Raw genomic sequence first — 144,179 nt, forward strand, 5'->3', positions numbered from 1 at the left:
AGGCCTGCCAAGCTTCACGGGACCCACTCAGCTTGCTGCGGCTGACAACAGGTTGCGCTGTCAAGCTACCGTGACTAGGAGCAGCCAGGTAGTTAGCCCGCAGTTCATTTATCGCAACGGTGGGGGCAGCACAATGAATAGTTCGAACTTTAGTGAGATTGGAAAAAATTGTAACGAAACAGAGCACAAGTGCCGCATGGGAAACTTTTTCGTGTGTTTATGAGGCCGCTTCAAATAAATCGGTGTGAGTGTCTCAATGCAAACTATGTAAACGGCTCTTAAGTACTTATTCGGGAACCTCGAGTATGTTACGACATGTGTGCAAATTTGACAAGCAGTTCCCTCACTCCGTAAAGATCTTGAAAGAGCACAACGATTTAGTGGCCGAAAAGTGCGTCGAAATGTGTGCGAAGGACCTGAGACCATTTAGTAATATAGAGGGAGAAGGATTTCTTACTTTAGGGCAGACACTAATCGACATAGGTAAAAATGTGGCTCAGTTGATATTAAAAATATTATGCCTTCCCGAGTGACATTAGCTAGGAAAGTTCAAACCTTAGCTGATAAAGTGCGCAGAAAAATGCTCCCAGATACAGTGCATGCGATTAGTTCTGGTATATGTGCAAGTACAATTGATCTATGGACAGACAATTACAAAGGGGTGCATTACATGTCCGTGACAATGCATTAGATAAATTCAGACTGGCGTTTGAATAAATATGTACTGACGTGCTCTGCGTTTCCTGACTGCCCGAAAACTGGCTCGAATGTTCGAAACGAGTTGGAAGATCACTTAGAAACTATGGGTGTTTCTCGTGAAGATATTGCCAAAATTACGTTTGTCACAGACCAGGGCAGTAACATTGTCAAAGCTCTCGAAATATATCAGCGTCTTCCATGCATGGCTCATAGTATAAAAACAGTCTTGAAACATGTTCTGAGAGAACAGTTTTTGAAAGAAAATGTTGCAAATATATTGGCCATTCTTAATACAGTGCGGGCTACGGTTTCCTACTTCAAGAGAAGAGGTCTCTGTGCGAGACTGAACTCATCTTTAAAGCAGTGGGTTTCAACTCGTTGAAATAGTTATTTTGACATGTTTGTATCAGTCCACTCTCAGATTGATTCAGTGAAGGCTGTCTTACATAACGAAGGTGCCTCTGATAAGATGCTGGGTTATGATCACCATATAACTGGCCAGCTTATAGCATTTCTTCAGCCGTTTAAAGAAGCCACAGTTGATCTAGAGGGTGACAATGAGCCAACCCTACATTTAGTTCTACCGTGGTTTTATGCCTTAAAAGCTCACTGTACTGTACGGGATAACGATGAAAAGGTTTGTAATTTTATTCCATCTGAATATTATAGAACCACTTGTGAAATATGTATGTTGATAAAATGTATTTTCAGGACATGAAACCTTTGAAACAAGCCGCCGGTGCCTTTCTAGAGCAGAAAATATGCGATAGTATGGTGCATAAAATAGCAACGTTTATGGTGCCTAACTACCGCACATTAAGAAAGTTAACCGAGGATAAAAAAATGTATGTTTACCAAGCAGCACGACAGATGTGTGCTGAAGGTAAGCTCCTAAGATAATGCATATATTCTTCATCTACATGTACATGGGTACTCTGCAAGTTACACGCAAGTGCTTGGTAGAGGGTTCATCGAACCACTTTCAACTTATTTGTCTCCCATTCTAGAATTTCGCGCGGGATAAAACACCTACATCTCTTCGTCTGAGTGCTGCTTTTTTTGTATTTTATTCTGAAGATCATTTCTTCCAATGTAGATGCGACTCAACAATATATCTTAGAATTCGGAGGTGTAAGTTGGTGATCGAAATTTCATATATAGATCGCGCCACGTCAAAAAACGCCATTGTTGTAATGATTCCCACCCGAACTCCAGTATAATTTCCGCAGCACTATTTCCCCTGCTCCGCGATAATACCAAACGAGCTGCCCTTCTTTAGACTCTTTCGACCGCCTCCATCAATCGTACCAGAAAAGGCTCTCCAACTGCGTAACAATGCTCCAAAAGAGTGTTTTGTCATTAAAACGCCTACAACATTTTCTGTGTGTCCATTCTTATTTAAGTAGGTCGTAATTGTAATCAGATGTATTAAGTAGAATCTACAGCCTTTAGATTTGACTGGTTGATCTTGTAAACGAAGTTTAACGGACTTAGTTTAGTACACACACGGATAACCTCGCTCTTTTCATTATTTAATGCCAACTGCTAATTTTCACACCAAAAATATATATATTAATTAAATCGTCCTGCAGTTAGTTTTGATCTTCTGGTGACTTTTCTGGACGATAAATGATAGCATGATCTAAAAACTATTATAATATCAACTATGTGTAGTACGATCTTCACATGATTCTGCAAATATTTATTGGAACCAGTATAGTTTCAGCACAAGTACCCAATCACAGCACCAAAGAAACAAATCCAGGACCGTACAAAATGGCGAAATTTGAAGACTGGGCAGAAGAGTCTCCTCTCCTACATGATGAAGTCAGCAGATACTTGCAAGAACACTGTGTGAACGAGGGAGATATTCTACAGTGGTGGATAAATAACTCCCAACGACTTCCCCGACTTGCGTGTGTGGCAAGAAAAATATTAAATATACCAACCACTAGTGCCTCTAGAAGGAGAATGCTTAGTCGCGTTGGAAACCTAATTAGCGAAAAACCATCACGTCTTAATACAGACAGACTTAACGATCTAGTCATAATTAATTCAAACACTAATCAGCAGACACATTAAGAATACAGTAGAACATTAAACAGGAAACTATGAGTTTGAGTGAAAATTTACTAATTAAGAGTGCAGTTTTCTTTCTTGTGCTTTCTCAATTTCTGAGATAGAAATTTTGTAATGCATACAGTTCATTTTTATTTTGGACTAAACTTCTTGATTTCAATCCTTCCAAGTGAAATTTATTATTCTTTATGAACCATTTTCTGTTACTTGTGTTTGAAAATGTAGCCAAATATATTTAGGAGAATCTTTCAGGGGAACTGAAGGAAAATTTGTAAATATTTTATGTTGAAAAGTGTTCTGCAAAGTAAAATATTCATTTGTGGATTAAGGCAATATACATTATGGTTTAAATTACATTTTATTTTGTTGAGTTCCACACACACTGCGAAATGTAATTTTATTCCTGTATTTCTATATTAAGGGGAATCCCACAAGCAGGGTCAAGATGCTGAAGACCTAGACACTACAAATGCTTTTAAAATGAATAGCGTCTTTTTCCACGAATGTGTTGTAGCAGGAATATAATGGAAACCCTGAGCCAATCTCCACAGCGTCTAAGTCTGCGTCATGAGGGTTCAGACTCATCGTTTAGGTCTGTGTTATGAGGGTCTACAGTTGTCGTTTAGGTTTGCATCATGCAAGTAAACACTCGTCGTCTAAGTCTGCATCATGAGGGTCCGAACTATGGTCCCTATGACGCAGACCTAGACTACAAGTGTGGACTCTCATGACGCAAACGTAGACGCCGCGAAAAATGGCTCAGAGTCGTCATTGTATTCCCAGTACTATAGTTTTTAGACGAACTGGATACGAAAGAAGTGCTTCGATTTTGTTAAAATGCATTTTGGCAATTTAGAATGATTTTGACAACTTTGAATGAATTCACAGAACCAGTAAAATACATCCTGGAAAAGTAGTTAAATATTTGTATAACTGGTGTCATACTTGGCTGAAACATACTGAAGTTAAAGAATCTAGACTTCCAAAATCTTAATTTTGTTCTCATTGCAGTACAGTGGTTATCAAGGGAGTAGATAATTTATTCTTCTGGAGAGGGGACCAATCTTCTTTTTCTATTTGGGGGGTGGAGGTTCACTTCTTTAGCACAAATATCCATCCGTTTCAGTGTAGAAACCTGCAACACAGACTGCATTGCGTTCCACTAAAACCAAAAACACTATGTTCATAAGCTCCATTTTCAGTGATTGTTCTGCTTGCTACACAAACCTGTTTGAAATGTGATCTGATGGTGGTTCGAATTGAGAATATCCAGTACTGAGAGATTGTGAGGTCTCGAAGAAATCCTTTTATATCTGACAACTAGCTGAAAACCAGGCGTTACCTGGGCATTTATTTATTCCGTACTCTCGTAGTCTTCCCTCCCCTATTTTCTCTCTATCCATTTATTCCTCTCCCACTATCTCTCTGTTCACTTCGCCCTCCCTCACCATCACTTGGCCCACCTCCCCCCATCCTCTATCGTTCTCTTCGTCCTCTGTCTGTTGGACTCCGCCACCTCAGTTCATCTCCTCTTCACCTATCTATGAAAACTCATATATATCTGTCATCTTTTGTGGTGATCAGTAAAGCAGTGTCAAAGTTTATTGCTAGGCAGCATTTATTGTAATACTGTTGATACGCAGCATTGATAGTTTTGATTTCTGGTGCGTAAACAAATGATGTTGAAGGTGTACCGACAGAGGAATTTGCGACATACAATTGGCCATGTGAAAAACATGATTCTCAAGATTGATGCCAAAAACATATAACGACTGCCCTTGCGATTTATCTATCGACATGGCAAATGCAAGCTGGAAATTATAACCGTTTAAAGTCGAGTGGCATGTCGATCGGAATCATAGTGATACGTGGAATCAAACTGTCTTCACCTTTGTACTTTACTTTTAAAATTGTGGCTTCGATTACGTAGTTCTTTAATTTCTTCACCGAAAGCCGGGTACCATTACAATGACGTGGCTGGTTTACCTTTCGCAACATAATGATTGCCGATCCAACTTAATTGCAGATTTGGAGGCGGTAATCCGGTCAAATCCAGCGAATTTAAAAATTCCGTAGTATAGTTGACTCCATCATCTTGGTTAGTAACGGAATAAACCGACGTGTATGTCATCAATTTGCCAGGTATCATATTTTGAATCTGAAAATTCATGTCGTTAGCATCAATGTTTTTTGCAGCCAATATAACACGTTCGCTCAACCAGAACTGGTTTGCAACTGTTAAACGTCATTTGCTGTGCGCAAATTGTCAAACACCATGAATGTGTATGTAACAGACACCTTTCAAATTTTAAAAAGATCAGACATTTCGTTTAAAGAAATTTATTTACACACACACACACACACACACACACACACACACACACACATATATATATATATATATATATATATATATATATATATATATATATGCACATGGAAATAATATTCAAAAACCTTCTCCATGGAAACATAGAGCCAACTAGCCAACTATCATGGTAAGCTGCAAACGATATTAAAATCTTTTGTAAGGTACTCTATTCCATGCACTGTCCGAAATATTATGTAGACAGTGATGTCCCTCTTGGTGGTCAAGTGGGCAAAATTTCTTCAAGATCGGAATAAAACTGTAGGTTGGTGTAGAAGAGTGTAAGTAAAGTACCCTCCGCCATGCACCACTCAGAATTTTAAGCAGACAGCGCCCTTCATCCCGCTTTGAATATCAAGTGTGCCAAATTTCATCAAGATCAGAATAAAAACGTACAATTTGTCGAATTCCGTTAGGTAAAGTAACCTCTGCCATGCTACCTACGAAATTTTATGTAGACTGTGACCTTCCTCTTGGTTTCAAGGTACAGTGTGCAAAATTTTATCAAGATTGTATGCAATACTTACTCACGCACACAATGAAAACGCACTTTCAGTTTTTCTCAAATTTTAGATTTTTTCGGTCGATTTTCCAAAAATTTTATTTTATAAAAACCTTGTCCTGAGAATTACGAACACAACAAAAAAATTGCCGAATTGGTCCAGCCGTTCTCGAGTTTTATGCTTATCAACACATTTGGCAATTCATTTTTATTTATATAGATAATAAGCCCGAAATATACGCATAAAGAAATAATGTACAAATAAAACCCAATATTTACTGACCTGAAAGTTTTTTTGAGGCTTGTCTTTTGGTACTCAGGTAAAATAAAAACTTTTAATTAACATTCATAATACGACAATGACCCGCGCAGACTAAACGGCTGCGTAGCGCAGCTTAGCAGTAATATGGGCAGGCAAGCAAGTTTCCCGCAGCCTGCGCGGGTTGGGTTCTGCTTGACTTTACTGGGAGTGAAGCAGCCTACCCGTTCTGTAGACAATATACGGCAGCCTGCCCGCCTGGCCACCGGGCAAGCATGGGCGGGTTAAAAGCGCAACATGTACACCGCTATTTGCAGAGTATCCATGTAGATGTAGATATAGATGTACGTGCTTAACGTGACATATTTACCAAATGAACTCATTTCTAAATTAGAAATTTAAAACGTTTTAATATAGGGTAGTTCGATTCTTTACAGAATCGGGGCTAGGGAGGTTCTTGGTATCCTATAAGCTATGAGTTAAATTTCCGTAAATGTGTTAAGTCTAGATTATTAATAAAAGCCATAAAATGACTGAAGCAAGACTCGTCGAGCTGTGACTGCACATTGAACGACAAGTCTAACAAAAATGTAATATGTGGCTATAAAAAGTACCACACACTTTTTAATTTGGCCAGAAGGTGTCGTCACTGACGGCTAATCAACATTACCTCATTACTTATACAGAACGATTAAATACACAGATATAACCAATAGTATGCAAAGCAATAACATTAAACTAGTTGAGGATAAATTTTAATCATACCGTTTGAATTAATATTACTTGATTAAATTAAGTATTTGAAACAGAACTTTAATAACAGCCGCAGAAACAGATCTGGTAGCGTGAATTTGCGTATAGCAGTGTCCAGAGGATTAAAAAAATCCCATAAATCTGGTATCTTAGACGTCTTTTACATGCTACAGTTACGAAAATATCATTAGTATACAAAGTAAAGCGCGATTAATTTACTATTACGTCTGATAATTTTAGTCGTTAGCCTTGATTTTAAAGAGAACGCTGTGAAGTACGTTTTGAGTTATCTATGAGCACTGTACCACACGAACTAGGACTGGTAGACGATATAGATTAAATTTTGGCTATCCAGTCTTTATGAAAGCCAAGCAATATTCTTGATTAACAGTATGCAACCAGCCATTGACAGTGAGTGGACTGTGGGCCTCATACCTGAAAGGGCACGATATAAGTTGGACACGATCCTAGAATGTAAATACCGCTCTTTGATTTAATGTGCACTACTGGCCATTAAAATTGCTTCATCAAGAAGAAATGCAGATGATAAACGGGTATTAACTGGACAAACATATTATACTAGAACTGACATGTGTTCACATTTTCACGCAATTTGGGTGCATAGATCATGAGAAATTAGTACCAAGAACAACCACCTCTGACAGTAATAACGGCCTTAATACGCCTGGGCATTGAGCCAAACAGAGCTTAGATGGTGTGTACAGGTACAGCTGCCCATGGAACTTCAATACGATACCACAGTTCATCAAGAGTAGTGACTGGCGTATTGTGACGACACAGTTGCTCGGCCACCGTTGACCAGACGTTTTCAATTCGTGAGAGCTCTGGGGAATGTGCTGGCCAGAGAAGCAGTCGAACATTTTCTCTATCCACAAAGGCCCGTACAGGACCTGCAACACGCGGTCGTGCATTATCCTGCTGAAATGTAGGGTTTCGCAGGGATCGAATGAAGGGTAGAGCCACGGGTCGTAACACATAGGAAAGGTGACGTCCACTGTTCAGAGTGCCGTAAACGCGAACAAGAGGTGACCCAGACGTGTAACCCATGGCGCCACTTACCATCATGCCAGCTGATACGCCAGTATGGCGATGACGAACACACGCTTCCAATGTGCGTTCACCACGATGTCGCCAGACACGGATGCGACCATCATGATGCTGTAAACAGAACCAGGATTCATCCGAAAAAATGACGTTTTGCCATTCATGCATCCAGGTTCGTCGTTCAGTACACCATCGAAGGCGCTCCTGTCTGTGATGCAGCGTCAAGGGTAACCGCAGCCATGGTCTCCGAGTTGATAGTTCATGCTGCTGCAAACGTCGTCGAAGTGTATCGTGCAGATGGTTGTTGTCTTGCAAACGTCCTCATCTGTTGCCTTAGGAATCGAGACGCCCATGCGGATAATATGCCGTCATCTCAACTGCTAATGATACGAGGCAGTTGGGATCCAGCACGGCGTTCCGTATTACCCTCCTGAACCCAACGATTCCATATAGTGCTTACAGCCATTGGATCTTGACCAACGCGAGCAGCAGTGTCACGATACGATAAACCGCAATCGCGATAGGCTACAATCCGACCTTTATCGAAGTAGGAAACGTGATGGTACGCGTTTCTCCTCCTTACACGAGGCATCACAACAACGTTTCACCAGGCAACGCCGGTCAACTGCTGTTTGTGTATGAGAAATCGGTTGGAAACTTCCCTCGTGTTAGCACGTTGTAGGTGTTGCCACCGACGCCAACCTTGTGTGAATACTCTGAAAAGCTAATCATTTGCATATCACAGCATCTTCTTCCTGTGGGTTAAATTTCGCCTCTGTAGCACGTCATCTTCGCGGTGTAGCAATTTTAATGGTCAGTAGTGTATATGTATCACGTGCATCTGATGACTGGGGTAGAAGCCTATAAATCATTCACAGACCAACAAAAGTAAAACTATTTAGTTGCAGGCTTTTGTACTAAATTATGTAATTGTTTGGAAGAATTTAATATCAGCGTAGGGAACCGCTGTGAACTTCACGTTTGTGCATTGCTTGTAACTGATTACTAGAGCTTATAAATTTCCATGGGAACTCAAGCTAGTTTGTAAAAGTATTCGCGCCAGTGGAAGTAAGAAAGGAATTTCATGGAATTTCAATGAGCCCTGCGAATGAAAATTGATTTCATACTATCCCCACTCACTTCTTATACTGCCGTGGCCTCACGTTCGCTCATGACGCCAATATTCAAATTCTGTAAGCAGTAATATCCAGCAAGTAAACATTTTAGCAAAAGTCATCGTGTGTGAATGTATTCTCGTACAGAAGTAAGTATTTCAGATAGCTCCAGACTGTAACATTCTGGGCTTCATCTATGTAAAATGGCAGTGTGGCGTCGTGCGTAAGAGACGAATGGCTACTCAGACCGACCTGCTGTTGTCCCATCGTCCCGGAGATAAGCTGTTTAATAGAGAGGTCTATCAGCATCAATATTTTGACTGTCAACTAACGGACAGTAACGGCTGGAGGTGTCGTGTAACGTCTACTACGGTTCTTCCCACTACTCTTAAGATAAAAGTTGTTTCACATAGAGCAAACTGAATTGTGTCAGGTATAATAAAATTCTGCGGTTATTGTGTCAGCGTGGATGGCGCAGGCGTGGAACGTAGTGAGGCAAGCGGCGAGGCACCCACCTGCTCGAAGCCGGTCGATGGCAGCACTGTCGCTATAGAAACAGGAGCGATGCTCAGCTGTTAGGTCAGTGCATCCGCAACCGCTCTGACGTCCGGTCACCTGCCGGCGCGTTCGCTTCTCCACGTGTAGCCACGTGGTGCGCGGGTGCTATGTCTGTCCGCAACGTTCATGTACTTCATATCCTGACATTAATACGCGAATCATGAAATTACGCGAGCGGGTGGAGAACGTAACGTAGTGGAAGTCCGTGCAGCGTAAAAAATTGGGAATGAGGCTTACTGGCAAGTGTCCATGTGTTTCGGATATCAAAGCTAACCGAGTGCGTATTTGTGATTTCTGACTGCTGCAATCACTGTAACGTTAGAAAATATTTCATCTGTCTACAACAGTGTGCCTGGCATAACATAATTTATCCTAATCAATTTTCAGATGTATGTTAATTTCCATTTTTGCTGTGAACACGGTGAAACTCGGTTAATATTATTCCTACTTGATTCTTGTAGTAGTAGGTGCAACGAATGTGTCAAGTTTAGAGTAGACAAATATTCATAAACGCATTCTGGATGTGAATGTTCTTGTTACGATTAATGTAATTCATCTATTAAATTTGTAAGCGATGCTGCAAAAGTAAGGCATTTGTTTATTAAAAAAAAAGACAGATCGAAATATGAGTGCAATACTGAAATATATAGTGCACACCAGTTCATGCTTACTGAGCTGAAGGAAGGTGCTTAAAAATTGATTAACTCTTAAAGAGTATATATCTCGTGTGAAATCTTGCAATACTGCGGAAATTATTTGACCTAACATAGACGATCGAACTTACCATTATTCCGTACAGAAAATGAATTACAATATGCCGAAAAGTATACACTAACAACAATTTATTTCCTGTTCGTTAAAGTGCACGGAACAGCTCATTAATATGTCTCATTGGACCTGTACTGTAACCCCTCAGATTAGTCTTAAAGTACACAGCGCTACGAAAATAGAGAATTCTCGTCCTGACAAGCACAAAAAAGGATCAGCAGTATCTATGATGACAGATAAAATTATGATACATTATTTAAAATGTGGTAGTAGTTGTCATCTTACTGCAGATATAAATTCAGTTATTTGCACTTTGAAATTTGTTTGTCATTTTGCTTTACTGAACTGACTTTTTATTTTGCTGTGAACAAGATTTACGTACATCATGCACTTATTTTACGTGACTGATATGGATATACTTACCAGACTACTCAGTGCATTATTGTTGACTCTTCGGTTTCAGTCGGAGACCTGCTGAGACTTAGAACTGAATTCCTTACTTACTCGTGTCTGTTACGAAAAACTGGTAAAAGTTATTTGACGCTATAGAAAAGGAAATATAATTTCGTAGTGGGTTACTGGTGATCGGTCTTGAGGAAACGATTTTCATAACATCACGTCTCTGGTAAAGTCTTGCTTTACTGGAAATGAACTGAGAATACGTTAGGGTTTCTTGCTGTGTTCTCTTTATTAATTTTCACCAACCAGTATATTGTTTCGAAGTAGGCTGCCTTGTAATTAATTTGGTGGCACCCAGAGTTCTTAGTTTTAGGAACATCTTTTTACCAGGTGATAGCAGTACAATAGTGAATACGTGATATTTATAGCATCTCGAAAATTCCTCTTCGTTAAACATTGTTAAAGACAATTTACACTGTGGTGAGGACATCACAACATTTTAATCTCCAGTTCTGAATCGCTGTTAATTGACCTATAATTCTTTTCTTAAATAAACAATTAAATTCAGTATTGCGTAAAAACGGAGATGGCAGTTTCAGTGCCCTACATACCATTTTCATGTTATTACTAATCTGTCTAGAAGCAGTGGTAACAAGTGTCGTCAGCAAGACAGTAAGTGCATTTGATATTCCATAGCGAAATATCTTCAGCCAGTACAGTGTACGTTTTAAAATATTTTTATTAGCAATAATGAACAGTGAGAAAATTAACTCTTGTTAGGCAGGGACCAAGAGAGATCATTGCTACATTATTAAGATGTTGTGCTCGATTCGATTTGAAGTATTCTGGTACATTCGTAAAGTTCCTTTAGCTCTAGAAGGAACTCCTCAAATCAGAATCTTGTTCACCCGTGTTACTACCAACGTTGATAAAAATCTTAGGTTTAGCCCAATTTCAGACTCATAGTGTCATGATATTGTTTCGTAGAATTGAAAGAAGCCGACAGAGTACTAGGGCGTGTGGAACAGTAATGCCTCCGAATCGTTTATGTGAAAACTCATTAGACTCTGCAAATGAAACAAACTTTATTAACATTATACATCTTTTTTCTTCAAGTCTACGTATCTATTTTTCAAAATAGTCCTTGTGGCGACGATCACATTTACCCTAACTAGTTTGTTATACTGTTACTGAAGAATATTTTACCTGTGGACGGAGCCTGAGCCGGACCTCTGCTTGCACTGTTTCATCACTATCAAAGTGAAGTCCTCGAAGGTTATCTTTAAGCTTGCATACAGATGAAAATCGTATGAGGTCCAGTCGGGTCTGTATGGAGTTTAATCGATGACAGTGAAGCCGAGACGTCGCATTATCGTAGATATCGCAGTGCATGTTTGTGTTATGGCATTGTCTTGCTGAAGCAGAGGATGCTCCGTATGTGGACGAACTCTTCGAATACGATGCTTTATTACAACACGCTGCTCCTCACGCACCGACATAATTATGATAGACACTGCCATGTTACACGCTAAAATTCGGAGCCCTCTATCGCAAAATGTGTGCGTGTGTTTAACATGAGGGCTTCGGTGTAATTTTGCGATTGATACAGGATTTCAATCCTGTTAGATTCAGTCACTCTCAACGATATATTTCTTTTCAGACCTACAACACATGTAACTAAATAATCTATTCGACAACTGCAAGGAGAACCCGAATCTCCCTAAATTATTATTACCATGTGGATACAGTCTCAGTACTTACAGGGAAAATATATTTCTTCTATTATTTTTCCTGCAAACTTGTGGATATAAGTGTTAATAATATTAAATTTTCTGGCAGATTAAAAACGTGTGCCGGACCGAGACTCGAAATCTGGCCCTTTGCCTTTCGTGGGAAAGTGCTCTACCAAATGAGCTACCCAAGGACGACTCACGCCCCATCCTCACGGCTTTAATTCCACCAGGAGAGCTTCTGTGAAGTTTGGAAGGTAGGAGACGAGGTACTGGCGGAATTAAAGCTGTGAGGACGGGGTGTGAGTCGTGCTTGGGTAGCTCATTTGATAGAGCACTTGCCCGCGGAAGGCAAAGGGCCCGAATTCGAGTTTCGGTCCGGTACACGTTTTTAATCTGCCAGTAAGTTTCATATCAGCGCACAGTCCGCTGTAGAGTGAAAATTTCATTCTGGTAAGAATATTTTTCGTAGATCTGATAGAAACTAAAGAAGTGAAACTGTATTTGAGATGATGAATTCTGTACTGTCTTACTGCAGACAGAACATTCAGATACGTGCGTGAATTTGTCACTCTCAATGATTAATTTCTTTTCACACCTACGAAACATGTAACTGAACTTGTTTCTTCGGCACCTGCGTGATGGAACCACATTTCAAAGAATGAACTGTATTTAAGAAATACAGCAAAAATAGTATTCCATGGTATAACGGGAATGAGGGAAATTTTGTTTCCGTCGAAGAAAGGATGTTCACGTCCTTATCTGAGTGATTCACCGCTTTAAAAAAAGTGCTAGTAATTGTTTTATGAGTCCACGGGTGTCTATTCGTGTAGACAAACACAGATCGAAAAGTTCGTCATCAGGGAAGATATTAATATTTTAAACGGTGATTGCAGCAGTCCATGTTTATGACTCAGACATATTTACACATTATAACTCTAGTTATACTACCGTAGAATGTCTGAGCATCGACTGTGTATGAGTATGTACAGGTCAGAAATGAGCTCTGAATATTTCCTTTAAACTGAACGCAGGGACTGCATGCATTTCAATACTCGACTTACCAATCTCCGCCGCTGCCGGTTAAGTTTAAAACTCTTCACTTGAGTATGTTGTCGAATACATCTGTATTATACCAGCGTAGAAAGGAGAGCGAGTACACTCGATCACATGTATAACTGAGGAATCATGGCACTGCCACTTCATATGCAACAGCTGGGCGTGACGTTATGACATACCAGTGCAACGACTCATCGGGTAGTGATGAATATTGTTGTGTTTGTATACTGAGTGTAATGAGTATAAGTGCAAACATTACTGTTCGTGACTGAGGACGGGGCACGGAACAACATTTACATCAGTATAGCCATTACAACTCATATGTTTTTAGGATGATTAGTACCTCCACGTATGTGGCCGAAGCTTGCCATTAATGTTTATTTTACCTGGGAAGAGGCTATGTGTCTAAATCTGGACACTTAGGCGCAAAAACGTAAGTCTATACTGACAGGCGTAGCTCATTTAGTGGTACAGTACGACCTTGCAGAAAAAATCAGATCCTAAAGTTGGTGAGATGACTGAAAGACAGAAAGAGAAATTGACAACACACATATAAAAATATATGCGTTTATACCTGTTATACCAAGTATATATATATATATATATATATATATATATATATATATATATATATATATATATATATATATTCCTGAATAATGTTTTAAGTATTATTTATACAAGGTGAATCATAACTCTACCGACCAAATTTTGAGGCTTGCTCTGGGTATTTTCTAAGTATGTTGGTACATAGAACTCCTCTCCTGAGGCTTCTTACAAAAGTAACAATGTAATTATTGAGGTTTTTTCACAGTTACCTACCTTTCTGTGAAAATACCTCCACAACAGTAAAAATAACTTGGAATACTTAATCGCCAAGATGTATTTGACAAATCACAAAGCAACGCTACGACCGTCAGATGTAAAAGAGATGTAAAAGTGCCGAAAGGCGGGTGTGGTCACTGCTGGAACGGTCGTTATGCCGCTTTTAAACTGAATTCAGTGAACACGTACAGGAGGTGCACAAATGTCATCTCTTCGTCACTAAACCTAAACATTTGGCTGTATATGATTGTTAACGTAGCACTATCACTGCCCAAAAAAAAAAAACTAATTGTATACAGAACCGAACATCCGTGACGGTGGGGAGCAAAGTGGACATCACTGTTGTCAACACCAATAAACAAGTCTGTTTCCGAACGCCATACACAATGCGTACCGTCGACATTTCCAGTGCTGGACGGATATTTCAGACCAGTATAAGTAGTGGTAATAAAACAAACGAAATACAATTACTCTGTAACAAGCCACTGAAAGCTGCGGTCTCCTTAGACCCAAACACTTATGAAATTTATCTCAATAACTTACGAAATTTTGTTGGTGGAGTTAACTTTCTCCATGTATGTAGACTGTTGTAGGCTTCATAGTTAATATAAATAACTTACGAAATGTTGGTGGTGGTGTTACGTTTCTTCATGTATGTAGACTGTTGTAAGCTTCACAGTTAATCTCCCTTCAGCAAATACCTAACAGTGTTTACATACAAACACTTGCAACAAGTCGTAGTATCGGTGACGAGAGTACAAGAAAACTGGACATAATGATGAAGTGCGTTCTCGGATTAATAATTAATTATTAAAACACCTTTACAGCTGTCCTCGAACGTTATAGAAATGCGTGGTACGCGAAACATCTCGCTATTACCTATAAATGCTAGATGCCATTAAAAAAAGAGAACACAAACAACGCGCTTCTCGGCACGGGGACCTAACGGTGAAGTTGTTCTGGACGCAGTTATCGTTGGAAGAACTCATGTATTTTTCTCGTAGTGGAGGTGGAATAATAAAGATGCAGCTGTTAGTTTTGCAGTGAACGGATTTTGTATGCTTCGCATCTCAGGCGTGAATTATTGTCATCGAACATCTTTCCAGACATCAATCTTCCTCTTATGCAGCACATTTGCAATTGTACACGCTGCATCAATTTTCGTCTTAAAACCTCCACAATGTCAAAAGATACATGCACTTTATTTCTGTAGTGACAGCAAGTCACGACTAGCCTTAACCTCCTCTGCGTTTCAGAAAGAGTGAACGAATCGATGAGTGATGCTACACGCAAGGAAATGTTACGGAACGCAAGTAAGACGGTATTAGCGCCACTTAAAAGCAGCGCCTTGGTTTCTAATGTAGGCAACCCGCAGCACCCTCATACTCGCTTTTTTTCTGAGCTCTAAAGTTTAGTCAGCACTGAGAAGCGAATCCTACAAAGTCACTTTCGGTGAGAACGCTTTAAAATTTAAAGCTTTCCCGCAGGAAGTGAATGTTAGGCCACCCGTGATTTCCGACTTCATTTAATGGAGTCGAAAATTCACTCGATGCCAGAGATTTATCTCTCACTTTCATGTTTGACTGGTTGGCTGGGTGAAACTAGTTTTCTCAGTTAACCGTAGCTAAGTAACTTAGCATATTAACCCTGATAACAGTTGCAACAGCTTACCGCAATGTCGCATACACACGGACGCCTAACAAATACGCCAATAAAAAACCCTGTGAAGAATTGTTATGGGGTATTGTGATTTTGAGATAACAACGTTAACATTCTTCATTCCCACAATTACGCGAAACACGATAGTTCCTCTGCTACAGTAAGTACTACATCGTGTCATCTGAGTGAGAAATTTTCCATTTCTACATACATAAAAAGACTTCTAACAAAATTGCGCATCTGGTTTGCACCAATTCTTTAACGTGAACTACGGGCACTAAGAAACCAGAGGAGCTTGATGAGTGTAATAGCTGTTACAATTGCTCATTTTAGAAGTGGTTGCAGAGTAAATTCTTGCCTTGAACATAGTATGTTCGATAAATCTCTGCAGATGTGAGACAACTTTGTGAAATTGAAATACTGTATATAATGAAATAATCGCTACCACTCTATCGACATATCATGTCCCTGACAATGTAGCCATATCCATGGTGTTTGTGGAGCTACATTGCGAATTCTTCATTAACTAACTGTTTTCTTATTGCAAAATGGTTCAAATGGCTCTGAGCACGATGGGACTTAACATCTGAGGGCTTCAGTCCCCTAGAACTTAGAACTACTTAAACCTAACTAACCTAAGGCCATCACACAACACTCAGTCATCACGAGGGAGAGAAAATCCCTGACCCTGCCGGGAATCGAACCCGGGAACCCGGGAGCGGGATTACTTATTGCAGAATGTGGCATTAGCACCTCGTTTTCAGAAGCAAGAACATAGATCTGAATTCAAAACTATTTGTAGTTACTGCGGATTAGGGCATTATAATTGCATACAGTTTTCCAGGATACGTTAATTACCATGAATTCAGTTCCGTACTACTCGAAATCGAGATAGCTAGAACAACAAAAACATAAAAAAAGTGTCGAAATTTCAGTTCTAGTGAACATTTAAGCTTATCTGCGTATAGATTACGTAAGTCATAATGTTATTCTTGTTATCATCTGGACATCTATAAACTCGTATTTCTACGGCTGCACTAGTAAGCATTGTAAAACACAAAGTATGTAATCTTGAACTTCCTCTGAATTGTATAGCTGGTCGTCGGTACCAATACCCTCTCCGGAACACCACAAAATACTAGCATCAAACAGCCAAAATAGTGCTATAATTGATTTTTCCCATATATTTCTTCTCTGCACCAGCTTCGGCATATGTGTGAAATACATATGTGTGGTCTCTGCTTGCAGTGTTTTTGAACTGATCAGGCTATCTTTATTAATTGTAAATAAATTGCGCATATGAGACTTGAGTTCAAGTATGAGTAATCTGCCTTAATACATAATTCAGCGCAGTCTAAATTGATAATATTGTGAGAGCAATGAGGCTCTTGCCCTTTCTAGTCACATGTACGTCATACGGAAGAATTTAGTGGTGCTATTACAACTGTAAACGTGTTGTTCGTTGCTACGCGTCTTTTTTGTAATTTTATTTACTGTTTTTTAGTTTGGTGCAGTCAGCCACAAATTCCACCACTGCGCCAACTCCTTCATCTAACAGTAGCAATCCGACCTCAGTTATTTTCCGAGTGTATTCCAATCTTTGTTTTCCAATACAGTTTTACCTTCTACAGCTACCTCCAGTAACATGGAAGTTATTCCCTGATGTCTTAACAGATATCCTACCATTTTGTATCTTCTCCTTTCCTGATGTCTTAACAGATGTCCTACCATCCTGTTTCTTCATGTTGTTAGTGTCTTATTTATGTCAATTTTATCTCCGACCCTCCAGAGAGCCTCCTCATTCCTTAGCTTATCGGTCTACTTAATTATCGACATTCTTTTGTAACACCACATGTCTAATGCTACGATTCTGTTCTTTTCTGGTTCTCCGACAGTCCATGTTTGACAACCAAACAAATCTGTGCTCCAAACGTACATTCTCAGACATTTCTTACTCAAATTGAGGCTTATGTTCGATCCCACTAGACTTCTCTTGGCCTGGAATGCCCTTTTCACCAGTGCTAGTCTGCTTTTTATTTCCAGCTTGCTCCGTCCGTCAAGTTTATTTTGATGCCTAGGTACCGGAATTTCTGAACATTACCTACTTCATGACATCAATACTGATGTTAAGTTTCTCGCTGTTCTCTTCTCTGCTATTTCTCATTACTTTAGTTTTTATTTGATTTACTCTCAATCCATATTCTGTAGCTATTAGATTGTTCATTCTCTTCAGCAGATCGTTCACTTTCATTGAGGACACAAATGTTATCAGTGAAGCTGATACTCTTGCACCTTGAACTTCAATTCCACTCTTGAACCTTTCTTTCACTTGCGTCATTTCTTCTTCGATGTAGGGTATAGGTTGAACAGTAGGGGTGAAAGACTACATCCCTGTCATACACCCTTTTCACTAGGAGGCTTCGTTCTTGGTCGCCCACTCTTGTTATTCCCTCTTGTACATGTTGTATACTGCCCGTCTCTCCCTATAGCTAACCCCCACTTTCCTCATCGATTCAAATACCTTGCACCATTGTCGACGCTTTTTCCAGGTCGATGAATCCTGTGAACGTGTCTTGATTTTTCTTTAGTCTTACTTCAGTTATCAACCGCAACGTCATAGTTGTCTTTCTGGTGCCTTTACCTTTCCTACAGCCATTTTGATCGTCGTATAACACATCCTAAATTACCTTTTCCATTCTACTTTACATTATTCTTGTCAGCAACTTGTACGCATGAGCTGGTAACCATACTGTGCGACAGTTCCCTCATTTTTCCGCTCTTGCAGTCTTCACAGTTGCGCGGATAATGTTTTTCAGAAAGTCAGATGGTATGTTGCCGGAAACACTAACGTGAATATTCGTTTTGTTGCCATCCGCTCCAATGGTTATAAAAATTCTGATGAAATGTTTTCTACGCCTTTTGCCTTATTTGATCGTCTTTCAAAGCTCTTTTAAATTTTTATTCTAATACTGGATTCCCTATTTCTTCTATAACTCTTCTCCAGTCACGCCATCAGACAAGTCTTCCCCCTCAGAGAAGCCTTCAGTGTACTCCTTCATCCTGTCTGCTGAAAGTACTTTTAACTTTTGTATATGCTGAGTCAGTCCTTTCGACAATCATTTCATTTTCGATTTCTTCAATTTTCCCAGTAGCCATTTCGCCTTAACTTCAGTGCACTTCTTTTTTATTTCATTTCAAAGTGACCTGTATTATTTTCCCTTGAATTTCCCTGATATATTTGTACTTCCTTCTTTCATTGATCAACTGAAGCATTTCACGTGTTACCCATCGTACCGTTTCGCTGTTACCTTCTGTGTACCTTTACCTTTCTCTCCAGCTTCTGTGATTGCGCTTCTAAGATAATGACTGATGATGATATTTAGTTTGTGAGACGCTCAACTGCGCGGTTGTAAGGGCCCATAGAAATTCAAATATTTTCACTATCCAGTCTAGCCACTTTCCTGAATGATAATAAAATGATGAGGACTACACAAAGACACACTACCCGGCCGGAGAAAATCCCCGATCCGACCGACAATCATCCCGTGATCCCGTGATCCAGAGCCAGTGGACCAGGAGCTTCGGACAGCCCTTTTAAGAGATGTCCATTTCTCTTCAACTGAAGTTCCGACTGAACTATTCCATATCGCAGTATTTTCAGCCTCAGAGTACTTCAGGCGTATCCCCACATCCATAGTTAGTTCCGTATCCCACGTCTTCGCGCATTGATTTTTCCTGACCAATCCCTTAAACGTTAGCCTACTCTTCATCATTACTAAATTGTGATCTGAGTCTATAAACCATGTGATCAAAAGTATCCGGACACCTGACTGAAAATGAATTACAAGTTAGTGGCGCCCTCCATCAGAAATGCCCACCCTGAGCCTTCATGACAGCTTCCACTCTCGCAGTCATACGTTGAATTAGGGGCTGGAAGGTTTCTTGGGGTATAGCAGCCCATTCTTCACGGAGTGGTGCACTGAGGAAAGGTAACGATGTCGGTCGATGAGGCCTGGAACGAAGTCGGCTTCCAGAACATCCCAAAGGTGTTCTATAGGATTCAGGTCAGGACTCTCTGCAGGCCAGTCCATAACACGGATGTCATTGTGCAGCTACTCCGCCACAGGCCGTACGTTATGAACAGGTGCTCGATCGTGTTGAAAGATGCAGTCGCCGTCCCCGAACTAATCTTCAAGAATGGGAAGCAAGAAGGCGCTTAAAACAACAATGTAGACCTGCTCTGTGATAGCGCCACGCAAAAGAACAAGGCGTGCAAGCCCTCTCCATGAAAAATATTATCACACCATAACATCACCGCCTTCGAAGTTTACTGTTGGCACTTAGCACTCTGGCACATGACGTTCACCGAGCATACGTCATACACACACCGAGCCATCGGATCGCCACATTGTGTACCGTGATTCGTCACTCCACACAACGTTTTTCCACTGTTCAGTCGTCCAATGTTTACGCTCCTTACACCAAGCGAGGCATCGTTTGGCATTTACCGTCGTGATGTGTGACTTATGAGCAGCTGCTCGACTTTGAAAGTCAAGTTTTCTCACCTCCCGCCTAACTGTCATAGTATTTGCAGAGGATCCTGATGCAGTTTGGAATTCCTGTGTGGCGGTCTGTATTGATGTCTCCCTGTTACACATTACGACCCTCTTCAACGACGGCGATGTCTGTCAGTCAACAGACGACATCACCCTGTACGCTTTTGTGCTGTACGTGTCTCTTTACGTTTCCTTTTCACTATCACATCGGAAACAGGGGACCTAGGGATGTTTAGGACGGTGGAAATCTAGCGTACAGACGTATGACACAAGTGACACCCAATTACCTGACCACGTGCGGAGTCCTTGAGTTCCGCGGAGTGCCCTATTTCGCTCTCTCAAGATGTATCTACTGAGGTATCTGATTTGTAGTACCTGGCAGTAGGTGGTGGCACAATACACCTAATATGAAAAACATATGTTTTTGGGGGCGTCCGGATACTTTTGATCACATAGTGTATCTGCTCCTCGGTACTCCTTACAATCCACTATCTGATTTCGGAATACGTACCTAACCTAACTGAAATCATCCTGTATATTTAAGTCTTTTACAAGTATACCTCTTCCTCTTTTGATTCTTGAATACAGTATTCACTATTACGAGCTGAAATTTATTGCAGAACTCTATTACTCTTTTTCTCCTTCATTCCTAGTACAAAGCCCCTATTCTCCCGTAATCTTTTCTTCCGCTCCTTGCCCTACAATCGTATTCCAATCCCCCATGACAGATTTTCATTTCCCTTTGCGTGCTGAAATCACCTGTTTAATATAATTACATATTTTCTCTAGATCTTCGTCTTCGGCTTGCAACGTCGGCATGTATGCCTGAACTATTCCTGTCGGTGTAGGTTCGCTGTGGATTATGATGAGAGCATCCGCTATCACTGATTTTTTCACAGTAACTCACTCTCCGCCCACATTCCTATTCATAACGAATCCCACTTCCATTGTACCATTTCCTGCTGCTGTTGACATTTCGCTATACTCATCTGAACAGAAATGCTTTCTTTTTCCATTTAACTTCACTGGCCTCTAGTACAAAAGACTGAGCCTCATCATTTCCCTTTACAGGTTTTTTAGCTTACCTACTACCACGTTCAAACCTCTGACATTCCACACCCCGACTCGCAGAACAGTACCCTTTCGTTGGTCATTCAATCTTTTTTTGTTATTTATCTTTCTTTTAGAAATGCTTATTCATTCAGCCCACTTAATTACAGGCCTTGCGCAATATTAAGGGTTATGATGATGGTCAGATCATATTGTCGCCGTATAATTTCAGCTTTACGGTCATTTGTAATATTTTAATATACTGTATTGTAGATGATATGCTTTGGATATGGATAGTTTGAGTTCCGAAAGCATTAATATCTGCAGAAGTTCTGACTTTGCAGTTAACATTTGTAGAAGTATATGATTATTTTTTGTACCTACTGTTTTTAAAGCACGTAAGAGAAATAGTCATGAATAGGCTTTCACGGAAAACGCACTGTTTCATTTCCTTCCTCACCTTCTGTTTCCTTGGCGTTAATTCAGATTACGAAAGACTTGCCACAATGAGAAATCTCCGATCCATGATGAAAAATATCATTATCTTCTTGCTGGCATTTTCTAACTAAATCAATTATTTATGACCAGACCGGTCTTATTTCTTTGAGAATGCTCACTATATGGAAATCTCAAGAAGCTCACATTCAAGGAAAGAATGAACAATTATGGATAATTTCCTGAAAGGGCTTCTACTATTCTCAGTTAGCAAAAATAAACAAAGCTACGAGGGACAGCTATGGTCTAGAATAGCCTGGAAGGTGGATGGAAATTTTTCTTGCAACTGGCGTATAGCTACGGGCTTACAGCAGGATTGAAATATTTAATCATCTTGTACATACTGATTGAAGTTCTTTATTCCTTGTTTCCGTGGCACCCATAGCTTTTTAACCTTTGCATTCATCTCACAGAAACAAGCAGGTATTTTCGTTTTTAATTTCTTTCACTGCATGAACACCCAAGGTGAGGTACACATAAAACTACAAACAACGGCTAAAGCTAGACTTGGAAGCATGACCATGGCCGATAGAGGTAACATGGCTATTAGACTGCAATGAGAGGAGCATATGAATAACAAGCTGACTGACGGAATTCTGCTTACAGACTTCTGTAATTTATTATAGAACGTTCCCTAATTTGCTACGGAAACTACCCTCTCGTTCTGTCCTTGTATTTAAAACAAACAAACACACACACACACACACACACTCACACACACACTCAATCCGTTAGGCCGACACTGTGACAAGAAAATATTTGTACAGTTGCTGAGCTTCAAATGTTATTATGAATGCTGTGCGAATTGCTACATAATACCATTGTGTATTTTGTCACTGTAACGTTGTCATAATAAACTTACAAAACCTGAAAGATAAGCTGCATATTACGGCATCAATATCTCGTATCATCCTTTTAAATGAATTGCAGTTAACCGTAAGATGATTCTTTTCATTACCAGTATTTAATTTCCGTCTTTATTGTGTGTTATTTTATTTTGTAGATCACTATGAGATATGATTAATATCTTCGGAATAGTTTAACACTAAAAAACTCATCTGCAACACCATCCCCAGGTCGTGTGAAATGAAAAACTCGGAAACATACGTGAAGGTATGTGTTCTTGTACATTACTGCTAGTATTTCATGAAGAAACCACAGCAAAATTAATGAAATTAACCAATATTATATATGTATCGAAACAAAGAAAATTTTCATCACCTTCAGGATTGTCTTTCGGTAATGTGTCTTACGTTCTTCAGTCATGAAAGCAGGATTCATTTGAAACGAAACAGAACATTTGATACCTACGGCAACTATTTCAGTCTGTAGGAAAATAAAATCTTAGTATCTGTAGTTTAGTGCCATTCCCCCGTAACAGCCTTCGGGCTGTTTTATTTCTGCAAAGCCCCTGCGGGGCCTTTTTATTATTTCTGCTCGCACGGACATCCATAACTGCCGACATAAAAGTCAAACCGCTACCGTTATTAGTTCTGCTGTCGCCGGCTCACTTTTTCTCGCTTTCCCGAGCTGTGGAAAGCTCCAAATCCCTTTCCCTCCTCCCGAACCCCCTTCCACATAAAGTAGCGCAAAGCGTCCTGCAGTGAGATGTGATTCATGATCGCACGCCTTTTGTACCCTCGGCAGCCACCGCACCGTTGCCGCTGCGGATGAGCACCAATCGTATCTTCTTGGTATCGGAAGGACTTCTCTCCTAGGAGTCACCTGATATTTACTTATTTGCATGCGCGTATGGCAGAAGAATACAAGATAAACCTCCATGTTACAGGCTGTAACATATACAGTATAGTTGAAGGGGTTGGTTATTTAGATATTGGAATGTTCTTTGGATAAAAACGTAATAACTGGCTATTACGTGATAGGTGTATGAATATTTTTCAGCGAAATTAATTTCTTAAATTAAATGCCTTCATTTAATCAATCCGACTACTAAAATTTTGATTTGCAGTGTTGATGGCCTTCTGTCCCGAGAACGGTTTGATGCAGACCTCCACATTATTATGTCCTGTTGTAATATCAGGTGGTACGAACAGTCCCAAGACTACCATGTTCCTGATGCGCGCTTGGGCCGCACAAAGCTGAAAACAAATGATTTGTTGAAAAGAATAAGTAAGAAATCAGGTGAATGATTACGGACCCGTTTATGATGAACAACCTGCTGATGTATTCGTATTTACTTCAATTAAGTCATGAATTAAAATGACAATGAAATTTCAGAGAGGAAAGAAGATTTATTACCATACAGTAAGAATAATTTGTAGTACGAATTAAAATCCTTGGAGAAGAAATAAAAACTTTGAGACTTGCTGGTGACATTGTAATTCTGTTAGAGACATAAAAGGACATGAAAGAGTAATTGAACGGAATGGTCAGTGTCTTGAAAGCAGGACATAGGATGAATTAACAAAAGCAAAACGACCATAATGTAATATAGTCGAATTGAGTAAGATAACGCTGAGGAATTTAGATTAGGAGATGAGACACTTAAGTTAGTAGATAAGTTTTGCTACTTGGGGAGGAAAATTACTGACGATGCTCGAAGTAGACAGGATATAAAATGCAGACTGGCTACAGCCAGGAAAGCGTTTCTGAAGAAGAGAAAATTGTTAACATGGATAACAGATTTAACTTTTAGGAAGTCCTTTCTGAAAGTATTGGTATGGAGTGTAGCCATGTATGTAAGTGAAACATGGACGAGAAATAGTTTAGACAAAAAGGGAATGGAAGCTTTCGAAATGTGGTGCTAAGGAAGAATGCTGAAGATTACATGGATAGATCACTTAACTAATGAGGAGGTACTGAGTATAACTGGGGAGAAGAGGAATTTGTGGTACAATTTGACTAGGAGAAGGGATCACTTGGTAGGACACATTAAGAGGCACCAAGAAATCACCATTTTAGTATTGGAGGGAAACGTGGAGAGTAAAAATCGTTGAGGGAGACCAAGAGATGTATACAGCAAGCAGATTCAGGAGGATGTTGGTTGCAGAAGTTAGGCGGAGATGAAGAAGCTTGCACAGGACAGAGCTGTATGAAACTAGTCTCTGCACTGAAGAGCACAACAACGTAACAAAAGAGACATAAAGGAAAAAAGAACAGTCGACCTAAAGTGATGGAAATTGATAGATGTGCGTATACGGACATACAAATGATTACAATTTCAGAAAAAGAGGACTATTTATTCAAGATAAAGAGCTTCTTCACAAACTGAGCAAGTCAATAACGCACTGTTTCACCTCTGGCTCTTATGCAAGTAGTATTCTGCTAGGCATTGTTTGTGAAAATTGTTGGGTGTCCTTTTGAGCGGCATTGTGTCAAATTCTGTCCAACTGCCGCGTTATATCATCAAAATCCGAAATGATTAGGAGGCCATGCTCATAATGCTCCTAACGTTCTTAATTGGGGAGAGATCTGGCGGCCCCGCTCGCAAAGGTAGGGTTTGGAAAATCACGAGAACAAGCAGTACGGAATCTCTTCGTACGCAGTCTCGTATTATTTTGCTGAAATGTAATCCAAGGCATTCTTGCCATGAAGGGCAACAAAACGGCGCGTAGAATATCTTTGACGTACCGCTGTGCTGTAAGAGTGCCGCGGAGGACAACCAAAGCTATCCCACTATGAAATGAGATATAACCCTAGGTCATCACTCCAGGCTACCGCGCCCTATGGAGGACGACGATCAGGTTTGAATCCCACCGCAACACAGGGCACTTCCAGACACGTTTCCGCTCCTCATTGGGTCTAAGTTCGAGACGGCACTCGTCACCGAAGAGAGTTCTGCTCCAGCCGATAGGAGATTTCATGTCGTATGTACCCGATACCACTGCAACAGCGCTTGTTGCTGTACAGAGGTCAGCAGTAGTCGGCGCAAGGGGCGCAGTGAGCTCACCAACATTTCAGTGAGCCGCCTATTAATGGTCCTCGTAGTCACTTAAGCACCAGTTGGTCCTCGGATCGATGATAATCAGTAATTCAGGGCTCTTAGTGCCTCACTTACGATTGCTCGGTCTTCTCGTTCTGTCGTTCCACTAGGTCGACAACTTCCTACCTGGCTCTGTGTTCGGCCGTTGTTCATCCATCTGTGACAACATCGCTGACTAGTGGCATTGCTCCTGTTCAGATGTTGAGCCATTCGCCGATTACTCCATCCGACTTCTTTGAGCCCAACTAAAGGTCGTCTCTCAAATGGTGACATCTGCCTACATTGTCCATGCGCCTCTGTGTGTGGCGTGGTTGTTATGAAACCGAGCACACGACATGAAATTAACAAAAACTTTATGCCCTGCTATCGACCTCTTCCCTGTTTACTATCCTTTCCAGTTTCAAAAATGGTTCAAATGGCTCTGAGCAGTATGGGAGTTAACATCTGAGGTCAACAGTCCCCTAGAGTTAGAAATACTTATACCTAACTAGCCTTAGGACATCACACACATCGATGCCCGAGGCAGGATTCGAACCAGCGACCGTAGCTGCAGCGCAGTTCCGGGCTTGAAGCGCCTAGAACCTCTGGGCCACAACGGCCGGCCTTTCCAGTTTCCCGGTGAAAGTAGGGCGAAGCGTCACATATTCATCCATCGGCCGCCAAAGTTCACAACCTGTAGCAATATCGATATCGGACCAGTTTGCGTCGCTCCTTCGTGGTGCGTGTTTTTTCCCCTTACACATATAGGAAGAGAGATCTGGAAACAGATTTTAGTTGCCGTCACCTTCAGTGCAGTTATTAACTTACTCAATAAGTCTTTAAGGTGACTGTCATTTCGAACCTTATAAACACTCATCCACATACTTTGCGGTGATCTACAAACACAATTAGGTATCATATGATAGGTTGTACATCGTATATATGAATATATGAAGGTGACTGACATTGTCGCGTACACCTTGTAAATAATTGTTGACACTTATTGCATGAAAGGTGACGGAGTGTCTTTATTACCAGAACGGCGCAATGAATGATTGAGTATACTAGTAGAGGTTGGAACGACAGTGGAAATGAAACGGCAGGCGCAACGCAAGCCCTGGGTGGAACAGCTCACACAGGTGTGGTGGTCCAGCTTCACACAGGAAGTGCCGAGACAGACAGTCTGGACACCTGAGTGCGAAGACACAAAACAGGGGCGGCCTGCTGCTATCGGACACTATTGTAGTAGGGCCGGAAGGATAACCGGATGATACTTCCGAACTCTTCAAATCTTGCACACAGGTGAGAGGAACGAAGAAGCGGCACCTCGGAAACCACATTGGCTGGATTATTTCCCAGGTTTTTATTCAGAAGCGTACCATTGTAGGAGTATAGGTTTTTCGTCGCAGACTTTTCCGTGATGGACGACAAAAGACGAAAATAAGGTTGGTCGGCGTTCGGAAGAATCTGTAGAGAGGGAGAATATTCCGTGGTTTCGGGAATATGATTCGTTTGCGGAATTACGATGGAGGGGAGCCGAACCTTGCTGTGAAGCCAGCAGTGGAGAGACGAGAATCTTCCATTGTAAGGGCCCATGTGTGACGGTCGCTTGGTATCAGCTTTGTTGGTACAGACGGACTTGCTGTCTTTGCTCTCAGGAGAGTTTATAGTAAGTACAGTTAGGCACTGTACTATTGCGAACCAATACGGTTCTGGACTTCACCTCCGTGTTGGAAGTCGTCGTTGAGTACGCAGCGTTCGGTAATTGAGAGCACTTCTTCTGCCAATACTTACACTGAGACGTTATCTGAACTCCGTCCTTTTCGCCGGAGTTCGCGTTTCTCGTCTGTAGAACACAGAGAGGAGAAGACAGTATTAGAGTATAGTAGTCAGAGGACCGTCTTCTGCCGTCCTAGCGTTTGAAAGAGTTTTATTTTGTTTCTGGAGCTCTATCGACGAAGACGTGTACGAGAACCAGCACGCCGACACACCAGACGCAGTACATAGGGTGATATCGCAAATTGCTTCGGCTTATTAGGGCTATAAAGCTAAACAGCCATGATCACGTTAGTTTATTTCCACTGAAGGTCCACACCACTCTAGATGGTCTTTGATAGTAGTCTTCTAGTGTTTGGTACGTAGATAATGCCAGTCATTTCACGTTCTTTACGTTATTGATTGGCGACTCCATGTTGTCTTGTGCACTACGACCAGGTAACAGGTATACTTGAAAAGAGACAGCATTGGTCGTATATTATATGTTTATTGCAGATCAAAAAAGGCCCCTTTATGACAGATGTCAATATTTCCTAAGTAAAATTATCAGTCAATTGACCAACTCTGCCCCCTTTTATGCCCACGCGATCTAACGTAAAGAATACTTGAAAAAAGAGACAGCATTGGTCGTATATTTTTTACTATTGCAAAATCGATTTTCTGTCACTGAGTGACCATCTTCAGTGCTATATCGTATAACAAATCGGGATGCACTGTTGTCACTAAGCTTACGGCAATCACATAGAGTCTATGAGAACGATCATGACGAGCGGGAGAGTGGTGTGCTGACCACACGCCCCTCCCATCGGCATCCTCAACTAAGGATGACACGGTTGTCGGATGGTCCCGATGAGCCTCTTGTGGCCTGAAGATGAAGTTCTATATCCTTCATTTATGTTTAGATTGTAATTTACGGAATTAAGAGATCCTAAGATCTGCTTCAGGGGATAATCAGACAGGGCCAAATCTTCATTTTAGCGTTTATAATTTTCCGTTGCGCACATTCATTTTACACCCACCAGGACCAGCGTCTTGGAAGGCGGCTACCATTAATAAGGATTCATGTCTGAAAGGAGTGTCCTCTTTTTCGAGCGACGCATAGAGACACAGAAAATTCTACCGTTCCGATGGCTGGGAGTGAGCCAGGGGAGGGAACCTCCGGTGCAAAGAGAAAATGGCCAATTTCTATGTCCCAGCAGGTAGGCATTAGCCGCTTGCCCGTCCAGTAGGTTGGCACCGGCGCTAGCTGCCTCCGTTTCGCTACAGCGTATTGCTTTAGATATTCACTGCTGTGCTGTAGTTAAGTTGACCGTTCCGTTTAGCAGAGTTTAGTAAGGATCGCCGTTTCATTCGCTTGCCGTTTGCGAGTATTTTGCGATACGAACGGTGCTCGCCATGCGCTAAAGTTCATTTTTGTCACCTTGATCTGTTGGTTCAGTATTATATCCCCAATCCGTTCTCTGTTGTGTGTAGCTACAGCTCAGTACTTGTTGTTTTATGTCAGTCTATACCTGGAGGTTATAATTAAAGTGCAGCTACTCAATGAGGCCCAGTGTGGGCCACAGTTATCTTACGGCAGCGAAATTTTGCGTACCCAGGACTAGTTTACGCTGGATAAATTTTGTTCCAATTTTAGCCACCATGCGCAAATCTGGTTCAGTGCACTGGTTGTACGCCGGCATGATATGCAAGCTGTTATTTGATGCTGTACATCGTGAGTGAACAGATGCCTATCGAGAAGAGAGACTGTGCACTGTCACTGAAGTGTTTTATGTGAACGTAGCCATCACAGTTCGGTATTGAGACAGTATCACCAACTTACACGTCTAAGGAGAGGCCAGATGTCATTAAATGGTTGAAAGAAGATGGTAGTGAAATCGGAAAATACGGGCGAGCTTTGTGTGTCACATTTCTGGCATGTGTAGAAGTTAATTACAATTGGCCAGGCAATATTCTATGGCGTACGACGCACATTTTACACTGCAACAGAAGAAACAGTAAACAGTGTTCATGTAAGTATCACTCACTGGTTTTACGGAAATGGTCTCACCCTCAACTTCAGTTCCGCACATTTAGAGGTACTACACCAGTTATAAGTGCAACTCACGAGGAGAAAATAATAAGTAGAATGGAAACTTCAAAATTATCGATATACATATTGTTGAGAATTGCAACTGGAAAAAGCAGATTACTTAGTCAAACCAAGTTTGCATTTGGAATCATTGCATATCTTTCGCAGCAAATCAGTTAGTTGACATATTTGCACATTTTCAATTCATAATCTCATATGGAATAATTTTCTGGAGTAACCCAACCTTAAGCAAGGAAATGTTGATTACTCAAGAACTTACTGTAAGAATAATACGTAGTGCTGACCCACCATCATTTTGTAGAAACCTGCTTAACGAGATTTTTTTTTTGACTACTGCTTCACAGTATTTTCATTTCCTCACGAAGTCCATTGTGAATAATCTTCTGAATTCAAAATGAACTGTGGTGTACATAATTACAATACCAGAAGCAAAAATGGCATTCAATACATCACATTACTGTAGTCTGTAGCACAAAAAGGAGCTTTAAATGCTGCAACAGAAAGTTTGGTTCAAAAATGTCTGACAGCAAACTAAAACCTGAAAACAAAATGAAAACCTTTCTATTGACAACTCTTTCTATACCGTAGAATCATTTCTATTATTGTAAAGTGCAAAATGTCTGTCATAAAAATTATTACCTCACATTCGCTTGTTTTTATTTTTTGAAAAGAAACTTTTATGCCGGCCGGTGTGACCGTGCGGTTCTAGGCGCTACAGTCTGGAGCCGGGTGACCGCTACGGTCGCAGGTTCGAATCCTGCCTCGGGCATGGATGTGTGTGATGTCCTTAGGTTTGTTAGGTTTAATTAGTTCTAAGTTCTAGGCGACTGATGACCTCAGAAGTTAAGTCGCATAGTGATCAGAGCCATTTGAACCATTTGAAACTTTTATGAGCCTGTAGTCATATTTCCAAAGTAATGTGTAATGTAATTGTAGAACAAGTCATTCCACATCATTCCTATCCATCACGCAAATGATGGAACATGGAACTAATTAAATAACTATCTAACTAATGGGGTCAGTGTGATAGGTACTGCTTACGAGCTAGCAAAGACACTGGCTGCTTGCACCATATAGGCCTCTTAGCAATACCGCGGAAGTTTGAACATTACACGAGATTTTAAGCTTCACTTCACTGGTTTTCATACAGCTGGTGTCTACCGGACCATTCTACTGTGGCTCTCTACATTTCGACAAACATCTTTCGATGTACTCATTTTTATTACGACGACCCACCATTGTGGTTTGACTTTTAACGTGGATAGCTTCCTGATAGCTGGGAATCCGAGATCGACGATTTAAATTATGAAAATGTAACAATTTTAATCTTGAGAGGCGTCTATACTGAAGTGAAACCGGTAGCTTCGAATAAACCACCTTCACACAATTAAGCACCATTTGGAAACACGAATACATTCTTGACTTTTTAATTGTTGTAATTTTTATGATGATTTGAAACTATGAAAATGCAACCATTATAAACTTAAATATGAGTCTATACTGAAGTAAACCCGGTAGTTGCGAGTACAGCTCCCTCATACAACTATGAACCTTTTCGAATCACCTATCTGTTCTTGGCCTTTTAATTGTTGTAATTTTTATGACAATTTGAATAGTTTTCGAGTGTTTTTATTTTATTCATAATGTCTCTTAGCTCTGGTATTGAATATCAAATGACTTTCGTATATATACCAAAAAAAAATGTGAAAGTTGCATAATATTTTTGATATACTTGAATCTCTTATTATGCTGCGTTGGTGGGTCCATAGAACTACAATTTTTTCATGTAATGTGATGGGAAATAGAAGCAACTTATCAAAATGTTGATGTTGAAATAGTTGCTTACTCCGATCAAAACTAAACCGAATTATGTTAAAAATACGTTACATTTACCTTCAAAGGGTGACATATGCCCTATGAAGTATTTTTCAGTGCTTGTACATGGTTTTAAGAGCATTCGGAAGTGATTAAATATCCGCGGGTCCTCAGCCACTGTAAATGCCTTGTAGGAAGTCACTTTACTCTGTAAAACCTTCCTCTATTTACAGACTAGTTGTATCCAGCCAGACATTTCAGCCCTTCAGTCTGGCTAAACGGAAAAGAAAGAGATGAGATAGCATACGTTTCTAATGTGTTTGGCTATTGGCTGTGCGTTCTGATCTCCTTCTCTATCCTGTTTCTTTCCATCCCACCTTTCTGCTTTTCACGTCCACTACCTCCCACCCATCTCCTCGTCCGCCTCACCTACCCCTCTGAACTTGAGGCTAGTTTACTCTTATTGCAAATTCAGATTCAGTAGCAGTATTCCAATCAAGGCAATAAGCCAGAATTACAAATTTCCTGTTTGCTGTGAAAACCGTCTGCGCTGAAGAAACCAAAACAGCGGACTGTTTTGTGTACAATTTGTATTTAAAGATATACAAAAAGAGAAAAAATTACGTGTGAGAAAAAATTTGCGTAAACGTTAAAATGAGCGCTATTATAATTAACACTGGCTGTGGCATGGGACACAAAATGCCACATTTTTATAGCAGATGATTTTCTTTCTCACAGTCGTTTTTAACAGAAAACCGTGCATTGTCGTTTAAAAATGTAGTCTTTGTCCATAGAAAGAAAATAGGTGGAACTTTCTGTGATTTTTCCTAACAACGTTTCACTATTACACATTTTGTTTATATTATACGTATTTGAAAAATAAATATCCTGTATTAGTCCAAATGCTTATTAGAGAAACGTCTAAAAACTTTTCGTTACACTGTTTTCCCTTTATTCGCACTGTGTGTCTGAATGTTCATTACAGTAGTGTGTAAAATTTTAAGTTAATGTTTCTAGAACGTTTCATATTTTTGTAACAATGTTAGACTTTTATACATTTACATACTATATACATTTGTAATATATAGCCTTTGTCGATTTGGATGTTTGTCAGAATGTAGTGCATAAATCTGAAGTAGATCGATCAAGAGCTTGTGCACATCTTCGGTAACAACCTTTCCCCTTTATGTGTTACATTATTTATGTATTATATATGTTTTAATTTAGCATATAAAAACATACGAATTCTAAAGCAACATTGTGCCAAATGTTCGAACCAATCGATGCAGAACTTTCAGAGATTTAAGGAAAATGAGATATTTGCTCTGTCACCTTGCCCCCTTTATATATTATGTGTTTATTTACATACCACATTTCTCACCAGTAGCTGTATAAAAAGAAACACACTTCCAAACAAATGCAATGTTGTGTCAAAATTTCGGGTCAATTGGTCGACTACTTTTCGAGTTCTGAGAGCATAAACACACACAGACTGAACTCTTGTATATAATGAAACAAAAAATTTCCGACTTTTCTGGTGCCTTTTCCAAAAATTTCCTTTCATACGAACCTTCTCCTGACATATACGAACACTCACAAAAAAATAAATCTGCCATATCCGTGGAGCTGTTCTCAGGTGATGATCTTACATATATGCGGCAACTGATTTACGTTATGTAAACAACTTATTTTATTATTTATGAAGTATTTACTTACGTTCCCTTGTACATTATGAAGCTACATCACAACATTTATTGCAGTTTTATGAAATATTCTCCGAAAATGTGTTGGGGGGAAGCAACATGTGATGGCCACCCTAACAACAGTTTCGCACAAACGTTGCGAACTATCTAAGATACGAAGTGAATGTGCATTATGGAAAAAGCGCAAGCGGTAGTGACTGTAAATCAGGAATTAGTATATCTAGTGATTTGAAAATTGACCCATACACCAATACGCAGAAAACTTTTGTGTTGTGTACATACGAGACCATGTTTACAAGAAAGGGCATGTTGAAAAGTAAAAGTAGCCGATTAGGTGAAATAGATACCATAAAGTGCAGCCTCGATTGCATAACAGTAAGCGTTCTTTGTGGTATTTTCGAAGCGGCAACAAAGGTAAAAACCATGCTTTGACGTACAATAAATGAAGTATTATAAAACTATTCAGAGAACACTACATATTTCAGTTCATAATGGTTCAAATGGCTCTGAGGGCTATGCGACTAAACGTCTGAGGTCACCAGTCGCGTAGAACTTAGAACTAACTAAACCTAACTAACCTAAGGACATCACACACATCCATGCCCGAGGCAGGATTCGAACCTGCGACCGTAGCGGTCGCTCGGTTCCAGACTGTAGCGCCCAGAACCGCACGGCCACTCTGGCCGGCGTACATATTTCAGTCAAGCAGTACACATGTAATACATTACAATGTTTATAGGTATGATATTTTTTGCTTGTTTCAGAATTAAAGAAGCCACTGATGATGCCGATATTGTGTATGAAACTAGTTTATGAATAAATAAATAAAAACGAATGTGTTTTGTATCAAGACGGACTCACAAATCCATGTTACTGTTTTTGAGCGAACAAGGACGAATGGGAGAGTTGCAAGATAAAATGACTACCTTTTGGTCCCTGTATGAGCTTTGGAGCTTGCCATTTGTTAATCCAGGTAAAGTATTTCATTCCATTATCACTTTCAAATAACGCATACGTACGATCCAGATTGGTTCTCGATTCACTTTTTTCTGTATCATCAATCGACACATAGGAACGAAATAATGAAGTAATATGGCCTACAAATGCCGTTAAACGCTTACTGTACCACAGTTTAGTGCAAATACACTACCGCAGCATAACCATCAATTACGCTAATAGCTTCCCACCACAGGAGACTCCGTTGCAATGCCTTCGAGGTCGGAGTTGCCCAAGTTGCTCAAAGGCAGCCGCCATCCACCAGAAGGGCCGGCGCTCGAGAACCTTAGCGGCTACGAGGAGCTGCTCCTTCGGGTAGTAAGGGAATAGTCTCAGGCCAGTTACCTAGACTTGTTGCTCCACTCCTAGGTGCTTCTCCTGTAACGGGAAATCGCCTTACAAATTACACGCGGTAGGGCGCCGTTAATTGCGAATTCCTTTGTTAATGAGAAAGCCTTAACTTACATTAATCTACATACACAGGGAACCGTTCAGAGTTGAGACACTGAAATGTGAGGCAACTTATCGTATTTAATTACATTTAGATTCGAATTGTAGCTTGGCGTCCTCAGACGGTAGCGCAGAGAAAAAGAATGATTGTAAACAGCAAAAATAAAAAGAAATACATAGCCTTCCATGTATTTGGACTGCATTCTCAAGTCTCTGTGACAAAGTGTATGACATCTCATACATTTTTACACCATTATACATCACTTTGAAGGAATTAATGAAAAGTGATGTTATTTTATCTATCGTATAAATCAGTGCAGTAAGACTGCCATTAAGAAATACAGTGCCGTAAAAACAGAAATTTCAACTTTTGCATGTAGTTGACAGCCAACATATTTGACGTTCATCACTAACAGAAACTGTACGTGCATATATATTCGCAAGGACGTTGTTTCGAAATAAGTTTGAAAAATATTATGTGTGACTTGCGACGTTAATCTCACGAAAACAGTGAACGCAGTTATTTCGCAAATCATTTGTGGCAGCATTATATTTTTAAAACTGGATTGTTATAGACGATTATAAAGCACAAGTGAAAGTTCTGGAAGGCAACGATAGGGATGTGTAGCCATATCGCTTCCATTGCCGCTGTCAGCTGCACTAGGTTTCTCTGTTGAGGATCCATGACTCATGCAGCCCAGTCGAGGTGGTACCACAGATTCTCGATTGAGCTTGAATTTGAAGAGTTTATAGGTGAGTACAGTCAACTCACCATGGTTCTCTTCAGGTCACGCATGTACACTGTGAGCTATGTAACAAATTGCATTGTCCTGCTAGCACATGTCATCGTGCTGAGGAAAACCATAATGAAAGTAGGAGTGGACATAGTATTCAATGACAAATCCTTATATGTGCTGGTTTCCTGTGCTTTCCAGAATGACTAGATCACCCAAGAAATGCCGCGAAGGCCTGCCACAGTGGCCGAGCGGTTCTAGGCGCTTCAGTCCGGAACCGCACGAGTGCTACGTTTGCAGGTTCGAACCCTGCCTCGGTCATGGATGTGTGAGATGTCCTTAAGTCAGTTAGGCTGAAATAGTTCTAAATTCTAGGGGACTGGTAACTTCAGATATTAAGTCCCATAGTGCTCAGAGCCATTTGAACCATTTTTTGAAATGCCACGAAAACAATACCCAGCGCATAACACTGACACTAATATTGCAGAATGTTTGCTTCAGATGTTTCACACCGTACAGATCAATGACCATCTGTCCAATAGAACTTAAAACGTGTTTCGTCTTAAAAAGCAACCTATCGCTATTCAGTGGATGTAGAGATCGGTATTGGCGTGCCGATTCCAACCTCCATCGCCTATGAACAGGGGATCATCTGGACAGTCACTTGCTCAACAATTGCAAATATGTTCACCAGTACCCATCTCTGCAGCCGTCGTTTGCCCCTGTCGTCTATGACCCACGTGCACCGCAGCTGACTGAGCCCTGCTTTCGGTTAGAGCCATTTTGCCTCGCACAGTATACTTTCATCTCCACATTACACAAAAAAACTTACAAACTTGGCGGTTTCGGAAATGCTTCCACTTTTGACTCGATACCTAACGATCATACCCTTTTGGACGTCAGATAAATAACTCCATTTCCGCATTACGGCAACTACTTCATTGTGTTCCGCGTTCCTCCGACAAGTTTAATGTACCTTTCACTGTCAGTGCTACCACCTGCCGTATGGGAGTGCTAATCGCGCTTGATATCGAACATAGGTGGTAATCTGATTAATGTGACTGGACCGTGTATGAGGCTTAATTCTCTCAATGTGCTGGTGTAAGCTATCGCCAGCACACCGGTCGGCATAGATGAAGCGCGAAGGTCGATTGGTAGGCGCTGGATGAGGCCCGCCTATCACTAGAGAGGTCAGAGATTCACCCACAAGCAATATGCCGCCAACGCCCTCTCGACAGCGTGTATTTAGGCCGCCGCTGCTGACCGGATCACTCACTCAATCATCCAGTTTGGCATCTGTCAGTTTACTCACAGAGCGGGGTTTAGTTCATAGCTGGCTACGACTGTACGCAGCGACTTGATTAACGACTATCGCAGGACCAGCAGTGAGAGACTAAAGTTTGTAACACAAAGATTACCGAGACTGATATTACAACAGTTTGCAAGATCTCTAGTACTGATGAGCTTCTACCACAAAACATGGAGTGTATTCTAGTTAAGTAAACTTTCTGGTTCATGTAAATAAAGGACCGTATTAATCCACACGTGCATTTGTGTTGTAGATGGAGGATACCGGCCACTCATAACAACATCCTTTCCTTGCTTTATTCCAGTACAACACTCTACAGTGTCGAACGAGGATAATTCAGTGGCGATTGAAGATAATCAACTTGTCCGAAGATTTTTCTTGCTTTACTGATGTTTTAGCTTGCAGCGGTGATGGTGTTCAAGTTTTTCTATTTGCTTATTTGTTGTTCTGTTCTTGCATTGCAGGAGGGAAGCCGTACATTTAGTCAAATTTCTCTTTCCAGTGTTTTGCTAGCTTTCTGATATAAAGTATTTGTGTAAAACATGAATTTCCTGCCCCCTCCACCCACTGCCCACGCCACCCTCTGCCCCCGCGCCTCAGCCTCAGACGTTCAATGTTATGGATGTAACACAAGGTTTTCAGTTTTAGAACCAACAAATCGCTACCGTTCTGTAGACGGTAAGACAACTACTGGCTGCACAAGCTGCGCCGGCGTCACAACCACAACCGACCGACCAACCAGCCCAACAAATGCTGCCTACCAGTATACTAAAGTTCCTGCAGTTTAAGGAAACAGAGTAGGAATGGACTGAATACCTGACTCACTTCCAAGCACATTTTCAAGTTAATCTTTTTCAAGGTACTGCAAGCTTACTATACTTCATTTCGATATCGGCGCCGCCAGTGTTCCTGTTAATACAAAAACTATTCCCAACCGCGTCTGCCGACGAACTCCTCTGGGACCAAGTAATCGCTGAATTAACTCAGTACTATGACCACCAAGTCCAAGTAGCTGCACCTAGATTTCAGTTCATTCCCTTGCCAAAAGTCAAAACAGACGTACCGCTAGTGGTACACAAAATTAACGGGCGTGGCTACGAAGTGTAAATTTAAGTATAGTTGTGGCTACTTTCACAGTCATTTAATGATACGTGCTGCAATGATATTCAGTGTGTCGGACAGTTCAAATGGCTCTGAGCACTATGAAACTTAACATCTTAGGTCTTCAATCCCCTAGAACTTAGAACTACTTAAACCTAACTAACCTAAGGACATCACACACATCCATGCCCGAGGCAGAATTCGAACCTGCGACCGTAGCAGTCCCGCGGTTCCGGACCGAAGCGCCTAGAACCGCACGGCCGCTGCGGCCGGCGCCGGACAGTAGAATATGGGGACAGATGTTAAAGTACGCTGATCCATCACTTTCCCAAGTGTTCCAAATCTTAGACTAGTATGATTCGGATACCTAGCGGTCAGTAAGGTCTATCAGGTCCCGATCTGTCTGGTTGAATCACCCCTTGTTCGCGACCACCCCAAGCAGTAACAAAAACTGCGCGTACACTGCAGCGCGTACAGTCATGCAGACATGTAAACAGACCTGTGAATTTAGTGAAATCTTGCCCTAATTGTCTTGCTCGCCATAAAAGAATTGATTGGCCATCACGTAACGCAACGTGTTACACATATGGAAAAAAGGCCATGTACAAGCAGTTTGTTTGCAACGGCACAAAGGGCCAATTTTTCAAGATTCCAGAAAAAAAACAAGCTCGTGCACATGAAGTGAATGTTGTGTTTTCAAAACCTACAACAAGTTTTGATTATAGTAAGATTAAGGTTGCGCCTCCTTCTCGCCCTAGTGCTGCGCAACGTCGTTCTAACAAACAATTTATTATGAATTGCTGGCCGTCGTGTGAACTTCCAGTTAGACGCAGGTGCCTCAGTAACTTTGCTTAATCGTGCCACGTACCAGCAGTTAAACTCACCATGCCTTTCTAAATGGAGCAAGCTCCTCACGGCTTACAACTCACAGGACATTTCACTGCTTAGACAGTGTAGTTTGTCTGACACAAATCTCACACTTGGACATTGAATTTTACCTGTTTTTAAATCAAGAGACATTGAGAACATTTTCCGTTTAGAAGCCTTTGATTTGTTTGGACTTATCATCCAAGACAATGAACTTTTAGTGTTTGCTTTTGAACCAACAGACGGTGCAGACAGATTGCTTAAAGAATTTTCTGAACTAAGAGGGTAGGTGAATTATTATCCGCAATTTAGTTATATTTTGGTTCTTTTTGGTAATACTGTCGCTTTACGTATACGACACATGCATTGTTTATTTATTGTTATATCTTTGCAACTTTCGACCCTCAGGTGAGTTTCGTTATTGCTGTCGTTCTGTTAATCATGGTTCAAAAATCGTTCAAATGGCTCTGAGCACTGTGCGACTTAACTTCTGAGGTCATCAGTCGCCTAGAACGTAGAACTAATTGAACCTAAGTAACCTAAGGACAGCACACACATCCATGCCTGAGGCAGTATTCGAACCTGCGACCGTAGCGGTCGCTTGGCTCCAGACTGTAGCGCCCAGAAGCGCACGGCCACTCCGGCCGGCTGTAAATCATGGTTGCTCCGCTGTCTATTTATACCAAAGAAGAACAAAGTTCAGTGATCTGTTTACTGTGGTCGGAAGGCGTATCAGGGACTGAAATTCATCTGATACATTCGGTACAGTCCAGGAACAGTGTTTTACCGCAACGGAGTGTCTACGAATGCCTTGAAAAAATCCGAAATGTCCGCGCGGCGTAGCCGTGCCATCTAGAGCGTCTTGTCGCTGACCGTGTGCGGCTCCCCCTGTTGGAGGTTCGAGTCCTCCCTCGGCAATGGGTGTGTGTGTTGTCCATAGTGTAAGTTAGTTTAAGTTACATTAAGTAGTGTGAAGGCTCAGGGACCGATGACCTCTGCAGTTTGGTCCCATAAGACCTTACCACAAATTTCCAATTTTCGCACAAGTGTTACGCACAATGAAGGAGCCGGACGACCTATTACCACCACACAGGAAGAATTCATTGAGTGTTCACGTGAAATGATTCTCTTATACAGACGATGAACCATTGACGAAGTGGCACATCGTCTGCCAGTTAGTCACGGTTCTGCCTACTAAATAATCCGCAACAGACTTGGCTTTCATAAAGTTTGTGCAAGATAGGTCCCAAAACAACTCTCACAGTTGCATAAACAAACGCGATTGGACATCTGCAATAAACATTTCGATCGCTATGGTAACGAATGGGACAACTTCTTAGACAGGATCATTACTGGTGACGAAACATGGATCCATCAATACGAGCCGGAGAGTAAACGGCAGAGTATGGAATGGACATATCCAAATTCGGTGAGCAAGTAAAAGTTCCAGACTCTACCGTCCGCAGGAAAACATGCTTACGTGGTTTTGGGACGCACAAGGTCCAGTACAGGAACATTATGGGGAAAGGTGCTCAGCAATAAACAGTGTACATCACAGCGAGATGCTTACGGCCAGGCTAAAGCCTGCAATTCGAAGGAAACGCCGAGGATTGTTGTCACAAGGTGTTGTGTTGTTGCACGACAATGCCAGTCCGCATACTGCTGCCTACACTGCTGAAACGCTCCAGAAGCTCAAATTTGAAGTACTGGATCATCTTCCATATAGTTCCGATCTTGCCCCTTATGACTATCATTTGGTCCACTCAAACAGGCATTAAGGAGCCGTCGATTTATCTCGGACGAAGCAGTGAAAGAAGCGGCGCATTCCTGGCTCGCAGCTCAACCGAGAACCTTCTTTTATAAGGGCATCAGCAAGCTTGGACAACGATGGACTAAGCGCGTTGAAACGCAAGAAGACTATCTCAGAAAATAATGTTCTTGTGAGTTTCCTATTTGATTACAATAAAATTTTATAACTATTTTACGGATAATAATTGACTTACCCTCGCATTGTCAGAAGGAAAGGTGAAAGCTAATAACTTTGTAGCGCATGTTACATTGAAAGACAATGCACAGCCCAAGCTTTTCCAGGCCCGCCCCATTCCAATTGCTTTAAGAGAAAAGTAGCCAGTGAAATGAAAGAATCGCAACCTAGTCAATGGGCTAGATCTCACGTTTTGTTGCCTTGGTCACTTGGTCGCATTCGCATTTGTGTAGACTTCTGGTCTATGGTACACCCCCAGAAAGTAAGTAGTTGACACTCATCCGTTACCTCGCCTTGCGGAACTCATGGACAGGCTTGGTGCAGAACGTTATATTTCTAAGCTAGATTTGCCTGATGCTTATCCGAAATACCACTGGATGGAGAAACACAGAAAGTTTTTGTTCTAAATACATATTTAGGACTGTTAAAGTATTTGCGTTTGCCCTTTGGCAGTGCTTCCGCACCCACCCTTTTTGAACGCTACTTGGAAAAGCTGACTGCAAAAGGGCCATTTTGTTCAAACTACCTTGACGATATTGTCGTCTCAGGTCGTACACCAGATAAACACATTAGCAACATGTGTACACTTTTTCAGGTGTTTTCAGCAGCAGGACTCAAGTGTTGTCTCGAAAAGTGTGAGTTTTTCAAACTGTACTTACGTTATGTGATGAACAGTCCATTCGTACTTGCTAGCAATTCGTGATGTGCTTGTTCTGTGTATGTATGTACGTGTGTATGAAACTGGGGACGTAGAAACGATGGAGAGGCTTAGTCCCGCCATAGCCCGCAGTGGTTCACAACCCCACAACAGGGCACAGCAGTCCACACACTCCATCGTCGCCCCATACCGAACCCAGGGTGATAGACATGCCTGTTCCTCGCAATGTGTCTAAACTGCAGTCAGTACTAGGCAATATGACATAGTACAATCGATTCATATCGAATGCCGCTCAGATTGCAATTCCATTGCGTCCTTGCATCGAAAAGCTATACGTTTTGTGTGGACAAAAGAATGTCGACACGCAATTCTGGAACTCAAAAGTGCTTTGCTTAGTGACAGATGTTAAGCAGGTTTTGACCCTGCCAAGTCAGTAGTTTGCATTTCGGCGATGTGGTTTTGCACAGAACTGGTGCACAAGACAGACCCATTGTTTTTACCTCACAGTGGCTCACTCATACTCAGTGCAGTAATGTATAAATTGAAAAAGAAGCTGTCTCTACTGTGTTTGGTGTTACAAAATTCCATCACTCTTTGTATGGTCACAAGTTATTTTTAGTGACGGATCACAGGTCTTTGTAGTCCTTGATTCGCCCCTTAAAACATGTTCCTACATGCACTGCTCAAAAATCGCGACGTAGGGATTTCTTGCTTTTGCAGTATCAGTGTGAACTTGTGTACAGACTAACGGCAAAGCATGGCTATGTGCGCGCCTTATCTCGCCTTCCGATTGGTCAGAGTCTGATATTGATGCATCAGCCGTATCTTCTTGCCAAACCGATGAGCAGGAATCTGAATTGCTATAATCTTTTCCCTTGCACTATAGAAAAATTGCAGACTCAGATCGCAAGATTATGTTTGGTTACTTTCGCATGGCTTTTATGAAGATCCCATTAGCGGTGCCTATGGCCACTACCACATCACGCATTCAAGCGTTGTCCTTCAAGTTTGGCATAGAAGGTTTGAGAGCGGTAGTTGTGTCAGCCAACGGACCACTGTTCATTTCATGTGATTTTGAACAGCTTGTGCACGAAATGACATGCGTTATCTAACAAGTGCTCCGTTTAACCCCCAGTGCAACAAGGAAGCAGAACGCTTCGTACGCTCTTTTAAACAACAGATGGCCACGCTTCGCACCAACCCCACACAGTAACCGCCGCTGCAACTCTTTCTCACCTCCTATTATTCCCACCCACGAGCCAGACCATCACTTGCGGAATTTCGGCATGGCGGCCTCCATCTGACGCTGCTACACTAGCTACGCCCACTGCACCACGTCGACAAAGGTCCCTAGTATCGCTTAGTACGTGATCTTTTTCAGGGTTTATGACAGCCGTGGGCGCTGGGAAAGATGACTGATCCAGCAACACATTGGCTCTTTTATGTACTTGATTACAGGTCCCGATGGTTTGTAGCGCAGCCACCAGAGCCAAATTCGTGCTTTTCATTTGCACTGTGATTCCGCTGTTTTTCTTTCCGCAGATTCACGGCCACATAAGACCGCGCGGCCTTCACAGCAGCCCGCTGGTGCCACCAAGGCACCCCCCATGAGGAGAGGACGGACGATGCGCCCTCGCCACCGCCGTCCCCGCTTACTGACCCAAAGGACCTAGACCCTCCTTCACCGTCATTGCTGCCGTCGCTGTTACCGCTCCAAAACGCGTCCTTAGGCCTGGACGTGTGCCCCAGCAGCAGTGTTCCTGTAGCTTCGCAATGTAGATGGCGGGTTACGGTCAGGAGTACGCTGTCGTCCACAGTCATGGCTCCCAGCTCATCTACGCATCCTGAGGCCTGTCTTCCTACCACGCCACCCCCATTGTCCTACGCATCTTCCCTACACGAGAATTGTGCGGCATTTCAGGGTTAGGGTAGGGGGGCAAGGAATGTGCTTAGTGTAAGCTGTCGCCAGCACACCGGTCGGCCAAGATGAAGCTCAAAAATCGATAAGCAGGTGCTGGATCAAGCACGCCTATCACGAGAGAGGGCAGAGACACATCCACAAGCTACACGCCGCCAACGCCCTCTCCACAGCAGCTGACCGGAGGACCTCACTCACTCACTCACTCACTCATTGACTTAGTCATCCGTTTTGGCATCTTTCAGTTTACTCGCACAGCAGGTTTAGTTCGTCATAGGCTATGACAGTACATAGCGATCAGATCAATGAGTGTAGCAGGACTAAGAGTGAGGAACTAAATTTTATAATAGCAAAATTACGGAGACTGACATTCGATCAGTTTGCAAGAGGACTAGTACTGATGAGTCTGAACCACAAAACGTGCACTCTATTCCAGTTAAGTTTCCGGTTCATGTAAATAAAGAACCATATTAACGCACTATGCATTTATGTTATATAAAGAGGATACCGGCCACCCATAACATCATCCTTTTCCTTGCTTCCTTGCAGTGCAAGACTTTACACTTAATAACGCATTAATAAATACCTAGAAACTGACATACTGTAAACTAGCGACAGCAGTTACGTTGTTTTATCTGCAGTTTTAAGTTACTGATTTTGTTGTTCATGCAGTCCTCAGTATGAAGCCAGATCAAATGAAACTACCTTACGCAAGTCTTTTCATATTAGCATAATTTCGATCTAGGCGATATTAATGTCATCTTCTTACAGTATTCAAGTCTTGGTCTTCCTCTGTAACATTTACCCTTTACTTTTCGTTCCCTCACCAATTTAAACATTTCTTGATACTTCCTATTGTACCACACCGACATTCATTTTTCTAGTGAGCTCATTCTTTATGTTCTTTCCTATGAGTGTCAGTTCACACCTTCAACATTTATCCCATTGACACTTCTTTCCCTAATCACTATTTTCAACACATCCTGCAAATGCCTCTATTCTCTCTACTAATGCTACAAGTTTCACTTTTTATTGTTTTTGCAAACTGCTTGTTATAGATGTCTGAAGTCACCTTAACACGTTTAATTTTTGTATTATCTCCTTTCACCAGTTAAATTTGATAACAGTTTTTAACTTAATTATTTCTGTTTGTCTTTGGCATTTTTCCTATCATATCCTTTAATGCCTTACTCATTTCATCTTTGATTATTAAGCCCCCATCATCTATTATTTTATTTCTAGAAGACATCGTCGCCAGCTTGGAGTGTATTCTAAAATCCACCATTACAATAACCTCGTCCTTTAATCGCACAGAGACAGCAACAAAAAACAGTGACTAGATGCAATAGTCTGTTGTTGTTTATAAAGATAAGGCTCCAATACCGTCACATACTCAGTCGTTACAGATAATCCGTTTCATAATAATCGGATGGATGTGGCGAAGTGATCGTAAATTTGTTCCCAGTCGCTAAAATAATTTGCAAGTGTTAGGATATGACGTGGCAAACTGACGCTGAGTGTTAACTGACATTCTAGTATGTATATGTATGTTGAACTGTTGTTTGAAATTGAAGTATGGTCATTAGTAGACACATGTACTATGTTAATCAGTGATCACGTGACAGATTGCTTAAAGGTGTGTACAGAGGTTTCGCGGGATCATTTTTTGGCTACCATTTAGTGTATAAGGCTGATGAGTGGCTTATAGGCGACCATAGTGCCGCATGGCCTAAAAAAGCGTTCGTGTGATTTCACAAATTTCTGATGGACCCGAGATGAACGTTTAGAAAAATTTCGCGGCCTAGAACAGATTGTGGTAGTGAGCTTTGGAATCTGAGTTTAGGAGACTTTCGTATGGTTTCCAGTGAATGTTTTTGCTGTGACTACATGAACCGTAATGTTGCTTAACCGTTTTAGGCAACCTGACCTTTAATGTTATACTGCATGTTGTTATTTGAAACTGCATGAGGAGCTTGTTAGGAGTTAATAGCAATAGCAGTGAAGATTAAGGAATTTTAAATTTCACTGTGAATGACGATGAGACTTCGAGCAGATGAACTTTGATATTTTTGTACCGTCTTTAATGAGTTAATTAGCAGCTGTTTGTACTTATACATGCTTGCTTCTGTGTGTTTATTCTTTGCTTGTACTGGTTCAAAATGGTTCAAATGGCTCTGAGCACTATGCGTCTCAACTTCTGAGGTCATTAGTCGCTTAGAACTGAGAACTAATTAAACCTAACTAACATAAGGACATCACACACATCCATGCCCAAGGCAGGATTCGAACCTGCGACCGTAGCGGTCGCTCGGCTCCAGACTGTAGCGCCCAGAACCGCACGGCCACTCCGGCCGGCTTGCTTGTACTGCATAATTACATTTTGCACTGCTGGTTTAACTGATTAATCATTTTTTTTTTCTGTGTACGGCCACCATTCACATATCTACATACAGATTTCTGAAATAATCATTTCACTCTAACATTAAATAATCTGGTTTAGTACACATCAGCGTGAAATGTTATAACATGTAACTGGGTAGGTATCTTAGAGAATTTAACAAGAGGAATGGATGCCTTGAAATTAAAAATAGTGGAAATTAGTAAAGTGCAGCTTCAGAACTAATAAGACTTTTGGTCAGGTCAGTACAGAGTTATCAGCACAACACCAAATACGGTAATGAATGTACAGGCCTATTAATGAATAAGTAAACTAGAGCGCTCGTAAAATATGATGAACAACAAAATGAGAATGCTGTCGAGGCCAAGGTACACATGGAGCCAGCGCACACCATAGTACTGGAAGATTATATACCATCTAGCTCGACAGATGAAGTGATTGAAAGAATGTATGAGAAGATATTCAGATACTTAAGAAAGACGACTAGATAACCGTGATGGGTGACTAACATTCGGTAGTGGGAAAAGGAAGAAATAAAAAATAGTAGGAGACAGGAACTTCGCGGAAAGGAATGAAAGAGGAAGCCACTTGGTATAACTTCACACAGACTATATTTAATCATCGCTAACATTTGTTTTAAGAATCGTGAAAGAATGTTGCATATGTAGAAGACACATGGGGACGCTGTGAGGTTTCGGACTGATTGTATAATGGGAGCATAAACATTTTCAACCCAAATCGTAAATTGCGACACATTTACAAAGAAATTTGTTGACTGTGACAATACTTTACTGCAGACTAAAATGGAAGAAATCGCAAAAACATACGAATATACGGAGACGGGAACTGGATAAACTAAAAGAAGAAGTGGTTGTTGATGATTTCAGAGTGGGCATTAGGCATCGTTGCACTGAAACAAAGGAAATAATTACAAATGAAGATGAATGGGCAGCTTCGAGTTACGAAATAGTGAAGGCAGGAAGGAGCACACAGGAAACAAGACAAGGTTATGAGTAATCGCTGAATAAAGAAGGAGATATTAGATTTAGCTGACGACAGAATAAAATACAAAAATGCAGCAGTCTAAAGGAAATAAAGACTTTCAGTAAACGAGATTGACAAAAAGAGAAAAATGGCTAACCGGTAGTGGCTGGTGGACAAATTTAAGGGTATAAGAGCCTGCATGGAAAGGGAAAGATAGATGCCGCCTATAGGAAAAATAAAGCTACCTTTGGAGAAAGGAGAAACAGGTGTATGAATATCAAGAGCTAAATGACACTCCAGTACTAAATGTAGTGGGTAAAGATGAAAGGAATATTTAATGGGTCTGTAAAAATGCTACATACTTCAGGAAAGAAAGAGCAGAAGATCTAGATTAAGATGAAATGGGAGATATGACACTGCGAGAGGAACTTGGCACGGCACTGAATGACCTAAGTGGGGTAAACGACAGTCACTCAGAATAGATCCTTGGTAGAGTCAGCCATAACAAAATTATTTTCCTTAGCGTGCAACATAAATGAGATGACGAAATACCGTCGGACTTATGGAATAATATAATAGTTCCAGTTATAAAGAAGGTAGGTGCTTACAGGTGTAAGTAAGTAAAGGTTACAAAATACTGACTCGACTTACAGTGCGGTGGAAGAACTGGTAGAAGATGACAACACATGAAGCAGGGTGAAGGAAGGTAAACCTTCGATTATAACATTAGTAGATACAGAGAAGGTCTTACCTGGAGTACTTCCTCTAAAATTTTGAAGATTGCGGGGATAAACTTCAGGAAACATAAGAAACCAGTTTGCCATCACACGAATATCAGGACATGAAAAATAAGACTTTGTTGAGAAGTTGTTTAACTTCTACATTGTGACAGCTGAGTAGGAAACCGAGGAGATGTCTGGAAATTGAATTAAAGTTCCGGGAGAAGAAATAATAATTTAATGGTTTGACGATGACAATGTAATTCCGTCAGCGGCGGCAAAGGACTTGGAACAGCAGTGAATGGAATCGATAGTGTCTTGAAATGACGTTGTAGGTTGAATATCAACAAGAGTGAAACCAGGGTAATGGAATGCAGCCAAATTCTGAAAGTAATAGATAAGAATATGAGACACTAAAAGTGGTTTATGAGTTTCGCTATTGGGGCAGCAAAATGACCGTTGATGAGCGAAGAAGAGAGGATGTTGAAAGTAGACTATCAATAGCAGGGAAAATATTTCTGAAAAATAGTTGTATTAACTGAAGGGTTAAGAAATATTTCCTGAAGTTGTTTGTCTTGAGTCTGGTCTTGTATGTAAGCGCAAGGAGGACGACATGTAGTTCAGGCAATAAGTAAAAATGAGCTTTTGAAATGTGGTGCCATAGTAGAATGCTGAAGATTTGAAGGATAGACACAACAAATGAGGGGATACGCAATAGAATTACGGAGAAAAGAAATTTATGGCACAACGTGCCTAAGGATAGTTCAGTATCCAACGGTGATTCGGATTCCTCGACTAGCCCGAATATCGGTAGGAAGACGACGTCAGAGGTACTTGGTCCCTAGACTACAGCCAAAGCCGGTGACCGCGCGAGGCGCAGCAGTCGCAGCTGGCACTTCAGGCGGTGGGATCATCTGGCAAATGTTTAATAATAAATACGCCAACCCGGCTCCGTCTATCCAGTCTGTTGCTAGTTTCTGAAGCTCTTAGTTACACGCCATCGGACTATAGAGTCTTTACCATGCTTGATTTACACTGCCTGTAATAAGTTTTCAATCACCCACAACAAAAGCTATATACTTTATTTTAGTGCAAAAACACGTTGTACAAACAAAATAGACCAACAAAATAAATATTTTGTATCAATACAGTATGGTGGAGATTTTAGCCTCTTCAAAGTATCTACATTTTGCCCTCAGAGGACCTGCACAAACCCTTGGCATTCTAAAGATTTTATAACGTTTTTTTAAATGAACCTACCTCCATTTGACTGTATTGTTGTTTATTTAATTACTACTTGATTTCCTGCAGTACATGTTAATGACATAAACTCATTCACTTGAAAATGGCGTAAAAGGCCGAAACATAATTCGTAATTAAGTAAAATACTAGAGTCAAATGGAAATGTGTTCATACAAAAACTACTGTATGACTCCTGCTGAACAACGTCAAAAACCTGTTTTTACAATGCTTTTGCAGATATTACAGTCCAATACGTCTATAAATAATTCGATGTATCTTCAGCAGTATATGGCCGTTCTGGTAAGTTAATCCCATAAGAGTTTAATGGAATTTAAGTAAGGTGATTGACTTGCCCAAATGTTTCTTCCATTTCCTAAATTTCTCATTTCTTCTGTCATACCCTGTACACAACTTAGAAGCGCGTTTGGGATCAACATCGTGCTTCAAAAGAATCTCGTGAGCAATATTTCTCTTGCCAGATGTAACTGCGTTGTTTATGACTATCTTGTGGTATCGTTCCTTCTTTATTGTTTCATTAATTCCCAGTAGATCACCGAATTTATCACCCACAAAATATCCCCACATCATTTCTGACTTTCCACCTTGCTTCCACATTGGCGTCACACATTGACTCTCCACACGTTCTCCACAAACTCAACGAACAAACATTGGACGATGGGTCCAAAGTACTTAAAACAGATTCGTCAGTGAATAACACATTGGACCATGGCGGCACCATCCAGTTTTTATGGTACTGTAACTATTGCAATCTTTTCACATATTCAGTTTGTGTAATATAGGTTTCTGGTCGCTACGCAGCCCTTGGAATTGTTTTCACAGAGACGGCCTTGCACTGTTGAGGGACAGTTCAGAGCTGCTCGCATGCTGTTTACTTTATCGCGTATTTGAGGCGCAGGACGAGTCCTCTGACGCATACTCTCTATACACATGAACTGACCTTTGCTGTATGGTGTTACTCGGGGTCATACAACTCGTGAAAACCGCCATTAGCACCAGTTTAATCATTCAAGTGCAATGCATACACCACTATAGATTAGGCTACGCTAACTTTTGTCGTAGCGTAGTCTTCCTGAGGGAGACATACAATTACAGTTCGTTTTCCACTTCCAGTCTCCTTCTTCTGTGCCATTAGGTGGTATTACTGCATAAACCTGCTCAGATATACAAACTCACTGCTAAATGCACACATTATACGTAAACTAATGCAAACTGATTACTACCCGGGCAGGTGAGGAATGAGGCTTATTAGAATGGGACTGTCTTAGGTGAAGACACGGAATTGTTACAATGGATACTCATCAACGTCCCTCTTTGAGAACAACCACTCAGATCCACAAAATAAGCGCTTAGTCTTTACGTGTTATGGTGATATGACAGAATATCTGAAACGAAAACGTTGTGCGAAGTGCTGGAAAACTTTGACCGATAGTGTACGTTTATTATTTAGTTTGCTCCTTGGATTGTTGTATATGCTTAAGACGACTTTGATACACTCTGAAAATTTTTGGTTATCCATTCACTTCTCTAAATTCTGTGTCATAGTCCTCAGGAACCGCCTATTTCCTTCTGCCGGTCTATGCGTTACCACAACTGCAAGTGATCATAAACTGTGTTCTACCTGCACAGAGTAGGATAAAAAAGGAAGACACCGGTTAACAAGACAGATCCTGGGGCATTAAGGAATTATATTTGGTAATGAAGAAAAGAGTGTGTGGGGCGTTAAAAATTCTTTATGGAGAACAAGCCTTCAATACGGTAGGCAATTTCAGGTGGATGTAGCTTGTGGTAGCCTCGTAGACATAAAGAGGCTGGCACGGGAAAGAGTAGCACTGAGAACTGCATCAGATCAGTCTTTGGACTGATGAACGCAACAGTAGCATGTAAGCCTTTATGATGTCTGTCGAACAGGGTATTGTTTATACGAATCTACCGCTAAGCACACATGTTTTGCATATTTTAGTGTACGTTTTTAGTGGATTCAACGTAACACTAATATGACACATACGTACTGAGGTATTTTGGCTATGAATGGCCCTGAATGAATGACAAACATTATGGGGTAGTAAGGTAAAGTTCCCTTGAGGAATTACGATGAGTATGTCAGTAAAGATGGGTCAGTGAATCAGTAAGCATTGCTAAGATGAAGTAGGTTTGAAAATTTTTAATAAAACTAAATTCGTTATAATGCGTTTCAAAGAAATATACATTATATCTGCTAAGTGAATAACGTACAAGTCAACTCAAAATAATATGATATCAACCTTCGTGGAAACGTAGGCGAGTAAGACTGAAGTAAAAGTAGATATTGAAACATGTAGATACCTAACAACTGACGTGTAGAAGAAGAAGAAGCAGAAGAAAAAGAAGGAGAAGATTTACACATCAAGGACTCTATAATAAAGGTCTTCTGACTCTTAGAACAGTGTTCTTTGAATACTGATAGCTTGCCCTAATTTGTACTAGATGCAACGTAGTTATAGCATATCTCCATATCAGTAAAGTAAGATAGGTTCATAGAGTGCTTCACTATGGCGGAGTATTACGGAAGGAATTTATGTTCACGTAAGTTGAACAACTAAGAAATTTGATGTATTTGACAATGACCCATGAGAGGATATATTACTTTTACTTTAAGATCATTAGATGAGTTGTTCTGTTACGTTAACGTAGCTTCGTACAGTAATACAATAAAACATATCCTTTGCCTTGGTTTGTAGACATAATATTTTATAGAAAGAAGCTACTGCCTCTAATACACAACAGCGTCTCCACAAGCTATATATATTTACATGGTATAAAAATCCTCTGACAGAGTGAAGATGGCTATTCATTATAATGGTAAGCAAGGACTAGCTGCTTAGAACAACATTATAAACTTTCAAATTTCAGAAGCGATTACGTACTTCCCTCAAACATTGTGGACAAAATGGTTCTTTACGTATGCAGATTATAAATACCAGACCTACAAAATGGAAACATTTCTTATTTTAATTTCTCTGCGAAATATTACAAAGAAGAGTACTAAAACTGAAAAAATAACCACAAGAGCTGTGTTCCTTTGTAAGCTCTAACGAGTGTTGCTGAATAAAGAAAATATCGGAAAATGTTTCCCTCATTTCATTATCATCTACCCACGTTTTCTGGAGTGTGGTGGAAAGAAAAATCACAGCCAGCCATTAACCTCAAGTTACCCAGCTTCCTATCCCACTTAGCAAATGTAGCTGCAGGGATTAAACACGACCGTCGTAATGAGGTAATAGCCCATTAACTGCTTGCAAAGTTAATTCTGCTGGAATAACGGCCGTTAGGGACACGTAAAATCGAAAGCTATTTCTCCTGAAAGCAGAAACATATTTTCACAGATCTAGAGCGCAATGTAAATATGAACTCATTTGGCTGCGTGAAAAACATGCATAACTCTCGTCTTTTGTCCGAATAACCTTAAGAGCTCCAATACTTCACACATTCCTAAACCAATAACAGGAATCAGAATTTATAGACGAATTATTTTGTAAAGTGTAGTAAGCCCACATTTTTAAATTCACCTCAGTGACATAATTAGCAACTGACGTAATTCACGAATTACTTTGGAGAATGAACTGATGAACACAAATAATGATCAGTTTAAAACTTTCTGCGTTCGATGACGCAGTTTGTCTTCGACAAATATTAATAAATTGCTGGGTTTGTATCAGTGCTTCCCGACTAAGGCAGTTGTCGATTCCCTCTATGAGGTTGAGAATAGTTTAAGAGAGCATATGACATAATTTACGCAAACATGAATTCAAGCTTTTACATCATATGTTTATTCATTTCAATCAAGGTACGTCCCATCTCATAACATTGGAAATAGTAAAATCTTGAGCTCGGAATGGACAATGTTTAGGAAGGATAGGACTGATGCTATGGAGGTGGAGTGTTTATTGTAGTTAAAAGCCGTTTAAATGCAGTTAAGATCGACACTATGTCGGGCTGCGAAATAGTCTGGATAAAGCTGTCAATCAGACAAGGAGTGACCATTGTATTAGAATGATTTTATAGACCGGAAGCTTCCGCAACAAACGTCACAGAACTTTTCGGGGTAAGTCTTGAGTACATCGGAAATAAATGTCCCAATTATCCATTAGTTATTTGTGGAGACTTTAATCTGGCGTCCATTGACTGGGAAAATTACACGTTTATCACAGGAGGCAGAAGCAAAGACTCGTGTGAAATTATTCTAGGAGCGCTCTCAACATAGAAGCTTGAGCAGTTGGTTAGAAAACCAACTTGAGATGGGAACATATTAGATATCTTGGCGACAAAAATGGTTCAAATGGCTCTGCGCACTATGGGACTTAACATCTGAGGTCATCAGTCCCTTAGAACTTAGAATTGCTTAAACGTAACTAACCTAAGGACATCACAAACATTCATGCCCGAGGCAGGATTCGAACCTGCGACCGTAGCGGTCGCGCGATTCCAGACTGAAACGCCTAGAACCGATCAGCCACAACGCCAGCTCTTGGCGACAAACAGACCTGATCTTTTTGAGTAAGTTAATCTAGAAGGTGGTATTGGTGACCATAATGTCGTTGCGACTTCTATGTTAGTGGAAGTTGCAAAAAATCCAGAGAAACAGCGTAGAAATTTCTTGTTTGGAAAATAAAATAAAAGTGTCATTAATGAATATCTTCATAGTCAGCTCCAAGCGTTCACTGCGGGACACAAAGATGCTGAGCATCTTTGGTCGGAATTTAAAGGTATAGTCCACCACGTGCTAGAGATATGTGCCTATCAAAAATATAGGGGATGGAAAGGATCCATCTTGGTTCAAAAAACATTTTAAGAATTTGCTGAGAAAGCAGAGAATTTTGTACAGTTGTTTCAAACGTAGTCACTACCCAGCTGACAAACAGAAATTATGCGGAATGAAAGCAGCTGTCAAAAGATCAATGAGAGATAATTTTAACGATTTTGAAGGCAATATTTTATCTACAGATTCTAAAAATAACCCCAAAAAATTTTGGTCGTACGTAAAATCTATGAACGCTACAAGTAATGCAATACCTTCTCTTGCTCACACTGAGGGTAATTTAACGGATGATGATAACCAGAAGGCCGAAATTCTAAACCGAACTTTCAAAAACTCGTTTACGGTAGAGGACTGCAGCACCATTCCCCCTTCCAGTTATCGAACAGACGTAAGGATGGTTGACATAGTGTTCAGTGTATCTGGGATTGTAAAACAGTTGAGATCCTTAGACGCCAGGAAGGCATCTGGCCCAGACCATATCTCCGTAAGTTTTAATGTTGACCAGGCTAAAAATGTAGCACCATTCTTATCCGTAATCTATCTTAGATCATTGGAACAGCAGAAAATTTCACGGGACTGGAAGAAGTCCCAGGTCATAGCAATCTATAAAAATGGTAGAAAAGCGGATGCACATAATTACCAGCCAATTTCACTCTCATCGATTTGTTGTAGAATCATGGAACATATTTTGTGCTCAGACATAAAGCCTTTCTTAGACTATGAGAAGCCCATCTGCAGAAACCAGCACGGTTTTAGGAAACAGCAGTCATGCGAGACACAGATGGCCCTCTTTGTGCATGATATACAACAGGCTCCAAATACTAGCTCCTAGGCTGATGCTATATTCCTCGACTTTCGAAAGGCGCTCGACTCAGTTCCGCACTGTCGCTTGCTCCAAAAAGTGCGCGCTTACGGTCTATCCGATGACAAATGCGGCTGGGTAGATAGTTTTCTAACCGACAGAAAGAAGTATGTCATCCTGAATGGGGAGACTTCAACAGAAACAAGACTAACATCAAGTGTGCCCCAGGGCAGCGTAATAGGTCCTCTGCTTTTTACAATTTCCGTAAACGATCTAGTTGATGGTATTTACAGCGGCTGTAGACTGTTTGCTGATGACACTGTAGTCTCCAGGAAAGAAGTATCACACGAAATCCGTGAACAAATCGATGAGGATTTGCAGAAAATAAAAGCGTTGTGTAATGGCTGGCAGTTGTCTCTCATTATTAGTAAGTGTAACCTACTGCGTACAACAAAGCGAAAATTCCCATTAATGTACGAGTACAAATTAAATACCTAATCTTTGGATGTGGTAACATCCGTCAGGTATCTGGGTGTGACTATTCGAAATGATCTCAAATGGAACGATCAGATTACACAAGTAACGTGTTAGGTGAACTCTAGATTGCGTTTCATTGGTAGAATCCTGAAGCGATGCAGTCCTTCAACAAAGGAAATTGCATACAATACTTTATTTCGTCCAGTATTAGAGTATTGTTCGTATGTATGGGACCTTACCAGTTGGGTCTGATTCAAGAGATTGAGAAGGTCCTAAGAAGAGCATCTTGATTCGTGACTGGTACATTTAGCCATCGTTAGAGCGTTAAAAATCTCAAAGTAAGTTTGAAATGGGTCACACTTGCAATTTGACGAAGCGGGAAACGGAGGGGGCTGCTCACTAAATTCCAAAATCCAATCTTCTCCGAGGATGTAGAGCATACATTGTTACCACCAACTTTCAGATCGTACAATGTTCACCACTCAAAGATAAAGGAAATTAGAGCTCGTACTAAGGAGTTCAGACAGTCGTTATCCCTCGCACGATGCGCGAGAAGAAAAGAGGGGGGAGGGGGCGGGTAAATATGACTTTGGTGCGAGTATTGCTCTCCGTCACACACCGCTTGGTGGCTAGCGAAGTTATATGGAGATGTAGATATATAGATGTTAACTAGGTGATTAATGAGATATCTCTGAATGGACATAAATCTGAGTGTATTGTTTAAGAGGTTATTAGAAAGTAACAAATGACTATTTAGGTGCTAGCAAGGAAGGCCCAGCTTTGTGTACGAAAAGAGAAAATTCGTTAATGTTGTATAGAAATTTCCAAATACAATTGATTACAACATTCTGGTAGCTGTGAAGTAAAAATAATTAATATAGTGTTATCTAGGCTACTATATTAGATGAGATTTGGTTATACTGATCGAAATGTTTAAATAGATCGCAAAGTGTTGATCCCTTGTCAAATGGTACCGAGGTCTGTACCAGCTCACCGACAATTCTCCGGTAATAATCTATCTGGTTTTGTAGATTTGTGGTAAATAATTGTAGTTTCTCGTCCCATACCTTGCTAATACGCATCTGCAAAATTAATCACTTGATTATTAGAATCTGCTATCGGATGATAACCAGTGCCAGGGTACCACAATGTATAATTATATTTGCATTCCGGAACATAAGGTGCTAATTGGATACGAAAAAAATTAGGGAGAATAATTTTAATCAGTCATGTAACTACTAGACAATAAAAGGAACAGTAGCCAGTAAACTAAAAGGCGTTTAAATCATTAGGAACACGGAAGTGAGTCAAAGTTCTATTTCGTAGAGTCAATGCAGTAACAGAACCAGTCGTAGAAGGAAGCTTGCACAAACAAATCACAGGTTAGTGGAAATGAAATAGACATAATTTATCCGAAAACCTGAAATATGCATAATATTTGAAAGAAGGTGAATGTTTTAATGTATCGGGAGACAGTAAAAGCAAATTCATGAAATGCTTGATAATAAGAAAGAGTTATGTCAGTAGTTTCTGCTTCTGCATTTCCCCTATCCTCTAAAGCGAAATTTCGTTGCTAAATTTAATCAGTATTACACATCTAACAGGATAACACTGCTTTTTAAAGCGTGCACTAATAATACAAATGTATCAGAATGGAGGAATTTAGTATTTAGAACCGTAATTCATACTGTCAAGAGAATTTTTTTTATTAACGTCTGTCTTTGAATTATTCTATAGTAGTAACCCACTTCTAATTTAGTTACAATAATTTCATGTTAAATAACCCCCTAAAGTCATTAGATTCAAAAGTTACCATCTGCTTGCATATCAGAGCTACGTTCTTCCATTAAAAACTTTGTGGAACATTGTACAATGTTAGAAAGAAATCTAATTAGTTATGCTAAGGAAACTAACTTCAGTCCTTTGTCATGAACGAAGCATTTCTATAGTGCAGTAGTCTACATGGAGACCAATCTTTCATTTGGAATTTATTTCTCACTGCTTTGACCTCTCTGGGAAAGAAGCCAGAAGTTCTAAAATGAACGTCCTTATTCTCCGCCAATTAAAACTTTCGAGTTCAGTCCACACTACCGAAATCATTAACATTACAGAGCATCCTTCGACGTTATAAGTTATAAAATGCTAGTATGGCTTCATCTCATGTCAAGGAAATATTAAAATCAACATTGTGACCTCATATTATCGTCAGAGTCGTAATTAAAGTTCCCGGGAGTCGTTAAATGGCTCATTCGGTGCAGTCTGCTAGATGTCAAACGCAGGGCTCAAGCTGTTAAAAGTAAGCAAAAACTTTCCTTCACACATCCACGACTACTCGATCAATGCTCGGCATCTGATGAACTCGACGTGGAAGGCGTTTAAGTTCTATCTTTACAACCATGTCCACCAAAAGATCACCGGTCGTTTCACTGTAAGAATCCGAATGCACTGGTATTGTAATATGCCGATGAGAAGTGTCATACAAACAACAGATATATTTCACATAAATGTCCGTATATATATCGAATAGTGGAACAGACCTGAAGGATAGAGCAACATACGAATTTCAGGGACGAAATGCGTATTATCCAGTGCAGGACTGCAAATCGTCACGTGAAGAAGAAAAATTATAGAATACACGTAATAAATAAAGACAAGTTTCAGATAAGGAATAAATTTAAGATACAGGAAACTTATGAGATAACTGCTATACTTCCGATGATTGAAGTGTACTGAGGATGTCTACCTATAGTAAAGGTATTACTCCGTGCAGATATCATTCAAACGTCTGGTAATCCTCCGAAAGTGATAAAGGTCACGAAACGTAACACCCTGTAGTCACGACAGACAAAAACTGTTTCTTATAAGAGACACTCACATGAAAGGGGATGGGATGGAAAAAAGTAAACTATTATTTCAGAAGTAACTGCTATAGCTCTTAATACACCTTTGTACCACTGTGAGACAAAACGATCAGTACCTTCAACGCGGTCAGTCCCTTCACGGAAATGTGTTTGTGGTGGCCTACAGAAACATGGTTGTACCCAGGCGTGCATTTCCTCTTCAGAAGCAAATAAGGGACACAAATGCCTTTTTTCAGGGCCCCAAACACATGTAAATCGCATGGGGAGAGATCGGGAGCGTATGGAGGATGTATGTGTAAGGGCTTCCCAGCGAAAGTTCTGCAGGATATTTGAAACAATATTGACTAAAAGACCCCATATGTTTTCGACCTTGTTTCGTGTACTCTGCGATATCTATACTTATGGAGCCCTGAAAAGCGACGTTCGTGGTCGTCAATTTGTTTCGGACGAAGAGGTAGGGTAGAGGCTTCGGTAGAATCATGGTTCCGCAGCAAACCACAAACGCTTTCCCATAAGGGCACTGACTGTCTCGCCTCAAAGTGAGATAAATGTGTAATGGTCATGGCTACTAGTTTTGAAATAATAAGAAGATTAATTACATTTTTCCATCTGTCTCGTTTTCATTTGACTGTCCATTATATAAATTAAATGAAATCTCGAAAGGTAAGTGTCCGTAATTCGTCTACCTTACCTAAGGGAACCACTCCTTCAGTTTCTATTTGGAAACTAAATGATAATATTCCTGTGAGACGTGAATGAAATGCGAATATGTATAATTGATAACTAAATTCCAGATACGAGGATGACAGTTTAAGCGACTGAAACTAGTCTTGTTCTTGCGGATTATCTACGGCTGGCACTGCTTCTCAATCCTCAGTCGCCGTCTTCTTCTGCCTTGGCTTTCCTCAACGTTCAAATCCCTTGCTACAATTGCCTCCTCCACATCGTTTTGTCACTTGAAGCATCGCGGACGACCTCTTTTCCTCCGCTTAGATGGTATCAATCATAGGATGCTATTTTGTATCCAGTCTTCATTCATCCTACTGACATGACCAAGTTGTTGTTGTTATGGTCTTCAGTCCTGAGACTGGTTTGATGCAGGTCTCCATGCTACTCAATCCTTTGCAAACTTCGTCATCTCCCAGTACCTACTGCGGCCTACATTCTTCTGAATCTGCATAGTGCATTCTTCTCTTGGTCTCCCTCTTCGATTTTTATCCTCCACGCTGCCCTCCAATACTAAATTGATGATCCCTCGATGTCTCAGAACATGTCCTACCAACCGATTCCTTCTTCTAGTCACGTTGTGCCACAAGCTTATCTTCTTCCCAATTCTGTTCAATACCTCCTCATTAGTTATGTGATCTACCCTTCAGAATTCTTCTATAGCACCACATTCCGAAAGCTAGTATTCTCTTCTTGTCTAAACTATTTATCGTCCACGTTTCACTTCCATACATGGCTAGACTCCATAGAAATACTTTCAGAAACGACTTCCTGACATTTAAATCTATACTCGATGTTAACAAATTTTTCTTCTTCAGAAACGCTTTCCTTGCCATTGCCAGTCGATATTTTCTATACTCTCTACTTCGATCATCATCAGTTATTTTACTCCCCAAATAGGAAACCTCCTTTACTACTTTACGTGTCTCATTTCCTAATCTAATTCCTTAAGCATCACCCAACTTAATTCGATTATGTTCCATTATCTTCGTTTTGCTTTTGTTGATGTTCATGTTACACCCTCCTTTCAAGACACTGTCCATTCCGTTCAACTGCTCTTCCAAGTCCTTTGCTGTCTCTGACAGAATTGCGATGTCATTGGTGAACCTCAAAGTTTTTATTTCTTCTCCATGGATTTAAATACCTACTCCGAACTTTTCGTTTGTTTCCTTTACTGCTTGCTCAATATACAAATTGAATAACATCGGGAATAGGCTACAACCCTGTCTCACTCCCTTCCCAACCACTACTTCCCTTTCATACCCCACAACTCTTATAACTGCCATCTAGTTTCTGTACAAAAATTAAATGCCTTTCGCTCCCTGTATTTTACCCCTGTCACCTTCAGAATTTAAAAGGAAGTATTCCAATCAACATTGTCAAAAGCTTTCTCTAAGTCTACAAATGCTAGAAACATAGATTTGCCTTTCCTTAATCTTTCTTCTAAGATATGTCGTAGGGTCAGTATTGCCTCACGTGTTCCAACATTTCTACGGAATCCAATCTGATCTTCCCCGAGGTCGGCTTCTATCAGTTTTTCCATTCGTCTGTAAGGAATTCGCGTTAGTATTTTGCAGCTCTGACTTATTAAACTGATAGTTCGGTAATTTTCACATCTGTCAACACCTGCTTCCTTTGGGATTGGAATTATTATGATTTTCTTGAAGTTTGAGGGAATTTCGCCTGTATCATACTTCTTGCTCACCAGATGGTAGAGTTTAGTCAGGACTGTCTCTCCCAAGGCTGTCAGTAGATCTAATGGAATGTTGTGTACTCCGGGGCCATGTTTCGACTCAGGTCTTTCAGTGCTCTGTCAAGCTCTTCACGCAATATCATATCTCCCATTTCATCTTCATCTACATCCTCTTCCATTTCCATAATATTGTCTTCAAGTACATCACCCTTGTATAGACTCTCAATATACTCCTTCCACCTTTCTGCTTTCCCTTCTTTGCTTAGAAATCGGTTTCCATCAAAGCACTTGATATTCATGAAAGTGGTTCTCCTTCCTCCAAAGCTCTCTTTAATTTTCCTGTAGGCAGTATCTATCTTACCCCTATCTACATCCTTACATTCGTCCTTTAGCCATCCCTGCTTAGCCATTTTGCACCTCCTGTCTATCTCATTTTGGAGACGTTTGTATTCCTTTTTGCCTCCTTCATTTACTGCATTTTTGTATTTTCTTCTTTCATCAATTAAAATCAATATTTCTTCTGTTTCCTAAGGGTTTCTACCAGCCCTCGTCTTTTAACATTTTTGAACCTCTGCTGCCTTCACTATTTCATCCCTCAAAACTACCCATTCTTCTTCTACTGTATTTCGTTCCCCCACTCCTGTCAATTGTTCCCTTATGGTCTCCCTGAAACCCTGTACAACCTCTGGTTCTTTCAGTTTATCCAGGTCCCATTTCCTTAAATTCCCACCTTTTTGCAGTTTCTTCAGTTTTAATCTACAGTTGATAACCAATAGATTGTGGTCAGAGTCCACATCTGCCCCTGGAAATGTCTTACAATTTAAAACCTGGTTCCTAAATCTCTTTCTTACCATTATATAATCTTCTGATGTCTTCTAGTATCTCCAGGGTTCTTCAATGTATACAACCTTCTTTCATGATTCTTGAACCAAGTGTTAGCTATGATTAAAGCTATGCTCTGTGCAAAATTCTACCAGGCAGCTTCCTCTTTCATTTCTTAGCCCCAATCAATATTCACCTACTATGTTTCCTTCTCTACCTTTTCCTACTCTCGAATTCCAGTCACCCATGATTATTAAATTTTCGTCTCCCTTCACTACGTGAATAATTTCTTTTATCTCATCGTACATTTCATCAATTCCTTCGTCATCTGCAGAGCTAGTTGGCTTATAAACTTGTACTACTGTAGTAGGCGTGGGCTTCGTGTCTATTTTGGGCACAATAATGTGTTCACTATGCTGTTTGTAGTAGCTTACCCTACTCCTATTTTTTATTCATTATTAAACCTCATACTGCATTACCCCTATTTGATTTTGTATTTATAACCCTGTATTCACCTGACCAAAAGTCTTGCTCCTCCTGCCACCGAACATCACTAATTCCCACTATATCTAAATTTGACCTATCCATTTCCCTTTTTAATTTTTCTAACCTACCTGCCCTATTAAGGGATCTGACATTCCACGCTCCGATCCGTAGAACGCCAGTTTTCTTGCTGCTGATAACGACGTCCTCTTGAGTAGTCCTCGCCCGAAGATCCGAAGGGGGGACTATTTTATCTACGGAATATTTTACCCAAGAGGACGCCATTATCATTTAATCATACACTAAAAATGCACGCCCTCGGGAAAAATTTAGGCTGTAGTTTCCCCTTGCAGTACCAGAACAGCAAGGCCATTTTGGTTAGTGTTACAAGGCCAGATCAGTCAATCATCCAGACTGTTACCCCTGCAACTTCTGAAAAGGCTGCTGCCGCTCTTTAGGAACCACACGTTTGTCTGGCCTCTCAACAGATACCCCTCCATTGTGGTTGCACCTACGGTACGTCTATCTGTATCGTTGAGACACGCAAGCCTCCCCACCAACAGCAAGGTCCATGGTTCATGGGGGGGACATGGCCAAACCACATCATAAATCTTTGTTGGATGACGATAGGGATATTCTTATCAATTTTCATCCTTTGTCGGATTACGTTGGTTGTTATCCTACCCATTTTATTGCAACTTGAGCTTCGCCTTAAGTAATCCAACTGATCCAACTGAGTGGCAAGTAGTTTATTCATAATTCTTCTGCTAAATTCCACGGCTTCTGCTCCGTACAAAACTACACTTGGACCTATAGTCTTAGGCAATCCGTTTTTCGTTGTTCTTCCCCCCTTTTTACATCTCTTCCTTTATTAATCGTACTAGTGAACTCACCATTGCTTGTGTCCTGTTTATTAACTAATACCCCAAGATAGTCTGCCTTTGCCTCATCTACAATTACTTCACCATCTTCCTTTAAATTATATACGTTTTCCGTTCCAGCAGTTAAGTACTCACACTTCTTCATGTTAATCTTCCAACCAGCCATATTGTATTACACTTTAAGGTTAGGTTCTCAGTCAAAATTGTTGAAAATTCGATATTTATTGCAATTTTTGAGAGGTGTATGTGTTTAGAAAGTTGGGACGAATTGGGTTTCTAGTCCGTACTTACAAAAGTTTCTACAGCCCATTGTACGAAGCAGTGACACGGTCGCTATGGGAAGGTCTCAGTGGGAGACGACTGTCTCAGGTAGAAAGTTTGTCTTGCCGTGACGCACGTTCACAAACTGATTTATTTTGCAGTAAGAATGTAAACATAGTCGCCGAAATATACGGCGAACAAAGTGTGCAGGCTGCCGAATGCAGCATATCCAGCTTACACAGACTGGCTTTTCTTCCCAACAAGAACGAGGGAATTTCCAGGAACAATTCTCGTTGGAGGAAGGGTCGACAAACATTCTTGAGTTGCAGAGTAAATGTAAGTAAGGGAAATATTTCTTTCAGTCAAATTTTTGTTAAAAATTGGTCAAAACATAATTTTCCGTCCGTCATATTGGATTAGCCAATTTGAAAATATAGCTTCATATTTGTGTTCAACGACATAAAAAATTTATAACATGTAGTTTTTATGCAAATTGAACTAATAATACACATAAACGTTTTCCTTAAACCTTACACAGGTTTTCCTTGAGCAACGACTTTTGAAAACCGCGTGCAGCATAAAATAAAACGGCTCTACCTATTAACCTCTACCTTTATCCCCGAAAAGTGAACGCTTTCATTGGAAGTTTATACCTATAATTCGTGAAATTAGTTAATACCAACTATTTTTGTAAAGCCATAAAGACCGAAAACTGAACAAAAATCGAACTCAAAGTTCAAGCTAGCAACACATTGTCACATTTAAGGTTATTTCATTGTGGTTAGGTACAAGGTCCCATAAATGTAATGAAATATCGACTGATGTTACCCATTTTTGATTTCAGTTAACTCCTGAGGGTCTACACTGCACGCAGTCTGATTACTTCAAACTCGCAGGCTCTTAAACCCTAATTATGGGCACCATTTTTTTTTGTATTGAAAATCTAAAGTAAAGTTGAAAGTATGATCAATCATAATCCCTAGATTGATCCTTTGTATGTATTTTCATTGTGTAAAAAAATGTTTTAAATCTTTGCCTATTTATTGCTCATTTTAATGAGACCCTGGCCTTAAATCTTATCATATAGCCCAGGTCATCTCCATCTTCTGCAAGTAAGATATTGTCATCTGAGAAACACAGGCTAAGTACCATGCTGTCCTCTACTGTCGCTCTCATAACCTAGCATTTTGACAGACAACATCCCTGGTGCACAGCCTTTTGCGCCCCATAAATTTAATCTAATATTGACTCATGCTACCCATTTTTTACTTCTAATAACTCCTGAGGGACTACACTGCACGCAGTCTGAGTAGTTCAAACTCCCAACCCTTACTCTCTCTGTGTTATTTTCATTGCAAATTTTCTTGCAGTTAGTTGGTGGGTACATTACCATATGCTTTCTCCAGGTCAATCAATGCCACATACGTTCCTGTCCAACAGTTGTGCGTTCTCCACATATTAGCTTCATTATGAAGATATTGGTTGTTACCAATCTTCCTGCTCCGAATCCTGCTTGCTCTTCTTGTTGCTGGTTTTTCTTTCTGTACCAGATCTTCCCGTATCTTCAAGTACAGTCTTCTAACATAAGGGTCCTTGCCAACCCTCTGAAATTACTTGTCTCATTGCGTGACCCTTTCAAACGCCCAGGTGTTATGGAACACGTTTTCCATTCAGATCGAACATTTTCTTCATTTAATACTCTTTCAAACAGCCTCCTTAGCTTCTCCAAACATTTTGGTGGACGAGACCAACAGCTCTGGATATGTTGTCCTGATCCTGGTTCCTTCTTCATCTGACAGCTCCTCACAGTCTGCTGAGAGCATTTATACCTAAACACCATAGCTGCACCTCACAACTATTTCAAAGTCCAGACAGATTTTTCAATAAGAAATTCTTAAAGTACGTTGTCCATTGACATTCCAAATATTATTATGATATCACTGGTTGACACTCGCATTGATTTGATTATTATTAATGCCTCAGTATTATGAGCCGCACCAATCATCTTCTGTCATATTCACATCGTTCTTTCCCCTTGTTTTTCCCTTTTAATACTTCTCTTTTTACTTCTATATTTGGTGTCCAATGTCTATCCCCAGCAATCATTGTTTTTCACAATGCGATCTTGGTCTAATAAAGGTTTTATTTAAATCTGCAACACGCTGACTCCAGAATGAGATTTTCACTCTGCAGCGGAGTATGCTACAAAATGAGCTACCCAAGCACGATTCGCGCCCCGTCGTCACAGCCTTACTTCTGCCTGTACCTCGTCTCCTTCTGTCCAAACTTACCTTTAATGTGCCAGGAAGTTTCGTATTAGCACACTCCGCTGTAGAGTGAAAATCGCATTCTGGAAACATCTCCCAGGCTGTGACTAAGCCATGTCTCCGCAATATCATTTCTTTCAGGTGTGCTAGTTCTGCAAGGTTCTCAGGAGAGCTTCTGTAAAGTTTGGGAGGTAGGAGACGAGGTACTGGCAGAAGTAAAGCTGGAAAGACGGGGCGTGAGTCGTGCTTGGGTAGCTCAGTCGGTAGAGCATTTGCCCACCAAAGGCAAAGGTCCCAAGTTCGAGTCTCGGTTTGTAACGCCGGAAATGCATATCCTCCTATTTCCATCTATTGTACTATATTTTTTTTTTCTTTTTCCTTTTTTTGTTACCGGAAGATACGACATTTCTGTGCCTTTATATATTGTAATTGTTTTACTATATATATGCATTTATGTCGATGTATAATTGGTTTGTTTTGTAAATACTATTTGTATTTTTACGCTGGGTCTTGCCTAGGGAAAACTATGCTATCGAACGATTACATCGATAGGTTGAGTGGAGAACCAAAGTGTTTAGGATCTTTGGTAGTGTTAACTCTGCCGCGTGGAGCGCGGGCAGAGCGAAGTCTGGCTGGAGCAGGGCGGTGGAGCAGGTGTGTTGAGTGACGCTCCCGCTAGTTGCCGCGCTTTCGGGGTTTGGCAGCGTGTAATTGCGCTCGACTTGCTATGATAGTTTCTAAAACGGTGTCGCTGACGGAAAGCATTAGCTGGCGCACATCAAGAGCCCGTTTCGCCTGGTGACCGTGTCGAGAAGAAGGCGCGCCAACATCAAGCTTCTGCAACAGCTGCGGCCGACAATGAGTGACTGTCGTCACCTCTCCGATCGACGACTGCAAACCTTCAGTCAACCAACAAGGAAGGGTAAAACCACGTAAAGTTTTAGAACTGTATGGCAGACCTCAGCTTTTTGAACTTTTGCTTCACAAAAATACAGCAACTTAGCATGAACCTTTGATGCTCATTGTCCCATTTGCATTACCAAGCATGGTCCCATCCTTTTCTGGAATGAACCCGACTGTCTTTGAAATTCATACGCCAGCATTAAAGTAATATCATTCCATTTCACTGCTTTAATTTGAAAGTCCAGTTAAAGTATTCATAGCTCGCTGCAACATTTAGATTACACAAGCAGAAATTAAGAGTGCGAGTTTTGTTACCATATTTTAGCTTACCTGTGACTGCAGCTCAGCTTGGTAGGTACTAAATTTTACCATTGTTAATTGTTCAGAATCATTTACTGCAAGTTCAAAGTTAAATCTCTTATTTCTAAATTGCGTAGATTCAAGTATCTGTGGAAATGATTGTTGAGGTAGCCCAAGACTAACCTTATTTAATTGAATGTCCTAGTGCTTCAGAAACAAAGTTCACCATTAATTTCAGTCACTAAATTAACTTTCATTTTTCCGGTTTTATTAATTCTTTTGCTAAATTAAGTCAGAGTGTAGCGAAATTTATTACTTCTGACAAACATTCAGTTTTCACACAACATGTGTCAATGTTCAGTTGTCACGCTTTTAGTGCTAATTATATGTACATTAATGTTTCATTTTCAGTTATTATAGTACTTGTCCATAGGACTGGCGACCGTAATTTTCCCCAAATCTCAAATATCTAATTACCGCCAATTCGTTGTTAACGTAACGACCGCACATTTACTTTCTTTATTAATTTTATCCATTTCTCAAAATTAATATCCACCAATTTCATTTGCATTTTTCCTTTCATTTAGATGCAACCCTTTCGTCCCTCTTTACCGAAAAATTAGCTTCGGTGACGATTGCTTTTCCCAAATATCCATTAGGTGCACGCGGTTTAATTTTTCAGTGTCATTAAGGTCGATAAGTAAGGGGGAGGTTACAGGTTCGGCAAACAGTTTTAATTTGCCAGGAAGTTTCATATCAGCGCACACCCCGCTGCAGAGTGAAGATCCCATTGCAGGTTGGAATATTGTTCGGGATGCTGTGAGGAAGAAAAGATGACAACAATAGATATCGTGGCCTCTCACCACGAAACGTCGAGAGCAGCTGCATTGAAATTTCGAATTGCCATGTGCCGTTAACTCTTAACACCGTACCAGTTGACAGATTTGCGTGATAGCGAGTCAGAATCAACAAGGACATTGAGTACTGTTCTGTGGTGCCCCTCTATAACCGTCACCTCGGTTTATTGCATTCAGATCGAGGTCGTCGTTTCCACAGGCACGACTCGAGGAATGTACGAACTCCTGATACGCCTACCTGGTTAACTGAGGGTCACCGCGCGGGATTAGCCGAGCGGTCTGAGGGGCTGCAGTTATGGACCGTGCAGCTGGTCAAGGCGGAGGTTCGACTCCTCCCTCGGGCATGGGTGTGTGTGTTTGTTCTGAGGATAATTTAGGTTAAGTAGTGTGTAAGCTTGGGTTCAAATGGTTCAAATGGCTCCGAGCACTATGGGACTTAACATCTATGGTCATCAGTCCCCTAGAACTTAGAACTACTTAAACCTAACTAACCTAAGGACAGCACACAACACCCAGTCATCACAAGGGAGAGAAAATCCCTGACCCCACCGGGAATCGAACCCGGGAATCCGGGCGTGGGAAGCGAAAACGCTACCGCACGACCACGTGAAAGCTTAGGGACTGATGACCTTAGCAGTTAAGTCCCATAAGATTTCACACAAATTTGAACATTAGACTGACGGTCGTTCAGAGGGCATGATGGGAAGACGCATACGTTCATACCTGTCGACATCCAGCAGTTATTATTACCTACAGTACACTCTCCAGTTATGGCACAAATTTCGTTACAATGGTATGTGGAGGATGTTTACTTTCATGACACGACGAATACAATTCCCTAATGGCGCCAAATAGATCACACCCTATACTGATAATCATGAATTACATAATATATGATGGAATAAAAATTGAAACATTTAGTACTTGTTGTGTGATGAAATTAGGATTGATCCTAGGTAAGAAAGTCTTTTTGAAACTAGCTATAAATTATAGGTAAATACGGATAATATAAATTATGAACATAAATCATGGAGGAACCATAAAATGGACATCAAAATCCAAGTTCTCTAATTGCAAAAGAAGTGATGTAGATATCCGTATTTTATTTCCTATCATTTAATCTGAACATTAAAGAAATAATAAAAAAGTGACAGAAAAGTTCAGGAATCGGAATAAATTCAAGGGTAAAATGATATTAGTGATACGTTTCGGTGATGACGTACGTATCCTCAGTGAATAATTACAGAACCTGTTGAATGCAATGATCAATCTAATGAGTACTGCTTGCAGATTAGAACTGACACACTTTCTTCTTTTTTCTTGTGTCATCAGTCTTCTGACTAGTAACATACGGCCCGCCACAAATTCTTCTCCTGTGCCACATCTTTCATGTCATAGTAGCAGTTGCTACCAACGGCCTCAGTTATTTGATGTCTTAACAGATGTCCCATCATCCCATCCCTTCTCCTTGTCACTTTTCCCTATATCCGTTTCCTCCCGATTTTGGGGAGAAACTCCTAATTCGTTACCTTATCGGTCCATTTAATTTCACACATTCTTTTGTAGCACGACGTATCAAATTCTTCGATTCTCTTCGGTTCCTCTTTTCACACTGTCCATGTTGTACTATCATACGACTTTGAACGTACATTCACAGAAATGTCTTCCTCAAATTAAGTCCTATGTTTCATACTAGTAGATTGCTCTTGCCCAGAAATGCCCTTTTTTCCCGAGCTAGTCTACTTTTTATGTCCTCCTTGCTCTGCCCAATATGGGTTATTTCGCTGCCTAGGTAGCGGACCTCCTTGACTTTGCCTAATACGTGATCCCCAATTCTGGTATTATGTTTCTTGCGTTTCTCATTTCTGCTGTTGCAAATCACCTTTGTCTTCCTCCAGTTTACTCTCAACCCACATGTTGTACTCATTAGTACGTTCACTCAATTCGAAGTCTCCTTGACTTTCCCCCAGGACAGCATTCTCATCAGCGAATCTTGTCTTGGGCATCCTTTCACCTTATATTTTAATCCCAATCTTGAACCTTTCCTTTATTTCCGTCGTTGCTACACTAGGGGCGAAAGACTACATGCACTTAGTTCTTGGTCTTCTAGTCCTATTGTTCCCCCTTTCTTGCTGTACACATTGTATATTACCCGTCTTTCCCTACAGCTTATCGCCATTTTTCTCAGAATTTCCATCATCTTCGACCAATTGTCGAACGCTTTTCCCACGTCGACAGATCCTATGCATGTTTCTTGATTTTCTTCAGACTTGCTTCCATTGAAAAACTTTCACATTGTCAGGCTGGTCGTCATGTAACAAATTCTCAATTTTCCTTAACCTGTTCTTCTGTATAGTGTTTTTGACAACAACTTGGATGCTTGATCTATTGAACTGATTATGCACTACTTTCAGCACTTGTCAGCTCTTGCTGTCTTCGGAGTCGTGTAGGTGATGAGACACTGTGCCACACTTTATTAACTGTGTGGAGCATAGGACCACTGTTTTCATTGCGCACGGCATTCTTTTTTTTTGTATCTGAAGAGCCATTTTTTTTTTAAAGAAATGTCCTCCATTCGAATGTTAGTCGTACATTTATTTTACAAAGTCATGATTTAGGCTTTGTACCCATTCTCAAGTGCATGTTGAAATGTTAAAATACGACTGACCAGCCTGTAACATGTCGTCGTCGAAACAATATATTCCTGGTGTTGGTACAGAGCCAAGTGGTGGACGTGGGTAAGAGGCTCATATAGTCCTGCGATCGTCATATGTAGCAGATTCCTCGACTTCCGCCATAAGGTGGTGAGTTTCAGGGTTGAGAAAGGGTTAAGAGTTCACTACCTGCAGGAAGCGGCTACACGGTTAGCAGAGACTGTATGGAGGAGACTGGGTGGTAATTTTACGTTCGACGATCTCGGGAAAGTGCAGAAAAGGTTCCATAGTGCAGGACGAACAAAGGAAGAGAGCAGATATAGGATAAGTCAATACAGTAGTTGCAAACTATCGTAACTGTGTTCGAAAAGCCCGGAGCTCCAAGCGCTAATAGAAAGCACTGATTCGCGAATCGTTATGGGTATGGAAAGCTTGCTAAGGCCAGAAATAAGTGCAGCCTAAATTTCTACAAAGGACCTAAACGCGTAAAGAAAGGGTAGATTAAACACAGTTGGTGGTGGGGGTTTACTGTTGTCAGAAGTACTTAAACTACTTGTGAGATAGAAGTAGATGATTCCTGTAGGTTAGTATGACCCGACAAGCGGAATACATTAATAACTGGTTCCTTTTACGGACCCCAACGCAGATGATTTTCGAAGTTGAATTGAGTGTTATTTCAAATATACCACTATAGTTGGCAGTGACTTCAATCTACCCACGACATGTTGTCGAGAATACATGTTTAGAGTAGGTGGTAGGAATAAAATGTCGTACGGAGTCGCACTGCATTCCTTCTCAGAAAATTATTATGAACAACTCGATCATGAGCCCTCTCGAAATGTAAATGTTTGCGGAAACATAGTTGATCTCTTAGCAACATACAATCCTGACCTTGTAAGGATCATCGTGACAGATACAGGGACTTGTAATCACAAGGTTTTTTTAGCTAGACTGAGGACCGTAAAATCCAAACCCACCAAAAATAAAAGCAAAGTACATCTATTTCAAACAGAAGATTTATATTCGCTTTGTGTCTTCCTACGAGACAGCCTCCGCTCCTTCCAATCTGACTATGTAAACGTACACCGGATGTGGTTTCAGTTAAAAGAAATAGTATCGATGGCAATTAAGAGAAAACACCAATTAAATTAATGAGAGATTGTACTGATCCCCACTGTACACTAAACAGATAAGAGCATTGTTTCAGTAGCAACGAGAAACGCACGCCTACTTTAAAGGAACGCAACATTTCCGAGATTGGTGACTTTTACGAAAATTCGAAACTAAGTGAAAACTTCATGCGAGTAGCTTCCAGTAGTTTCCACGACGGAACTTTGTCCCTGAATCTGCTAGAACAACCAAAGAGATTCTGGTCGTATGTGAAATACACCAGTAGCAAGACGCAGTCAGTACCTTCACGGCGCTATAACGATGGTGATGTAATTTGTAGCACGGCCACTAAAGTGGAGTTACTAGTCACGGTTTTTCGAAATTCCTTCACAAAAGAGAACGAAGTAAATACTCCGAAATTCGAATCAAGAAGAACTGCAAACACGTGTACCAATCAGACATCCACGGTGTAGCGAAACAGCTTAAAACACTTAAGAAATGCAAGGCTTCCGGTGCAAAAAATATACCAGTCAGGTTCCTGTCAGAGTATGCTGATACAATTGCCCCGTATGTACCAATCGTATACAATCGTTCGTTCGTATAAAGATCCATACCCAAAGTCTGGAAAGTTGCACAAGTCACACCAGTACCCGGGAAAGGAAACGGAAGTAATCGTCTGAATTGCGGTCCTATATCTCTAACTTCGATTTGTGGTAGGATTTTGAAACTACACTGTGCTCGAGCATTATGAATCACCTCGATGAAAACAATTTATTGATAAACAGCCAGCACGGATTGAGACAATATTGTTCCTGTTCGTTTTTCTCACGAAGTAATGAGTGCTATCCGGAGGGGACCTCACAATCATTCCATGTTTTCATATTTCCAGATGACTTCTCATACCTTTCCTCACAAGCAACTTCTAAGTAAATTATGGATGATCGTCTGAGATGTGTGATTTGTTTCGTGATTTACTGTCAGAAAAGTCACAGTTCGTAATAACTGACGGAAAGTCATCGAGTAAAACAGAAGTAATATCGGGCGTTCCCTAAGGAAGTGTTATAGGTACTCCGTCGTTCCTGATCTACATAAGCGACTTAGCAATCTGAGCCGTCCTCCTAGATTGTTTCCAAATGATGCCGTAACTTACCGTCATGTAAAATCATCAGATGACCAAAACAAATAGCAAAATATTCATGCAAGCAATTTGTGTAGTGGAAAAAGTGACAGTTTGCTCTAAATCATGAAAATTGTGAAGTCATTCACATGAGCACTGAAAAGAAGCCGCTAAATTTCAGTTGCACGATAAACAATACAAACCTCAACTAAAAACTTAGGGACTACAATTAGGAGTTGCTTAAATTGGACGATCATATAAATAATGGAACATGTAAGGTATTACTGACCCTACAACTTATCTTAGAAAATAGATTAAGAAAAGGCAAACCTATGTTTCTAGCATTTGTAGACCTAGAGAAAGGTTTTCACAATGTTAACTGGAATACTCTCTTTCAAATTCTGAAGGTTGCAAGGGTAAAATACAGGGAGCGAAAGGCCATTTATAATTTATACAGAAACCAGATTGCAGTTATAAGAGTAGGGGGACATGAAAGGGAGGCAGTGGTTGGGAAGGAAGTGAGACAGGGTTGTAGACTCTCCCCGATGTTATTCAATCTCCATGTTGAGCAAGCAGTAAAGGTAACAAAAGAAAATGGGAGTAGGTACTAAAATACATGGAGAAGAAATAAAAACTTTGAGGTTCCCCGATGACATTGTAATTCTGTCAGAGACAGGAAAGGTCTTGGAAGAGCAGTTGAACGGAATGGATAATATCTTCAAAGGAGGATATAATATGAACACCAACAAAAGCAAATCTAGGATAATGGAATGTAGTCGAATTAAGTCAGGTGATGCTGAGGGAATTAGATTAGGAAATGAGACACTTAAAGTAATAAAGGAGTTTTGCTATTTGGGGAACAAAATAACTGGTTGGTTGGTTGGTTGTTTGGGGAAGGAGACCAGACAGCGTGGTCATCGGTCTCATCGCATTAGGGAAGGATGGGGAAGGAAGTCGGCCGTGCCCTTTCAGAGGAACCATCTCGGCATTTTCCTGGAGCAATTTTAGGGAAATCACGGAAAACCTAAATCAGGATGTCCGGACGCGGCATTGAACCGTCGTCCTCCCGAACGCGAGTCCAGTGTCTAACCACTGCGCCACCTCGCTCGGTGAACAAAATAACTGATGGTGGTCGAAGTAGAGAGGATATAAAATGTAGACTGACAATGGAAAGGAAAGCGTTTCTGAAGAAGAAGAAGGGAAAATTGTTAACATCGAGTATAGATTTAAGTGGCAGGAAGTCGTTTCCAAAAGTTGTTTTATGGGATGCAGCCATGTATGGACTTGAAACAGGGACGATAAATAGTTAGACAAGAAGAGAATAGAAGCTTTCGAAATGTGGTGCTACAGAAGAATGCTTAAGATTAGATGGTTAGATCACATAACTAATGAGGAAGTACTGAATAGAATTGGGGAGAAGAGGAGTCTGTGGCACAACTTGACTAGAAGAAGGGACCGGTTGGTAGGATATGTTCTGAGGCATCAAAGGATCACCAACTTAGTATTGGAGGGCAGCGTGGAGGGCAAAAGTCGCGGAGGGAGACCATGAGATGAATACACTAAGCAGATTCAGAAGGATGTAGGTTCCAGTTGGTACTGGGAGATGAAGGAGCCTGCACAGGATAGAGTAGCATGGAGAGTTGCATCAAACCAGTCTCAGGACTGAAGACCGCAACAACAACATAAATAATGACGAGAGGTAAGCAAACCAAAGGCTGCGATTTATTTTCAGAACACTTAGAAAATGTAACAAGTCTACTAAAGAGACTGCTTACACTATGCTTGTCGCCTCTCCGCTGGATTGTTGCTGTGCGGTATGGGATCCGTATCAGAAAGGATTGACGGAGGACATCGAAAAACTTTTAAAAAACGAAGACGAATTTTGCTACCGCATGATCATCTCTTAAAATTTCAGTAACTAACTTCCTCCACACAGTGTAAAAATATTTTGTTGGCGCCCACCTAAGTAAGAAGAAATGATCATCATAATAAAATAAGAGGAATCAGAGCTTGCACTGAAAGGTTTAAGTGCTCGTTCCTCCTATGCATTTTTCGACAGGGGAACGGTAGAGAAATAGCTTAAAGGTGGTACGACAAACCATCTGCCAGCCAGTTAGTTATGAATAGCACAGTAGTCATGTAGATGCAGATGTTTTTCCGAAAGAATGATAGTACATTGTCAGTCTCATAGATTCTACGCACCATCGTGAATAGTTTTTTTTTTTTTTTTTTTTTTTTGCAAGTTCCCCCTCCCGTGACCCCAAAACATATATTTTACGAATTACTATGGCGTATCTATCCCTTCTATCTTATTTGATTAAAGTCGTCCAAACCTCTGTTAAATTCTGATTCTAAAACTGGATGCCCTCTCTCACTCCTGTCGACATCTGTTTCTTCTTTGATGTCTCTAGGTTATTCCCCCCTCATCGTGGCCCTCAGTGTACACTATCCACGTATCTGCTTACTCCTCTGCATTTAACAGTGGGATTTCCATTGTACTCTTTATGATACCACTCTTGCTTTTAACTTCACCAAAGCCTGTTTGGCTTTTCTATATGCTGAGTGAAAAGTGCTTTCATTCTCATTCATTGTTCACGCTTCTCATGTACTTTAATTTTTCATTTGGTAATGAAAATATACATTCATTCAGCAATTTATAATTTGCAGTAACGTGCCTATGTTTGTAGATAATTTTCAATGCTCTTATTAGACTCTCTAGAGAGGTAGGATGGGAGAAAGAATTTTTTTTAACCTTTACTTTCAATTTAGTAGTCTCCCTGGTGTAACCATGATGGCCCCCTTTTCCTTCCATGATCATTGTTCTCGAAATCATGAGTCAGGTGTTTTAATGCCCTGTAGAGGCCAAAGTAGCCCTTTTTCTTATTCTCACAAGTTGTAGTACCAACTTTGAAATTCCCCTTGTCATACACACCTTTGGTGCTGTAAAGAGGTCTACCTGACAAAACAATGATTGGATTCTACAGAATAGCGAATCGTCCCTCCTTGGGCTTCCATCTATAATGGCATCTAGTGACGTGGCAAAAACTGTGCTCTCCGACTGGTCGGTTTAGGGGTGCATCATTTCAAGCCCTCAAAGGACCCAGGTTCTCTATGGAGACAAGGAAACGTGGCCAGTTGCTGCTAGAAGGTCCATGCGAGATGTTGCAGACCTTGGATTGGTGAGCATGCGTGTTGTCGGTGAACACCAAATTCATTTACCTGTGATGCATTTAGTGAGTCAGGGAATTCGTTAATTAGCAAGCATTAATATCTTACCTAATCTTCCCGGTAGATTCAGTGAATCCTAAGTGATTCTAGATTTTGTGTTAGACCTTTGTACGTTAAATGATTCAAGTGTTGGAAACTATTCGTTGTTCACGTAGGAGTAGAGATTTCTGTACGTATAGTTGTTGTATCACCTTCATTGACATTTAGGATGCCTTTTCATAAAACGACTGTGCAGAAAAATATTTTATAAAAGATGGTATTTATAAGTTAGATCTGTGTTTCTTTGTGATAGACCATATGGCCAAATTGCCAGGGATTGCCCTTATATTGAATTAATCTCATAGAAATTACTTGCGCTCGCTGTGGTGTAATCTGTACTTCTCAAACGAGAAACCGTTCATGGGTTTTATCAAGTTTTCCTTTATTTGTTGTTGGGAGGCCACTTTGTCACTTTACAATTATTGTACGCGATCTTTTCCTCTTTTTATTCTACATAATTACGGCTGCATGATAATAATTTACGTTGTCTTGTTCATTAATAACGTAATTGTTTAGCTACAACGATTAGGTTCCATGTTTCCTTTCCCGTTGCATTTCCTTCGCTTTTTTTCTAATATACTGGGTGATTATAATTAAAGTTAAACTTTCAATTCGCTGTAGAAATAACACCACTGGTCAGAGTGACGTCAAATTACAACGGTTTATTACCGGAGAAGGGGGAAAACGTCTGGCAGAAGAAAAATCAATACTTACAAAATGTAGCAATAGATGGCGTTGTAAGCATCATAATTTAATAGTGGTCGACGACAAATCACAAATGGATCATACAACAGTGCCTAATATGTACGTTTGACGTTAAACAAACTGCACTACTCAGTGTGCAGGTGTGATACTGTTAGTTACGTAAGTCCGTTAACCACGGAAAGGTCATATCACACCGGATGGAAAAAATCAGTTTTTAACTGTGCCAAAAATCACATAGAAAGCATCAATCAAAATGAAATCGAATTATTAATTTCAGTGTGACTGGTGCAAAACATGTTTAATATGCTGTCCACCCTTTTCTGCAACAAGTTGAAATCGAGAAACATCATGTTCCACAACTGATCTTAATGTTTCCGGGGTCACGTTAAGGTTGTGTTGCGCAATGCGTGCCTTCAATGTAGCTAGGTTTGCAACCGGGACACTGAACACAGCTTTCAGATAGCCCCACAGCCAGAAGTCACCCAGATTACGATCTGGTGATCGGGACGGCCAGGCTGTAGGGAAATGGCGGCTGATAATTCTAGCTGCGTAACTGAATTTGCAATGTGCGGAGGTGGGCCATCTTGCATAAAAATGATCTCATCCACTCATCCACGATGTTGGAGAGCTGGAATGACGTGGTTGCGCAAATGACACCTGTAGAGCTTACCAGGGAACAGCACAGAGAGCACCTGTCTCTTCGAAACAATATGATGTAAACCCGCACCACACAGTGACATTGTCAGAATGACGTGGTACAGGTTGATCTGTGTGTGGATTTTCCGTATCCCATATTCGACAATTGTGTGTCATATGGAAGTGGGCTTCATCTGTCCACAAAATCTTAAACGGCCCATCATTGTCCACTTCCATGCGAGCAATAAATTCTAAAGCAAAGGTCTCTCTTGCTGGCAGGCCAAAAGGAAACAACCCGTGCGCATGGGTAATTTTGAATGGATGCGAAGAATATACCGATCAGGTTCCTCTCAGAGTACGCTGATACAATAGTTCCGTACGTTGCAATCGTATACAAACGCTCGTTACCTAAACCCTGGAAAGTTACACAAGTCACACCAGTACCCGGGAAAGGAAACCGAAGTAATCCGACCCTGGAAAGTTACACAAGTCACACCAATACCCGGGAAAGGAAACCGAAGTAATCCGCTGAATTATGGTCCTATATCTCTAACTTCGATCTGCGGTAGCATTTTGGAACTACACTGTGCTCGATGATCATGAAACACCTCGATGAAAACAATTTATTAATAAACAGCCAGCACGGATTCAGACAATATCGTTCCTGTTAGTTATTCTCACGAAGTAATGAGTGCTATCGGCAGGGAACGTCACCCTGATTGCATTTTTTTAGATTTCCAGATGACTTTTTATACATTTACTTACAATCAACTTTTAAGTAAGTTATCGATCGTCTCAGATGTGTAATTGGATTCGTGATTTCCAGACAGAAAGGTCACATTTCGTAATGACTGACGTAAAAATCATCGAGTAAAACAGAAGAAATATCGAGAGTTCCCCAAGGAAAGTGCTCTCTTGTTCTTGATCTACGTAAACCATTTAGCAGACAATCTGAGCAGTCCCCCTAGATTGTTTGCAAATGATGCCGTCACTTACCGTCATGTAAAATCATCAGATCACCAAAACAAATTGCAAAATATTCATGCAAGCTATTTGTGTTGTGGAAAACGGGGTTGTTGACTCTAAATCATGAAAATTGTGAAGTCATTCACATGAGCACTAAAACGAATCCACTAAATTTCATTTGTACGATAAACCAAACAAATCTCAACTAAGTACTTAGACACAATAATTAGGAATTGCTTAAATTGGACGATCATATAAGTAATGTCGTGGAGAAAGCAAACCGAAGACTGTCATTTACTTCCAGAACACTTAGAAAAAAAATGGTTCAAATGTCTCTGAGCACTATGTTACTTAACTGCTGTGGTGATCAGTCCCCTAGAACTTAGAACTACTTAAACCTAACTAACCTAAGGACGTCACACACATCCATGCCCGAGGCAGGATTCGAACCTGCGACAGTAGCGGTCGCGCGGTCCCAGTGTGGGGCGGCGAGTAACTTGTGAAAGTTAAAAATTGCTGTATAAATGCTTGCATGTTGAATCAGTTTCAGGCTTTTAGAATGTTGTTAAAGCTGTCTTTCGCCGTTCTCAACACTGGCTCTCTATTTACTTTTTAGCACCCAGAAAGTGATTTAACAAAACGTGGAGCCTGTAATTAGAGTTCCTAGTGCCCACTTCATCTGAGAATACCATTATAGCTGCAGCTTATAGCTCTGAGGAATTAGGAGATTGTCCGGGATTTCTAATCAAAAACGATTTTCCAAAATATTTGAGTATATTCTGAAATTCACTGATAACAAACACTAGTATCCCTATAACCTAACTAACAGAGCAGTTCAGAGTCTAATGCGCTGATGCAACTATAAATGTCCGAATTAAATGTTAAAAAGAATGCTCGCCAAGATTTGATGACAATATTTCATCAAACGCCACGCTAAATAATTGGTAGAATGTCTGTCCCGCGACGGCACGTGAAAATACGACAATACGCAAACTGAAGCTAGATAATGAAAATCATCCCAGAATTAACCATTCACTTGAAATGATTTCATGGTTCCGCGTATCTCTAGTAACTTAATACGGCACCCGAGGCTGTTTGTAGCAGTGATAACTGTGGTGTCACCGCCAGACACCACACTTGCTAGGTGGTAGCTTAAATCGGCCACGGTCCATTAGTACATGTCGGACCCGTGTGTCGCCACTGTCAGTACTTGCAGACCTAGCGCCACCACATGGCAGGTCTAAAAAGACGGACTAGCACTCGCCCCAGTTGTACGGACGACATTGCTAGCGACTAGACGTACGAAGCCTTCCTCTCATTTGCCGAGAGACAGTTAGAATAGCCTTCAGCTAAGTTAATGGCTACGACCTAGCAAGGCGCCATTTGTAACATTGCATGTATCTTAATGAGTCTCACTTGTATCATCAAGATTGCTGTATACCAAAGGATGCATAAAAGTTAAGTGTTCTAGTAGCTACGTTCTTTTCTTTATCGCATTCACTAATTATCCCGTTCGAGAAATCACGCCAGTCGGCGTGTGTGTACGCGTGCCTTTCTATCGGCTACCCGTCACTGTGGACTGGCTGCCTTGACAGTCCACAACATTGGCGACGAGTCTTAAAAGAGACTTCAGCGTTCGTATTGTATTAATTTGCTTGTGTCATGGCTTCGCCACATTCTCTAGATGTACTGTCCGAATTTTATCGCTTGCAGAATCAGCAGACGCAGGCGTTATTGGATGCCCTTGGACAGCTCGTCCAGGGTCAACGTGCGCTGCAAAACGATGCGGCCGCCGCCGCTTCCTCACAGCTACCGCAGCCACAACATGCAGTTGCACCGCAGTTTCGCCAGTTTGACCAAAATCAGGAAACGTGGACCGAGTGGTCCCGCCAGTTTGGATTTCATCTCGCCGCCTACAGAATTCAAGGTAACGAGCGGCAGCCTCACTTATTGTCTAGTGTCGGCGTGCAAACGTACCGTGTGATAGTGAAATTGTTTCCCCAACGCGACGTAGCAACTCTGTCCTACGAAGAAATTGTGTCGGCTTTAGATGCCTATTTCAAAGAAACAGTTAATGTAGTTGCTAAAAGGTATACGTTCTTTCGTACAAAACATACGGCCGCTCAAACTAATCGGGAGTGGGTTGCAACTTTGCAAGGCCTTACTAGGGACTGCGCCTTTGAATGTGACTGTGGCCTTCCTTATTCAGATACAATGGTGCGTGATGCAATAGCACAGAACGTTTCTGATGTTCGCATAAGAGAACAGATTTTGAAACGAGTTAATCCCTCCCTTCAACAAGTGATAGACATATTGGATAGGCAAGACACACTTGACTGTGCTCAGGAATCTTTTGAATCTTCGCCAGCAGTGTGTAACATTACTCGGCCCGCTGGACGCGCTGCGCGGCCCGGTCACCTGCCCTCGCGCACTTCGACGCAGCTGCCGCCGCGCTCTAAACCAGGTGAGCCTCGCCAGCACACAAATGCAGTGCTGAAACCATGCCCGCGGTGTGCAACTAGACATTCGCGTGCGAATTGCCCGTCACGCCAAGCTATTTGCTTTTTCTGCAATAGGAAAGGACATGTTCAAAGTGTTTGCCAGAAGAAGCTTAGATCGGACACTACCACCCATTCCAGGCCCTTTGCTTCGCGCCGGAATCGAACCAAGGACACTCAGGCTCGGGAACCTTCGCCCATGGACATTCATGTAGTTAATGCCACTCCGCCCAGTGTTCCTCTCTCTAACAGTGCCTGTGTTCGTCCCACAAGAAGTGTGCGTCGCCGTCGACGGAAATCCCGTCACGTCGCAAGTGATTCTGTACCAGTCTCTGTTCCAGTTGCACAAAACAGTCGCTCTTGTCGTCGGCAGGACAATAAACTTTTTGTAGATTTGGACTTTGCCGGACAAGTGATACCGTTCCAGCTCGATACCGGAGCTGCAGTTTCATTGCTCAATCAGGCTACGTACAAACAACTGGGCGCCCCGCCGTTGCGTGCCGCAAATGTTCAGCTCACTAGTTATTCAGGACAGCATATCCCTGTGTTAGGACAGTGCAGCCTTCTTGCAACATATAAGGGACAAACGAACCTTGTGTCATTTTACGTTCTTCGTTCTTCTGCTGCTGTGAACTTGTTTGGTTTAGATTTATTTCAATTGTTTAACTTGTCTATTGTAAATCAGGTCCTATCAGTGAACCAGACTGTGCCTTCCGCCAGTGTTTCTCGACTATGTGAGGAATATGCAGACATTTTTGCACCGGGCCTTGGTTGCGCTAAGAACTATGAAGCACATTTGGAACTCAAAGTCAACCCGGAACCGAAATTTTTCAGAGCGCGCAATGTTCCCCACGCATTGCGTGATGAGGTCGCAAGAACATTAAACGATTTAGAATCCCAAGGTGTCATTGAACGTGTGCAGGCTTCTCTCTGGACCTCTTGCCCGCTCCGGACCACATGGCGTCATCGCGCGTCGGATACCCCGACGCAATGGAGATCGACCCTTCGGCCACTCCTGTCTCATTACGGGCGCATACGCCGCATGTTGATGTGCACCCTGGAGTAGGTTTCCAGGCGTTTCCTAGCTCCCCTCGGATCGAATGGCCGGGTGCGGGTGGCACAGCCTCGCCTGTTGTTAGGCTCCCCACCTCATCGCATACGTCAACATGGGGCCTTCCCCACGGCGGACGGAACCCTTATAACACGACCGTTCGCCGATTTGCGGGGGAGGAATGTGGTGTCACCGCCAGACACCACACTTGCTAGGTGGTAGCTTAAATCGGCCGCGGTCCATTAGTACATGTCGGACCCGCGTGTCGCCACTGTCAGTACTTGCAGACCTAGCGCCACCACATGGCAGGTCTAAAAAGACGGACTAGCACTCGCCCCAGTTGTACGGACGACATTGCTAGCGACTAGACGTACGAAGCCATCCTCTCATTTGCCGAGAGACAGTTAGAATAGCCTTCAGCTAAGATAATGGCTACGACCTAGCAAGGCGCCATTTGTAACATTGCATGTATCTTAATGAGTCTCACTTGTATCATCAAGATTGCTGTATACCAAAGGATGCATAGAAGTTAAGTGTTCTAGTAGCTACGTTCTTTTCTTTATCGCATTCACTAATTATCCCGTTCGAGAAATCACGCCAGTCGGCGTGTGTGTACGCGTGCCTTTCTATCGGCTACCCGTCACTGTGGACTGGCTGCCTTGACAGTCCACAACAATAACGATGCGACGCGACTCCCTACACAGATGTCGTGCTATTCAGCGTCTGGAGGGAACTGGGGCCTTCCTTCCTCGCGCAGAGCTCTTTTATATATATATATAGCCGCGGTGCGGACGGCTAAGGGAACGCCTGATCAAATCGGCTCTCCCGACTAGCTGTTGGGCTAGTAACGCACCACTTCAAGTTACATAATAATTTATAGCTTCTTTTGCTGATGGCCGATGAAGCTCTTAATTTAAACGTGCATTCAGCACGCAGGTAAGTATTGATAATAAAATTTTGACGTGGCTAAGTTAAATTTTTTGGGCGAGAGAATTGATTAAATTGCACTGCACGCAGTAGATGAGCTCTGAACTGGCCCTTTTGAGATCCGCTATCGCTATAATTTTATAGGTATTCAAAAGAAACTTTTCACATCTTCACAGTCATAGCGGACCTCCAACCTATTTAAATCTAAACATCCTAGCCTTATTTATTAGCCTACTTAATCTATCTTGCTTCCTTCAGTTTTGAGACTAAAACCAGAAAATCATGAATTTCCACTAAAGTCTTAATTTGTGAAATCCAAAGTACAGTTTTTATTAAATCATTATGAAAGATGAATCTAAATATAAATTTTGAAGTCTCTAGCTCTTTTCTGTTGCGCCAATGATTTTTTCAGAAAAACGTCCAAATTTCGAAAATGGCTGAAGTTATTGAACTGATATTTAACACACATTAATTTAGTATTATTCCTGACATGCTATAAAAGTTTTAGGTCATTTGCTTGATTTTTAAGGTATTGCGCAACATTTATGACGTCAGAGCTAGTTACAGCAGACTGGCTGGCACACAATGGAAACTGATGTGAATTCACTACAGCGTGAGTAGGCTGCTTCCCTACATCACCCTCTACTTAAATTTTTTTGTTTATGAATGTTAATGAATGAAAAAAAAATTAATTACAAAAAGGGAAGCAAGAGTACAGTTTAACTCCCTATAAAAAAATCAAAATTGAAATATAAACATGTAGAAACATTAAAGAAAACTGATTACCTACATTAATTATTTAGATTGTGGGCATGTTCACTGCCTTTTAAACAATGTCATTACTCAAAATTTTACGCAAAGTCAATGAAATATTTTGGCATACATATTGCCCTAGACAAACAAACACATACGAATTGAAAAATTATGAAAATCTAAGATCCATTAAATACATTAAATACATTTTTACATACACAAATTCAAAGAAAATAACATGATACATAAACAGATGATTATCTCTTAGCAGTCTTTTCTAAACCCGAAAGAAAAGTTCACAAATAATTTTTACACACGGGGTTGTAGCCGCTTTGGCTGGCGTCCTACACTTCCATTCACAAGGGTAGAGGAGGGGAAGTTGCTATGGTGTGCGTCCTTCACGTTCTCTCTAAATTACATGGGGGAAGGGGAGGGGTCACTGTGAGTTGTGTCCAAGTCACTCCACGCTTTCACGCAGCTACCAGGCTGCCATTATCTGGTTTGTCCTGTAGAACAAACAAAAAGAGTGCCTCAGACTCTGTTCACTTAAAATCTAAGGGTGGGTCACAATGAAATGGGTATATATACATTTTATCCTTCAATATTTTGCTGGAACAAAGTTAACAGAACTTTTTCAATTTTACTCTCGTGGTTACTTAATTGTCATAAAATCGGTAAACAAATGGCTCAAAACGCCGTTAGTCACGTACTAGAGAAAATTTATGCTCAAGGCATACAATCATGAATCCTATTTAACATCAATTTATTATTTCTAGGCCGGAACACTGAACCAATGCTCGGTACATTCCTGACAAATCTGCATTTTATTCACTTAACTGACTCATCTTTGATTACCTTATTCTTAGAGATAGTATGAGTATATTTGATTAGTGGTTGTTTTCTCAGCTTCTTTGTACATGTGAGTAACTTTTGGTAATAGTACAGTTCTGAGTGTTCAAAACACACTACGTTTAGTTGACTACAAAATCCACTTATTGGTCCTCTGCTGTTGTCAGTTCCACATCTGCAATTAGGTACTTACTTACTTTGAAGTGTATTTATGCTGAGCTAAAATTAATGTTTCACGTCTGTCAGTATGTTACTTATTTATTTTGCTAGTGTATGTACTTATTTAACACTCACTCTATTAATATTTAAAGCATAGGATAGCACATTTATTTCATATTCATAGTGTATTGTAGCTGATCAGTTTGCTCACGTGGTAAACCATTTTCACTCGATCGGACGCTGAAACCTCAGGTAGTCTCTCTCAGACCTACCACTAAAGTGCATCAAGTAATTATGGACGAGCGTAATGCTAAATTCCTTAAACCTATAGGACGCCATGAGCTGCTCTGTCTCATCTAACATAAGGGTACCTATGGTCGCATTCACGCCTCCAACTCATAACCTCAATACGTGTAGGTGTATCCTGTCACACACTACACTAAAATAATGGCCACCTCCAACCTTATAAATACTTCAGGGACGTGTCCTTCACGTCTCAACCACTAACACTGCTCAATTCTATTACACTGCCTTCCCTTGCTACACCAGGTGAGTTTAATCTTACAACGTATCTGCATATTTTTCCTAACACTAAGCAATCTCTTTTACTATTTCTTAGTTAGCTCTAATGCATACATTAGGTTTCACTACCACTTCAGATTCTGCTTGTATATGAATTCATATATCTTTTTAAATTACTGTTGGTGGACCATTTCCAATAAAACAACACTTTGTACTTACCATAGTACCAGGGTTCTATACATACTTGTTACTCAAATGCATTGTATCTTAATTACATCATACTTCTCTATTGTTTGTCACTATTAGGTTTTTCACATTAGGTATTTTTCTTCACTAATCGGTGGATAGAATGGTTACAGAACTCATGGCTTGATAGACATGACAGAAAAATTTCATGTCTGGAAAGAAGAAGATCGAAATTTTTGTGGATAGGAAAGATGAAGAATGAGTGAGACCTGAAAGGGAAAGAAGATCTAACACAGCTGGGACTGCACAGCTGCCACACTGTGTAGAGGTTACAGAACAACCTCCTCCCTACAGCATTCATTGGCTACCTATGAATCTCTTTAGGTCGATCACGTTCCTGAGACCTAATAGCTTCTTACTTTTAGGGTACTCTAGCCTATATGCATTGGCACAGCTGCCACACTGTGTAGAGGTTACAGAACAACCTCCTCCCTACAGCATTCATTGGCTACCTATGAATCTCTTTAGGTCGATCACGTTCCTGAGACCTAATGATGCTGAAAGGTCCTTGGTATACGAACATGAATTTCTTTGTTTCTGCATTTACTTTCTTTGATTTTTCTTTGGTTTTAACAAGGACTAATTGACCTATTTCAAAGCTAGTAGGTACAGCTGCACTGCACTGCACTGCAAATCACTGGTTTCATCGACCAGGAGTGGGACAGGCTAAGCACAGCAGGTACAGCTTTTGCGTCATGACGCTTCTTCCTTTCCAACGCTCTTTTTCTCATATTAGACCTAGCCTTTAGTTTCTTCTCGTCTGTGGATATTTGCGTTAGAATAGGGAATTCTACCATATCTGCAATCACATTGTGCCGTTCTTGGCCAAACATCAATTCGCAAGGTGCAAAACCAGTTGCATCATGTCTTAAGTTGTTAATTACATTCTCAAAATACTTAATGTGCTCTGCCCAACTTGAGTGTTTCCGAGCACAATAAGTTCTGCAAAGCCTATTCAATTCCCTCATAATACGTTCACTCATATTTCCTTGGGGAAAATACGCAGATATTTTCAGATGTTTCACGCCGGCCTTATCTAGACATTCCTTAAATCTATCAGAAGTAAATTGAGGCCCATTGTCTGACAGCAAATTCTTCGGAACGCCAACGTTCACGAAGAAATCTTTTTCCAACTTTTCAACCAATGTTTTTGCATTTGCTCTTTTAATTGGGTATAGTTTAACATATTTACTGAATCCATCCACAACAACAAAAACATGGGTACAACCACCTCTAGAAACAGGACGAGGGCCAAACAAATCACAATCCAATAATTCTAGGGTTTCAGTGGGCTCTACTGAATGCATATCCCCTCGTATTCTGGTGCTAGCAGCACGGACTTACTGGAACACTACACAAGATGCTAGACGCTTGGCCACACGGCGGTACATGTTGTCAAACACAACCTTCTCTTTTAATTTTGCAATGCACTTCTTTGCACCGTAGTGCCCATACCTCAGGTGTACATAGTCGATTAGTAAGTCTACATGTTGTGAGGGAAAGCACAGCTTCCACTCAGAAACACCTATCTTTTTCCTCCTAAACAGAATACCTTTATGCAAACAATAGTATTGCGAAACCTTAGGATAGTTCGCATTTCCTAAATAGCTCTTCACTAATTTCAGTTGGTCATCTTCATTCTGCTCACGTCTCAAGTTCTTAATCACTCTCTTTAATGCACTTTCTTCCTTTACTTCGTGCAGTGCAAACATTCGAACTTCATTTAGGTCTGTTGCTGTAATTCCCTCGTCATCACAGAGCTCCGCACTTCTAGATAACCCATCAGCTACCAGATTGTCTTTCCCTTGAATATATCTAACCTCAAGGTCAAACTGCTGGAGATACAATGACCATCTTACCAAACGAGAATTCCTCAACTTACAGGTCTTTAAAAAGGTCAACGCCTTATGGTCACTGTAAACAATTATCTTGTGACCTAATAAATACTGCTCAAACTTCTGTACCCCAAATACAATTGCTAATGCTTCCAGTTCTGAGATGCCATAATTTCTCTCTGCTGCCTGTAAAGATCGACTTGCGAAAGCTATAGTCTTGTGCACTTATTGTTCGTTCTCTATTTCTACTTGGTATATCTCCACAGCTATACCATAGCCACTAGCATCAACAGACATGCAGAATGGTTTTTCAAAATCAGGATGATGTAAAATTGGACTATTAACTAAAGAATATTTAAGCACCTCAAACGCCTGTTGACATTCTGCTGTCCAAACCCAAGGGGTATTCTTTTTCAGCAGGAGGTGAAGACAGGGAGCATTAAAAGCCTGATCACTAACAAAACGCCTATAGAAGCCAAACAGACCGAACATCGATCTCAACTGCTTCTTGGTTCTGGGAGCCTCAAATTTTTCAATGACTGCTAGCTTCCCTGGGTCAGGCAGAATACCTTTTCCACTTATCCTATATCCCAAGAAACCTATTTCCTCTTTAACGCACTCTGTCTTTTCAATCTTTAGTTTCATGCCACCTCTCTCAATAGCCTCTAACACTTCCTCTAATAAAGCTATATGTTCTTGCCAGGTAGGAGTTGCTATTAACAGATCATCTACGTAGACTGTTATTTTATTACTTAAAGCTGGTCCTAAAACATGGCACATCACACGTACGAAGGCACAAACAGAGATATTAAGTCCGAAAGGTACCACACGGTATTGATAACAAACTCCTTCGTACAAGAAAGCTGTGTACTTCCTCGAACTTTCCGCCAGTGGCAAATTCCAATATCCACACGTGATGTCCATAGAAGTTAAGAATTTTACTCCACGGAATTTTTGCAATAACTCGTCCATATTCTGCGGTCTATCACTTTCCCTAACCACTATTTCATTTAACCAACGAGCGTCCAAGACCAATCTGACACTCCCGTCTCTTTTTGGTACAACTACAAGAGGATTATTGTACTCACTGACCGCTTTTTCAATCACACCCCACTCCAGCATTCTCTGTATCTCCTTTCGAACCGCCTCCTTCCTAGCTACATGTATTTGGTATGGCTTCCTAAAAAACACTTGGCCGGGTTTCACCTTTAATTGACATTCATAACCTTTGACTATGCCAGGTCGATCTGAAAATACCTTACGATGCCTTTTTAGAACCTGTCTCAGTTCTTCCTTTTGATTGTCTGAAATCTTATCGATTTCCTGCGATTTAGCTTCTATTTTGTCCACAATAATTGCTTCTTCTTCTTTTTCTGTGTTTAGCTTACTGTTACTAAGATTAACACCTTCGTCCCAATACCTCGTATTTTTCAGAACTCGTATAGGCAGCTCCCAAGTTTCATGATCAGTTACTACATGTTTATCACTAAAAGGTAATATAATTACTCCGGTTATTGGCAAGACCATTTTTAACTGGCTTCTTTCAAAGTTAAGAACACTCTGATATTTTGACAAGAAATCTATGCCAATTAAAACCTCAATACTGAGATTGTTTACAATTAAACATGGATGATCAATTAAATTACCATTAATGTTAAAGGGCAGCAAACCTTCTTGCTTTACCGTTTTTGAAACCTTGCCAGTAGCACCAATTATTCTTAGTCCTGATACCCTCATTACTGTAAGCTTGTCTTTACCAGGTAATGCATCAAAGAAGGACTGAGATATTGCACTCACCTCACTTCCACTGTCTAAGACACAATGTACATTGATACCCAACATATTCACTATTATTATAGGGTGGCTTATTCTAGGTTGTACAGGTGGTTCCTCGAATTCATCTAGTAGTTCCTTTTGGATTTGTCTCCAACTAAAGTGATCGACATCTGTCTTCATTACATTTAGGTCACAGTGTGTAGGGGTTTCCTGAATTACATTTTCAGCTGCCTTTTCCAGTCGGTCTATTAATTTTAAATCGAAACACCGCACGACTTCATTACATTTAGTTTGCTGAACATAACCCAAATTACTGTAGTCTGAGCGATTCTGCGTCTCCAGACCGTGCATAACACTAGTTACAGCTAAACCATTGTTACCATTATCGTCGGTTTCCTTCTCAAGTGACAACTGGTCACAGCTACTGGGTTCATCGACCCTCAACAGCCTACCCTCTACATTCTCACTTACCTCCTGTCCTAAATCTATTAGTACATTATCAACATCCTGCACAGGCACTTTAGATAAGAGCACCTCATCTTCATCGTAAATATAAGCATGAATTTCTTCTGCTTCTTCACCTGTCAATTCAGTATTTTGTAGCTCCTCCCTATCGGTACACTGCTGCGCCTTCTCTTTCTCTTCCCACTTAGAAAGCGTCTTTAACACGGTATCTATCAAATACTGTTAGTGATCTAATATTTCTGTTGTATCCTTAGATGCTACCGACTCTTCATCCACATGTTCAGTCTGAGTATTCTGATCTGTCTTACCAATTCCCTTAACTACTGGCTTAGGAAAAGTAACCGCCTGGTGAGCGCCAGTGTCCTCATAGACGGGAACTCGGTTTCCTGCCTCGGCCTACTACTGTTTCCTTTAGTTTCATTATAGTTAGCTGGCATAGCATTACTTTCGGTACTGTTGTTTACATGCATATTTCTGTTTGGAACAAAATTATTATCCCTTGGACGCCATTGTTGGTTCTGATAATTATTTCCCCAATTCCTACCTCTCTTAGGACGGCGAATACCTACTGTTCTGATGTTTACAATGCCATTTTTCTCGTTCCTAAAATTACTATTATTGTTATTGGCATTTCTGTTATTACGTGCTTGCTCCTCATTGGCAGCAACACGTTCTACACGTTCCAGATACTCAATGAAACGATCCAGATTGTCTCTAGGGGCAGATATAATTCTAGTTTGCCAATACCATGGCAGTTTGGCGTCAAGACCTAGTATAATCATTTCTGGTTTTAGCTTTTCCGTCAAATGTGACAAACGTGAAATCCATGACCTAGCAAACTCTTTAATTGATTCCTTGCCTGCATTGAAGCGTTTTCCACTCCAAAATTCTCTCAACACTTCATTTTGCTTATTGCTAGACCAATACTCATTAATGAAAGCTGTTTTAAACTGCGCTAATGTTTTACACATCAGCTGACCAACGCATGGCGTCACCTGCTAAATGGCTTCTAATAAATGAGATTTTCTCTCGTCCAGACCAAGTTGGTGGAATCACATCTTCAAAATCGTTCCAGAAATCTAGCGGGTGGATATTTTTATCTGGATCGAACCGCAAGAACTGCCGACACCCGATAAAAGCGCCGTTTGCAGCTACAACTTGTTGTATACTACCATTACCAGAAGTTACTGAAGCTACTTTACTCTCAATGTTAGCAATGTTAGTACTGATATTTTCTACTCTCAATTCAACATTATCTACTCTTTGTACAATATGAGTAGTATCAGTTTTAATTGCATCTACGTCTGCTTGACATATGTTTACTTTAATATTAACATCTTTAAATCTATCTGAGCACAGTTCAGATTCCGCCTCGATCTTTTCTGTTAACTTGTGCTCCAGCTTCGCATCTTTTATTTGGAAGTCCTTGCGAACCTCAGCAACTTCGGATTTTACCGTTTTATACATTTCAGAAAATTGTTGAGCAACCTTTTTCTTAATATCCTCATGGTTGTAGTGAATTTTATAATTCAAACTGTCTAGATCCTCTTTCAACTTATTGCAACCAGCCTTGAAGGTATCGTCCATTACCTCCAATCGTGTATTAAAATTTGTTTGGCTGGCCACAATCTCAGACTTTAATTCAGCATTACTGTTTTTGACCTGTTCACTTATTTGAGACTTTAACTCAGCATTATTGGATTCTAATTTATTGTCCATTGCCTCAAACCGTTTATTAAAATTGGTCTGGCTGGCCACAATCCTGTTATTTACCTCAATTATATCAGATTTTAAATCAGCTGTCATTTTTGCATTACTGGCAGCTATTGCTTGTAATATAACATTTAAATCAACAGCCCCAGCATCTTTGGGTTGCTCACTAGCTGGCTTTTTATCACACTCAGGTGACGAAAAACTAGCTCCAATACCAGAATCATCAAAACTAAATGAAACTTCTGATTGATTAGTCATATCTAACTGCTCCTTCTTAAACTCTACCATCTCTGATGACTGTTCATTTTTAATTCATCAGAGAAACCATCATCCAATAAATTTACAATTTCTACTTTCTGCTTTATTACAGGGGTCTCTATTATTGAATCATTGCCCCTTCGCACACTACTGTCAGGAGACAATACTTCATATTTCACTTTAACATTACTACTTTCATGCATGTTTATACTTGAAACTTTGTCTGAATTTACAGTTCCCTCAACAAACATAGGTTCTAATTTACGTTTAAACTCAGTTTCTTTTGGCGGTTCCATCGCCGACAGTCTTTTAGTGCAGGTTAGTAAAATTTTTAACAGCTTTTCACTTAACTTAGTTCCTTCTGCACGACGTATGGCGTTGCCGGCGCGGCGCACCAGGATTCCTGATGCGACGTGGCACGTTGAACTGCAGACGGCTCTCCGACGGCTGTTGTGTGTTTGCGTGGCCCGCAATTGCAGGCGCTGCGCCGGCTGCTCCAGCGGACGACTGCGGTGCGGCGAGACTGGCTTCTCGCGATGCCGACAGCACCGCTAGACTCAGTGCCAGCTCCGTCAATTCAGATGTGTTGTTAATCCAATTGCGTCGTCCACATGCACACGTAACACATTCACTGTTCTATACTCAGTTGCGTGTCGCATTTCACTCGCGAATCCGAATATTTAAAAAAAAAAAAAAACTTTCACTTAGTTGATTTTCCGGCCGATGCACCATATGTGGGGCGGCGAGTAACTTGTGAAAGTTAAAAATTGCTGTATAAATGCTTGCATGTTGAATCAGTTTCAGGCTTTTAGAATGTTGTTAATGCTGTCTTTCGCCGTTCTCAACACTGGCTCTCTATTTACTTTTTAGCACCCAGAAAGTGATTTAACAAAACGTGGAGCCTGTAATTAGAGTTCCTAGTGCCCACTTCATCTGAGAATACCATTATAGCTGCAGCTTATAGCTCTGAGGAATTAGGAGATTGTCCGGGATTTCTAATCAAAAACGATTTTCCAATATATTTGAGTATATTCTGAAATTCACTGATAACAAACACTAGTATCCCTATAACCTAACTAACAGAGCAGTTCAGAGTCTAATGCGCTGATGCAACTATAAATGTCCGAATTAAATGTTAAAAAGAATGCTCGCCAAGATTTGATGACAATATTTCATCAAACGCCACGCTAAATAATTGGTAGAATGTCTGTTCCGCGACGGCACGTGAAAATACGACAATACGCAAACTGAAGCTAGATAATGAAAATCATCCCAGAATTAACCATTCACTTGAAATGATTTCATGGTTCCGCGTATCTCTAGTAACTTAATACGGCACCCGAGGCTGTTTGTAGCAGTGATAACGATGCGACGCGACTCCCTACACAGATGTCGTGCTATTCAGCGTCTGGAGAGAACTGGGGCCTTCCTTCCTCGCGCAGAGCTCTTTTATATATATATATAGCCGCGGTGCGGACGGCTAAGGGAACGCCTGATCAAATCGGCTCTCCCGACTAGCCGCTGGGCTAGTAACGCACCACTTCAAGTTACATAATAATTTATAGCTTCTTTTGCTGATGGCCGATGAAGCCCTTAATTTAAACGTGCATTCAGCACGCAGGTAAGTATTGATAATAAAATTTTGACGTGGCTAAGTTAAATATTTTGGGCGAGAGAATTAATTAAAAAAGCACTGCACGCAGTAGATGAGCTCTGAACTGGCCCTTTTGAGATCCGCTATCGTTATAATTTTATAGGTATTCAAAAGAAACTTTTCACATCTTCACAGTCATAGCGGACCTCCAACCTATTTAAATCTAAACATCCCAGCCTTATTTATTAGCCTACTTAATCTATCTTGCTTCCTTCAGTTTTGAGACTAAAACCAGAAAATCATGAATTTCCACTAAAGTCTTAATTTGTGAAATCCAAAGTACAGTTTTTATTAAATCATTATGAAAGATGAATCTAAATATAAATTTTGAAGTCTCTAGCTCTTTTCTGTTGCGCCAATGATTTTTTCAGAAAAACGTCCAAATTTCGAAAATGGCTGAAGTTATTGAACTGATATTTAACACACATTAATTTAGTATTATTCCTGACATGCTATAAAAGTTTTAGGTCATTTGCTTGATTTTTAAGGTATTGCGCAACATTTATGACGTCAGAGCTAGTTACAGCAGACTGGCTAGCACACAATGGAAACTGATGTGAATTTACTACAGCGTGAGTAGGCTGCTTCCCTACACCAGACTGTAGCGCCTAGAACCGCTCGGCCACTCCGGCCGGCTGAACACTTTGAAAATGCAACAAATCTACTAAAGAGACTGCTTACACTACGCTTGTCCGCCCACCACTGGATTATTGCTGTGCGTTATGAGATCCGTATCAGACAATATTGACGGAGGACATCGAAAGACTTTAAAAAAGATACATTGTTTTTTCCCAGTCGTGGAATGTGGGAGAGAGTGCCACGGATTTAACACACGAATTGGAGTATTACTCATTAAAACGAAGGCCTATTCTGCTGCGGCATCATCTTCTCACAAAATTTCAGTAACTAACTTTCCCCACACAGTGTAAAAATATTTTCTTGGCGCCCACCTACGTAAGAAGAAAAGATCATCATAATAAAATAAGAGGAATCAGAGCTTACACTGAAAGGTTTAACTGCTCGTTCCTCCTACGCACTATTCGAGAGTGGAACGGTAGAGAAACGGTTTAGTGTTAGCCACAAGCAAAAATTCAACTCGATGCTGTGAATGTGTTATCACGTATCGATACTGGCCCAACCACGTCACATTTGGTAACGGAGTTGCAAGATTCCTTCAGACGCCGACAGCGGTCGTGCAGCATCGAGCGGACCCAGTGGAGCACGCTCGCTCAGCCACCGCTTGGTACCACGAGAGCACCCTCCCGCCGCAGTATAGGACGGTCGGCAGCAGCCGGACTGTCCACTTGCACTTGAAGTTCCTCGCTGCGACACCACCTTTCGTGCTTAGTATAGAGAACCTCTCCCGTGTTTGCCGGCCGCGGTGGCCAAGCGGTTAAAGGCGCTACAGTCTGGAACCGCGCGACCGGTGCGGTCGCAGGTTCGAATCCTGCCTCGGGCATGGATGTGTGTGATGTCCTTAGGTTAGTTAGGTTTAAGTAGTTCTCAGTTCTAGGGGACTGATGACCTTAGAAGTTAAGTCCCATAGTGCTCAGAGCCATTTGAACCGCTCCCATGTTTACACCGAGAGTTAGACTGTATTTTTTGCTTCTTATTTATAATTAGTCTTCGTACACCAGGGGAAATACAAATTAAGTAAATCTTCTGTTCTGTGTGTTTTTCGCTAATCATTCTTGTTCCTGTCCAGCTCTCATACGACGACAGTTGCTGCACGCACCACTTTGCTGTTCTCCTGTCCTTACCGTTATTTAGCGAGTCGTACACAACACAGAAAGATGGTTGCTTTCTTGTTATTAGGTTGTAATGAGTGTTAAACTCTTATCGAGGCAGTTTTTCTTAAGTCAGATGCGTAAAATCATCAATTGTAATACAGTTTCACTGCCAAAGACAACCACAGCCTGGCCACTCATTCTGTTTGTGAGGAGATCTATTCAATATATCCTTTTGCAACTGAGATTACATTACAAGGCGCCGCTTTCTTGAGTCAGTCCATGGGACAATCGCTTCCTTTTTGAATTATTCAGTTTTTTGTATTCATTTTGACTTAGCTTCCCTGTAATTCCTATTTATTTCAGTCATAAGTGAGTTGTATTTCTGCATTCCTGAATTTTCCTGAACATTTTTGTGCTTCCTTCTTTCATCGAACAGCTGAAGTATTTCTTCTGTTACCCACTATTTCTTCGCAGTTACCCTTCTTGGACCTATGCTCTCTCCGAATTCTGTGGTTTACCATTTTAGAGACGCCCATTCCTCTTCACCTGAACTGCCTACTAAGCTATTTTTTATCGCAGCGTCTATGCCTTAGCGAAATTCAAGCGTATCTCATTAGTCCTTAGCGCTTCCATATTCCACTTCTTTGTGCATTAATTCTTCCTACTAGTCTCTTAAACTTCAGCCTGCTCTTCGTCAGTATTAAACTGTGACGTGAGCCTATATTTGCTCCAGGGTATTCGTCACAATCCAGTATCTGATTTCGGAAACTCTGTCTAACCATGATGTAATCTAACTGGTATTCCTGTATCCCCTTGACATTTCCGACTATAACTCCTCCTCTTGTTGTTCTTGTCTGAGTATTCGCTGTTACTAGCTGAAATTTACTGCAGAACTCAGCTGTCCTTCTCATCCCTGATTCCTGCTACCAAGCCCACATTCTCCCGAAATCCTTTCTTCTTCTCCCCCCTCTACATTCGCACCCCAATTCCCCATGACTATCCAGTTTTCATATCCGTTAACGTCCTAAATTACGTATTCAGTACCCTCGTATACTTTCTCTATTTTCCTCCTGCGACTTCGCGATGAATGCCTGGACTGTTATTGTCTGTGTTGGTTTGCTGTCGATTCTGACGAGAACAACACTATCTCTGAACTGTTCAGAGTAGCTAACTCTTTTCCCTGCCTTCGTATTCATAATGAATTGTACTTTAATCATATCATTTCTGCTGATTTTGATATTACCCTATCCTCGTCTGACCAGAAACCCAAATCCTTTTTCCGTTTTATGTCTCTGATCCCACTACATGTAGATTGAGCCTTATCATTTCCATTTTCAAATTTTCTAGCTTCCCTACCACGTTCGGTCTTCTGACATTCCTTGTCACGATTTAATGAACGACATCCATTCTTTGATTATGAAATAATTTTCTCATGGTCATCTTGCCCTTGGTAGTCCCTTTCCTGAAATTTGAAAGGGGGGAATAGAATGGGATCTTTTGCCAATGGACAGGTGATCAAGATACTTTTCAATTGCGGCCACATGTCCTGTGGATACACATTATGTGTTTTGTTTAGTGGTTTCCATTGGTTTCTGCATACTCATCTCATTGATCATATCTAGATCTTCTGTATTCTGGGGCCAGTTTCTACATCTCTACGTCTACATCCATACTCCGCAAACCATCAGACGGTGTGTGGCGGAGGGTACCTTGAGTACTTCCATCAGTTCTCCTTTCTATTCCAGTCTCGCATTGTTCGTGGAAAGAATCGTCGGTATGCCTCTGTGTGGGCTCTTATCTCTCTGATTTTATCTTCATGGTCTCTTCGCGAGATATACGTAGGAGGGAGCAATATACTGCTTGACTCCTCGGTGAAGGTATGTCCTCGAAACTTCAACAAAAGTCTGTACCGAGCTATTGAGCGACTCTCTTGCAGAGTCTTCCACTGGAGTTTATCTACCATCTCTGTAACCCTTTCGCGATTACTAAATGATCCTGTAATTAAGCGCGCAGCTCTCCGTTGGATCTTCTCTATCTTTTCTATCAACCGTATCCGGTACGGATCCCACACTGGTGAGCAGTATTCAAGCAGTGGGCGAACAAGTGTAGTGTAACCTACTTCCTTCGTTTCCGGACTGCATTTCCTTAGGATTCTTCCAATGAATCTCAGTCTGGCATCTGCTTTACCGGCGATTAATTTTATATTGTCATTCCATTTTAAATCACTCCTAACGCCTACTCCCAGATAATTTGTGGAATTAACTGCTTCCAGTTGCTGACCTGCTATAATGTAGCTAAATGATAAAGGATCTTTCTTTCTATGTATTTGCTGCACAGTGCACTTGTCTACATTGAGATTCAATTGCCATTCCCTGCACCATGCGCTAATTCGCTGCAGATCCTCCTGCATTTCAGTACAATTTTCCACTGTTACAACCTCTCGATATACTACAGCATCATCCGCAAAAAGACTCAGTGAACTTCCAATGTTATCCACAATGTCATTTGTATATATTGTGAATAGCGACGGTCCTATAATAGTCCCCTACGGCACACCTGGAATCACTCTTACTTCGGAAGACTTCTCTCCATAGAGAACGACATGCTGCGTTCTGTTATCTAGGAACTCTACAGTCCAATCACACAATTGATCTGATAGTCCATAGGCTTGTTCATTAAACGACTGTGGGGAACTGTATCAAACGCCTTGCGGAAGTCAAGAAACACGGTATCTACCTGGGAATCCGTTTCTAAGGCCCTCTAAGTCTCGTGGACGAATAGCGCGAGCTGGGTTCCACACGATCGTCTTTTTCGAAACCCATGCTGATTCCTACAGAGTAGATTTCTAGTCTCCCGAAAAGTCATTATAGTCGAACATAAATTGTGGTCCAAAATTCTACAACCGATCGACGTTAGAGATATACGTTTATAGCTGTGCACATCCGTTCGACGTCCCTTCTTGAAAACGGGGATGACTTGTGCCCTTTTCCAATCTTTTGTAACGCTACGCTCTTCTATATATCTGCGGTACACCGCTGCAAGAAGGGGGGCAAGTTCCTTCGCGGACTCTGTGTAAAATCGAACTGGTATACCATAAGGTAAAGCGGCCTTTCCTCTTTTGAGCGATTTTAATTGTTTTTCTATCCCTTTGTTTCGATATCTACCATTTTGTCATCTGTGTGACAATATAAAGAAGGAACTACATTGCAGTCTTCCTCTGTGAAACAGATTTGAAAAAAGACATTTTGTATTTCAGCCTTTAGTCTGTCATCCTCTGTTTCAGTACCGTTTTGGTCACAGAGTGTCTGGTCACTTTGTTTTGATCCAACTACCACTTTGACATAACACCAAAATTTCCTGTTGCTTTCTGCCAAGTCAATACATAGAACTTTACTTTCGATTTCGTTGAATGGCTCTCGCATAGACCTCCTCACACTACATTTCACTTCGTGCAATTTTTGTTTGTTTGCAAGGCTTTGGCTATCTTTATGTTTGCTGTGAAGTTCCCTTTGCTTCCGTAGCAGTTTTATAGCTCGGTTGTTGTACCACGGTGGTTCTTTTACATCTCTTAAGATCTTGCTTGGCACATACTCATCTAATGCATATTGTAGGATGCTTCTGAACTTTGTCCACTGATCCTCAACACTATCTGTACTTAAGATAAGACTTTTGTGTTGGGCCATCAAGTACTCTGAAATCTGCTTTTTTATACTTTTACTGAACAGAAAAATCTTTTCCTGCCTTTCTTAATATTTCTATTTACGACTGAAATAACCGATGCTGTAACCGCTTTAAGATCGCCAATTCCCTGTTGTGCGTTAACTGTTTCAAATTGTTCGGGTCTGTCTATTACCAGAAGGTCTAATATGTTATCACCATGAGTCGGCTCACTGTTTAGCTGCCCAAGGTGGTTTTCAGATTATGCACTTTAAAAAATTTCACTGGATTCGTTGATCCTGCCACCCGTTATAAACATTTCAGTCCCCAAGTCTATATCTGGTAAATTACAATCTCCAACCAAACCTATAACATGATCGGGAAATCCATTCGAAATATTTTCCAAATTTACCTTCAGGCGTTCTGCCACATCAGCTGCTGAGCCAGGGGGCCTATAGAGACATCCAGTTACCATGTTTCAGCCTGCTTTAACCGTGACCTTCAACCAAATTATTTCATATTTCGGATCTCCGTCAATTTCCTTCGATACTATTGCACTTTTTATCGCTATAAACACGCCTCCCCCTTCACTGTCCAGCCATTCTCTGCGGTATACATTCCAATCTGAGTTGAGAATTTCATTAATGTCTGCATCTGGTTTCACCCAGCTTTTCGTCCCTAATATTATGTGGGCATTGTGACTGTTTATTAATGAGAGCTGTTCTGGGACCTTTCTATAGACGCTCCTGCAGTTAACTATTACCACATCAATATAGTAATTTCCTGTTGCGTTCTGCCTACTGCTACCTTGTCGCGTCTCAGGGGGCGTCTTTTCGGGCCTAGTGAGGGAATTCTCTACCCTGAAAAACCCACATGTGCACTCCACACGTACTCCACTACCCTTGTAGCCGCTTCCTGCGTGTAGTGCACGCCTGACCTATTCAACGGGACGGTACATTTCACCACCCGATAGCGGAGGCCGAGAAATGTGCACCCCAGATCTCCGCAGAATCGGCTGAGCCTCTGGTTTAAGCCTTCCACTCGGCTCAAAACCATAGGACCGCGATCGGTTCTGGGAACGACACTGCAAATAGTTAGTTCAGATTCGACCCCGCGAGCGAGGCCTTCCGCCTTCACCAACTCCGCCAACCGCCTGTATGAACTGAGGATGACCTCTGAACCCAGACGGCAGGAGTCATTAGTGATGACATGAGCAACAATTTGCAGTCAGGCGCACCCAGTGTTCTCTATCGCCGGCGGCGGCAGGGCCTCCTCCACATCTCGCATGGGACCCCCCGGCAAGCAGACAGAGTGGACACCGGCCTTCTTCCCCTATCTTTCCGCTATTTGCCTAGGGGGCTCCATCACCCGCCTAACATTGGAACTCCCAATCACTAATAAACCCCTTCCGCCGTGAGCCTGCTCGGACCTTGCATGTCCACTCACAGGCAGAGCGGGCGATGCCACACGGCCAGCCTCCACATTGACGATCCGTCACGTGCGACGCGAACGTCGTTGAACCCAGCACTCCCCTTGGGGAGAGGGTGGCCCAACCGCGCCTGGTATCCGCGAAGATGTCTCGACAGCAGGGACCGTAGGAGAAGCTTGTAACACCTGGGGTGTACAATGCGACGCACCAGACTCCTCACTGCCGCTACACTCCGAGGCAGCAACTTGAAGACGGCTGATCGTGGCCATCAGCACGTTCAGCTGTTCGCGAACAGTGGCCAGCTCCTCCTGCGTCCGTACACAGCAGTCAAACATCCTATCCATCCTAAGAAATCAACAATATACTGTAGAGAGTTAAGTAATCAACTTTTAAATAGACTGCTAATTCACTAAAGGCGTCTGATAGCTGACTGAACTGTGGTTACTAGACACTTCTTGTTGGAAACTATGCAAGTATGCACTAACTGTCTCTGGACTGTATTCAAAACAAACACGAAATATGTGGAACGCTATTACTAGTAATCGGAAATTAAAGCTTCCTGAAAGCAAAAACACACGGAAAGAGAAGTGACAAGAAGGAAAAACACAGTTAATACTTAAATTTACGTAGCTTGCCGCACAGGAGATGTAAAGCAGACGGCAGTTACGACGTCACCACGCCACGGCAGGAGAGTGCCCGGAACCTCAGTCCGCTCCTGCTATCTCTTTGACAAAGCCGCTGGCAGAACAAGGTGATTTCTTCTGCCGGATGTCTTCGGCCGCTATTGCTAATGACCATTATTCAGAACTAAGCAGTGCCTAGGTTACCACCCTGGAGCAAGGATTTTTGTTTACTGCACAAATACGGTGGTGGTGGTTAGTGTTTAACGTCCCGTCGACAACGAGGTCATTAGAGACGGAGCGCAAGCTCGGGTTAGGGAAGGATTGGGAAGGAAATCGGCCGTGCCCTTTCAAAGGAACCATCCCGGCATTTGCCTGAAACGATTTAGGGAAATCACGGAAAACCTAAATCAGGATGGCCGGAGACGGGATTGAACCGTCGTCCTCCCGAATGCACAAATACGCTATCCCTAGGCCATGGAGTCTGGAAAATAAGTAGGCTTTATGAGAATGTACGATTAAAGCTCAGTGTTATGTGGAAGTGAATAATGGACTGGGAGAAAACCAAAAAAGAAGAAAAAGTTCATTATTATTGTACTGCAGTAGTAGACTCTCAATAGTGTTACGTGGACTGATAAGGTAAGCATGAAAAGGTTCCTGCATAATCAGTGAAGAAAGGAATATGCAGAAAGCACCGACAAGATGAAGCGTCAGGTTGATGGGACACGTGTTAAGACATAATGTAATAAGTCCCATCATACTACAGGCTTAAAACTATGAGGAATGACATAGGTTTTATTCAAGATGTATTGGAGGACCATGCTTGTAAGAAACAATGGGATGAAGAGATTTACGCAAGATAAATAATCGTAGTGAGCCGTATCGAACCAGTTGGAAGACTGACTGCCCTCACTTGCCCCCTCCAAAAGGAAGCAATGTGGTAAACATCTCCACAAAGTTTGTAAGCTGTCTGACTGGTGTTTAGTGGTTGTGGCGTCCCCGCACTCCAACCGCGTGCTGATATTGTCGACGCCGTAGAGCTGCTACTGCCACAGCTCTCGCAGTGGAGTTGAGACACGATGCGCGATGACGTAGGTCCCCGTAGGTGAACGGGAGACAGAAATGCGAACTCGTACGATGGATGCTTCTTCTGATTTAAGATTAAATGATTCATTGCCCGGATATACAGTAGTTGTTAAATTTTATCTCATCCGCATCGTACACACCACCAACTACGAGGAAACATTGTAATTATCAGTCTTCTCGCACGTTGTTTGATCGTTGCTATGGAGTTGTTGAACCTGTATGAAGCGAGATCCACAGATACTCTTTGATCGCGTCTCAGTGAACCTACGCCGTAATGTCAAAAACAAATGTTCAAACGTTCTCTTTTCAATTAATGAAGTAGCTATTTTGATATTCACATTAAATTGTCCCTGCTGAGCAGTCGTTGGTTAACTATCATTGATTAAATCACTTAATAATGTAGTCCACGCTTGATATTTCACTTGGAACGAACAGTTTATTGTTCCTTCGCCACTAAATACTTTATAACTTTCGCACCACACGCACACGCAGTTCGTTGGTAAAGTCAGTTCTATTAAAATTAAATATCTTTACAATTGCGACAACTTGACTCTTCAGCGTAATTGAATTATCTTCGTTAAATCGTGTAACTGTGTCCTACTAATTGAGTGTAGTCATTTCATATACTATCCACTCTTCATTTAGTTCCAACTATTTGGAAGTCAAGTCCAATATTCACTAGTTTCGTCAATAAAGTTGAATTAACCCGTTATGCACGGTTAAACGCATCCAGCAGTTATTGTCTCTGCTTAGAAAATCAGTTTCCGAAGTTCGTGAATCACGTCATGCAAGAAACACTTCTGAACGCAAAACAATCTCGTCGCGATCCGTACTCTCAATAACTGAGACAAGAATTGTTCTCGCACGTCTTTACAGGACGAGAGCCTTCAAGCCACTTCTGTGAAAGAGTATTGTAGGCGCACTGACTTTCTTCGTTGCGCTTACAACTCTCTTCCCCATAAAAGTTATCTCTGACTAACAACACAACTTAACTTTCAAGATATTAATTGCAATTATCAATTGGATATTTGTCCATTAATTAAATTTGAGGTTTCTTCCTCCACTTTTCATAACAAAAACCCTCCGTGATGTATAATGTGGTTATCAAAACTTCTTGGTGACAGCTTATCGGCAAAGACGTCGTATTTGCCAAGATAACTCTTCCCTACTTCATTTTATGATATTATGTCTTAATTGATTTTAAGGGGGTCGTTGGGGTATTATATGGTGCAACACCATGCGTTTGCATCGGCATACCTTTAAACAACATATGAAACCTCACTTCAATTTTTGATCCACTAAAATTGCCATACAGCAGAGCACATTTTCAAATGAGGTCATAAAGACGATGGAAGCAGTTCGTTGGAAGTTAAATCAAAGATATCATCTTTTGTGGCGGCGTTCGTAGCGACAAACACTTCGCTGTAGAAATGGCTTACGAAGTCACCGCCACACTTTTAATAGCGGGCCGACCGGTCCGCTGGAACAGTGAACAGAAAGATGAAAACCCAAACTCTCTGATTAAATAAAAGTCGGTACTTATCTTTATTAACGAAGATACAGAAACACAGTAGCAAACTCCGTGTCTACAGAAATCTGTCTAGTTCGAGTCGGAGCGGCTAGGTCAGCATCGGCTGACGACAGACAACAACTCTGCTGCGATGAACACACAACTGACTAGCAAGTACACAAATCGGTGGCGAGTATACCACTGAGCGGCGAATACAGAACTGTCCTAGCGCTCGCGACTCCAGCGCTTAAGAAGCCAGAAGCCAGCGGTGGCGCGCGCAGACTTGCGGCGATTTCCTGTATCGCTGGCACTGCTTATGCGGACAGCGTCCGGACTTTGATGCTGCCAACCTTTTGCCAGCGGGCTCGGTTGGCATTACTGGCTAGGATATAACATCATCAAAAATGCCCGATTTGGCACACGTGCTTAATTGGGTATGCCCACATGTTGAACTTTGTGTGAGCGAAGGAATTTACGAAATGGATTCGTTACTCGCTACAGGAAGCCTACTTTATATTTTTGTAGCCAAAATGCTGAAATATTTGTCAACTCTTTCTCAAAGATCCCTGCAAAAGAATGGCCCTGACTAACTTTAACCTATACCTTTCACAAATCACTTACCTCACAAAAATCTTCGTTACTCGAACTACTGCAATACAGCGAGCGCCACTATTGCCAGCTAAATAAAAGATTCAAACTACAGAAGGCACTGATAGGGATAGTTAGCAAGTGAAAGATATTAATAGAGAACAAACAATGTATTTACCTTAATAGTCATAATATATATATCAGTTCATGAGAAATTGCAAAACTCCGCCATCTCTCGCCTCACATCCACCACTGCTGGCGGCTCACCTCCAACTGCGCAACGCTACGCGCTGTTCACATCCAGCTGCCGCTGCCCAACACTACAATGGCAGACAACAATGAAAACTATCCACAGACTGCACACAGCACAGCCAGTGATTTTCATATAGAGCGCTACATAACGTTTGATATCTTTGTTATTGTAATTATGAAAAATTTTATCAAATCATTATTGGCCACTGCCCAAAAATATTTTGTAAAATTTTTTGTGGGGAGCATGGGGGCTATGTAAGTAGGCTGTTTATGTTTTCTTTATGTAAGTAGGCTGTTTATGTTTTCTTTATGTAAGTAGGCTGTTTAGCCTACTTACATAAAGAAAACATAAACAGCCTACTTACATAGCCCCCATGCTCCCCACAAAAAATTTTACAAAATATTTTTGGGCAGTGGCCAATAATGATTTGATAAAATTTTTCATAATTACAATAACAAAGATATCAAATGCACACACTTATTTATACAATGTTGGTCAAAAGCTAAAATTTTCTCACAGTCCATAAAGACAGTCCAGATTGTTCATCACAGTAAAATTGCAGTGTTTTTCTCAAAGTCTGAGCAGTAAAAGAAAATGCACACAGAAGTAGTGGATTTCCATGCAGTCTTGAAGAACTAGTGGTGTCCTTCCAATGGAAAGACAGTGCTGACTCTTGACATGCAGACAGGTAATGGGCCACAACAGAGCGAACCCACAACAGAGTCATTCGACGTTTTGAAGAAGATTGGTAGGTAGGTCATCACAGAGGAGACCCACTGGATTCCTGGTAGAGATTGTGGTATTGGTGGGCCACCAGAGGTGCAGACCCACTGCAGTCCTTGTAGAAATAATGGTATTGGTGGGTCATCAGAGATGCAGACTCACTGTAGTCCTTGTAGAGATGGCCAGCAGCCATCTGTTGTGACTGTGCAGGTGCACAATCACCATTGAAGAGTCTTGCGGAGAATATAGCAAGTCCATAAACCACCACTTGTCCACTCACAAAAAATTTGTTTGGAATGTCCTTAGAACCAGCAATGCTGTTATCCAGTCCCTTGCTGAATTATTAACACACGTGCCAACACTAACGGTCCCTACTATTCACATATTATGCATTACTGTGACCAACAGAAATGTGTGCAGTGAAATGAATGCTTACAAGTTACTTAATGTGATTAACTGGCGTCAATTACAATATTATAACATGAGAATACAATAGCAAAGGTATAAATACATCATTAAAAACATAACAATACAGATAACATTTGTAGTACAGGCTTTACAACAGAATAGAAATAAACATATACATCAGTGTTACAGGAATTATGACATGAGTACAAAAATAAAAGATCAGAATCACTTTCGAAACATCAACTTCACACATGAGCATTAAAACAGAACAGAATACATAATGTCTAAACATCTTTACAAAGAAAATACCATATTATCGGAAAAATTCTACAATATAACTCTTATTAGCTAAACACATAAAGAAAGGAAAAACACAAATACACAAGGGTACACAAACATATAGTGGGATAACACAAAAGGGAAAGGACAGGGTTTGTTTTACTGCAGTATTTTGCATGGAGATCTCCCTTCGTTCATCATTATTCCCAAAAAGTCCTATCTAAGCCTGCTTTCTGTATTCTGTCCACATCCTCTGTCAAAAATAGTTTTTCTCCACTGTACAGTATCCTTTTTTTTTTCCCAAACCATTTTCATATAGCTTCTCAATACATTTCTTCCAAGTGATCATAGTTAGTTTCTTATATAGTCTACCCCCTCTTAAGCTAACTTAAATCTACTGAGCTCAGATATATATACCAAGGGACGAGGCAATGCATCACCACATAAAACAATTAATATAAACAGCAATGAAAAAACGCAGATTTGCGAAGCAAGCAGCATTAAGAAATTAGCAAAGCAATTGTAATATTACAACTAATATAAGGCACTGTGCAGGAAACAAGAAAAATTAATTAGTAGTAAAACTGGCTTAACAGCGTAATATAATGTCAAATTCAGTAACACTATGCCTGGCAAACAGCAGCAGCAACTTATATCTAAACATGACATAGCTCAAGCAAAAAAAAACATTACACTAAAGACAACAATGCAGACAAGGGAAATGCATATTCACATCTTAATGTCTATGTAATTAAAGTGGTGCACCACAAAAACTAATTCTATAAAAAATTTACCAAGTAGTTGAAAAGAAAATTATAGATGCAGTTACTGTTATTAGTCCCTTCTTATTGTTCTCTCCATTCCAAGAGCTCCTTTTTCGAAGAATGTGGATCATAAAATAATTATTTAATAGATCTGTTGACAGAAAGTGTTCACATTAGCAAATGCATCTAAGTTTATTTTATAAAACCAATGCTGCAACACAGCTGGAAAATAGATATCAAATGAAATAAGCAATTATGCAAACCAAAGCATAAAAATATCATTCAGTAGTCATGTGACATTTCATAAGTTAGTAGAAATTCTCTCAACTCTCGTAGAAAGACGCTTGTCGTAATCAGGTGTGCAGATGTAAAAATATTTCTCGTCATTTCATTAGGCATTTCAGTAAATATCATAAATTACGAGCTCCACAGTATGCTTTCAACAAGGAAATGTCAATAGCGAGGATAATGGCCTCCCTTTTTTTTGTCTACCTGTGCTTCCGGAAAGGCACACCCTAATGGCTGGTTCTCCAGGTGTCTGACACAGCTGTGTGCTGACGACGCACGTACAGGTGGTCACTTAACTTTCTTACGGAAATATTTATGACAGCAGTTTCCGCTACAGTGACAGTCTCATATAAAAATTTCACAGGTCGAGAATTTACGTTGCAAATGTGTGGAAACAAAATCCTATGAATATAACAGTGTCCAAAAATTTTCGCCGGCAATGTGATACATTCACACATCTACACACACATTTCATAACTCTTAAAGTACGATTCTTGGTTTCCAACATCCTTTTTCACAAGTCAAGAGTCCCTAACTTCTATTCATTATTCATATACATATAAACACGTAATCACATTCCTCATGTATGGTAGCATCATCTTATTGACATACACATACCTCAACAGCATAATACACATCGTCGTCGTAAAAATAACATCATAACACCTCAGTCAAATCTCAAAATCGTCGTAGCTTCCTCCAATAATTTCAAAATCTAAAAAAATCCTCTGCTCATGTCAAAAGTGTCATCTGCCGCAAACGTACTTTAAAATCATTTTCCCTTACCAAATACATCATTCAAAGCTCTCGTAGTATCACAATGGTACCAAAAAACATGAACAGTTCACAAAGTTCAGACAAAATACAATTTCGTAAATGTGAAGTTATCCAACACTGTAATTGCGTAAACGTGTGTCACTGATGTAGTAAAATAAATGTTTGTCTTTCTCAGTTAAATGACCAGATAGCCGTGTAATTTGTGTGTTAGAGAAATATGGTACCGATGTGTAAAGTTGTATAAGCAAATACCATATTAGCTAGGGCTCCTTATGCTTGCCAAACACATGGTATACAAAGTAAGCGTGTACCCCCCCCTGAGGATTATTGTAATTATACCCTCAGGTGTTACAGATTACAGCAATGGAATGAAATGTATCACGGAAAACTTTCTTTGTAATTCAAAAATCTTTAAAAATAAATGTTTTAAGTACAAAATTAATCACTCAAATACGTGTCCTGTAGCGCTAGATGTGCGTCTTCCTGTAAGATAATCTCTTGGAAGTGTCGTAGTTATCGTCCTCCAAAAGCTAAGTTCTGCAGAAGTCAGTGTACTTACCTCATGATAAACAAAAGTGAAATGCTTTGCGTATAGATATCTTACTTATTACACTTATTGCTGTGATGGAGAAAGTACTGTGCTGTAACGTATTGTTGTGCTTCAGAAAAGGCTGTCTCCTTGTAGCTATACCACAAAAGTTACTAAGTTACTATTAAACATGTTTTACTTTCCAGAAGAATTCAGAAAAACCGTGCAGATATAAAACAGATACACCGCAAGAGCAATATTGTAAATTGTCACTCATTAGTAGCGTTGTGATAAAACCAAAACGTAAAGTAAACCAAAACATTGCATTAAAATCTCATTAGCAGTACCAGATATAATGTTATTTTTCTCAGAGCCAGCCGGCGCACGTGTATGCCTGCGGTGCGAGTCATTGTCTGTCTCTTTGTTGCCACGCGTCGTTACTGGGATTAGGAGGCCTAACTTCCACAAATTCGCCTTGCCGAGAGGGCCCAGCTCTGTTTAAAGCTCGCCAGTTCTGATGGAATTCAGGTCTGTCGTTTTGTCGGTAGTTTACACAGTTTCTTTCGTGTCAGTCACGTGGTGGAGAATTTCTCCCTGAATCGTAACTGTGCGCTGAACTGTTGTGTCTGAAATTATTTTGTCTCCCTTGATAATAATAGTTTTGATTACCATATTGTCTGTTCCTATGGTGATCTCTGTCATATTCATTAGTACGGAAATGCGATCTTTCTCTGTAACTATTACTCTGCCAGAGGTTTTCATATGGGTGGTGTCTGTTTTGGTCACGATTTGTCTTGTGAGAATAGCCTTGTCGCGTCCAGTTGTCGTTTCTGTCGTCACGGAACTGTGACGGATGTGACCTTGTAACAATAATGTACCTATAATAATTTTTTTCTTTATGCATTTAGATAAATGTTTCTTTCTGAATTTATGTGAAATAATGTAAATATTATTTTAAATTTTTTTTCTTTTCGTGTCATGTTAAAGAAACTGTACACAACTTTTGAAATGAATGTCATTACTTATGTTAGATTTTAAGCAATTTGATAACCAAAGGAAAATGTATTTAATGTTAAAACTATTGTAAAATGTGTAAATTGTAATTTAAACACTTGGTCCATACGTAGGTAATGCATTAGAATATGTGTAGCAGAAAACCTGTGGTGAATACCCTACCTGTAGGGGCGCGGGAAAAGGTGGAGGCAGGCGAGCGCGGGAAAACGCACACTGGCGCGGTTCGGCACAACGGGCTCAGTAAAACAGTCGGAGTTGGGCATCGGTCAGAGGAACAAGTACTGTACCGAGGAGGCTATCTAGGAAAAGTGGATTCCATTGAGCCTCGGATCGTCCGATACCGACGACTACTTGGCATGGCTATATTCTCAGGCACAAAACTGGAAAGATTACGACGCTAAGAAGAATGAAAGTGCCGATACTGTGAGAGCCTTAGCCGTGCTTGTATGTGTGCTGTGCTGCCCGCTATCTCGCTGCCCGCCATCCGCCGTACCGACGTGCACAGGTCAAACATTTATTTCATCTTTAGAAGTGTATCTGTGTGGACCAGTGTTGAAACTGTCTTGACTGTTCAATAATAACGTGACTTTTACCAGAATTGCTTTAGCCGTCACTTATCCTTATCATTGACCTAGACAGGGTCCTTACCTTATATTGTGCAACCCGAGTATCCTGAATTGAAAGTTACAGTTAGTACTAAATTATCTGCAGACCAATTTAAGCTATAAAGCAGTTTGAGAGTTAGGAGTACCAATGTAAATGTTAGTAAAGAACTACAGTGTGATTAAATTGAAAGATAAATTTTGAATTGAGCTAGCAATGTTATTTAGTTCATTTGAGACTGAAAGAATGTTAGTCAATTACTCCAGAAGCGTGACAAAAGAATAGCAATCCATAGGTTGATAATTTTGAGTGTAAATGTACCTTCAGGAATTACTAGTTTCAGTATAACAACCATAACAGTTTCAGGGCCCCCCTTCTCTTGTCTATTCTTGCACATTTTGAAGTGTACTGATCAGAATTGAACAGTAAAATTAATTTCTATATTAAACCTAAGTGTATTAAAGATTTTTCCAATTTTAATAGTGACTTTGTATGTGTGTTTTCAAAATTGCTGATGCTAGGGTAATCTATGCCCGATTTCATTCTGATCAATATACAAAGTGCAGCTCGTAGTAATCATTGCTGTGTGGTGTTGTGTAATTTTAGCTCATATAAATTGGTACAAAAGAAGAAAACCTTAGTTCAGTAGATTCTTTCGGATTCTAAATTTTGCCATAAAACGCGACATTACTACGTGTCATTATGCTTGAATATGCTACCACTTGTACAGGGAAAAACTCACTCAATGCCTAATTAGGCTGGCGACCGTATTATTAATCATTGGTAGTATCTACTGTGTGTACTTCTTGTCCATGCGAACGCGCAATTATACTTTACATTTGCTTGACGCATCACTGTAGTTACTGACTGAATAAGTCCGAATTGCTTCCATTAGGTACACGCGGTCAACTTATGTACTAAATCCTTGTTTACAAGGTGAAGCCCGTGAACTTATTACAGTACAGGCTTTATTGAGCTAACGCACGTCCGACAGGGCGGAAGTGTTACACGTGGCTTCCTGGTGACAGGACATCCAGTTGTTGTCGGTGATAAACTAAAGACCGAACAGTGGATGTTCAGTGGCACGAATAGCAATAAAGTTCAGTAAATTAAACTGCAGTGTGAGTCAAGTATAATAGTGTGTGTGATTGGCATTCAATATGGACAAGAACGGGGACAGGGTAGATGTGCCGAGCGAAATGGAGAATGCGGCTAGCAGTAGCAGGAGTCTACGCGGCCAGATAACAGATGGCGTTAGCGGAAGACAATTGGCGTACATACAATACCATGAACACGTCAACGAACAGATTGAAATGTCGCGATCACCTCGAACACAGCAAGGGACAAAACAGGAAGTAGAGGGTGACTTTGTAGATAATAGTGGGTACGTGAACGAATCCACTGACATATTTGATTCACCACAGATAAAGAAAGAACCGAAAGAAACTTATGAAGTAGAATCGGAACACACGGATTCCGTAGAACAAAACAGTGTAAAAATTTTAAATATGAACGACTTATTTGAACAATTAACCAAACAAATTGTAGGACAGAATGAGCAGCTTAAAACACACGTTGATGAGCAGCTCAAAACACAGAACGAGCAGCTTAAAACGCACGTTGATGCGCAGCTTAAAACACAGAGTAATCAGCTTCAAAAACAAGTCGGTAATCAGGTTGATCAGCTTAAAACGCACGTTGACGAGCAACTCAAAACACAGGGCCATCAGATCAAAACACAGAACGAGCAGCTTAAAACACACGTTGATCAAATTAAAGCACAGGTCAAAGATCAAGGAATTAGAATTAGTAAACAAATAGAGCAGGTAGAACAAAAAGTGGGAAATTTAAGTTCTGTGGTAAATAATATGAAATTTGAAATTGACACCATTAACAAAAATATGGATACTATGCAGGAGGAAATTGGTAACATTAACAGTAGATTCGATGTTGAAATTCTCAACATCCAAGAGAAAGTAGAACCTCTGGTTGAAACTAAGGTAGACGAAAAAGTTTTCGGTCTTAAAACTGAGATCGTAAACGAATGTCAACACGGGATATCACAGTTGAAAAAGGTAGTTCTAGACACTGGAAAAGATTTAGGTGAAATAGTAACCGGCTGTATTCAAAATTGTGAACAAAATACTACGGAAATTCAAGGCAGAATTTTCGATCTGGAGAGCAAAATAAAAGATAGGCCTGGTGTTGTCTGTAATGGCACACCGATTACGAAGCTGTTAGAAGGCGAGGAACGCTTCGATCCCGCCAAGAAACATAACGGGTGGCATCCGTTAGACTTCATCAAAAATTGCGAGAGAGTATTTCCTGAGCACTTGTCTGATCAGGAAAAGATAAATGTAGTAATTAGCGCCTTAGCAGGTGACACTAAGCGCTGGGGAATAAATTTAAATACCGAACGAATGACGTTCGAAGAATTCAGGCAACGTTTTACGGAAGAATATTGGTCTGAACAAAAGCAGGACCGTTTATGGCGCGAATTTATCATGGCCAAACAGCATGATAACAGGGGCAGGAATTCTTTGAAAGATTTCTGCGAATATTGGTACCGAAAATTGACACATTTAAGAGGCCGGAGATCGGATTCAGAAATTATCTGGGAGCTGTATAAAAAGCTCCCAGAAGATTCAAAGAGGTATGTAGGAAGCAATCATCGCAGCTTCCAAGCATTTCTCGAAAGAGTCGAAGACGAAGACCATTGGCGCGAAAGTCGTGCCAATTATCAAAATTTTGGCAACCGTAATACCCGACACAATGACGAAAGGAATGACGGCGATGGATTTCGCGTCAATGTAATACAGAGAGGAAGAGGCAGAGGAAGTTATCCAAGTCGCGGACGAGAGTACACCGCGCAAAACAATAACGACGCGGGAAACTAATTTCCGCGAACGTTGCGGGCCAAACGGAAGCGGACAATACATACCGGCCCCGATTTAAGAACAGATACCGGACCGACCGTAATGTAATGAGACAGGTTAGAGACAGGTGTGAAACGAAGCAACGTGTTGTGGCAAGACAAGCGTCAGGTGCGAGCGAACATGAGTCATCTATGCCGCACAGAAAGCTCCAGGTTAACGGGCGAGTGGAGCATCAGAGGGCAACGGCCCAGCCTAGTGGAACATCTGTTCAGAGAGAAGCCGCTAGCAATACGGCAGCAGTAGGTGCGAACGTAGCCGTAAGAGATAATGAAAATTTTACGAGTGATAATTCCGTGGCAAAGGAAACAATAGATGAGACTGTGAGTACACAGAGAGGTGCGGTTAGCAGTGTTTGCAATGAGGAAAAGGGCGATAATGAATTAGCAGAAGTAACTGATTGGTGTGTGCAGATCGACGATCTGTACAAGGGCCTAAAGCAATGTGAGTGGGAGGATGTTAAGAAGGAATATGAGGCGAAGAAATTAGTTAATAAAAAGGGAAATGATAGGGGCGTCAATATAGTGACGTGGCCCAAATTTGAAGAAGGGAGAATAAATAGCACCACGAAAAGTACGCGTGCTGCCGATACGGGGAAGGTTAATGATAGGAAGGATTTGGAGGATGAAATCCTCAGCATTGACGAAGAAATAACTTCTGCTAACAATCCGCCAATACTGCAAGCTGCTACCGAGAGGCACCGTGGAGAAGGGGCAGATGATTACATGAAAGTAATTAAAGTCCACGAGGATTACACCGAATATGAAGCCACAGTAGATGTAAATAAAGCTGATGATGAGGCCGTTTCGCCAAAAGAGGAGATTGAATTAAAATCTAAACCTGACGATAATACCGAGGAGGAACTTAGTGCCTGTCTCAGAAAAGCCTTTATGTTAGAACCTGATAGCGATCCGGAATGGTCGGATTCCGACGATAGTTCAGATGATGAAAGATACGCTAATACAGACAAAATTGAATATACTAGCTTTCCCTGTTGAGCAAAAGTAGCGTACTTAAGCGAATCTGATGTGAAGGAAGAGAGTAGTGATGACTCTAGTGAAGATGAATTTTTCGGGGTAAAAGAAAGTGAAAATACTTTTACTGAAAGAGGGTATGAAAAAATCAGTGAAATCAAACGGGATGCAGTTAAGTACGATATTGTAACGAACGATGACGAGGTATCAAAACAAAATCCAGATGTTGAGACCGAACAAAGAAAGAAAGAGCCGCCTGACGACTCAGTGTTTATTTTGCGAAGAGTTCAAGTGAGCAAAGACTTTGAACTCCAGAGGCCTAAGAAGCCACCAGACTTGAGTGACTGTTTTATGAACCACAAAAGGCTGCCTTGTTAATAAAGAGACGAGCAGGGGCAGGATGCTGTATTTGTAGATATTATTATTATTATGCATGACTTTATTATTACTGTAACTCAATGTTATCTGAAAATTGAATTATTGTTTTGTTAAAATAGAGCTTGGGGCAGATTCATATCGGATTTTGAGAATGTCATGAACATATTACATCATGAAAATACAGGGTTCCCACCGGAAGAAATTTTGTTAGGTAAAAGTAGTAAAAGTTTAATTGAAGAAAAATTAGAGTTTCCACCTTGTACAAGTTTGGGATTGAATCAAAAGAAAGAATTGGTAATAAAAAGGGCAAAGCAAAGAGCCGAATCTAGATCTAGAAGACACGATAAGAATCTAAAAGTTTCAAAATTTAAAATTGGCGATCATGTTCTTCTGAAAACCCACGAAAAATCTAGTGAACTAAACCATGAAATTTCAAAATTTAAATATATCTATAATGGACCATATATAATACAGAACATTCCACACGAAAATGCTTACTACCTAATCTACCCAAAATCCAAAAGACCTTTAGGTGTAAGAAATATAGTGGATCTGAAACTGTATGTTCCCAGAAACGAGTAATTGTGCTGTATCTTATGCTGAACACAAGTTGTTTCAAATGTAACTACTCTTTGTAAATGCCTGTATTCCATTGAAAGTGTACTAATGTAGTTATGTGAGTTTCAGATTACCAATTGTACTGTAACTGTAAAAATGTATGGAGGAAAGGACTGAAAAGAAAGGATAAATGCTATCTGCCAGATAAAAGATGGAACTGTCTAAAATGAAAATGGGCAGAGTATGAACCAGAATAGGAAGGACTGCCAAATACCAATGAGGGCAGATAAATAGTCGATGGAAAATAGTAAATGTAATCCAGAGGATGTGACAATATGAAGTGAAATGGACTGCCCAAATTCACATAATAGGCAGCAAATATGTGTAGTTAATTTTATGAAAATTTTGTGTGTGTGTTTTGTTTAGTAAATTAAGAACTGGACTGCTATTCAAAGCAAGCAGCGACAAATTATCCTATAGTGTATACGAAATATGCATTTGTTTTTGTAGTTAAATATTTGCATTCCAGAATTTTAAATTATTTCGTTAAGAAATTTGGGAAAAATTGATTACATTGCTATTTTAGTAATGTTTAAATGGGAAGTTGGACTGCGCAAAAGGCACTTAAGTAAATAACAAGATATTGGTCTTAATATATTAAAATAGTGTGAACCTATATACAGTGAGTGGAAGGAAATATGTAGTGTAAATCTTCTTGAACTTTTACGTAAAGATTCAGAACCAGTGTATCATTGTTAAATTTAGTGTTCCCATAAAATTTGGACTTAAGAAAATTTTCTGGAAACAGGGGCATGTGTAACAATAATGTACCTATAATAATTTTTTTCTTTATGCATTTAGATAAATGTTTCTTTCTGAATTTATGTGAAATAATGTAAATATTATTTTAAATTTTTTTCTTTTCGTGTCATGTTAAAGAAACTGTACACAACTTTTGAAATGAATGTCATTACTTATGTTAGATTTTAAGCAATTTGATAACCAAAGGAAAATGTATTTAATGTTAAAACTATTGTAAAATGTGTAAATTGTAATTTAAACACTTGGTCCATACGTAGGTAATGCATTAGAATATGTGTAGTAGAAAACCTGTGGTGAATACCCTACCTGTAGGGGCGCGGGAAAAGGTGGAGGCAGGCGAGCGCGGGAAAACGCACACTGGCGCGGTTCGGCACAACGGGCTCAGTAAAACAGTCGGAGTTGGGCATCGGTCAGAGGAACAAGTACTGTACCGAGGAGGCTATCTAGGAAAAGTGGATTCCATTGAGCCTCGGATCGTCCGATACCGACGACTACTTGGCATGGCTATATTCTCAGGCACAAAACTGGAAAGATTACGACGCTAAGAAGAATGAAAGTGCCGATACTGTGAGAGCCTTAGCCGTGCTTGTATGTGTGCTGTGCTGCCCGCTATCTCGCTGCCCGCCATCCGCCGTACCGACGTGCACAGGTCAAACATTTATTTCATCTTTAGAAGTGTATCTGTGTGGACCAGTGTTGAAACTGTCTTGACTGTTCAATAATAACGTGACTTTTACCAGAATTGCTTTAGCCGTCACTTATCCTTATCATTGACCTAGACAGGGTCCTTACCTTATATTGTGCAACCCGAGTATCCTGAATTGAAAGTTACAGTTAGTACTAAATTATCTGCAGACCAATTTAAGCTATAAAGCAGTTTGAGAGTTAGGAGTACCAATGTAAATGTTAGTAAAGAACTACAGTGTGATTAAATTGAAAGATAAATTTTGAATTGAGCTAGCAATGTTATTTAGTTCATTTGAGACTGAAAGAATGTTAGTCAATTACTCCAGAAGCGTGACAAAAGAATAGCAATCCATAGGTTGATAATTTTGAGTGTAAATGTACCTTCAGGAATTACTAGTTTCAGTATAACAACCATAACAGTTTCAGGGCCCCCCTTCTCTTGTCTATTCTTGCACATTTTGAAGTGTACTGATCAGAATTGAACAGTAAAATTAATTTCTATATTAAACCTAAGTGTATTAAAGATTTTTCCAATTTTAATAGTGACTTTGTATGTGTGTTTTCAAAATTGCTGATGCTAGGGTAATCTATGCCCGATTTCATTCTGATCAATATACAAAGTGCAGCTCGTAGTAATCATTGCTGTGTGGTGTTGTGTAATTTTAGCTCATATAAATTGGTACAAAAGAAGAAAACCTTAGTTCAGTAGATTCTTTCGGATTCTAAATTTTGCCATAAAACGCAACATTACTACGTGTCATTATGCTTGAATATGCTACCACTTGTACAGGGAAAAACTCACTCAATGCCTAATTAGGCTGGCGACCGTATTATTAATCATTGGTAGTATCTACTGTGTGTACTTCTTGTCCATGCGAACGCGCAATTATACTTTACATTTGCTTGACGCATCACTGTAGTTACTGACTGAATAAGTCCGAATTGCTTCCATTAGGTACACGCGGTCAACTTATGTACTAAATCCTTGTTTACAAGGTGAAGCCCGTGAACTTATTACAGTACAGGCTTTATTGAGCTAACGCACGTCCGGCAGGGCGGTAGTGTTACAACCTGTAGTGATTGTTTTCCTATTTTTGCATCCCGCGACTGTCTGTGTCAATTTCTAATTCTTGTAACAGTCCCTGAAAAGCTTCAATGTCGTCTTTGCAACGTCCTGCTAAAATAATATGTCTCAAATGTTCAGGCAGTTTGATTAAGCAATTTCGGATGAGTTCTGAGGGGCTGTATGGGTTTGAAAGATACTGATTCTTATGCAACATATCTTAAAAATATTTCACAAGACTGGAAAATTCAGATTGTTCGAAATGTTTCATCATTATGATGCCATGTTTTACTCGGTCTTGTGTGACTTGCGACCAATATGCTGAGAGGAAGGCATGATAAAATTCTCCTTCACTGTGGCAATCGTGAATGACCGATCGCATTCTTACAGCTGGTTCATTCTCTAAGTAGCCACACATAAATTCTAACCTGTGCTCTAATGACCAGTTGGGAGGAAAACAATGAGAGAATTGATGGAGCCATGCTTGTGGATGAATGTCGTTGCCAGAATTCTTAAATGTTTTGAATTTACATGTAGTAATGAACAGCTTATAGTCAAAATCATCGTGTCGGCGAGTCACATATCGGTCATTGTTACGTCGTGTCGGCGGTTCCATCTCAAAATTCGGTGCACCTTGCCAATTCCTTTCATAATTACCGAAATGCCCTGTGTTATTATTTTGTGGCTTTTCCGTATTTCTATGTCCCTCTTCCCGTATTGGGGCGCGAGTGTCCTCTGAAATACGTAATTCTTGTATTACCTGTGTCAACTGATCTCGTACTTCCCGGATTTCTCTCTTGTACTGTGTATTGATTTGATTTTGATTTTGTTTGAATTTTCTTATTTGTTCATACTCTTCTGTGTCAGTGAAGGCTACGGGTCTTGTGTCATTCAGATCATCATCTACCTTTGTAGATAAGTTAGTGACCTGATCCGAAAGTTCAGCTACTTTCTCCGATAGTGAACACATTTGCTCAGTGTGTTTTTCTGAACCAAGTTTCAGAGGGTCCATTTGTGTTGAAATCGAATCTACTGTGTTCTTTAAGTTTTCCTGAGTTTTTGCCAGTTGCGTAACCGAATCGGTAGATGCAACTGAGTCAATTTTAGCCCACAAGGTCTCATGACTTTCATGAACAATGGTTTGCAGCTCTTTTATGGCTGCTTCGTGTTTCTGTAATGCATTTTCATGCCGCGAAAAAATAGGCTGGAAATGCTCACAAATTTGTCTTTTTACGTCATTACAGACTTTTTGACATTTCGATTCAATGTTATGTAACTCAGTAGTTAAATCTTCACGTGTTTGTTCATGTGTGGTGTCTAACTTCCGAAGATTTTGTTCCATTGTGTCTAACTTTTGCAGCTTTTGCTGTGTTTGTCTCTGATTTTGTTCCATTGTGTCTAACTTCTGAAGATTCTGTTCCACTGTGTCTAACTTTTGAAGATTTTGTCCCATTTGTTGCATTAATTGTAATAACAATGCATTAGTGTCTGGAATCTGTTCCTCTACGCTTTTCGGCAGTGCATTTGCACCAACAACATTCACATTTTGACAAGCAGAAAATGTGTCTTGACTTATTTGAGAAAACGGTGAGGACGCAAAACCTGAATCTACAGTATTTGCAAAATTGTGTCCTATCATTTTGGATTCCTGAGGCGAGCTGTGGCCGACCGATCGATCGATAATGCTTCCCTGTTCACTACCTGTTTGACTGTCTACAACATTATTTGCCGCCCGCTCCATATCCCTATGCACAGTTACCAAATTACTACTTCGAATGTCTGTTAATTCACTACCCAGTGGTGCTGATAAGCTACGCTCGTCGTCACTATTATTTCTCAGTTTACTTTGGAGCCGAGTGTTACGTTTTTCACACGCCATTATTGTCACAATATTTCACACGATAACACAGAAAAGCACAATTTGAATTGCAAAAATAAGAGAACACATTAACATAGCACTGAAAATAATATGTAGTTAATTACAAGCGCAGCTGCGAAATACTTAGTGCAAATCTACATGCATGCCACAACTGTTTTATAGTACAACAATGAAAGACTGCAACTACAAAGGTGATTCTCTCTACAATTACGCGCTAGCAATAAACAAAAGCTACACTAAATACACAAACTACAAGAAAAAATCTGAAGATTCCAGTGAGGTATCCTAGGCTAAGGGTCGACATATGAAACGTCCCCTTTAGAACAATTTATACAAGACTGTGCTTAAACTGACACACAATATTTTTTTAGCGCAACGCAATCTGACTATCAAAGATCCCTGCAAAAGAATGGCCCTGACTAACTTTAACCTATACCTTTCACAAATCACTTACCTCACAAAAATCTGCGTTACTCGAACTACTGCAATACAGCGAGCGCCACTATTGCCAGCTAAATAAAAGATTCAAACTACAGAAGGCACTGATAGGGATAGTTAGCAAGTGAAAGATATTAATAGAGAACAAACAATGTATTTACCTTAATAGTCATAATATATATATCAGTTCATGAGAAATTGCAAAACTCCGCCATCTCTCTCCTCACATCCACCACTGCTGGCGGCTCACCTCCAATTGCGCAACGCTACGCGCTGTTCACATCCAGCTGCCGCTGCCCAACACTACAATGGCAGACAACAATGAAAACTATCCACAGACTGCACACAGCACAGCCAGAGATTTTCATATAGAGCGGTATGTAACGTTACCAATAAGAAAACATAAACAGCCTAATTACATAAAGAAAACATAAACAGCCTACTTACATAAAGAAAACATAAACAGCCTACTTACAAACTCTTCCCTACTTCATTTTATGATATTATGTCTTAATTGACTTTAAGGGGGTCGTTGGGGTGTTATATGGTGCAACACCATCCGTTTACATCGGCATACCTTTAAACAACATATGAAACCTCATTTCAATTTTTGATCCACTAAAATTGCCATACAGCAGAGCACATTTTCAAATGAGGTCATAAAGACGATGGAAGCAGTTCGTTGGAAGTTAAATCAAAGATATCATCAGAAATGCCCGATTTGGCACACGTGCTTAATTGGGTATGCCCACATGTTGAACTTTGTGTGAGGAAAGGAACTTACGAAAAGTATTCGTTACTCGCTACAGGAACCCTACTTTATATTTTTGTAGCCAAAATGCTGAAATATTTGTCAACTCTTTCGGGAATACGAAATATAACTTATTTGGATGGTATGTGCAATATATTACAATCTTAAATATTTACAGAATTTGTGCTTACATGAAATTTATAATCAAGTAAAATAAATTGAACAGTCTGCATGAAAAATGTTAAAGTTGACACTGGAAATATAACACGATTCATTTCATCGAAATTCAGATATTAAAACACACCCGCACACACACAAACAGAAATCATAAAAGTAGAGCAAACCCGGCTGCTTTGACATCAATGTAAAAAAATTCTTTTACAAACCAACATCCACAGCATGCATTTCATGGGTAATTGTATTGAACTTAACAATTTTCCTTAACTTTCCGACCTGCAAAAGTAAACTGAAACCACAAAAAATCATGTAATAAATATTGGCTATTACCTTTTACTGACTACCTAAATGGACAAGATATGAGAAATATCCTAAATGAACAAATTCGAACTATGTTGAAACGTTATAGTTTACAACTGTTATATGGGTAATTATGTTATACTTCAGTGTAATCTCAGACACATGTTAGTCCTTCAGAATAAAAAAAATTAAATTGAAATTAAAAAATCTGCTGGACGTAAAAGCAAAACAGTCGTGTTGGAGAGGACCTGTAAGTGATCATCGTCATATAACAAATTTTGTCTCTAATCTGAAAGAAATAACACAGTATAAAAGCTTAAAGATTTTACTAACTCTAAGTCAACTATAGTAGAGTAGAAGGTTGCGTTATAAGAGTCAGTGTCATGGTAACATAGTACATTATGAAACTTGATTAACAGTTTCGAGCATTAAGCGAATTATGGAAGCATAGGAGGTTAGATTATGAAAGGGAGTATCTTAGTCACATTATATTTTATTAAAATTGATTATCTGTTCGTCTTTGGATATTTAATATATGAATAAAATGAACAAGTTATACAAAGCTTAGCAGCGTTCGATAGGTGCGTAGTCTGTACCTAAAAGACCTCCAGCACGGAGTTTGTACATATAAAATAAATAAAGTTTACTATGATTGGCAGTAGTGAGACCAGTAAAATACCGGTTACAGACAGTTGAAACTATATACATATTAAAATATGGTGTATATTGGAAGACCTAGAATGGAATAATTTTTATACATTTCCAAAACGTGTTACATCTGTATATTTAACACTACGTACTAAGCTTCTGATCACCTCATTTCGCATGTAATAGAAGAATGTAATCTGTTTCATAAGATGAAAGGTAAAAGCATAGCCGGCCGGAGTGGCCGAGCGGTTCTAGGCGCTATAGTCAGGAACCGCGCGACCGCTACGGTCGCAGATTCGAATCCTGCCTCGGGCATGGATGTGTGTGATGTCCTTAGGTTAGTTAGGTTTAAGTAGTTCTAAGTTCTAGGGGACATATGACCACAGCAGTTAAGTCCCATAGTGCTCAGAGCCATTGAACCATTTTGTAAAAGCATTAAAACAATTTAAAATGCACATGAAGGCAGCATGTTTACAGTAGGGTAACGAATTCATTATATAATATGCAGCACATCGGATCGAGGCTGACATTACTTTATACATGATAGTGCTAGGTTATTACATCGATGTAAAGACAATTTCAAAAAGCTTAAAAGCGTAAGATATGAATGTGATGTGAATAAGAATTTAAGAAAATAAGTAGTTTAAAGATATGAATTAAGACAGGATGACTCTGAATATGAGGGTAGGTGTAGCAGTCCAGGAGAGGTCATCAGTCTGGTGACGTCATGCTGACCTTCGGCGACAGTAGCGTCAGATCAGGCGCTGATGCAATCTGTCCATCGGATTGTGTTGACACCAGTGGATCAAACGGTAGCTGTCGGCGTGAAGCACAATTATCATAATAGAGGTGGAGGTATTACGCACATAGACAGCATCCCGAAGTGCTCTTCCTCCAGTATACCTACAAGGATTATTAACTACAAGATTTGGTGGAACTCGCATTGTTCATTCACACAGTTCATGTAGTTATTACTTAGTTGACATATATTTAAGTTTATTCTTATTTGTTGAGTAGACTACCTTCCTGTTCTCGGTGAATTTTAAATCTGACTAAATAGTGTTTTTAGTGTGACCAGTGGCGTTCAAGTACCCACAACACGCTATTTTTAATGTTTGTAAAGTGGATCCTTTGTTTCGTGTAAAGCAGTTCTTGCCTCTTTGATCGATGTATTAATCGTTGTGACTTCTGCACAACAGTGTGTACACTTCTCAGTCCGAAAATGTGTGCTATTCATTTCATATTATAACATGTTTTTTAATTTCTTTCTTAGTGTGTTCTCGTCTTCGAGTCAATAATAATCTTATGTTCACATAGCCATTGTGCTGTTTTACCTGACATTCTTGTACTGTAATCCATTGTTGCGTATCTTACTCCCTCCTCATTATAACGAGCTAGGTAGCGCAGTGGCTAGCACATTGGACACGCGTTCCGGAACACGATGGTTCAAATCTCTGTACGGCAATCGTGATTTAGGATTGGTGTGGGTTCTTTAAATTATTTAAGGCCATTGCCAGGATGGACTCTTCTAAAGGGCACAGGTGATTTCCTTCCCTGTCAGTCACAGATTGTGCTCCATCGCTAACAACCTCACTGTCGACAGATCTCATTACTTTTCTCCATCGTCATACTGGAGGTAGCATTATTCGCTGTGTTCATTATTATTGCTTTTTTAAATTTTATTGCGTCGGCTTTCTGCTATTTTCACAAGACAGTCATTCTTAATCGCGACTTCCTTTGGTGATTTCGAAGCGGCAGCCCTAAAATTGTCTTAGTTATAGCTCTAAATGAAGTCATAGTCTACTGCCATTGATAGCATGATTTTGCGTTAATAATATCTAACCAGGTTCGCTTTCTGTGGGTGTCGAATACATGTTCCCCATGCTGCCGAGTTATAGCCATATGGAGGACGTTAATACGTATATTTGCATCTGTATCAGCGGTTGCATTTGTTTGAGGGTAATTCCTTCATGACTACTGCTTCACTTTTAAGTAATGAAACGTCGTCGACATATCTGATTAATAAAGTATTCTTTTTGCAGTGCATGGATATCTTTTAAAAAAACTTGATTTGAGAACACTGATAAAATTTGTTAGATAAAATGACTCCAACTCTGTTACCCTCAGTATCCACTCAAGTAATACATCTGTAGTAATCAACTCGGTCACAATTCAAATTAACGGAACTAGTAAGCGCTGTAGTCACCGAAATTCTAAGCTGGTGGTGGTGGAAAATTTAACATATGCTACATAGTGATGGTGGGAAGCTTAAAAATTCTGGATGATGGAATCAACTCAGTAGTGCTTTGCACCACAACTCCAACACCCTTCCCCTTTCCTACCCTTCCAATATCAGCACAGTATTAAAACTGTTGGGCTTTCATATAAAATCACAATGCAGCCACACAGCAGACATCTTGGCTGTGTTCAAAGCTCTCCGAACGATCTCATTTTTTTGACGATGTTCAGAAGTATTTTTTTCCCAAAAATTAGGTAAAGCGTGTATCTTGTTCTATTTCCACACGTAAAATACGTCAGCAAAACACACGTACACTATGTCTGTATCATGAGATTACAGGTAAGCAGCATTAGTGAACCTGCAATGTTTGAACTTTGGACCATGCGTGATGCAAAGCCGCAATAGTGTCACAATTTTCTCTAAAATGTCTGCAAAATTTCGTAGAAAAAACCCAAAAATTAAATATTAAGTTTTTCAATGCTGTTTTCCTCCAACATGCATACGCATAAAGTGTATGAAATATTGTCGTAATCTGGCAAAGTATCTCAACGTTACATTCACGCCTGAACGTATATAGCTGAAATATACCATTTTAAACAGAGAGTTCACATTTCAAGTTCGGCCCAAAGCAAGTGATGTAGCAAAGCTCACCTAACCGACTTTTAACTGCATGCAACACATACCACCTAAAATACTAACCTAAGCTAGTAAGCACACTAACAAATAGGCATTTTGAATTACTGTCAACTATTGTAAGAATTGAGTAAATACATTACTTATGCCTATACGTAGGATAAGGTACAACTTGCCCTCAGATTAAAAATACATCCGTGTGTAAATTTCTCAATAAGGCGTGTCTACTATTTCAATGGTGTTTTAACTCTAAAATATTTTGTCATTTCTACCTGAGTAAATAACATTTGTAATTTGTAGAAAGAACTGCCAACGCTTGTTGTTTTTACTGTTTTTTCAGTAATGTTTCACCTTAATAAGCGCATATGTTGAAGGGGTAGGACAAGTTAAGGCATCATGTCCTATGCTATAAATAACAATCATTTTTACTAACAGCTGAATATAGCCTTTTATTTGCTTATGAATGAAACTAGGTACGGGTTAAGTGCAAAATAAATTTCTAAAGAAAGCCGCAAATTTTTCCCAAATGGGGCCAAGGCTCTCTAAAAAGTTTACAGACCATATTTCCTAAAATCAGTTACTAAATAAGATCTAAATGTAATCAAAGTATGCAAAGTACGAAACTACACACGCGACATAGACAGGAAGCAAATTTGGTGGAATATGCTTTCAGGAAGGAAGGAAGAAGGTATTTTCAAAAGGTTATTTTATAACAATGTATTACTTACACTGCTTATTTTCGTAAAACATAGGAAAACTATTTTTATACCGCCGGCCCGCACTAACCGCTGTTTCCCTGCTCACCTTTCCCTCTAGCTTCCTTCTCTTTCTCTCAGAATCTCGAATATCTCGCACCATTTTCCATTCGCAGACGTTTTTTATAGGTCAACAAATCTTATTAACTTACCTTGCTTTAGGAAAGTTTACTTCCATTTTACAATGCAACGTTAGGACTCCCTCTCTCTCTGGCGTCTTTACTTTTCGTAAGGCCAAACTGGTCGCTATCTAACAAATCTCCGATTTTCTTTTGCAGTGTTCTATGTATTATCCCCTGTCAAGCTGATGAAAAGATAGTTCTTGCACTTGTCTTCCCTTGGTATCCTGAGGTTGGCGCGGCTGATAATCTGATTAACGATATATCTCTTGACTCATAGATTCTAGAAACCAAATGGAATATCCAGTCGGTTGCCATTTCTCCCAATAATTTAGGATAATCTCGAAGAAATGTGAGCTGCACCTTTCACCTTATTTACTCCTAGTCTTTCAAAACGTTCTTAAACTGACTTTGATACTCGATCTCCCAACTGTTCTTCTACCAGTTCTTCAGGAAGTCCCTCTCCGTCGTAGAGACTTTCTCATATTCATTTAAGAATCGAATTACTATAGTGCTCTTAATTTTGAAGTCCTTGGGTTAGTTTCGCCGAAGGTGTCTTGAGTTTTCTGTAGAGTGAATAAGACCATTTCTTTTCGTGTTTATTCGCTAATTTTCTGAGATATTTTCACTTTGACTTCCCTCTAAAACCTACTTACTTGATTCCGAAGGGACTTACGTTAATGTACTCCTGCCTCTTCATGAACATACAAACTAAGACAAAAAAAAGAAAAAAACGACGCATCATGAAAGAGCTGTTCCAGTGGGACAGAAATCAGTAGCTGTAGTGCACACGTACAGACAAACAAATGATTACAGTTTCAGAATATTGGATGGTTTATTAAAGAGAAAGAGCTTCACATGTTGAGAAAGTCAATAATTAGTTGGTCGCTCTGGCCCTTATGCTAGCCGTTATTCGGCTGGGTATTGATTGGTAGCTTTGTTGGAAGCCCTTGTGAGGGATATAAAGCCAAATTATAAACTGGCCAATTAGATCGTCAATATCCCGAGCAAGTTGGAAGAGCCGGCGAAGTGGCCGTGCGGTTCTAGGCGCTGCAGTCTGGAACCGCGAGACCGCTACGGTCGTAGGTTCGAATCCTGCCTCGGGCATGGATGTGTGTGATATCCTTAGGTTAGTTAGGTTTAACTAGTTCTAAGATCTAAGGGACTAATGACATCAGAAGTTGAGTCACATAGTGCTCAGAGCAATTTGAACCATTTGAACCAAGTTGGAGGACACTGTCCATAATGCCTCAAACGTTCGCAGCTGGGAAGAGATCCGGCAACCTTTCTGGCCAAGGTAGGGTTTGATAAGCATGAAGACAAGCAGTAGAAACCCCCACTTTTTGGGCGGGCATTATCTTGCTGAAATGTAAGTCCAGGATGGCTTTCCATGACGGGTAACAGAACGGGTGTAGAATATCTTCGACGTACCGGCGTGTCACTCAGGTAGGTATCCCACCACTGTGCTGCGCCAGAGGTCTCCAGATATATCTGCAGTGTTTATCGGGTCGTAATTCGATGTGTGGCACACAGCCCAAGACTGTTCTACTCCAGTGAATGAGATTGCAGTCAGAATGTGCCCGAGAGCACTGCAAACAGGCTTCTTGGTGTACAGAGTTGGTACAAGGGCTGCCATGAACTCAGTCGCCTTTGAGTGAGCTCCCTATTAATCGTCCTTTTGGTCACTAGCATGTCGAAACAACGATAATGACACATTCGAGGCACTGTGTGCCTTTCTGACGATTGATCGATCCTTATGTTCTGTCATCTCTCTAGACCGACCGCATTCTTCTTACCTCTCTTGTACATGAATAATGTGTCTGGCCAACTTCTGCAATTGCCCTTTTTAGAGACACCCGTTCTTCTTCAACTGAACTGCTTATTCAGGTACCCATTATTGCACTATCTGCAGCTTTATAGAGCTTCCAACGAAACACTCATTACTAATAGTAAGAAAAGTAACGAGTTGCTTAGTATCAAAATTGATAACGACACACTGGTGTTAAAATGAAAGAACTATCTTGGAAATGAGACCGCACACACTTCCAGAAGCAGAAAGTAGATAGGCACAGGCGAGGAAAACCTTGTTCGGTAAGAGAGTTACATCTGATATTGGAATGGAGCTAAGGAAGTCGTTCATGACTTCGTACGAATGAAGCACATCATTGTATGGAAGTGAAATGTGGACCAACAGAAATCTGGTGAGGCAGAACTGGAGGAATTTGAAATGTGGTGCTTTGTAAGACTGTTAAATTTTTATTGGGTGGATAAAGTACGAAACGAAGAAGTGTTATTTTGAACACGTTAGGGTAGAAGTCTATGGAAGAGCAACCGGGAATATTTTACTAGGTGGTGGAGGGTGTTGTGAAGAGGAAAAGTAATAGCAGTTGATAAAGATAAGAATGCAGTGTAGAAGTTGGGTGTTATTCTCTCAAAGGGATTCTGAGATTAGCGCCAATTTGATCAAAAAACAAATGTTGGGGAGTTAAAAGGAAGTAGAATATGTGCTAAACAGTTGATTTGGCGAGGCGAAAGAAAACGGTAAATTGAATTAATACCTGTCAGGGAAATGGAGGCTGCCGACGAAGTGAGGAACAACCGCTCGCTGCACTCGGGGATCATCCTCTGAAGCGAGGAGGATAACAAGAAACAGAATGAGGCTGCTGCGGACAGCTGCGCCAGTACAGAAGCGCGCTTAGCCGGGCTCCCGAGAACCCCTCTCAGCGTCAGTCCATCTGCCTTGCAAATGAGCGTCGCAAGGTAGACCACGGAAGTCCTCTACCACCTACCCGTCTTGAGATACACGCACTTAGCGCAGAGAAGTGACGCAATCGCTGCTCCCTCCAGGTGTTAATTAGACTGCTTGTTGTACTATCCGATGATGTTATATTGAGGTTATCCACTGGCGTAAATTTCTACGGGCGAGCTACGAATACATCTGAAAACATGTTGTAACGTTCTGGTTGAATATATTACCAATTGACGCGTAAAATGGAGATCATGAATTAACCAGTGACGTACGCCGATTTGTCAATGAATGTAATCGCACTGCCTCCAGACGAGGTGCAGGATCTAGAGACAGAAAAATTAATTTTTATCATAAATATCTGTACTAACTATGGGAAGTTTAATGGGCGAGTATTTTGTTACGTTCTAGTAACCCACTAGGAAAAGGTAGAGAAGGAAACATAGTAGGTGAATATGGATTGGGGGTAAGAAATGAAAGAGGAAGCAGTCTGGCAGAATTTTGCACAGAGCATAACTTAATCATAGCTAACACTTGGTTCAAGAATCATAAGAATCCAGGAGATTCTGGAATCTGGATTTTATGATTCTGAAAGGTATCAGATAGATTATATAATGGTAAGACAGAGATTTAGGAACCAGGTTTTTAATTGTAAGACATTTCCAGGGGCAGATGTGGACTCTGATCACAATCTATTGGTTATGAACTGTAGATTAAAACAGAATAAATTGCAAAAAAGGGGGCATTTTAAGGATATGGGACCTGGATAAACTGACTAAACCAGAAGTTGTACAGAGTTTCGGGGAGAGCATAAGGGAACAATTGACAGGAATGGGGAAAAGTAATACAGTACAAGAAGAATGGGTAGCTCTGAGGGATGAAGTAGTGAGGGCAGCAGAGGATCAAGTAGGTAAAAAGACGATGGCTAGTAGACATCCTTGGGTAACAAAAGAAATATTGAATTTAACTGATGAAAGGAGAAATTATAAAAATAAAAGAAGCAGGCAAAACGGAACACAAACGTCTCAAAAATGAGATCGACAGGAAGTGCAAAATGGCTAAGCAGGAATGACTAGAGGACAAATGTAGTGTTGTAGAGGCTTATCTCGCTAGGGGTAAAATAGATACAGCCTCCAGGAAAATTAAAGAGACCTTTGGAGAAAGGAGAACCACTTGTATGAATATCAAGAGCTCAGGTGGAAACCCAGTTCTAAAGAAAGAAGGGAAAGCAGAAAGGCGGAAGGAGTATATAGAGGGTCTATACAAGGGCGATGTAATTGAGAACATTATTATGGAAATGGAAGAGGATGTAGATGAAGATGAAATGGGAGATACCATACTGCGTGGAGAGTTTGACAGAGCACTGATAGGCCTAAATCGAAACCAGGCCCCGGGAGTAGACAACACTCCATTAGAACTACTGACAGCCTTGGAAGAGCCAGTCCTGACCAAACTCTACCATCTGGTGAGCAAGATGTACGAGACAGGCGAAAAACCCTCAGACTTCAAGATGAATAAAATAATTCCAATCCCAAAGAAAGCAGGTGCTGACAGATGTCAAAATTACCGAACTATCAGTTTAATAAGTCACAGCTGCAAAATACTAATGCGAATTCTTTACAGACGAATGGAAAAACTGGTAGAAGCCGACTTCGGGGAAGATCAGTTTGGATTCCGTAGAAATGTTGGAACACGTGAGGCAATACTGACCTTACGCCTTATCTTAAAAGAAAGATTAAGGAAAGGCAAACCTACGTTTCTAGCATTTGTAGACTTAGAGAAAGCTTTTGACAATGTTGACTGGAATACTCTCTTTCAAATTCTGGATGAGGCAGGAATAAAATACAGGGAGCGAAAGGCTATTTGCAATTTGTACAGAACCCAGATGGCACTTATAGGAGTCGATGGCCATAACGGGGAAGCAGTGGTTGGGAAGAGAGTGAGACAGGATTATAACCTCTCCCCGATGCTATTCAATCTGTATATTGCGCAAGCAGGAAAGGAAACCAAAGAAAAATTTTGAGTAGGTATTAAAATCCAGGGAGAAAAAATAAAAACGTTGAGGTTCGCCGATGACATTGTAATTCTGTCAGAGACAGGAAAGGACTTGGAGGAGCAGTTCAACGAAATGGACAGTGTCTTGAAAGGAGGATATAAGATGAACATCAACAAAAGCAAAACGAGGATAATGGAATGTATTCGAATTAAGTCGGGTGATGCTGAGGGAATTAGATTAGGAAATGAGACACTTAAAGTAATAAAGGAGTTTTGCTAGTTGGGGAGTAAAATAACTGATGATGGTCGAAGTAGAGAGGATTTAAAATGTAGACTGGCAGTGGCAAGGAAAGCGTTTCCGAAGAAGAGAAATTTGTTAACATCGAGCATTGATTTAAGTGTCAGGAAGTCGTTTCTGAAAGAATTTGGAGTGTGTCGCTTTGGATTGGAGAGTGGTTTCGGGCGACTAGCGGAAATGGTAAAGACTGCCAGTCTTGCTTGAGAGATTAAGGCGGAGTTCACCATCCGCAGCATCGTCGACTGAACTGACTGTGGTCCTTGGGTGCAGAGCCGAGTGGTGGGTCTGAATCAGAGGCGCAGACGGTTCTGTGACCGTGTAGGCAGCAGATTCCTTGATCAAATTCCTTGACTTGCGCCACTGGGTTGTGGGTTTCCGTATTCCGTTTAATAGGACTCCATTACACACAGGAAGCGGCTACACTTCTAGCGGGGGCTGTGTGAAAGGGACAGGACGGTTTTTCAGGTTAGAGGGTCTCAGGAAAACACAGAAAGGGCGTCCGTCTAAAAGGGGGCAGGTAAAACACAGTAAGGTAGTTGTAGAAACGATCGGTATTGTAGTTGTAAATTGTCATGGCTGTGTTGGGAAAGAACCAGAGCTCCAAGCCCTAATAGAAAGCATTGAAGCTCAAATAATTACAGATAGGGAAAGCTGGCTATGGCTGGAAATAAGTTCAGCCGGAATTTTTTCGAACGTGCTAACAGCGTACAGTAAGGATAGATTGGTGGAGTACTTATTGCTATCAGAAGTAGTTTAAATGGTTCAAATGGCTCTGAGCACTATGGGACTTAACATCTATGGTCATCAGTCCCCTAGAATTTAGAACTGCTTAAACCTAACTAACCTAAGGACAGCACGCAACACCCAGTCATCACGAGGCAGAGAAAATCCCTGACCCCGCCGGGAATCGAACCTGGGAACCCGGGCGTGGAAAGCGAGAACGCTACCGGACGACCACGAGCTGCGGACAGAAGTAGTTTACCTTGTAGTTGAATTGAGTTAGATACTTCCTGCGAAATAGTATGGGTGGAGGTTATACTTGTCAAACGGTATAAACTATTAATCGGATCGCGTTACTGAACCATCTACTCAGAAGAGATAGTTGCTTATCAGTTCAAAGAAAACCTGAGTCTCATTTCAAATAGGTACCCCACTCACACAATTGTTGATGGTGGCGACTTTGATCTACTCTCGATGTGCTGGAAAAATTACACATTTAAAGCCTGCGACAGACATAAAACGTCATCCGAAAGTGTACTGAATGCTTTCTCAGAAAATTATTTTGAACCATTAGTTGATGAGCCCACTTGGAGCGTACATGGTTACGAAAGCATACTTGGCCTCTTAGCAGCGAATAATGCTGGACAAATAGGGAGTATCTTGAGGAATACAAGGATTGGCGACCACATGGCAGTTGCTGCTAGGCTGAATACCGTAACACCCACAAACATCACAAAGAAACGCAAAGTACATCTATTTAAAAACTGATTGAAATTCTCTTAACGCTTTTTTAAGAGACAGTCTCCACTCTTTCCGATCTCATCTTGTAAGCGTAGAGAAGATATGGAATGATTTCAAAGAGATAGTATCGACGCCAATTCAGAGATATTTACCACATAAATCAATAAGCGATGGTACTGATCCCCCATGGTAAACAAAACGTGTCAGATCGCTGTTGCAGAAGAAACGAAATAAGCATGTTTAATTCAAAAGAATGGCAAAATTTGGCAGAAATTCGAAACATAGCGCGGGCTCCAGTGCGAAATGCTTTTAATAATTTCCATAATGAATCTGTCTCGGAATCTGGCAGAAAACACGAAGAGATTCTGGTCATATATAAATCACACCAGTGGAAAGACGCAATCAGCAATCAGTACCTTCACAGCGCAATAGCATCGGTGAAGTCAGGCAGTGCCACAAAAGCAGAGTTATTATATACGGTTTTCCGAAACTACTTCACCAAAGAAGATGAAGTAAATATTCCTGAAATCCAATCAAGAGCAACTGCCAAGATAAAAATCATAGTAGCAGCTATCCTCGGTGTAGAAAAGCAGCTTAAATCACTTAATAAACGTAAAGACCAAGGTCCAGATTGTATATCAGTGAGATTCCTCTCAGAGTATGCTGATACAATAGCTCCACACTTAGTAATTACATGAAACGGCTCTCTCACTGGAAGATCCGTACCTAAAGGCTGGAAAATTGCTCAAGTCACACCAATACCCAAAAAGGAAGTGGGAGTAATCCATTGAATTACAAGCCACATCACTAACATCGATTTAAGTAGGATTTTGGAGCTTATACTGTATTCGAACATTATGAAGAACCTCAAAGAAAACGATTTACTGACACATAGTCAGCACGGATTCAGAAAATGTTCTTGCAGAACACAACTAGCTCTTTATACTCATGAATTAATGAGTGCGATCGACAGGGGATGTCAAATTGATTCCATATTCGTAGTATAGACGGAAAGTCATCTAGCAAAACAGAAATAATGCCCGTCGTTCCCCAAGAAAGTGTTATAGGCCCTCTGTTGTTCCTCATCCATATTAACGACATAGGAGACAATTTGAGTAGCCCTCCTAGATTATTTACAGATGATGCTGTCATTTACCGTCTTGTAAAGATATCAGATGACCAAAACAAATTGCAAAATGATTTATATAAGATATCTGTATGGTGCAAAAAGTGGCAATTGACTCTGAATACGTCGCCGGTGTAGCCGAGCGGTTCTAGGCGCTTCAGTCTGGAACCGCGCGACCGCTACGGTCGCAAGTTCGAATACTGCCTCGGGAATGGATGTGTGTGATGTCCTTAGTTTGGTTAGGTTTAAGTAGTTCTAAGTTCTAGGGAACTGAAGACCTCAGATGTCGAGTCCCATAGTGATCAGAGCCATTTTCTGACCCTGAATAAAGAAATGTGCTAAGTTATTCACATGAGTACTAACAGAAATCGGCTAAATTTCGATTACGCGATAAGTCACACAAATCTTAAGGCTGTAAATTCAACTAAATACTTAGGGATTACAATTACAAATAACCTAAATTGGAACGATCACTTTAGATAATGTTGTGCGTAGAGCAAACCAAAGACAGCGACACGTTTGCAGAATACTTACAAGGTGGAACAGATCTACTAAAGAGATTGCTTACTCTACACTTGTCCACCCTATTCTGGAGTATGACTGTGCGGTGTGTGGGACTGACGGATGACATCGAAAGAGATTAAAGAAGGGCGACTTGTTTTGTATTATCGCGTAATAGGGGAGATAGTGGCACAGACCTGATACGTGAAATGCAGTGGCAATCATTAAAACAACTGGCGTTTTTCGTTGCGACGAGATCTCCTCATGAAATTTCAACCAGCAGGTTTCTCCTCCGAATGTGAAAACATTTTGTTGGCACCTAACCACATAGGGAGAAAGGATTATCACCATAAAATAAGAGAAAACAGGTATCGCACAGAAAAATGTAAGTGCTCGTTTTTCCCGCGCGCAGTTCGAGATGGGAACGGTAGAGAGACAGCGTGAAGGTGGTTCATTGAATCATCTGCAAGGCACTAAATTGTGAATAGCAGAGTAATCACGTAGATGTAGGTGTAGACCGCTGGATTCGAGTCTATCATGAAGAGAAGAATTCCTGTTGGTGACTTCAGATGCTATGAGGTGGATTCAAGGACTGGAGATCCATTGAGAAGCGGAAATATTATTAAGGTTCTCCTGTGTAATTATGTATGTAGGTATGAGTATATGTAATCACTTATCCATAATTAAGTATATATGCATTAGTATATTACGTAATCAGCCATACGCTAACTAAATAATAGACTTGTTCACTGGCCTAGCCTCACCTAGGCAAGATCATAGTGCTTTATTTCCTACTTTATAAGTCCATTTGATTTGTAACTCCTTCCAAGCATCATCAAATTCTTTTGCCCTAAAACGTGGTTTAACATCTTCACCTCGTAGATCAACACGCATTCATTTTAAATTTATGTTTGACCATTCTTTATATCGTATCGACTTTTCCCGCAACAGAGCATTTCCCAATATATCTACATTTATCAATCGCTAAACAGAACTGCTTGAGCCATGTGATCAGTTCGCGTTGAGGTCTCGTACGACTGTAACATGAATCGGTCCTCATCGTCTGACCAAGAAATAGTTTACCAGATTAACGTTTACAACATACTCGTATACGCCATTTTCGTTCATGTATAATTCAAGAGGTAGCCGGTACGTCTAATGTGTCTTTTTTAGATTACAAAATGAACAACTGCTGGTTGACAGCGTTTCCTTTATTCCATTATTTTCCTGGAGCGCATATGGAATATTATTAACACTTATACCGATTTATCGAGATGACTAACTTTCAAGATCTTTAAGGCACTTTAGATGGTGGAGGAAACGCTCATGCGTCTGAGATAACACTATCAGTAACAAGAGTTTCAGTCATAGATGTAGTGTTCACCTATAAGAGTAAAACAAAGCAAGCGCAGAGGCAGCGAATCCGTACTGCTTAGGAAATGTTTGGTTTATTATTAGGAATGGCACATGCTGGAATTTCAGGCAGTAAACACTTGGAACAGTTTTTCCCTTGAGAGTGCAGACGTCATTTGAGGCATAATTTGTTGAGCAGGAAATACTCGTCTCCCTTGAGCGGATCTCCTGCTAACTCTGTTTCCATAGCAACCTTGCCTATTGGATGAGGTAGTGTCCAGTATCTCTGAACTTCCCTATAATCCATGGAATGACCAGTGTAAATACAATGTTCAGTCAGTGCAGATTTGTTTGACTGCAGCAGGAGCATGTATCTCTGGTGTCCAGTGCAACGTTCTTTTACAGTGAGTATTGTCTGTGCTATGTACCTTTTACTACACACAAAAGGACAATCGCACAAAGTGTGTCTTAGAAAGATTTAAGTTTATTTTACTCCTGGAATCCTCTAAAATCTCCATCGTTCTCCAGTGTGCGGATGGAAAACAATGAAACTGTCACCCCCAATGCAACACAGCACCACTTTCCTAGGAGACATTTCTACTCCGCAGTTAGCTTCGTCTTCTCCACTGCCGATCGAAGCACGCAGTCGCGATCAATAAACCACAAACAACTTTGCCAGACGTTGCGCCTATCGTCCGTCAGCGTAGAAACCACGTTTGCTGTCGAAGAGCTGGCCTAGTGGCAGGCGACAGCGCCTGTAACTTCAACGATCTGCAGCGTCGTTGGATGACTTCTCCATGCACGGGTTCCTATCCTCAGGTTGTTACTGAAGACACCCCCAAACCCCCTCGAAGTTTCTAGTAACACTTCTCGGACAACCCGCACACCTGCCTTTCGTAAAAGCAGCTTATTCATCTCAGTGTTTCATTTATTTACTGAGATGCAAATGACCTCCATGTAGCCATGGACTACATTAACTAGAGCAAAAGAAGGTAAGATTTAATGTGCTGATGGACAGATTTGACTTGTCTGTGATCTGGTTTGTATTGACATTTGCCACAGAATGCTTATGACATGATCATGGGTTTCAGTCCGGTGTAACTACGTCAGTTCAATGAGTTTTTCCTAGTTCTAGTAGCATCTTTGCTTAATACGAATATGAGAGAGAATGTAATTAAGAGTAACGGTTTAGTAGGAAACCTGGAACCGTATAAAGGAATAATTTATTATTTAATGGAAATAACAGCATTAGGAAGGATTGTAACAGGAATAAAAATATTTTAGGTAAGTAAAACACGTTATTGAATATAATTGATACATAAATTGCAAAATTAAAAAAAAAGACATGAAAATATAAAAGTCTGTAGATCCGAACTCGAAGAAATTATTGTGGACACCTTTCGAACTATTGGTCAACAATTTACGAATGATATTAAAAAGTTTATAAATTTTCGAAAATGGACTTGTGTATACTCGAGATTAAGTCGTATGAGCCGCATGTTTGATAAAGCTCTTCAGACTCGAGGAATATAAAGTAGTAACGAACAGTCTTTACGAGTTCACGGTGAAGCGCTACTAATCAATTCTTCGGTAGAGTTTTCTTTGCTTCTGTACTGACCTCCGTTCCACTGTGTTTGCTTAACATTCCTCTTCGTTTCTCCCATTTAATTAACTGTTACTGCTCAGGTTGATCGCCAGCAGAGTCCTCTGTGAGTCCTATATAGCATCTAGTCAAACACTGGGCGTTTTCTGACTGACACAAGTCCTCGCAGATGAATGTGGATACGAGAAATTAGTGCAGGTACGTCAAAGATGTTTTTCTGTTTGTACTGGAATCTTCGAGCGGTATACGTAAAATGTCGTCACAGTAACTAGACCATTATTAATACATGGTATAACGCAATAGGAGAAATCGTTCTGTATCAAGACACTATTAATTTAATAGTCAAGCAATAAACGTAAGTAATCCGATCACAGAGCTACTATTTTTAGTGAGGAATTTAGACGTGGTTCTTTTGTACACATCCTTTAGTGGAAAAGTTATTTTAACGATACTCAGATTCTAAACGATTCAGGGAGAGCATAAGGGAGTATCAAGACATTATTAATTTAATATTCAAGCAATAAACGTAAGTAAACCGATCACAGAGCTAACATTTTTAGTGACGAATTTAGACGTGGTTCTTTTGTACACATCCTTTAGTGGAAAAGTTATTTTAACGATACTCAGATTCTAAACGTTTCAGGGAGAACATAAGGGAAGAGTTGACAAGAACGGGGGAAAGAAATACAGTGGAAGAAGAATGGGTAGCATAGAGGGATGAAGTAGTGAAGGCAACAAGTAGGTAAAAAAACGAGGGCTAGTAGAAATCCTTGGGTAACAAAAGATATATTGAATTTAACTGATCAAAGGAGAAAATATAAAAATGCAATACATGAAGCAGGCAAAAAGGAATACAAACGTCTCAAAAATGAGATCAAAGGGAAGTGCAAAATGGCTAAGCAGGGATGGCTAAAGGACTAATGTAAGGATGTAGAGCCATACCTCACTAGGTGTAAGATAGATACTGCCTACACGAAATTTAAAGACACCTCTGGAGAAAAGAGAACCACTTGTATGAATATCAAGAGCTCAGGTGCTAACCCAGTTCTAAACAAAGAACGGAAAGCAGAAAGGTTGGAGGAGTATATAGAGGGTCTGTACAAGGGCGATGTACTTGAGGACAATATTATGGAAATGGAAGAGGATGTAGATGAAGATGAAACGGGAGATACGACACTGCTTGAAGAGTTTGATAGAGCACTGAAAGACCTAAGTCGAAACAAGGCCCCAGGAGTAGACAACATTCCATTAGAACTACTGACAGCCTTGGGAGAGCCAGTCCGGACAAATCTCTGCCAACTGGTGATCAAAATGTATGAGACAGGCGAAATACCCTCAGACTTCAAGAAGAATATAGTAATTTCAATCCCAAAGAAAGCAGGTGTTGACAGATGTCAAAATTACCGAACTATCAGTTTAATAAGTCATAGCTTCAAAATACTAACGCGAATTCTTTACAGACGAATGGAAAAACTGGTAGAAGCAGACCTCGGGGAAGATCAGTTTGGATTCCATAGAAATGTTGGAACACTTGATACAATACTGACCCTACGATTTATCTTAGAAAATAGGTTAAGGAAAGGCAAACATACGTATCTAGCATTGGTAGACTTAGAGAAAGCTTTTGACAATGTTGACTGGAATACTCTCTTTCAAATTCTGAAGGTGGCAGGGGTCAAATACAGGGAGGGAAAGGCTAATTAAAATTTGTACACAAACCAAATGGCAGTTATATGAGTCGAGGGACATGGAAGGTAAGCAGTGGTTGAGAAGGGAGTGAGAAAGGGTTGTAGCTCCTGGAATGTAGTCAAATTAAGTCGGGTGATGCTGAGGGAATTAGATTATTAAATGAGACACTTAAAATAGTAAAGGAGTTTTGCTATTTGGGGAGCAAAATAACTGATGATGGTCGAAGTAGAGAGGATATAAAATGTAGACTGGCAATGGCAAGGAAAGCGTTTCTGAAGAAGAGAAATTTGTTAACATCGAGTATAGATTTAAGTGTCAGGAAGTATTTTCTGAAAGTATTTGTATGGAGTGTAGCCATGTATGGAAGTGGAACATGAACGATAAATAGTTTTGACAAGAAGAGAATAGAAGCTTTCGAAATGGGTGCTATAGAAGAATGCTGAAGATTAGATGGGTAGATCACACAACTCATGAGGAGGTACTGAATAGGATTGGGGAAAAGAGGGGTTTGCGGCACAACTTGACTAGAAGAAAGGATCGGTTGGTAGGACACGCCCTGAGGCATCAAAGGATCACCAGTTTAGTATTGGGGGGTAGCGTGGAGCGTAAAAATCGCAGAGGGAGACCAAGAGATGAATACACTAAGCAGATTCAGAAGGATGTAAGCTGCAGTATGTACTGGGAGATGAAGAAGCTTGCACAGGATAGAGTAGCATGGAGAGCTGCATCAAACCAGTCTCAGGACTGAAGACCACAACAACAACAACATCTCTAACTTTTACGAGAATTTTAGCATTACCTTGCAAGATTCTGCTGTGTCAATTACAATCAAGACTTTATTAAAAATGGCAAAGGTTACGTTAAACACAACACTGGGAGGGACTGTGGCCTAGATAACAATATATTTGTGATTTTTCAATTTCTCTATCCGTATATCATGACGAAATAAATGTCGGGTGACCAGCGTGGTGTGAAAGTAGAAAGGACACAATATTTCGGCAGTAGACCTTGTTGCCATCGTCAGGTGTGCGTATGTACTGCCAAGGGACGGCAGGCGTGAGATTTGTATCAGATTCCCCCCCTCCCCCTCCCTCGGGCGCTCCCACCACCGCTCGCGCCGTGGGCATTCTCTCGGCCGTCCGCGCCGGGGTTCGACACCCGGCTTGTGGCCCCGCGTCTGGGTGACGACAGCGTGTCCCATAGCAGCTGGAGTAACGAAAGGGTTCGTCATCGGCCCCTTGCCCTACTCACTATACACCGGCGACGTTCCGAAGAGGCAGAGCGTGCACGTTGTGCTCTACGCGATCTATACGGCGCTCTACGGCAGAAGCATCAACGCCAGGTTGATGCGTCACCGCCAGCAATCGGCTTGCGACGTCCTCGGAGCTTCGGCCACCAAACTTAGCCAAAAGTCAGGTGTTGATCTTCACTAGGAAGAAAATTCCTGCCGACCTCCAGCGACTCAGCATCATGGGAGGCCCCATCCCGTGGTCGAACACCGGACGCTACCTAGGCGTCACAATGGACCGGCGCCTGACGTGGAAGGCGGACATCAGGGAAATAAGGGGTAAGGCGCTTGGCAGATTGCACTTATTGTACCCCTTATTCAACCCAGCGACGACCCTGCCACCCCACTGTGCCATAGCTCTGTACCTGACACTAATCAGGTCCGTGTTAGAGTACGCTGCTGAGGTGTGGGGCAACGCGGCAGACTCGTCCATCGCAAAGCTGCAGACGGTCCAGAACAAGGCGCTTAAATCAGCGCTTCACCTACCACGAGACTTCACAACCGGAGAAATCCACAGAGTAGCGGGAGTGTCGCTGCTCAAACACAGATTCCGGCAGGCGGCGCATCTTTATAACGCTGCCGCCCGGATGTCGGGGAACGACCTAGTCTGCAACTTGGGAAACCAAGTGCATTGGGGCCCGACCACAAGTGGCCAGAAATGTTGCTGGAGTAAAGGCACACCGCAACATGAGCAAGATGAACTAAAAGAAGCAACGCAACCGTGAGGAAGATTCAGGCAAGAGGACAACTTCCAACACACCCAGGAAGAAGTAAGAAAGGCGTGATCCGCTCACCCTACAACACACCGCAGCGCGAAGCTCCGTGAATTTGCGTATCCCGGGGAGATTTGCCTGTTTCGGAGGTTCCTCCACCTGCCCTCGAAGTCAGTACATTCTGGGATATTTCTATCTTCTCCTCAATCAACGAAGAAAAGCATGCCAAATTCAGAAGAACACAAAATCCCCAAGACTGACTAAGTTTCACGGAAGCTCGAAATTTAGTGCGGACGTCATTTCGAGATGCTTTTAGTAGCTTCCACAATGAAACATTGTCTCAAAATATCGTTGTATATAAAGTACACCAGATGCAAAAAAACAGTCAATACCGACACTGTGTGATAGCCATATAAATGTTACCAAAGATAGTACCACTATAGAGAAGTTACTAAATACAGTTTTCCGTAATTCTTTCAAGAAAGAGGACGAAGTAAATATTCTAGAATTCAAAACCAGAACAGCTGTTAGCATGAGTGACATAAAAGAAGATATCTTAGGTGTTGCGAAACAACTCAAATCACTTAAGAAGGGCAAGTCTTCCGGTCCAGATGGTACACCAATCAGGTTCCTTTCAGAGTATGCAGGCACAATAGCGCTTTTATTAGCAATCATATACAACCGCTCAGTTGACGAAAGGTCTGTTCCTAAAGACTGAAAAGTAGCACAGGTCACACCGATATTCAAGAAAGGAAATAGGAGTAAACCCATTGAATTACAGACACATATCAATGACTTCAATTTCCTGTAGGATTTGGAGCATATACTGTACTCGAACATTATGAATCACCTTGAAGAAAACATACATAACCAAAAATACATAACCAACACGGATTCAGAAAATATCGTTCTTGTGCAACACAGCTAGCTCTTTATTCCCATGGATTATTGAGTGCTGTCGACAAGGGATCACACATCAATTCCATATTCCTATATTTCCAGAAGTCTTTTGATACCGTTTCTCAAAAGCGACTATTAATCAAATTGCGTGCATCTGGAGTATCGTCTCAGTTGTGTGACTGAATTCGTAATTTCCTCTCAGGGAGGTCACAGTTCGTAGTGATAGACGGTAGAACATCGAGTAGAACAGAAGTGATATCTGGCGTTCCGAAAGGTAGTGTCATAGGCCCTCTGCTGTTCCTGATTTAGATTAATGATCTAGGTGATAATCTAAGCTGCCCCCTTGGATTGTTTGCAGATGACGCTGTAATTTACAGTCTAGTAAAATCGTTAGGCGATCAATTCGAATTACAAAATGATCTAGAGAGAATTTCTGTTTGGTGCGAAAAGTGGCAGTAGGCACTAAATAAAGAAAAGTGGGAGGTCATCCACTCAATGGAATCCGATAAATTTTGGGTATACGATAAATTGCACAAATCTAAGGACTGTCAATTCGACTAAATACCAAGGAATTACATTTACGACCTATTTAAATTGAAAAGACCACATGGATAATATTGCAGGGAAGGCGAAACAAAGACTGCGCTTTGTTGGCCGAACACTTAGAAGATGAGAATGCGACAAACCCACTAAAAAGACAGCCTACATTACTCTTGTCCGTCCTCTGCTGGAATATTGCTGCGCGTGTGGGATCCTTACCAGGTAGGATTGACGGAGGACATCGAAAAAGTGCTAAGAAGGCAGCTCGTTTCGTGTTATCGCTCAATAGAGGTGAGAGTGTCACTGATATGATACGCAATTTGGGGTGGCCGTCACTGAAACTAAGGCGGTTTTCTTTGCGGCGAGATCTATTGACGAAATTTCAGTCACCAACTTTCTCTTTCGAATGCGAAAATATTCAGTTGACACCCACCTACGTAGGGAGAAATGATCATAATAATAAAATAAGAGAAATCAGAGCTCCAAGGGAAAGATTTAGGTCTTCCTTTCTCCCACGCGCCATTCGAAAGTGGAATGGTAGAGAAATAGTATGAAAATATTAAGATGAATCTTCTGCCTGGCACTTAAGTGTGAATTGCAGAGTAACCATGTTGATCCGGGTAATGGTTGGTTCCCAAGCTTGGTTAATGGAATACCCTCTGTCATGATTTAGTTCAGGATTTCTAACTCTGATCTCCATAGCTTCTGTGATAATACAGTCTCAATATTTCGAATGCTGTGTTAGGACCTTGGTCTTATTACAATCCATGCCGCAAAGTTCTGACAGGCAGTGTTCGGCGATTGTAGACTTATTAGGCTGTTGCAGTGTCTTGTGCCGTTGGTGTTCACGGCCTCGGTCTTCAATGGTACGAATTGTCTATCCTATACATTCTTTACCGCATTGGCACGGTATTTTGTAAACCAATGATTTACGCAAACTAAGGTCGTCCCTAACACGGCCAAGAAGTACTCTGGTTTTAGTTGGAGGGCAGAAGACGGTTTTTACTTTATATTTGCGTAAAATAGTCCAACTACCCATCCTCTTTTCCACATCCGCCAACCTTCCCCCTCCAACCCACCCACAAGGAAAGATAATTATTCCAATCCAACAGAGCAGATTAGGAAAAATATCAGGATACACTGAACCACGAGCTATCCATTCCAATAATTGTTACTCATGAAGACGACCTCCATCAGGTCACCAATAGACTTGAAACAGCCATCACCAAAGCAGTACAGGAAGCAGTCCCTACGAAAGTAATAGAAAACTGGAAACCCTACATCCCAGAAGCAGCAGTAGATCTAATACGACGGAAGAAACGACAGCAACAGATGAGACGAGCTGACAATCCAGACCTAAAGAGACAACGCTAGAATCAAAAGACTAATATCTCTACACAGACAAAGACAGACGACACATGCAGCAAATTCTACTTCAGGAATGGGGGCAAGTTCTTGAACAGATTCAAAACACTTACAGGGCAACGCCAGACACACACCAACACCTTAATAGTAAATAATTAACCTACAACAGACCCCCTAAAGCAAGCAACAGCTTTCAAAGAAACACTACAAGCTGTTTATTCATTCCCAAATGACAACATATTCGACGACACATTCAGACAACACGTAGACATGCAACTAGAAACCCTGCTAAACTCCCCAACAATTGAAACCGAAGAAGAGCAGGCCTTCACAAAGACGCAGAAACAGAAGACGGGATCTTTTCATGACGCAACTCCGCCCCAGGACAGAATGAAATCAGGCGCATTCACCTACAAAAAGCCCCCTCCATATCATAATCCCCATCCTATCTCTCATCTTTAACTATTGCCTACACAATGAGACAATACCAACAAACTGGAAGACAAGCAAGACTATCATGATCCCGAAATCCGAAAAACCTAGGACAGACCCAAAACCATATAGACTCATATCCCTACTGGACGCGATAGAAAAAACATACGAACGAATAATAACTGACCGCATAAGAACTTACGTAGAGACGAAAAAACCACTTCCCCTCACACAAGCAGGACTCAGACACAACCACTCTACTAACGACCCTCTCCTCAAACTGACAGATAGTATTACCAAAGGGTTCAACCAGGGACACTTGAAACGTCCCCTTTGAAAAATTATACAAGACTATGCTTAAACTGCACACAATATTTTTAGCGCAACGCAATCTGACTTTCAAAAATCCCTACAAAAGAATGGCCCTGACTAACATTAACCTATACGTTTCACAAATCACTTACCTCACCAAAAATCTTCCTTACTCGAACTACTGCAATACAGCGAACGCCACTACTGAGAGCTAAATAAAAGATTCAAACTACGGAAGGCACTAACTACTGATAGGGATAGTTAGCAAATGAAAGATTTTAATAGAGAACAAACAATGTATTTACCTTAATATCATCATATATCTAGCAGTTCATAATATCCATTCTGTACTCAAAAATCCGCTATCTCATTTCCCACATCCACCACTGCTGGCGGCTCACCTCCAACTGCGCAACGCTACGCGCTGTTCACATCCAGCTGCCGCTGCCCAACACTACAATGGCAGACAACAATGCAAACTAGCCACAGACTGCACACAGCACAGCCAGTGATTTTCATATCGAGCGCTACGTAACGTTGCCAATAAGAAAATATAAACAGGCTACTTACACACTGCACACTCTCAGTGTTCCTGGACATAGAACGGACTTTCGACAACGTATGGCACCAGGGACTGCTGTTCAAACTAATCAACGTGGACATCCCAACCAAAGTAGTTAGATTAATCAAAACATATATCTGCAACCAGACCTGCAGGGTGCATGTCGCCAATCAGGTGTCAGAAGCTTTTACTCCACTAGCTGGCGTCCCCTGAGGTGGCATCTTGTCCCCATTACTGTATACACTCAACACTGCTGATATACCTGCCGTAAAGACTCCCCACGAAGAAATTGGACTATATGCAGACGACACGGCATACTGGTGTACAAAATTACGTACAACGACATTGCAACGAAACACGACTATATACCTTCACCTCCTAGAAACTTGGATAGCAAAATGGAGGATACGACCTAACCCAACCAAGACACAGACAGTCCTCTTCGGACACAGACACCTAACATAGAAGAAACAACAGAACGAACATGACATCCGACTAACACTCTGGAATAGCCCCCTACAACTAAACGACACAGCCAGATACCTTGGAGTATACTTAGACAAACATTTCAACTGGAATACCCACGTGATGCACCTCCTTAACAAAACCCGTCTCAGACAAAACTAATACGACAGGTGCAGGGGAGCTTCCATGGCTGCAACACTCAAAGCGCACTACACACATAAAAAACGTTCATTCATCCAGTTTTAAAGTATGCAGCAGCCGCCCTGCGAGGCATACATGCACCGATCGCGAAAAGACTGTTTAGCACGGAATGCAGACTCGTAAGCAATATCGCAAGGCTACCACATGTAACACTCAGCAACGAAGTCTATGAGACTACCAGAATGGAGCCACTACAAACCAAACGAGCCAGACTGAGAGCCAGAAACGGAAACCATATCCTAAACTAAAGACCGGACATGGAAGATATTATCACAGTCAACCAAGGAACACACAGGAAACCTAAATTTAAATACACAACACCCTCCCACACAATCGCACACAACACAGCAAACACATACACCGATCTCGCTCCCATCCTGTCACCGCTCACAACAAATACCACCATCCTCCCGCACCTAGATGAAAGAACACACGAATAAAACACAAACACTACCATACGCACAAGAACATTGCCCACAAAAAGATCCACCAAGGCATGCCAAATAAAATCCCGACTGCCTTCCACCCCCCGTCCCCCGCTCTGCACTCTAATTAACTAAAACGGGAAAAAATTATCTTATTGCTATTATTTTTCTTACTCTTGCTCTTAATGACCCCTGTTTCCCATGTTATGTTCTCCACCTGGCATCCTATGTAAAAATTAAAGCTGTAATATATATGTGTAGTAACATTAAGAAATTTCCTGTATAGTAAACCATCCGTAAATATGAACTATAAATGCTATAAATGGTAAAGAACAAACTGCATAGTAAAATTAGTTAAAAGAACAAACTGTATTGTAATATTACCTAAAAATATCATTGTAAATTGTTAACGATCTAAAGAAAACGAGTGCAAGCAAGAAAAATGTAATAAATGTTTAAAAATAACTTGTTAAAACCTATGGCTGGAAAGGGCAAATAGCAAGCCCTATGGCAAGCCCCCTCAGGGCAGAGAATGAAAAGTTCAAAAACAAACAAAAAAGAAAAATAAATCCCTTGGCAGTACCGTTACATCAGCACACATGATGCTGGCAACAAGGTCTATTGCCGAAATATTGTGCCCTTTGTACACTCACATCAGGCTATTCACCCAAGATT

The sequence above is a fragment of the Schistocerca cancellata genome, chromosome 2 (genome assembly GCF_023864275.1).
Source record: "Schistocerca cancellata isolate TAMUIC-IGC-003103 chromosome 2, iqSchCanc2.1, whole genome shotgun sequence".
NCBI classification, from domain to species: domain Eukaryota; kingdom Metazoa; phylum Arthropoda; class Insecta; order Orthoptera; family Acrididae; genus Schistocerca; species Schistocerca cancellata.